At 48.4% G+C, this 103,757-nt stretch overlaps 3 protein-coding genes across 4 annotated transcripts; 2 read left to right on the plus strand and 1 right to left on the minus strand.

Moving 5' to 3' along the window:
* Window positions 1-6,423: 6,423 nt before the first annotated feature.
* Window positions 6,424-7,776, plus strand: PHLDA2 (pleckstrin homology like domain family A member 2). The gene is made up of 2 exons (XM_063398157.1): window positions 6,424-6,950; window positions 7,344-7,776. The coding sequence occupies exon 1, from the start codon at window positions 6,519-6,521 to the stop codon at window positions 6,915-6,917; it is 399 nt and encodes a 132-aa protein (XP_063254227.1). The 5' UTR covers window positions 6,424-6,518; the 3' UTR covers window positions 6,918-6,950; window positions 7,344-7,776.
* Window positions 7,777-9,209: 1,433 nt separating this feature from the next.
* Window positions 9,210-89,358, minus strand: SLC22A18 (solute carrier family 22 member 18). Of its 2 annotated transcripts, none has more exons than XM_063398155.1 (11): window positions 89,338-89,358; window positions 69,455-69,671; window positions 68,022-68,119; window positions 65,874-66,019; window positions 64,861-64,993; window positions 33,761-33,876; window positions 33,186-33,296; window positions 27,974-28,074; window positions 18,294-18,395; window positions 14,489-14,609; window positions 9,210-9,501 (listed from the first exon to the last, which is right to left on the minus strand). In XM_063398155.1, the coding sequence occupies exons 2-11, from the start codon at window positions 69,608-69,610 to the stop codon at window positions 9,314-9,316; spliced, it is 1,272 nt and encodes a 423-aa protein (XP_063254225.1). In that variant the 5' UTR covers window positions 69,611-69,671; window positions 89,338-89,358; the 3' UTR covers window positions 9,210-9,313. The 2 variants fall into 2 exon arrangements, with proteins under 2 accessions (XP_063254225.1, XP_063254224.1); XM_063398154.1 differs by lacking the exon at window positions 89,338-89,358 and adding an exon at window positions 69,803-69,957.
* On the plus strand, window positions 86,336-87,980 carry CDKN1C (cyclin dependent kinase inhibitor 1C). Its single transcript, XM_063398156.1, has 3 exons — window positions 86,336-86,955; window positions 87,048-87,174; window positions 87,314-87,980. The coding sequence occupies exons 1-2, from the start codon at window positions 86,505-86,507 to the stop codon at window positions 87,167-87,169; spliced, it is 573 nt and encodes a 190-aa protein (XP_063254226.1). The 5' UTR covers window positions 86,336-86,504; the 3' UTR covers window positions 87,170-87,174; window positions 87,314-87,980.
* Window positions 89,359-103,757: the final 14,399 nt, after the last annotated feature.

Genomic DNA, 103,757 nt, shown 5'->3' on the forward strand with positions numbered 1-103,757 from the left:
GCAAGAGCCACTTCCCGCATCTTGGCACAGTTCGGAAGGACAGGTAATGTGGAGCAGTGACCTTCAGTATGCAGTGTCAGCATATTCCTGCAAAGCCTGGCCCTTCACAATCTCCAGTAAAAGCACTGCAGGGTAATAAAAGGCTGGCTAGGAGCAGACAGGCAATGTCAGGCTGAATGGCACGAGCTGAAATCACCAGGGACTTCCTATGCAAAGAGCTCATCAGCGTCAGCCCAGGCTGAGGTTCAGACATTTGTTATTGCTGCTGAAAATAAAGATATCCCAAATATTTGTCCCAACAGATTTGGTATGAGAAGCTGAATGCTTCAGCGGGGGAATGTCTCGTCATTTTAAAACTGTGAGCTGTAGCCTAAACCATCTCCTGAGCTCACTGGACATGGGAAAATGTTGCCAGCATTCAGAGGGGTCAGTGAATAACCTCATAGTTCAGGGCAGTGCTTGGCAAGCCACTGGCTGTGCTTTCCACTCCCTTGGCAGAATTGGAAGTACTGAGTCACCGTGGTCCCACGGCAGCCCTGCATTGGGGGTCTGTCCTCCCCCCTGACATCTCAGGGTATTTGTGGATCCCCCCAGGATGCTCACCAAGCTGCTCTGTGAAGGTAATTATGAGAACAGGCTGTATCAAGGTCTACCAGCATCCAAACAGCAGTCCTGGACCAAACCCAGACTGTGGGTCAGCACCTTCCTCACCTGCATGAAGATGCATCCAGCTCCTCCAAGCCGTCAAGCTACACAGGGATCTTGCAGCAACTTTTTACCTGTTATATTTCTGCCAATCGGGCTTGAAATTGGGCAAAGAGGCTCAAAGATATATGTATTAGGAGTGGCAGCAGCAGCTCAAAAGACCAGATAACACAAGACTTCTTTTTCCATTTTTATTTTAATAACCAAACTAAACACCTACACAGTGTCCAAGAGTGAGAAACACACTACACACATAGTCATGTCCGGGCTGCTGGGAAGAGACAGAGCAAAACAGCCCCTCTTCCCCCAGTTTTTAATCCCAATATGGATCTTAAGTGCCTGGAGTCCTCCTAAGCAGGTTTGATTTGGCACATTCCCACCCTTATTTGGCTGTCTGCTGCAGAGCACAGCCAAGGACCAGCGGATGGGAAATGACATCTTTTCTTCCCAGTCCCTCACAACGGCTCCATGACTGTCTGCAGCAGTTTACAACATGTAATGGTAACACACTGACTCAGTGGGATGAGACATTTCAGACTTCTCAGGAAAAAAGAGTCAAAGAGTCTTACTCAGATAAATATTAGTAAATTGAGCAAGCTGGGCTACGTACTATTGCTGATTAATCCATAGCTTGCGTATGGTACAAAAAAAAGGATCTCACAGATTGAGCAAAGATGCTTCCTCTGATGCCCTTGTTTAAATTAACCCAAGAGCTCCAGCCTTGCTGCACATCATTTACTGAAATCACCTCACAAGCAGCCTTGGTGGCCTTCATCTCCCTGGCTGAGGCCTTTCCAAGTGAATTGCCCCTAAGAGAAGAGCTTCTTCTCCTCAGCTTGCCCATCTTGGAGCGATGGACCCAAGCTCCCTCTGCGTTCATGGAAAGACCTGAACATCCCCAGGGGAGACTGAGCCCCCTCCCAGGGCATCTCCATTAAGGGCAGCTGGCCCTGATGTGCTCCATGCCCCTCCAGGAGGTCCTGCCCACAGAGGGACTGGCACCTACCAGCTCACCAGTGGAGTTTGGAGGGACCCAATGGCACAGATTTGTCCCAGACATTTCTGAAGGAAGAGAATAATAAGGAACTATAGCTAAAAACTTCCCAGAGATACTCTGGAACAGTCTAGGGAAAAAAAACCCAACACCATAACCAACCAACCAAACAAAAAAACACCCACCCAAACATTTTAAGGAGTATAAAGATGTGAAAAAATGAAATAAAATGGTAAAACCATGAAAAAGCTCTGCTCATCACACACTTTTCCCAGTAACAACCCACACTTTTAGTTTACAGCTATTTTGGGGTTTTTGGGTTAAGTTTCCTAGGAGACCCAGTGGTCACTGTACTGAGCTCCAGCTAAAAGTGCCTGTGGATACAGCTACGCCCTAATATAAACATGGAGGGCAGCAATTTACAATGCAAGACCATGTGTTTCTCTGTTACTAATCGACTTCAGCTGCCAGGATTACAATGTCAGTCCTGTAAACCAGCTTTTTCCCCTACAGATGTCATGTTGAAATCATTATAATGAAAGCAATTTTACAGCCTTCAGTCTCCACTTCCCTCTGCTGCTGAGAAGCCTGCATTAATGCTGGCAAAATTCGGGGTCCTTCTCCAGGGACAGACTCCTGGGAGAGGAGATGCACAGCTCCAGGATTACAGAGGGACAATGGGAATAAACCAAAGACAGCTGCAGAAATGCCAGTACCCTGCAATGGCTAATAGCTACAGCAGGAGCTCGTGCATCTTTTGGGAGAGGGATGCAATGCTGGGGCCAGCTGGAAGCCTTGGTGGAATAAATGCATGGTTAAATCCCACAAAAAAGGGCAGCAGGTCCTACTGATGGGCACATGGGGAGAGCTGCCTGTGGGGTTAAATTGAGAAAACCCCCATTTTTCTGGCATTTTTGCTCAGTGTGATCCCTATCCATGCTCATCCTTGACCTTAAAGCACGGGCTGCTCCTGGCAGTGCCTGCATGGCTGCTGTGCTTTGTTACCATGACTCATGTAGCTAAGGCAACCCGATGTTGCCAGCAGCAGGGTACATGACGCCTCAGATGGGAAAGGATGATCAAATCCCTGCTCTGGAGCGGGCACTCACTTCAGAGACGTGTGTCATGGCAGAGCCATCGACGCAGCCCGCAAGAGCTGCCACCACCAGCTCATCAGTGGAGGCTGAGTGTGGCCCTCCCAGCCCACACCCATGAAAATTCCCTACACACAGCACACACACGTGTACAAGAACCTCTCCTCATGCTCTTCCCTTCTCCTGGGAGGGGATGAAGCCACTCTTCCATGCCAAATGGCCATTTTTAAAAATGCCTCTAGTAGATTGGAAATTGCTTTGGGGCAAAGCAGAGGGTGATGCCAGCACGCCTGGCAAGTGCAGGAGGAGGGAGATGGCTGTGTGGGACAAGGCTCCTGGCACTGACTGTAAGCCCCCTTCCCATCACCTTCCTCTGGTTCACACTCCCCACTGCAGTATTTCCCCCCTCTTTCTAAGAACAGAGACAAATCCCTAAATTCTGAGATTTCTGGAGATGTCCTGTGTTTGGGGGGCAAGGAAGGGTCAGTGCCTGATGACTTTATATTAAAGGCAGCCGTGGTAGCTGTGTTTGGGAGCTCACACACTGTTGAGGCACAGCCACAGTGCTGTGCTGGGTTGTGAGAAAAAAATCCCTTCTGTTTCTCTCACTGGTAACACAGCTAAACAACGAAACCCAAACTAAAGGGAGTGACAGGTTCCTCCCAGCTGCCAGCCCCAGCTTGGACAGAGACAGCAGCAGCACCTGAGCTGCAATCAGCCAAAGCTCCCATTAGCTGCAGCTTGGTCATGGCCCTTAATTATCAAAGCCATCCACTACCCACACGTACTCACACCACCCTGTGACACTGTCCCAAGCTTTGGTGCCAGGGTACGAAGCGGGGCTGCATCACATCTCTTACCCCTCTCCCCAGGGGCTGAGATGAAACCCTGCTGTCAGCCCTACACCTAAGTTATTAACCCTTACTATTTAAAAAATAGGGCAATATAAATGGTTTTTCTTTCTTCAGGCAAAACTAATGCTATATACTTGTATCAGCAGTGACCAGCTACCATGGCATGCGCTAGGATTAGGGCTGTGCTACTTACTTGTAAGTAATTGCCACGTTTCCTGCAGCAGATTGCTCTGAGCTCCTTGGAGCTCTCCATTCTTTCCTGAGAAATGTTCCTGTAGGAGATCCCTCGTGATTTGGCTCTGCTGCCCATTTTGGATTCAGCTACACTCACCTTTGCTTTCTGTCTCAGTAAATGTAATTTAATTTTAAAACCTACTTTACAGAATTTCTGCACGGTCAGAATGGCAGAGACCCTACGGTACTTTAATGTACTGGACTTTCCTTTTATTCTTTTATTCACTTATTTAATCCATCTTAGGCAAAAAAGTGGAGCCTTCCATACAATGGACACATGTTCAAAGCTAGGGTCCCTGTTCAGCAAGAATCTACCTTTTTCCACTGCGAGCAATTTTTTCACTTTTTTTCCTTTTTTCCTTTTTTTTTTCCCAAGCAGTTTTCTAATCTGGCCAACATTAAGGCAAGTTTACTGAGGTGACAGATGGGGGAGGCTTTGCATATTTCAAAATGATGGATAAATGCACAAGAAAAATCACCCAGATGAAAGCAAAAGCAGAAAGACAGAGACCAAAGTGGTATGCTGACCCTGTATCTACAGATACAATTTTCATTTAAAAGGAAATTCAGGTTCTTTTACTGGAATTTTTGAAGCAAGGTGTGCACAAACATGCCAAGTCCTGCAGTCTTTCCACACCAGGAGCTTTGCTCCAGATGTTCCTTGTATGTTCCTGACTTGCTGCCTGTTTTTTTGGTTTTTTTTCTCTTTTTGAAGTGGTGTCCCATTTCCTGTGCACACAGACCATTTTCATTTCACAGACCCTGTTTCATTTTGAGGCCAGATTGAAAATATCCTAATGATTTCTGCTTAATATCCAGCTCTGCTCCTGGTTCGCTCCAGCTCCTTTATTCTTACAGGGCCTTTTGGTCAGAAAGTGGTTTTACAGAGCAGACCAGCATCTGCCCTGAAAATGTAGATGTGCAGCCTGATTGTAAATCAGTCTGGGCTGTTCCCCTTACAGAAACAAAATAAATCACACTGGAAAGTGAGATACAGTGTTGGCTCTCAGAGAAAAGCCTGCAGCTCTTCACATGCCAGGTCACAGCCCCACACACACATGTTCTGCAGCCTCTGCCCTACCCCACAAGCAGTGATGGCCACCGTGGTCTTTCCAGAGCAATTCCCAGCCCATCCCTTCCTGAAAAGCTCAGTCAAGCCATTCCTGGCCCGTTCATCAACCCGGGAGCATCCCGCAGCCCCCCCTTTTTTCCGCCCTTCCCCGCAGATGTGCACGCGGTGGTGAATGGCGAGCGTGGCCCTGCGCTCTGGCCAGATGAGCGGTTTGCAGCGGAAATGGGTTTGGCCCCAGCTCTGATCTGTTCCTGGGCTTCTGACCCTGCCGACATCTCTGGGAACGCTGCCAGCCTCTTCAAAGGGGCCAGGCCTTGCTCTGCAGGCTCACCTCTGGGGTTTGGCTTGCAAACACCTAGAGAGGTGCCGGCATTCAAGGAAGGCCATGGAGGAGAGCAGGGCTCAAAGTCCAAAGGGCGATGCTGCCCATGGTACCTACCTGAGCAAATACTGCTGGAGAAACAGCGTGAACAAGTTCATCAAGCACAGCCCTGCCCTTGGCTGCAGCATCAAGGCAATGGCTGGGAAGCTGGATTAGCCCTGTGTCAACTATCGTGAACGAGTGACAAAATGAAAGGTGTCCAAGAGGAAGGGACTGCAGGCTCACACGTGCCTCTTAAATATCACCTCCAGGTGCCACAGCCTTTCCTGCCTTCCCCATGGCGCTGGGCACTGCCCAGGCTTTAACTGTGTGCCTTCCCTGGAGGAGGGAACGGGCTAGGGGGGAAAAAATGGGATAAACCCAGTGATTGCAGGGTATAAAAATAAGGGGAAACAGTGTTAGTGCAAAACTGGAGAGGCGGGTTGCCCTCAGGAAAGGACGAAGGAAGGGTGATGGTGATGGTGCAGAGCTGGTGGGATGCAGGGCCTCAAGTGAAGCTGGCAGGCTTGCTCAGGCCCTGGGTGAGTCTCTTGGGGTGACCAGGGGCTGCACTCAGAGCAGATGTCCATGGGAGATGGCAGAAACCCACCGCAGGCTTGGCTCAGACCCCTCTGCCCCAGAGAGAGATGATGGAGGGCAGACCCAATGCTGTGAGGATGCCCAGATCCAGGCGCCCAGGAACAGAGCATTGGGAGCATCCTGTACCCCACTGGGGATCTGAGAAGTGGCAGGGAGTGCTCAGGGGGCTGTCTCGGATCACACCGGCCCCATCCTCCCCGCTGGGGGGGCAGAGCACACAAGGGCGGGGAGGGGCAGACAGGACTGGGGTCCCCCCATACGGCAGCAGCAGGGTCGGAGCCCTCAGGGAGGCAGCCCGTGGGGGAGGCACCCTCTCCCCATACCCCAGGCCGCTCCCGTTGTCTCGGGCCCCCCGCCCCGCGCCCGCCCCCGGCCGCGCTCCGCGCCCGCTGCGCCCGGGGCCCGGGCGCAGCGGGCGCGGAGCGCGGCCGGGGGCGGGCGCGGGGCGGGGCGGAGGGCGGCGGGCCGGGCTCCCCGGGGGAGGCACCGGAAGGCGCCCGGCGCTGATTCATTGCAATAAATTGTTCCCATCGCGCCGGGGCTCGGTCATAGCCGCCCGAGCAGCAGTCGGAGCGAGAGCCGGAGCCAGCGCCGGGGAGCGAGGATGAAGATGCAAGCCGAGGTGATCCGCGAGGGCGAGCTGGAGAAGCGGAGCGACAGCCTTTTCCAGCTGTGGAAGAAGAAGCTGGTGGTGCTGACCAAGGACAGCCTCAGTCTCTTCCCCGACGGGCACAAGCGGGCCAAGGGCAAAGAGCTGGGCTTCGGCTCCATCCTCAAGGTGGACTGCGTGGAGCGCACGGGCAAGTACATCTACTTCACCATCGTCACCAAAGACCGCAAGGAGATTGACTTTCGGTGTCCGGACCAGAGCTGCTGGAACGCCTCCATCACCATGGCCCTCATCGACTTCCAGAACAAGCGGGCCATCCAGGACTTCAAGAGCCGCCAGGAGATGGAGCAGGCGGCGGGCACTCAGGAGCGGCGGCTGGCCCGGGCGCCCTGAGCGCCGCCACCCGCCCGGCCGGCCCGGCCCCAGGTGAGCCCGCCCGCCCTCGGCGCTGCTGCCGCGGCACTTCGTGGGCTTTTCGCTCGATCTTTTCACATTATTTCGATCCCCGCGCTCCGCGCAGCCCTTGTGGCCGGGGGAGCCGCGCCGGCGTGCGGGGAGCGCTGCCCTGTCCCGGCCCGGCGCGGGGAGCCGGGCTTCTGCACCGTGCTGAGAGGACGGCGTGGGGTGGCGGGCAATAAAACATGGCACTTGGCAGTGCTTTCTTCACAGAATCTGCTAAAAAAAAAAAAAAAAAGAAAAAAAAAATCTGTGAAAATAAATGCTCAGTGCTTACTTTCCCTTAAAGCCCCCCATATATTTTTTCCTGTGCCTTGCTGTGCTGCTTGTTTAACTAACCCAATTTCTTCTTGCTACCTTTAGAGCATACCACTGGATGATAAACCAGATCGAGTGTCTTGGACTGAAATGGGACAGGGTACCAATGAAGGAAAGCAAAGAAGAGAGCTGGAAGCAGCTTGGTTTTCTCCAAGCCCGTTGTGGCTGCTGAGCAAAGAGCCCTGAGCTTTGCCTGAGATGCATAAAGAAAAACCAAAGACTTTCGTACAGGACTTCTAGCGAAGCGTCCACGTGTTTGAGTGGCACAGCTTTGTGAACTATTATCTTCTATTTATGAGATGCAAGGAAGATTCAACACTGACTGGTGGTGTTAAACACAGTTTAAATTATTTGTAGTATCTATATTTGTATTTATTTTGTTGAATGTCTTTCAGCAGTTATTGGTCTTAATATTGCTTTTGCATTAATGTGTCCATTCCAAATAAATTACTTGAAATGTTCACTTTTTATTACTGTACTCCGGGCTGCAGTAACTTTTGTTGAGGCATATCTGTGGATACGGCAGTGGTGAAGTGGCTTAAAAAGAGTGGGTAAGGCTTGGCTTTTTGGTGCCCTGGACTGGGCAGAGGGAGGTGGAGAAAGCCCAGATAACCTATTTGTGTTTGACTTTGTCTCCCAGCCAGGTAGGGGAAATGTGTTGAGGTTCAGTTCTGGTCAGTGGTGGAGATAGAAAAGGCTACCATAGCTTACAGAAGTGCTCCTCTAGAAGCTCTTTCCCAAAAAATCGAGTGGTGGCAGCTGCAGAAGGTGCAGGGAAAATTTCCCTGCCCCGGGAAAATGCTGCTCTTTGCGAACGCCCTGCGTCCTCCCCCAGCCCCCGTAGCGTAGTGCTGTGCTAAGGCACAAAACTGGATTCTTGGTTTCGGAACAAGAGCGCCAACGCTCCGTGGATTCCTCAGCTCTGTAGCAAAGCAAGCTGAACTCGCTCTCCTCTCTTCCTTCACCTCTGCAGTCTCTAGACAGACTTAAATTTCTCCAGGAAACTGAAGAATGGAGGCAGGCTCTTTTCCTAGAGCACCCAGACCAAGAAGCTTGGAGAAAAAATCAGCTGATTTTTTGGATAACAGTGCTGAAGTTTCTTTTATGAGGCTCAATTCCCACTAACCTGGGCTTCCTCGAGAGCAATGCTGCAGCACATGACTCAACTCTGGCAGTCAGGACTGCGCACGCAGCACGCAGAGTACTTGCTCCAAAGTTGGTCATTTCCAGCAGGTAATTTCCCCTTCCCAGTATCAGCACGATTCTTGCAGGAGACTTTGTACCAGAGGAAATTGCAAAATATGTAATTACATAAGCCTGTAGTAAGAGCAAGACAGACTCAGCATGGGGGGTGAAAAAACCTGGAAGGAGGGTTGGCCCAGATTCTGGAAGCAGCGGGGAGGCTCTGGCACTGCAGCCTGGTACGCCGGGGCTTTGCATCCTCCTTGCTCGTTGCTGGCAGCTCGTGCACAGGCAGGGCTGCACATGACTGAGCTGGGGATGCCGCAAACCTCTGGCCACAGAGGTTTTGAAAGCCTTTGGCCTCAGTGGCCCCTCTAAGATGAGAATGCTGGAGATGCATTTAATGCAGCAAAACAACTCTCGAAAGCAGATGTGTTTTAACCCCATTTTCCTTGGTACCATTTCAGGGCGCTGAAATAAAAGGCTAAAGCGGAGCAAAGGCACTGGCTCCTAATCCCTTCAGTTTCAGTGAATCCAGGCAGGAATGCTGCCTGACAACAGCTGAGGGTTGGGGGCTGTTGCCTGCCTTGACAGCCACTGCTGCAGGGGGGAAATGGGAGGAACCCGATAGCTCCAGGGGTCCCATGGCCCCCAGTTGCTCTAGCATGGCTCCAAGACCTTTGCAAACTGATCTGTCCCTTACTCTAGATGCAAATGTTGAGAAAATGGAAGGATTGTTCAAATTGTTTTATTCTAGGTTTACGGAATCAAAAATAAAACTCAAGAATTTATTTCTATGGAAAAAACAAGGGGGTTACTTCCTTGCAACTGTTTTATTGGCTTTTCATCTCTCCCAGTGGGATTTTACTCTTCAAGAGGTAAACAAACAAACCTAAATTGACCATTAGCTGTAAATAGCCGAAGGAGGAGACTCCAAATTGTTTATATAAAACTCCACCAATGGTTGGACCCACCGTCCGGGTCAAGGGCTGCACTGAGGCACAAATCCCAAGCATGGCACCTAGGAGAGATGGCAGAGACACACAGGGTGAGAGCAAGTCCTGGCATGGGAAAGCGGAGAAGAGCGCACAAGATCCCCTTCATCCCTGATGCTGCTCCCCTGCAGTAGTAGCAAATCACTTCACACATTTTCTTGCATTAATTTTTAGTGGTCCAATTAGGATTTGTTCTGGTTAGGGACTCCTGCAGGCGCAGGCACCAGTTTCCACCAGCAGCCAGCTCAGCTCTTCCCTGAGCGGTCTGGGCAATCACAGCACTGCCCAAAAGGCAAGGTGGGTGCTCACCATTGCCGTCACCAGGGTCCAGGGATGCCTTTGGCACCAGAAGGTGCTGCTGAATATCACACCTGGCCGGGCTGCTAACTATTGCATGGGATTAGGGATGGAGAGGTAATTTCTAGGGTCATGTTTGAGCCTTCCTCGCAAATCACAGAGATTCTGCCAATCTCCCAATTACCTGAGTGGGTCCTGCTCCACCCAAGATACTACTGCCATTCATTCTCTAGGCTGAAACAGAGAAACAGCTCTCCAGCAGGAGTGAGAGGGCTAGGCCTAATGAGGTCTTTAAGAATAAATCAATAAAACCACAGATAAAGGCAGAACCCCCTTGAGATACTCCCCCACCCCCTTTGCAAAAAGCGCGCATACCCATTTGGATGGATATGCGAGCCCTTGCCCGGCTGGGCCGGTTCCCCCTCCAGCAGCCCTCACATTTGCATCCTTAACAGGAACCCAGAGCATGGGGAAGCACCTCCAGTTTGGCAAAGGCGAGGTTTTCTTCCACGTGCAGACGGGTGGCCAGGACATCCCCTGGGACACAAGGCTGTCCCACACACACCCAGCATGCTCTTTTGTCCTGCGGTCTGTGTTCAGGACAGCTGTCATGTTCAGAGGAGCAGAAAATAACAGCCAGCCAATCCCTAGCCTCCAACACTGGGAGGAACAGCACACTGGCAGTGCATTCTATGAACTGGTGCCCAGCTCTGAAACAATGTTTGCAATTATTTTTTTACTATCAGTATGATTATTTGGGCTGCTGGCAGCAGTTTTCCACTAGGACACATGCTGAGGTGTTGTCCCCACACACCCGGGAAGGATGAGGAGAATGCTGTCCTGTGTGTAAGAAGTGGGGTAAGAGTGTGATATTTAACGTGGGCACCACGGGGAAACGATGCCCAGCTCCCAGAGAGAAGAGGCAGCCGGGTGTTCCTGTAAAGCCGGGCAGAGACTGCCGGGCTTTTATCAGCGTGCTTAAAATACTTGTGCAATGAGCCCAAGCCAAGGGTGTAACCATGCGGAGAGGGAAATCTCCCGGGAAGCGCTGCCGAGTGCTCCTCCCACACATGGGAACACAAAGGCGATGGGTGGGACCTTGCCTTGACCCTTTGCCAATGGGAACCATCCCACAACCACCAAACTCTCTGGGCAGGTTTTGCAATTATTTTTTCCCCTCTAGGTATTTGAATTAAACTAATTACTACGTGCAATTGCCAAACTGGCTCTTATGATTGAAGAGGCACTTTTTTCCCTTTCCTTTTTTTTTTTTTTTTTTCCTTCTGAAGCAGAAATCCATCGTCTGAAAAGGCCGGGCTCTCCCTCTGCACTTCTCCAACATGTTGCTGAGAAAGATAATTTCTGTTTAATGGGCTTAAATTAGATCCCTCATGTCAGACGGCCTCAGGCTTTGGGACATTGTAAATCTCCGCTCCGCAGCGTGGCTGTAGCTCTGTGGCAAAGCTGCACATGTGGAAGATCTCATTCAAGGCAAGACCTTTAACTGGGACAAGTCACTGCATCAGCAGAAAACTTCCTGCATTGCTTGGCTCAGCTCTGCCAACGCACATGCTCACCTTCTTTGTCACAGCTGTCCCACCTCCTGCACCTTCCCTGCCCTTTTCTCTCCTTCTCCAGCTTTTTCCGTTCCTTTTTCCCATACCTGGCATGACCTGTGCCGGCTGGGAGCCCATCCTCCCCTCCCATCCCAGACCTCCCCTGCTCCCGCAGGTTTCAGGGCTGGGTGCTGGCAGCTCTCCAGGACTGCGCCTCCCTTCCAGCTCACATCCTGTTGCCTGGCTCAGATGATGGTGCTGGCCCCGATCAGCCACACGCCCATGGGGCAATCGGGTTTAACCATTAGGTCACTGTCGCCAGCGGCTGCCTTTGAACCCGCAAAGCCCAAGCAAGGCTGGGGGATTCAATGCCGAGCCCTGCCTGGCTGCAAACTCTCCTCCTCGGGTTCTGATGCACAAATAAAATCAGCACTCATGGGCCCATTACGCACGGAGACTCTGCTGGGCTTCCTGCCTCCCTCCCTCAGGAATGGGGGGGGATCCGTGCAGGAACAAGACCTCCATTCTTGGGGAAGGATCAGGGTTGACAAGGAGTGCTTGTGTGAATGCAAGTCCCCCTGGGCTCGGAACTGCCCTCCCCCACCAGCTCATGCGTCCAGCTGAGCAGCACGTGCGTGTGGGGCTGAATTTTCTCTTCCTGCCTTTGAAGATGAAGAGAAGCGAAAAAAAAAAAAAGTCAAAGGGAAACTAATTAAATCATTTCTGCTACCTTTGCTTCTAGGCAAAGCCTGCGCTTTGAGAGCAAGCAAAGAGCAAGAGCCAAACTCATCAGCCTTGGAAGGAAGTGACCTTGGATTGGATCTAAAGCGGGCTGATGGGTGCAAGGGATGGTGCCGTGCCGCCTCCCACTGCTCCCTTTCTGAGATGCCTGTTTAAAATGCAAGGATGGGTTACTCAGTGTGTAGCCAGGGCGGACAGGCTACGCTCCTGCAACGCCCCATCCATCCCAGCCCCATGCTGAGATGGACACCTGAGCTAGCCCAAACTCCACCTCCTTCAGAAAGCCTTTTCTTGACCCAAAGAAAAACCTCCATGGGTTCTACAGGATGGAAGCTGACCAAAAACATCAGGAAAAGAAAGCAGCAAGGCTCAAAAGTGATGCTTCCAAAGGCAAATTCTCGATGTGCGATTTCCCTGCATTAGATAAAAGTTGTTGCAAATAAGTCCTAAGGTTTTCAACACAGCAACAGCAAAGCTTGTCCATAAAACCAGATTTCCACGCTCTTAGTAAGGGATTCTGATGTGCCACCAAAAATCCTCTCTCTCCCAGCAGAGCTGGTCTCGGGTTGGCAGAGGCAGGAGCAGCCTTCAGGCCGCTGTAGGGGTGGAGCCGCCTTTGCAGGGTGCCACCCACGGCAGGGATGGATGGCACGCACTTCACCGGCTGCATTTCTCTGCGGGACACCCACGCCGGCGCTGCTGCAGCTGCCGTGGAGAGGCAGCCTGCAGCTCTGCTGTGTCAGGCATTCCCACCTCTGCCCCGGCCCCTGCCCGGCCACAGCCACAACAGGGGCAACACCATGAGCGCATCTTCCCCCAGAAATGCAGCAAGGAAAAGGCACAGTTTGAAAGGTGAGGGCCAGGAAGGAGCAGCAGAGATAAGGTTTTCCCCCACTGCCAGAACACTGTGCTGGTGTCCCTCTGTGGCATGCCCAGTTTTGAGCCAGCTGTAACTCTGCACTTGGCATGATACCAGCCCAGGATGGTCAGGCAGGGGAAAGCCCTCAGTAGCCCATGTCACCCCCTGATGACCTGCAACCTGCTCCTGAGTATCTGCACAGCTCTGCAGGCTGTCCCCCTCCTGCCCTGCAGTCCTGCCCCACCAAAGGGAGACCATCCATTCCACCAAGGCACAGGCTGGCCTAACAACATATGCAAGCAGGGAGTGGGGTGAGGCAACTAAACCCATTTTCCTCTCTGACCAAAGCTTGCCTCCAGGCTCCAAAAGCTAAGCACTGCTCTGGTTTTCCTCACAAAACCCCTTTGAGGAGAGCCTGGATGAATTCCAACTTGGTTATATGTCCCAAAGCCGCTCGGTGCCCTTCCCCCCTGGCTCTCCCTCACATGAACATTGCTCCAAGTCATGAAGCAGCAAATTTTCTTCCTGAAAATTGCTGAGCAGAGAGGCTGAGACTCTTCCCAGGGAGGTGAAGTCTGGGGATAAATGGTCCTCACAGGTGGAAATATCCCACTTGAAAATCACGGGCTCTCAGTATCTGTAGGAGATGTAGTGGGTCAGCTCTACAAATAAACTACTGAAGTGATTTTCACAAAAGCTCTTCACCCAGAAGCATCTCAAAAGTGCTTTATAAACTTCACTAATGGGCTGTGCAAACTACAGCTCCCATTCTTGGTAGGGTCTGTGCAGAGGTATCTGCTCAGACAGCTGCTGGGGAAGATGAAAGGTGCAGACTGGCATCCCACAAAGCATCAGCTAAAGCAGAGACACTCTTGGGTACCTGCTCTGGGAGCAAACCCTGAAAGGGCTTGAGCAAAAGACATCAAACCAGGTTAAGCCAGCTCCATCCCCGCACAAACTCAGCCAGGATCCCATGACAATAATGTAGGCATATTTCCTTCAGCAACAGAATTAAGGCCCCAGGTATAAAGATTTAAGTGTCTACCACTGCTGTCTTGCACAGAGAAGTACAGGAACTCTGACTGAAACAAGGCCAAAACAGAGAGAGGAGGCAATTATTGTATCAGGTAAAGCATGTTTGCAAAGAGCAATCCAGAATCCCCTCCTGAGAATACTCTAAGTTAAAAAGTGTGAACAAGCAGCCCTCTCTGACACTGTCACAGTGGAAGAGCAGCGTTTTTTGGGTTTTTTTAACATACCTTGGCTTCCCATGGAAAAGAGAGTTTGAGTGAGCCTTCTCTTCCTGTGCCCACCCCTATGGATGCCAGCAGGCAGCACAGGACTGGGTGCACTGGGTCGTGGGATGCTTGCTCAAGGTTGTTCAAGTCCATCCTGTATTAGCCCCACCAGTCCCGTTCATCTGCTCTGCCAACACCCATCGTGTGCCCAGCCAGATGTGGCTGTTCACCCAGTGCTCCACAGCTGTGCTGGGAGCTGGGCAGTGCCCAGTGGACTCACAGCTGAGAAAATTCCAGTCTGACCTTCTCTGATGAGTCTTACCAGTGTCGGAGGAGGGCACGGCCTTGGTGAGGATGCTGTCGGTGATGGTGGAGAGCATGCTGAAGGCAAACACCAGCGGCACTGCAATGATGCAGTAGTGCCACACGGTCCTCATCAGGGCCTAAGGGACAGGGCACAACGGACCACAGGTCATTAAAGAGCACAAACGGTGACTTTGTGGCAAGAAACAACCAGAAGAAAACCACGAGTTAAACCCATGACTTAGGGAAATGGTGGGAGCCACAAACGGTACGTGGTGGTGCGGCTTGGGCCGTGGTGGGGCCGCTCACAGCCTGCCATTTGTCTGCAGTGAATTATTCCAGGCATGCAGAGCAAACGATACCCTACAGTCTGGCAGCACGTTTCCCCAGCACTGCTGTGGGTATTTTTAGCATCTGGGAATTAGTGACGTCCCTGCACCCTTCCCCCTGTCTTCTGTCCAACTCCCGAGGAAATGTTGAACAGCAGATGTATGTGGTGTACTTCAGGAAGCTTCCATTACTTATACAAAACAGCCTAGAGAAGGCTTTTTGGTTCATTATCATAAATAATTAAAACTAAACCAAGCCTGTCAAAATAAATGAGCACGGTGCATTATGTAACACCGTACCTTTGGGATTTCTAATCCTGTTCTGCTGCTTCCCTGCTAATAAATTCACCGAATTCAATAATCTGGAATAGGTTTTCTGGCCATGAGTGCACATTAGCGAGCATAATTAGGGAGAGTAATGATTTTGTTATTGCACATATTCTTAGCAGAGACATCCCTCCAGCTGTTTAATGCTGAAACAAAAGCATTGAGGCTCCCTAAGCTGTAGGGCTGGAGCAGCTCCCAGCTCATTCACAAGCCCTGCTGGTCAAATTAATGGATTTCTCTGGGGCATGGAAAGGAAATTCCCCCTTTATTGCAAGTCTCCTGCCCTAACCCATGTCTCAAGGTGTGTTATTGTGGCTGGAAATTATTTCTGTCACTGGTTTAGCCAGAAGTTTCATTCTCTGGGGTTCTCTGTCCTAAGATCTGGTCCCTGCCTCTCGGCTACAGAAGATGGAGGAGCCCAGAGACACTGCTCACTAATGACTTGGAAATCTTGAGGTTTATTCCTAGTTCCCCTCTAGAATCACACACAGCCAGGCTTTTCTCCTCAAAGGGGCTCTTTGCCTACATTTTGGTTAAGATCTAGGCACTTCTGATTAAGGAACCAGAGAACAAAGACAGAGGAACAGGTATTTGGTACGTAAACAAAAGGAAGGGGAGTAATTCCTTGCTAGGGCAAATGTCATTGGAGGACAACATTGCAGAGCTCATAGAAAAAGTCAGTTTTAATCCCTCCTTCTTTGTACAGCCTCCCTCATGGGCTGGAGCAACGAGCAGAAAAGAGCAGAGGCGTATCTGTGTCTCCTATAAAACAAGAGGAAATGGATCCTCACTTCCCTGGGGCTGAGGGAGAACTGAGACAGGCAGAGCCCAGTCCTTGCTACTCCTCAGCTGCTGGGTGGTGAGTAGTTTTTTTGAGGTGAGCAGATCTGAAAGCATTTTTTAGGTGAGAGGCAGAATCAGAAGTCTCAGCAGACAACTCGAAAAACAAATGCCTGGGAAATGCAGGCAGTGAGGCAGGATGAGGCACAGCCATAGCTTCAGACAAAGGGAAAGACTTCCCCATCGCAACTGCCAAGCCCTCCTACAGCCCTGCCCACGCTCTCCCAGCTCACATCTGCAGATCAGACACTGGTTCTTCCATCCTCTCCCTATCCAGGTGTTATTGCAGAGCTGCCTTCCCTTCTCCAGCTGCCTGTTGCTGGGAACATCCTGCAGCCTCTTCCCAGCTGCAGCTTGTGCCAGCCTTCCAAAAAGGCTTCAGCCCACCTCCCCTCCTGGTGATATCAGGATGGGTTCTGGAGTGGCTTTTGTTAACAGCTAGCCTTACTCCCCACTTCCATCCCTTGGGGAGGGGAACTGCTGCCTTTGGAGGCCACATGCTGCAAGGGCACAGCAGATGGGACGCCCCTCCATCAGCAGCTGTGAAGGATTAAAAGCTTCACCCAATACCTTCTGCATTTGGACTCCTCCCCACAGAAACAGAAAGCCACCCCAGAAGCGGATGTTTTCTTGGACAGAGTGCTTTTTAACAAGGCATCCCAGCAGAGAGGGTCACAGCTGCCTTTGCCTATGAATAGTTCTCCTGGGAAGTCACTGCTGACCCTTGTCCCCAGGCCCGTGCTGTCAGGATGTCCACAGCCCTCTGGGCTTGGCATAATTACCAACTTTAAGATGATTTCCCTTCCTGGCTCCTGGTTCTCCTCCCTGTGCAGCCAATGTGAGCCTTCCTGTACCGGGACGTCTGTGCTGCCCGTGTGCCCCTCTACTGCCATCACAGCCTTCTCTGCTACCTCCACCTGACTCCAGCCTTCCCTGGAGGTCAGTGACACCTCAGTGCACAAAAGCCATATAATTCATGCTGCTGCTCTTCCTGATTCCCATGGCCTGGGGACTGGGCCTCAGCACAGGGATTCAGTCCCAGCAGCATCTGCCCTGCACTGGCTGGGGATGCTCATCTCTCCAGATGGGCCAGGTCCACCTTGGCCCCACATAATTGCTCCCACCCATGACCAAAAATCAGTGGTGAGACCTTCAAAGTCTTCCCAGGCCATGCTCAGGAGCATCAAGTTCTGTGCAGATGTCCCCTGTAAAGGGGGCATATTGATTTCAGCCAAAAGAGCACGACACCAATTGGAAGAGACCCTTCCCAAGCATCCTACACCTGACAGAATCTCCAGGAGCCTCAAAAACCCCAGGGAGAGGGACCACGCTCCACCTGCAGAGCCAACCCATGGTCTGCACCCATTCTTCCTTCACAGCCTCATCTCAGACACAATTTAGCCTCAGATTAGCTAAGGTGTGTAGGTGCCTCATCTCATCCATGAACCACAAACCTCAGCACCCTCCAGGACTTGGCCCTGACCTCCCCATGGTTGTGGGAATGGCACTCATCCTACCTGCAGCAGTGGGAGCACCAGCGTCCTGGCAGCAAGGCTCCAGGCCAAACCCTGCCGGGAATGTTGAAAGGCTGATGCAGCTCAATTGTCCTCTGGGTCCACTGTGCTGACTGCGAGCACCTTTCCTCCATCCCCATTGCCCGGAGAGCTATCAGTGCCCTGAGCATGGCTTATCTGAGCAAACAGAGCTCTCAGCAAAGCTGCCTACATCCACTCAGTTTTCCAATTACCATTTGAGATTGGCATCAACCGTCGCCCATGTGGACACAACCAGGAACAGCTAACATCACTTATCCCAAAATGGAGGAACAGAATTACTGCTTGCTACCTCCTTCCCCAAATACTCTCATGTTGGGGGATTAGACAAAAATAAAGCCCCAGAAGGACAGTGCACAACCTCTGCTGTCTCACTGCAATACACAACTGCAATGACTTTTCCCCGCCGTAATCTTCATTTACTTTCTGGGTAGTCCAGGAAATGCAGTCGCTGACAAGACCAGGCCAGGATTTCTGTGCAAATCCAGTGACTCAGGAGGGACTTAGCGAGTTTCTGTGCAAGATTAATATATGTTTTAATCCCCATAACTATTACTCACAGGGCTCTTTATCATGGTTTGGCGCAATGCTGACGTTGAGCGCGGCTCTGTTTGCGCAGAGGCCCAGGAGAGCTGGTTCCCCTGCCCTGAAGACCACCCAAGAGAGCCAGAGCTGGCATTTCCAGGGGCAGAGCTCGCAGCCAGGTCTCACAGACCTTGTGTCACTGCTTGTGAGGTTATCAAAGGCATCCTGGGTGATTTCCCACCCGCCTTACCATGCCTAGGCCCACGCCGGCAAAGACGAAGACGCCGAGTCTGAGCAGGGTCATCTCTGTGCAGCGACTAGAGAGCTTCCCGACCACCAAACCCTGGACAACCTGGCAAAGAAACACATCAGCACCATTAAGCCAAATATAACATAATAATTTAAACAAACTCAAAAGAGAATTGCTATTTGCTTCATGCAAACAGGTTCTTCCATCAGGGTTTCTCTGACAGAAAAGGACCTCACTGCCACAGTGAATGACTGGAAGGTGTGATCCATTATTTCAAGTGTTCTGCCTTCCAGGGAGAGATCCATCCCATCAAGCTGGAAGTTTTACTCAGGGTGTATGCCTGAGTTTACCATCACTGCCTACTCAGCAGCAGTGACTGAAACTTTCTAAAAACGCTCGCAGATACAGCTTGTGGTGTGTTTGTGAAATACAGTTAATGCTATGGTCTGCATTCTTGGCAAGTCCTCCCCAAAGAAAAACTGTACACTTGTAAGTAGAGGAGGAAAATGTCTGTACCATCTCTTGCCATTATTTTAAACTATAAATATACAAATTGGGTGGTTCATAAATTTTAGGCAGGAAACAAGTATGACGGAGATGCTAATATCCAGTCCCAGCAGGATACGCAGATGTAAAGGATGGAGAACTGGTTCTACAGATTTCAAACAAAAACTGTGGGGGGAGGGAAGGAAGAGCAAAATATTAAAATCCCAGAAATTATGTGACTTTTCCAGCACTTTGCAGAGCAAGGATTCCCTCTTTTATTTATCTGTTCAGCATCTCCCATACTTCAGGTGATCCTGGCCCAAGTGGACACGAGAAGAGAGAGGCTGGAAGAGATCGCGGTAAAAAAGTTTGACTGACTGCAATACAGGTAAGAGACAGATAGAAAACTACTGAGTTTTCCCTGCCTTGAAAGGGTTTGTTTGATCCAAATTAACATCCCTCTGACTTGAAAGAAGAGCTCTAGTTCAAAATGCTTTGTTTGGTGTCTTTGGTGGGCTTTGTTTCTGTGGCAGTCCATCCTGGAGAAAGCTTCAGTGGTCTGCTTGGACCAGGAATGACACTACACTACTACACTACACTCAACCTTGTTGTGTTAGTCCTGAGGGAGAAACCCAAGGTCAGCTGAAAGGAAATGTGTGCAAAATAAATGAGAAATAAATGAGAAAGTAAGTTATTAAACAGAAAGGAAATGTTAATCTATAATAACCAGTCCAAAAAAAAAAAAAAAAAAAAAAAGCAAATAGCAATAGAGTGAAAATGAAGTTGACATAAAGAGCAATAGCTACAAAATTAATATCTATCCAACAACATACAACTGAACTGAAAACCATCAAAATTCATCCCTTCACTCTGCTTCAGAGCACAAAGGATTTTTGACATGAGGGCACATGACACCAAGAAGACATTCTGGCTCCTGCCTCCTTTTTGTCATTGTCCCTTTGGCCAGGGCTTGAGAGCTTGGCTCACGTGTGCCCAGCTGCCATGTGACACCGGCACAGGCTCTGCGTGTCCTTCCCGGGTCGTGTCACCGGAGGACCTGCTGTGGCACGAGGCGTGGACAGTGCCTAGGGTGACCTGAGTCATCCTGACCAAAAGCCCTGCCATGAGAGGAGGCTGATAGCAGCCCCGGCAGCTCCTGCTCCAGAGGTGGGTGGGGAAGCCACTGAGTGACGCTCCATTAAGCTGAGTGCTCCAAAAAGGGAGAACTGTCATTAACTTTTTGCAACTTCCCAGTCCCTCCCACAGCTGGGACTGTGTTGAGTCATATGGGATGGGGGCTGAGCCTTGTCACAGGGCATGGATTGACTCAAGGGTGGCATCATCAAGAGTTCGGCTCTGCTGAGCCATTGGAGGAAAGGAAATATTTCCCAATTTGCCCGGACTTGAATGGCATATTTTATTGGGATACACCGTGCAGGCACAGCCCAGTCCCTGCCCTTCCTTGAGTCATTAGGGTATATCATCAGCAACGTCCCTGGTCTGATGGCCACGGGAGTGGCATTCCCAAAAACGTTGCCATCACTGCACACGAGCCCCTGTGTGAAGGCAACAAGCACCACTGCAGCAGAGACAGGCTCTGAGCAGGCAGGACCTGGAGATGTGCAGAATGAGCTGTCCTCAGAATCAGCAGAGCAGAGGGATGGTCCTCATGCCAACGCTGGCATTCCCCATGGGCTTTCCCACCACTTGGGCTGTTGCAATAAAAGCACAAGGTAAAACATCACTGCTGAATCAACCAGCTTGGCAAGGGGACTATTTCCGAGGGTAAGAATGAGCCCAAGTCACCTGCTTTCCCCTTGGGGCTGGGCAGCAATCCTTAGGTGGTGCAGATTGCAGTCCCCCCATGGGCTCTCTGGCTGCCTGCCTTGCTCCCCAGCACATGTGCTGCTGATCTAGGCATTAGTCCCAGGCAGGCAAGGCCTGGGATCATCAGATCATCCTGATTTTGGACACAGAGCCTTGATTTAGGTGCTAGATAATATTTCCAGTCACCAGTAACTCTGACCTCACTTTCCAGTCTGAATTTACACCTGCAAACCCATTACCTCCAGTCTGCAGTTTTCCCTGAGTGCAGAGCTGCTGGGCTGGCATGAGCAGCACCCGCCCACGCAGGCACATCTGGGAAGGTGGAGGGTGGCTCATGAGCACTCTCCCATATAAGATTTTGGACATGTGCTGCCGGTTTACTAGGAGGGGACGTCCCAGGTGACTTGGTCATCACTGCTCCCACGGACAAGCTCTGGTAGCCGATAAATGGAGTTTATCCTTATTTTTATTCTTATTGGTGTGTTCTGGGCTTTTTCCTTGCACATAAACTCTCCTTGAGATCGACTCCCATGGGCCTTACCATCCCACATTTCATTTTGCCTGGATGGGGCTTGCCTTTGTAACCCGACCTCCTTTGAAGTCGGGGAAGAGCCAGTGTACCTGGCTGGAATGCCTTCTGCCATCAATAAACAAAAGAGAGAGGAAATTGTTTGCAAGTGAAATAACAGGCACTGCCTGTGGCTGTGTACATATGTCACAGGAAAAACCAACTCATCTTTTTTTCCTCCCCCCTCTCCTTCTTTAAAGGCAAATAAGTCTCCCAATAAATGCATAAGAACAGCCAAATCTCTGTTCATCATTTTCTGGATTCACCAACCTGGGGATTTGTTACACCAGTCAGCAAATCACATGGAACAATACTCTCTTGCCTCTATCACTGCATTTGGTTTCTGGGAAAACAGCTGCCCCCATTTGCTCAGAAAGGCCAATTACCCATTTGACTGTTAACCTCTAACAAATTTCAGGGACCCCTTGCAGGATGGAAAAGCCTGCTTGTATCTGAAAGTCCAAGGTGCCAGTTTTTGGGAGACTTTTGAAGTAGCAGCCTTGCTGCACAGAGCCGCTGCTGAGCTGACTGGCTCCTGCAGGGAGCTGACCTCACCTGTGGAGGTTAGAGGAGTCGTGCAGATGCTCGGCTGGTCCTCTGTGCTCACAGCACACGGGGCTGTGCTAAAGGTTCTCCCATCAGCACAGGTTGGAAGCAACAAAAAGAAGTTCCTTTTCACCTGACAGCTCGGAAACGAAGAGCTGTGAGAAGGTCAGAAAGGCAGACACAGCAGGCAGATAAGCTGGTACAGCCTCGCAGAGAAGATGCAGGGCCCCATCCCGAGCACAGATAGCATGATTCACATCAGAAGCAGCCTCCCACGCCCCGCACCGTATCGCGCCTTTGAAATTGTGCCGGCTGGCAGTTCCCAGGCGGGCTGGGAGGGGCCCGCTGGGGAGACCACGGGGGTCAGCACACACCAGTGCCGGGCAGAGCACGGGGGTCAGCACACACACAGCAGTGCCGGGGCAGCACAGAGCACGGGGGTCAGCACACACACACCAGTGCCGGGCAGAGCACGGGGGTCAGCACACACAGCACTGCCGGGCAGAGCACGGGGGTCAGCACACACACAGCACTGCCGGGCAGAGCACGGGGGTCAGCACACACACAGCACTGCGGGGCAGAGCACGGGGGTCAGCACACACACACCAGTGCCGGGCAGAGCACGGGGGTCAGCACACACACAGCACTGCGGGGCAGAGCACGGGGGTCAGCACACACACAGCACTGAGGGGCAGAGCACGGGGGTCAGCACACACACAGCACTGCGGGGCAGAGCACGGGGGTCAGCACACACACACCAGTGCCGGGCAGAGCACGGGGGTCAGCACACACACAGCACTGCCGGGCAGAGCACGGGGGTCAGCACACACACACCAGTGCCGGGCAGAGCACGGGGGTCAGCACACACACAGCACTGCGGGGCACAGCACGGGGGTCAGCACACACACACCAGTGCCGGGCAGAGCACGGGGGTCAGCACACACACACCAGTGCCGGGGCAGCACACACACACCAGTGCCGGGCAGAGCACGGGGGTCAGCACACACCACTGCTGGGCCTTTTCTGCACGGGCTGCAGGCGGTGCAAAGCCCTGGCCGGGGGGACAGGGAGCTGTGTTACTGACACAGCGATGCCTGAGATGGCTCGAGTGGTTCAGGTCCTGCGGAGGAGCAGGGGCGGTGGGACTGCAGAGAGGGCTGATGGCGAGGACCAAACTGCTGAAGGCAGCACTTTGCCAAACGGGGGGAAGAGGACGGCGTGTTTTGCAAACTCCTGCCTAATCGCTTTCTTTCCCCCTCCAACCCACCCCCCTCCGCAGATATAAGTCCTTCAAAGCGAGGAAACTGGAGAACTTTCTGTTTGTTGTTGCAAGGTCCTTTCACAAAGTGGGTTTTCCCCCTAGGCATACCTGGCTGTAATTAAATCCCCGGCTCTTTAATCATCTCTTTTGCTGTGCAGGGGAAAAAAAAAGTGAGAGGGACAGACTGGTGATAAGATGATACACAATGTAAATCTCTCCTCCAGGAATCTCTCTCATCTTTTCAGGATCACTCCGTACCAACTTGTCCCTCCAGAAGCTGCACAGCTAGAGGTGGAGTTTGTATAACAATACAAATTTAAATGCAGTAAATAGAACAGATGTCTTATGATTTCTTGATCCTCAGGGTTATAAATATCAACCCCTTTGTCCCACCCAGAATTTTGTTTGGTGCATTTTGCTTTGGGTTTTTGGTTGGTGCATTTTGTTTTTTGTTTTTTTTGTTTTTTTTTTTTTTTTTTTTTTGAGAAAAAGTTCTTAAAGGAAAGTTTCCCCCACCCCCTCCTGTGGTTTGAAATCTAAGCATCAGATGTGACTTGAGATATCAGCCAGGGACTCCAGCTATTTCACTTGCCTAATCCTCCAGCATCATTTTCCAAGCCACATACTACACCTGGAAGGCCTCCATGCTATCAACTTGCAAACTCAAAAAAAAAAAAAAAAAGAGTTTCTGCCTATTACTCAAAATTAAATTATTTAAACCATTATGGAATTAATATTCTCCGGAGGGAGATTGAATGGCATTTCACACTGCCAGGCATTCACTCTGAGGGAAATTTTAATTGCGTGGCTTCTCAGATGAGAGGACGCTGGGAGCCCAGCCCTGGAGGACAGAGGGATTGTGTCCCTGATGGGCTCTCATAACCCTTGCCTGGAGACCTACCAGTGATCACATAAAGATGCTTCAAGCACATCATGAGCAAGGGATTCTCTGCAGTGCAGGCTGCCTGGTGCAGAAGAGGCAGCTCTCCTGCTGTCTGCCTTCCTCTCCTCATTTCAATATCTCCCACACAACTCCTCTTCACCTGGCACAGCCCCAGCTCATCAGACAGCCCCACACTTTCAGGGTGCTTCAAGAACCACTGCAGAGACCTGGAGTGTTTGAATTACCCCCATGTGCTATTTTCATTTCCCCATCAGTCCACTCCAGCCTCAGACATATTCCATTTTCTAAGCTACAACTGTTTCCTCGTCGGACAGTTCTTTGTCTCAGTGCTGTCTCACTGGCTCCCCACATTCCCTTTTCCAGCCTTTCCTGGCTGTGTCCTGGCCCAGACACAAGCCCCCTTCCCACCCTGACTGCACTCCCACCCGCCCCACACTTTCCCTGCAGTATCCCCTGCTGTGAGATGATGCTCACCACAGGCTGAAGTGAGGCTGAGGAGCTCTGGATGGGATCCCTCAGGTGATTCCTGAATTAGTGGTGTGTCTAACTAACATCCTCCATCTGCACAGAGGGCAAGCTCCTCACCTCCTGCAGGGTCTGTGTTTCTGCACTGATTCCCCATGCAAAGAGCTGTTTGAGATAGCAATGACAAAGAACTCGAGTTGTCTACTTAAAATTAGGTGGACTGACTCAAAGCCTCTAAAAATCTCCTCTCTAGGTATACTCTGCAGCTGGCTTGAATGAGAGGAATGAGGAGAAACAGATTCTTACAGTGCATTGGCCACATCTCACCACAGCAGGTCAAATGAGGTTGGGAAGCTGAAAAACTAGATTAAGCAATTGGAGCATAATATCCTTGGGGTGGGAGAGGAAGGCAGGAAGACACCATCACTATTTGAGTCATCCTGGGATTGCTGATCAGGCTGGGAAAGGGAGCTGCAACATTGCCTTCTGTAAGAGGAATATGTAAGCTTTGAGAATATTTAATTTAAAAAATAGAAACTACAATAACACAAAGAAATAATTTCCCCCTTAATTTCTTTGATGTCCCCTTCCAGCTATAAAAGTCCTTAAACTCTGTCTTTTTCAAGTCCAGGAAGAGATGCAAACATGGGGGACAGGTTTCCTCTAACAGGGGGGCTCAGGGAAAGTCCAAGAGGACGGGAAAATCCTCATACAGAAGGGTAAACTAAAGAATAAAAAAAAAAGAAATCAAAGCTGAGTATCTGGTTGATGAAATTCACTGGAAATTACATAATATTCCTTATGAATAAAGCTATCGTTTACTCAGTGAAGTGGGGAAGCCAGTCAGCAGATATTAATCATTGTTTGCCTATCCAGATTGGTGGAATTCACTTGCACCTTAATCTGCATTTGTATCTCAGCAGTATCAATTTACTGTGCAGCAGAAACAAATGCATCTGAAATGCCAGCTTAGGCAACACAAGCAGCTCTGGGGCTCAGCAGGACACCTGAGCACACTGATATTCCCTGCCTGCAAGAGCAACCCAAACAGAAAGCAGCCATAAAACATTAACCCAGGCACCATCTGCAAGAAATATCTGTGGGTGGTTCTAGACAGATACCTGAAAGTAAAGATATGAATTCTAATGTTTTAAAATTATTTAAAAGCAAGAGAATGAGAGTTTACTTTGGTCCAGTTGAAGATCTTGTCCTGCATAAACCAGAGCAGAGCTTGGAACTGCCACTGATAAAGTGGAAAGAAGAAGTGACAAAGCAAAAAGCAGTTCTTTGCCAGCTTTCAGGTGAGATGGCTTTGCTGTCACCAAAAATCAGGTGCCCTGGGATTTTTTAAAAAAGAAAGTGTTTTTTCCTCTTTCCATTTTAGTGTTCTGACCGTGAACCTCAATGCACCAATGTGAAGAAAAGCTTGTACCTTATGACCAATTCACTCCTGTATTTCTGATGTCCAGAGCCATGCACTGTAGAATAGGCTTAGCAATATGGATAGGAACTGCATGGATGCACGAAAGAAAACTGCCTGGCTGATAAAAGCCAGTTTCTGTGTCAAATGTCCCAAGGCAAAGAGTCCCCAGCACAGCAGATGCTGCATCTGAGCCTGCAGGGCCCGGCTGGGTTGGATTGTGGCAATAGGAATGATCAACCTCTGTGGGATGAAACTCTGACTCTGGGAAGGGTCAGGTCCCTGGTTAGCCCTGGCCTCTGACCATCCCTAGGAAGCAGAGTGGATGCTGTAATTCCCGTGTCTTCCAGGGCTGTGTCTGTGTGGGGTGAGAGGAATGGCAGAGGAGGTAACCTTATCTACAGCAGTTTCAACCAAACTAACCTGGGAACAATGGCAGGAAGGCAGGCAGATATTCCAGACATAACAGCAGTGGCCTCAAGACAGATATCCTGGGCCAGCAGCAGTGTCCAGGCTCCATCTAGCAACACAAAGCCACTCCTCACAAGAGCTACCACTGCCCACGTTCCCAACTCTAAACAAGCACACCACAGCCATGCTGCAACTCCAGATTTTTTTTTCTGTGTACGTAACAGGGGTTTAACTGGTACGTCTTAAGTTAAAAGCTCAGCTGTGGGGAGTCCTTCTGCATTCAAATGGGGAAGAAGATATGGGACAGTGGCTTGGCCTCTCTAAACCCTGAGTGATTCCTGCAGATTCTGGTCCAGGAGGCAGCACACAAGGCTACCATAGGGAAAGCCTCTGAGAGCTGTGCAGTTTGGGTCAGGAGCTAGCTTTGGAAAGCAGCTGCTGATCACCCCACTTTCCGTGCTGTTTCCATACTGTGGACTGGCAAACTGGTCTTCTTTCCAAAGAGGCTGAATGGGACTGCATTCAGCTGGTTGGAGATGTTCACAGGACCAAGAGACAGCTAGTCCAAAGCCAGCCTCACTGGAGGGACATGGCAAAGCCACCATCTCCTCAGCTCCAGCCAGTTCACTCTGCAGAATCCAGCTGATGTACAGCCATGCCTGTCAGCTGCTCCACCGAGATGCCCGGATTTGGTGAGACCAGGCCAGAGCCCAAGTGAATGGCAACACCATGCCAAATCCAAATCATAAAGGAAGAACTTAAGCTGCCATTTCTCAAACGAGAAGCGCCTCCAGATCCCATAGGAACTCTGTGGCAATGCCCAGGAAATGAAGAGGATTTAATAACAAGACCACTCTCCTTCAGGATATTGCTCAACTTGCATTCCTACCTTGGGGCTTGGTTATAACCATCTGCTGCTCTTTCTGCAAAATCATTAAGCCTCTTCCTCCAAAGGGAACACTCTGCTCTAACACAACACTGCACATTTTTGATCCTGTTACTGCCTAATTCAGCTGATTTTTCCCTTTTTACCTGTTTTGGTAGTCTTCTAACCTTGTTCCATCACCCACCTTTCTGTGCTTTTTGTTTGTTTGTTTGGGGCTTTTCTTTTCTTTTCCTTTCTTTTCTTTTCTTTTCTTTTCTTTTCTTTTCTTTTCTTTTCTTTTCTTTTCTTTTCTTTTCTTTTCTTTTCTTTTCTTTTCTTTTCTTTTCTTTTCTTTTCTTTTCTTTTCTTTTCTTTTCTTTTCTTTTCTTTTCTTTTCTTTTCTTTTCTTTTCTTTTCTTTTCTTTTCTTTTTTTTTTCTTTTTTCAAGCTTCCTGTGCTTGTTTCCATGCAGAAGAAACAAGTTCTTCTACACTGAAGGGATCTTCAGTGAAAACACCAGTGAAATTGTCTGCTTTCCTGAGTGTACAGGGTGCTACTATATAAATGTAAATCAACTAACCTGCACCAGGAAAAACCTCAGCACTTTAGCTTCAGTGTCAGTTTTGTTACAAAACCTAGGACATATCAGTCCAAGAAAATTTTAGCTCTACAGCTTGAAGATCCGCAAAGAGGGACAAGGGGAAGAAAGCTTTCAGCACATTCCTTGCTCCAATTCCTTCCCATTCCAAGGAACAGAATAAATTTGGAGTCACTCCTCTTTTTGAAGCTAAATGCTGTTTGGCAGAGCTAGGATTTGCCTGCCAATAATGCACCTGGATTTGGAAGAGCATGTGTCCAGCAGGTAGTAAATTAGGTAGCAGTGTGGCAAGCTAATCCATCTGAGAGGGGGACTTGCACTTCACTTACCATTTGAAGGACACCAATATATGACATCAGATATCCAGACTCCACTGCTTCCAAGCCAAAGAAATCCATAGAGATGATGGAAAACATAATCATGAACAAACCTGGAGGGAGGGTTAATGCAAAGAGTACATCAATACATGTTCACTGCATGTAATAGCCCAAACCCTGCTCCCAATCACCACCAGTCCAAGTCAGTAGCTCTCCCTGGGTTTGCCAACACTGGGTATAAACATGAGCAGAATCCTATTCAAAGTCATTGTAGTAATTTAATCTTTAAATGTTAAACTTTTTATCCCCCTTACTTTCATCTTTAAATAATGTGACTATGTAGGCTGTAGTTTCAGCTGTTAATTATAAACTGGTAAATATTTGTATCACTGAAGCCAGGCTAACCATTAAGACAGCAAGAAAACATTTGTTCAGACAAGACTGTAACCATAAAAATAATCTGATTGGATTCCTCACCCCTTTTGCCTGACTTCAGTTATTCACTGTGGGGAACAGCCCAGTGACATCAGCCAAAATGCAGTGGTTTCACTGCACACCTCAGCAACGATGTCTGGGGCACGTGAAAAATCTCTTGTGTGGACTGATAGCAGTTGTCAACAGAAGCAGTCAGAAAAGCATGGACAGAAAGAGCACAGAGCTCTCTGCTTTTCAATTGAGGCAATTTCTGGAGAGTGTATTAGAGAAATCCACTCAATCTCAAATGAAAATACAATAGTGTGTGTTTCCCCACTGCCAAACATACACAAATACAGGCGTGCTTGCACATGCTCCCATCCTACAGAGAGAGCCATCAAATTAAAAATACCATGTCAAAACACTGCACTTCAAGTGTGGTGTGGGGAAAGAGTCTGCTGCTTCCCCTAGTGTCTTGTGCACCTGAGATGGAGCAAGACAGTGGGAAACTGGGGCTCTCTGCGTGTGAAGAACCCCACGATGTGCCTGTCAGAGATCCTTCTGGGAGACAAGAGACCAGATGGCTTTTAGCAGTCCTGCCTTTCCTTGGAAGATCCTCTGAGCTATAAGGACTGGGTAAAAAGGGGGCTGTGTTCCTCTCCTTCCTGAAACAAACAATCTGGGAGGCAATGTATGAGGACTGAGAAGACAGCTGGTGGCCTGGCAAAGTGACATGGCATGGGGAGGATTTGCCAGGTTTTCCTGGAAGGATGAAGAGAGTGATTCCAGATTTCTGGTTAAAGCACTGTGCAGGACTCGTTTCTTAACAAACAACTGCACTGCATGCAGCAGCCCAACCCCAGCACAGTGCAGCACCTGCAGCAATGGGGACCTCCCTCCAGGCACCCCAAGCCTTTGCCTGGAGGGAGCACCGCCCTCCCATCCCAGGACCTGCCACAAAGCCTTCCTCAGCCCCACTGGAGACACATCCTCCCCCTTAACAGGAGTAGCTGCACCCCAGCTGGCTCCATGGCCCTGGGAGAGAGGGAAGGGGGCAGGAAGGGTGCCCTGCTCTTCTACTCTCCAGCTATGTGGAGGAGGTGCCTGGGAGCTGGGGCTCATGAAGATCCATGGCTTTGCCACACCCCTCCACCGAGAGCACCCCACTGTTATCCAGTTACTTTGAAATCACTCTCAGCTCAAGCCAGCTTAAGGTAAAATGCAAATACCAGTATTTACTCACAACACCCAAATCAGGCAACAGGGTTGCACATGTTTATAAAAGGCACACGTGACGAAATGAAAGAAAAACCACACTTGGTTTCACTTGTAGGAAGATTAGATGGAAGCAGGCGCTCGCCCTTCATCCTGCACCCCACTGCAGGTACCACCCAGGAGGGGCTCAGCCTTCCTACATGCCTGACGCCTCTTCCTGGTACTTCCCTCCAGCTTCTACAGCTCCTCTCCTCTTTGAAGTCCCTCATCAAGTGAAGACAGATTTGGATCTTTCTCCTCCCAACAAGCTGCTTTCTTTCAGAGCAGGGGAATAGGCTGTGCTCTTTAATTAGAATTATACATTGCTTGGCTCCCCTGAGGATGCAATGGTCTCGTTTTTTCACCCCCTGTGCCTGCATGGTCCCTTAAAGCTACCTGGAGGAGGGAGACCCCCTTGCCCCTCTTCTTTCAGCAACTAAGGTGGTCCCCCCACTGGTAATCCCACATTTCTTGATGAAACTCACAAGGAGAGCCTCAGATAGAACTAAAAAAGATGTTATGCTCATTGGAACAACCAAAGATCTCAGCAGGTTCCCAGCTGGGTAGGCTGCAGGTCGGCTGAGTGCAGCCACATAAATAATGATAAGCCTCAGTCCGTGCTGACAGTCTCAATGTGAAAAAAATGGAAAATGGCATAAAATACCCTCAGGAACCTCATCTTTTTTGAGGACATCTAAGAAAAGGGTGAACTTCTTAGAAAACCTGGCATTAGTGGGATGAGTAACAAGGGCTGTGCAGCAGAAAGCAGGGAAATGATTTGTGAGATGCAGTAACAATGACAAAAAGCACCAGGGAAAATCAGGAGTGCAAACCCTATTTTCAAAAAAAAGAAAAGATGTGACCTGTCTGAAAGCAGCCTGTGGTGTGAGAAGGCGAGCACAGCCTGCGGGAGCTCATCACAGCCCTCCTACGCTGGACTGCAAACACGACGGGATGCAGAGCCCTGAGGCTCACTGCAAAACGCTGTTCCACACGTAAAAGAAAATCCTTTAAAAAACAGGATGCAGGTGCTAAAGCAATCATGCTGAAACCAGATTTTCCAAAGGGATTAGGCAGCCCAAGATTCATACAAGCAGCTATTTATCAGTATTTTCGAGGCCCTGGTGATTTCTTGTCCATGAGAGTTACATTTGATATTTTTATCCTCTTGTTTTTCTTTCTGTCTCCTATCTACCACAGTGCAGTGAGGCTCTCTTTTCCCAGGTCAGCTGAGAAGGTAACTTGGCTGTGCTGGAGCTGTCTGCTGCCTGTCCAATCCCTGGCAGCTCCTCTCCTGCAAGAGGCACAGAGCCCACGTCTCTGCTTTTATGCAACACAGGGAGGAGGTTCCCAGCCCTGCAGCCCTCCCGGGGAGGTTCTTTCCGTCTCAAACAAGCTAATTTTAGACAACAATGAGATCCATAAGGAACAAAAGATTTTCCTTGCTGTATATCACGAACTTGTTTACAAAGTAAATAGAGAACGGTCTGTAATTTGGGCAATCTAATTAATTATACAGTTGCAGCCTGGAGATGAAAGGTAAATGAGCTCATGAGGAGCTCAGCCTCCAGCTGTGAGCTGCAGAGAATTAGCCATGACCAGATCCCCTTCCAGCTGCCATCAGTTTGGGCAGTGACCTGAAATGAAGGGAGACCTGCAAAAATAAACCACTAGGAATTTAATCACTCCTCCCTGTAGTGTGAGCGCTACAGCAGGAATGCCTCAAGTGATCCTCCTCCTACCCTTACAGAAATCCCCCCAGGTATTGAGTGACCAACTATTAGCCTGTCTTAAATCCCAGCTTCACTGTCTTCCTCCTCTTTGCCTAGAAATTGCCTTGCAGTTTTGGGCAGGAGACGTTTATTTTGGTTCAGTGAGGATTTTTGCTTGGCACAGGGAAAGAAGAAGGGATTCTGTAACAGGCAGGAATTTGCATTTCGGCAGGAATGTCTAAAGCAAAGTGCATTTTGCCTGGCCTTTGGAAAAAGGGAACACACAGGAAATTAATGTGCAGAATTCATCTGGATGCATTCCCAGGCATTTTTAACAGAGAAATGGATGCTACTTTAAGATAAGAAATGAGCCAGAATCAGCTCCCCTCTTAAAACATGTCTCATTCTGTGAAATGCACTCATTTTACACACTTTTTAGAGTACAGTTTTAGAAGTTTATCGCCTTAAGAACCAAAAAGATTGCACTGTTAGGTCAAGCCAGCAGTGGTTTGAGACTGTATCCTGTCTCCAGTGGCAGGGGTGGGATGAACTGGCATTACTGATCTCAGCTACACACAACAAGGAAAAAAACGTCAGAAATCCTTTACTTCCTTGCATGTTATTCTACAACTCCAGTTGGACTTGTTCCCCCAGAGATATGGCAAGGAATAACAGATGAGCCTGACAAAGCCCAGGAAAGCCATCACCTTCCAATTCTGCCACACTCCACAGCAAATTTTACTTTAATTTGTAAACTGAATTTACAGTTTACAAATTAGTATTTAATTTGTAAATCAGGCGTCATGTTCTTTAAACTTCAATGTTTAAAAGTGCTTCTCCAGACAAAAATGAATTGGAAAAAGATGCAAAGTCTAAAAGCCTGGGTGCCTTAAGTCCCCTCTTAGAATCCCTGTTTGGAAGGAAAGTGCCTTAGTTTGTTCAGGTATATACACACATGTTATGATGTGCACAAAACTCAGTTCCTGAAATTATCATCAAGAGAAGCTGCACTTTTTGGGTTGACTGGGAAAAGAGCCGTGAAGGGTTTGTGTGTGGAAGGGCAGAGAACATCACCCTGTCCTTACATCACTGATGAGGATGACATGCAGCTCATCTCTAGTCAAGTGTGTGGGGAAAAATGTTAGAGGATAGGCAAAGCTGAAGATTATTAAACTGTGGCCAGGGATACATAGTCAGGCAAATAGGGAGATATGAACCATGCCAGGACACCAACTGACTCAGAGGAAGCAGGGAAACAGGTGGGTTTGGGAAAGGTTTGAGGTATCAGTGAGTTCCTACCATGACACAAAAAATCCCTCAGCAGAATATATAAGGAAGAGAACAACCACCCCCATGAATGTGCTGAAACATGCTGTGGGCCCCTGTGTGCAGCCCAAGCCTCTCATCTGTCAATAATTTTTAATTGTTGGGAAAAGGCTAGGATACACATACAGCTTAAAATCACTAAGTAGAACCAGGAAGGACCTCCGTTTTTCTGGCAGAGGACAAACAATTTTCTTCTGCTTTGAAGAGCTTGTAGCCCAAAGAGAAATGACAGTCAAGAGGAAGAAACATTTGCAGTGATGGGATGGAGAGATTAAGTGATTTGCCAAAACTCCCAGATGCAGCCTATGACAAGCAGTGTGTTTGACAGTGAGTTGCAGGGTTTTGACCCCGGGTAGCTGAGACTACCTGAGAGCATCCAGCATCACATTAGGAGGTGAATCCTCACTGCTCTGTGATCAAGGGAAACATGCTTTCAGTACCCTGAGACAAGCCTGGCCACAGTGTACGTCATCCTATTTTAAGCACATCAGTAGTGATGGGTAATGGGTGAGATTTACCTATGGGAAGTCCAGCAAAGACCTTGACTATGAAAACTTCCATTACCCCTGGGAACTTCATCAGGCGCAGGATTTCTCTGATGCTGAACAAGCTGCCAGACTCTGATGTGCCTGCAGAGATGACATATGGGTTAATACTCTGTTTATACAGGTTAAGGGCAGAAAGCAGGAAGGTCTGGGACTCTGCTTAGGTTCACCACCCAAACCCCACATCTCTGCTGCACCAGCTTTGTGCCAATGGCAGGAGGTTGGGAGCTGGTGCCAGGTCTGCATGTGGAGAACCCTCTGAGACAGAGAGGCTTCCTCCCCTGCCAGAACAAATTAACCCCCAGCAAGGGGTCCACAATCACCTTTTCTGAAACACATGTCTGGGCTGGAAGACTGCAATTCCACATGGCACAGTGATCAAAATATTTGGAATAATACTCTTCCATAACCAGAGCTTAGACATTGAAGAGGCAGCACCTCAAGGCTGGGACCTTTTCTCCCTCAAATGCAACTCCAAGGTCCTTCAGCAGTTCTTCCAGTTCTTGCCCTTTCTCCTGTACTATTAATCAGAAACACAAACTACTCACTGTGCTCTGTGCCGTGCTGGTCTGGCTGTGGTTTAGTCTGCGAAGGGATGCAAACCATGGCTATCAGGGTGTTGATGAGACTGCCCACCAGCCCAACATATGTAGGAACATAATTGCTGCAAACAGAAAAAAGAGAGGTAACTGCATAAACACCATAAACAAGATATTTATACCTCCATCCTGCAAAGGCTTGGGCAGTTGGACGAGGAACAATTCCTCTTGAAGTCACAGTACACAAGGCATTAAAAGAACTCACATCCCTTCATGTAGGGTTTGGCTATGACCACAGTTAGAAATTTCACCAAAAGGTGGCTATTGCTATCAATATAGTTTATAATTTTATTAATAATAGGGTATAATACAATGCCTTTAAATCTCCAAGTGTCAGGGGAAAAGAGCTTTTCTTGGTTTAATGAAGCTTAGAAATCTTCCCACAGAAAGCACAGCATCTGCTTGTTAGAATCCATCTAATCCTCGTCTAATCCCCAATTTCATTCATCCAAGTATCATCTCATTCCTTGATATTTCTCAGTGAAATAAAATGAAGTTAAGGAAATTACTCAAGATGATTAAGGACGGTAGAATACGGCCTACAAGCAGAACTAAGCCCACCAGAGAGACGATACCACTTGAAAAGGAGGCATTAAAAATAAAAACATGATTACAAAACCTGCATTTTGACCGATGCACTCACTTTTTTCCAAAGCTGCCCAAAACCAAACCAATATCAACTATCAACTACCAAACCAACTTCAACTATCTCTCAGAGCCCCAAACACTGAATCTTTAACAGAAGTTGGGTTACATCCTTGGATGTAGGCACAATGGAAAGCGATTATTAACTATAGTTATACAATGATAGAAAGGAACAATTACAACTTATCTAAAAAACACAAACATGAAAAAGTCAATAGAGCCAGTAATTAGTCCACAACTATCACTGTCTTCTTAAAAGAGAAGATTAGGAAATGACTCCTCCTAGTCTCTAAGTGCATGTGGGAAGATTCCACACTCTAAAGGGCTTTAATTTTGACAAACACAGTAGAGCAAAGTCCAGGGGTGGAAGACTGAAACTGAGGGAAGTCAAGCTGAAAACAAGGAGAGAAGCTTGTTTTAACAGTGAGAGCAATTATCCACTAAACCAGCTCATTAACAGTCTCCCCCATCATGAGAACCCAGTTAGTTGTAGGGTTTCCTAAAACATGTGCTTGAAACCAACCACAGGAAGCAGGTTTGGGGTGGGAATGCCCAGCAGAAACACCAAAGGATGGTGTCATGTAGGGCACAAGACGAAGTGACCACCATGGTGCCTTGGAGGCATCAAAATTTAAGCACTTTGGACTTCGACAAATTAATGCCTGGATTTCATCAGGGAAGGCTTTGAAGTTTTGCAGATCCATGCAGATTTGGAGGTGAGTGTGCCATCCCTGCATTCCCAGCAACCTGTGCTCCCAAAATTTAGATGTAAAAGCAACCCCCCAGCTGATGCTCCCTGTGAGCCTGCTGATGAGAGACAGCTTAGTGCCTGGCTTTGTACTGCTCATTTCCTTGTCAGACTATGGTGTATGTTTTTCATGGAATAACCAGCAGCACTAATTGTAAAAGCCTCAAGTTTCCTCCATGCTAGACAAAGGCACAGTCTGAATAATTTCTAGAGTATTACTTAAGTCACAGAGCAAGACAGTCAAGGATTGAGACACAAACAAGCAAGAAAATCATCAAAGAGCAAATATAAACACATATATATACACACACATATATTCCTGCTAATAGTAACAGCAAAAACTCCAGCTGAATATTTTAATTCTCATTAATTATTATTAAAACAACAAAACCAGATAGTATCTTTCTGCAAAAGGACTTAGTACAGTAATTTAGACTTGCTGCCTTCTATCTGCCAAGCTGCTTCACTAATTAACTCAGACCACAAAATTAGTCATTTACTGGATCATTACTTCTCATTTTTAGTGCAGCAGATTGCCACTTTCTAAATTAGAATAATATGCCAAGCAGTTCCCAAACTACCAAAATCAAATTTGTGGACAAAGGTTTTTATCCAAGACAGCCAGAATTTCTAGTTTGCATTGCAACATAAAGTAAATTTACTAAGAAAATAAAAAGGCTAGAACAACCAAAAGAAGTAGCTGCAGCTGCTAAATGTTTGTGGGGTTTTGTGGTTCATTTTTTCTTTTTGGTTGGTTGGGGTTTTTTTCCCTGAGAGTTTCTATATTTCAAGCTTTCATTCTGACATGTAAAAAACACATCTCAGAATATTTTTATCAGCCAGAAAAACTTCCTTTCCAGTCCTACTTTTTCCTCAGGTTGTCCAGAATCCCACATACCAATGCAAATATGTTTTACTCTTCACATCCAAGAAGAATTGCAGTAAGAAATAACACAAGGATCCCTCTGTAAAATTATAAGCAAACAATGCCCAGTGCTTACTTCACTACAAGCTTGGGACTGTTAATTCACTGCTGTTTAAGAGAGAGGAGAACTTTGACAATTTATATATTTGGGAAAACGTGGGCTTGATGTAAGAAATTTGTGGAATTTTATATGGCTGGTTGCTGAAATCAGAGAAATCCAGTAAAATATGGAGCTCAAAATTGTTTCCCAGACAAGCCTGAAGCACTCAAAGTCATCTGCAAATGCCTTTTCCTAAGCACATCTTTAAGTGCTCCATCTTTTTCCACGCATTAAGCACTGTCATTCCTTGATGGTAAGATGAGGAAGGTACACCTTCCAGTCAGCTGCTCTGCTATCTCATCCTTCAGCAGGGACGAATGCTGAAATTCGACATAACTCACCTGTGTCCTGGAAACCATCAGGACATGTGTTTTTTTGCATGTGTTTGTTGGCTCATTTAAGAGAGATGAAGTGGAACCAAGGGGGGGGGGTGGCAGGAATGCTTTGCTGGGTTGGTAGCACCTGCTGAACAAGAGCTGGCTCGTGGTGGCTCGTCTATTTTTTTGTTTTAAAATTTAGACATGAATGCCCATCTCTGCTGATCTCAGCCAGAATCCTTTTGGATTCAGTTTTGTGTGTTTGGCTTATCAGGAGGAAGCCTCACCAGGAAGGGATGCAGTGGCACTATTAAGATAAATGAGGTACATCAAGGAGGTTGCTCCCGTGGGACCTTTTCCCGTCCTCTTCCCCTTCCTGCTCTCCCTCTCATCCCTCCTGGCTGTCCACAAACCAGCCATGTGGAACCAGAGCGAGCCCTGCCAAACCCAGCAGCAGATTTCCTGAGCGGGGCGGAGGAACAAAGGCTGCGGGCAGGACTAATACAATTAAATTAAATGGAGCAAAAGGGCACAGCAGCTCTGGCAGCTGAGCTCATTGAAGCCTCTTCCAGCTTCTTGTTGATTAATGAGAGATTAAGGGCCTTTACTGTCCTGGGCTTTACAGTCAAAATAACTTGGGTAACTTTATCTGTGTACTTCAGCATGTTATTTATAATTCCTCTGCTTTTTAATCTGTAGAGAGATCCCTTCCTGACTTTTGTCAGCAGTCTTCTTGATCTTCCCTGGGGACTTCTGCTAGCAAAGCCCCTTTCAGCTGTCAGCTAAGACCACACCTCACTATTCTTTTTGGTTTTTTCAGTCTTGTCATGAAGCAGAGGAATAAATTGCATTTTTCTATACTGCATGGGACTGATGTATCCCAAGCTCCTGATTTCAGGAGGATGCAAAGATTTTGGCTGCAGGGAGCAAACACTTGAATGTAAGACTAGGAGGAACTAGGGTCAAGGAGGACTAGTTTTTGCCAACATGATTAGCTGCAGTTTGTCCCGACTTAAAACTTTCAGAGAAACAGGAAGAGAACATGAGCAGAGGGACCTGGAGGCCAGGAACCCGTAACATCAGCCAAGCACTGCTTAACAACCTAACAAAAGCCTCTCCTTTCCACTTTACTGAAGCCAATAGGCAAAACGTGGTGGATGCATTTAAAGCATCCTTTTAAAGACTTTTAAAGGGTTTCAGAAAGTGGGATGGCCACTTGCCACAGGACTCATGGTGAGGCCCAGTGCAAAGCTCACTTCGTAGCCTGTGGCCATGGAGAGGGCACAAGTGGCTGGCAGCTATGATTATCCATCTGGAAACTTCATCCTTAATGCTGGTGGGAAAGCAGAACTGATGATTAAACCATTAACAGTAATGCACTGGTAAAGAGATTGAACCCCCCAAAAACCCCCAAAGGATCCAAAGCCAGCTGCAAGAGGGTTGCATTTCTTCCCATCTAACACTTAACCAGCCCCTGTATTTACTGGTGGGTAAATCCCAACCTTCACCACACCTCCCAAGGGCAGCAAAGTGAGGAGCTACTCCACATTCCTTCCCAACCTGCTCCCATCAGGGTCGATTAGTATGAGCTAAATGAATGCGATCAGAGTTCAGTTTCTGAGTTGAGAACGACAGTAACACAGCAAGGGCTCACAGAGGCTCTCCAACCCCTGTCACCTCCTCCTGAAGTCACAGGTGGCACACGTGAAGCGTCCAAAAAACCTGGCAAACTTTAGAGCAAATGCAGCTCTAGGGATGCAGGGCCTGGCCAAACAAGCACATGTGGGTGTATATAGGTACATGCATATGTACAAATACATGTGCACAGCATTTCCCAGGAGCTTTGAAGCAATGCTTTCAGCAAAACTTCCATGAAAACTCAATCCAGCAAAGCCACGTGCAGCGTGCGGGCATCAGGCAGTGGACCAGGAGCAGGAGCGAGGCCACTGGCCAGGCATTTGCAGGCATATGTGCAGGTGTATTTTCAGCTCACAGGCAGGGAGCCTGAGCAAAATCCCCGCTGGTACCTGCCAGCCACAGCCCCCAGGCAGTGCCAAACAGGGATTGGGCACTGGAACCTCCTGCTTCCAGCAAGGGCAGCTGCAACAAACCAACAGGGGCCACAGTTTTGGCTCCAGCCCAAATTCCAGTCTTTTCTCAGCTGCAATTCCCCTCTTTGATTTCCTGCCCGAAAAGCCTGTGACAGACCATGGAGGCAGGTACCTAGGGGCTGCTGCCAGCTGGGAGGCTGCGAGTGCCATGAGACGGTATCAGTGGCTTTCCCATCAGCATTCCAGCCACAGGGCCCTGCTCTGCAAGGCCCAGGAGAAGAACACGCGTGTAATCAATCGCACAATTAAGCGTTGCGTCAATACCGCGACCCTTTCGAGAAGGAAGCAGCTCCCGGTGATTACCCGGGGATTAAAGGATCAATGCGCATTTCAGCAGTGAATGGGACTGTCGTCGTTTTCTTTCTCTTTTTCTTAATAAAGTCAAAGTTGGACACGGAGACAGCACAGATTGTTTTTTAGTGACTCACTCCTACTTCAAAACTGCGCTGCATAAAGCCGGCATTCACAGGCGGCTCACATTCCTTAAACAGCTCCGAGAGGACTCAAAATATTTCTTTGGTTGCAGTCTGGCCACACTATCCCCTCATACCCTTAGAGGGGCAGATATGGGGGGGAAAAAGCTGGCGAGTTAAAAAGAAAAGCAAGGCAAAAAAGTGAGGTGAAAAAAAGGAAGTTCAGGTGAAATCTGACAGCAAACCATGGGCTCTGGTAACCAGCTTTAGGTCTGTAAGAAGGTGAGCAGTGACCACTGTGTTCCTGATAACTTAGTGATACATAAGTTACTGCCTAACTTATTGTAAATTGGTGATGGTTTTGTTCGAGAAACTCTGTTTTACTGCCTTGCTGAATGCATTTCTTCTCTGACCCATTGTGGTCTGGTCTATATTGCTGAGATTCTGCCTAAATTTAAAAAAAAAAGAAAAAAAGAAGAAAACTAACAAAAAAACCCTAAAACCCAAGCACAAAATTTCACCAAGCCTTCTTAAAAAAACAAACCCACAAAAGCCTCAACCAAAAAAAGACATATTGAGCCTACAGAATTTTCCCACATTTCCTAGGATGTTCATGCCAATGTACAGAGCTAATCCTGCTTCCACAGCCCAGGGCAAGAAACAGCACAAAACCACACATAAACTCAGACAACCCAGTGCTCAGCAGACTTCAAGGCAGCACTACAGGAGGAGGACCACCCATCACATTACCCATGCCTTTTGAGAGAAAAACAAAACACCCCCAAGTCTTCCTTTCTGCAGTTCCTACTCCTGTCCTCATGGGAAAAGACATTACACAGAGACATGGAGAAAGAAGTGTGTTCCCTGTCTCTTGACACAGAACACAAAATGAGTGGATAGCCACCCCCTCCCATGTATCAGCAGGAAAAGGGGAGAGTTCACTGTCCTGATGCAACTGGAAATCATTTTCAGGTTGTCCTTTTCGCCACATATGCTTTAGTTGAGGAGCAGCAGAAGTTGGCTGCTGCTACTTTGAGCATAGCAGGATGCTTTTTTTTCACTATGGTGAGCTTGACATCCTTGCAGGCTGTCCAAAGAGGGAGTGAGACTTCCCATCCACACCCTCCGGAGAGCCCCTCACAGGCTGAGAATGAGTCATGCTCAGACAAGTGCTCATTCAACTGCTTATTTCTAGTGGCAGCCACATCTGGAAAATTCGTGTGGTGCGGAAGGAAAAAAATATGAAGAGGGGAATGGGCGGCCTCCATGACCTGTTTCCATCAGAACTGGGTGAGGGAGGGATGCTGATATTGACACTGGAGCATTAGCAGGGCAAAGAGCAAGGAGTGTGTGATAAATGACATGGGATAATTCGTGTTTATGGTGTATATAAAATATAAATTAAGAAACGTTCTGTAAAATAAATGGAAAAAATCAGTCGGGCTTGGGACAAACGGGTTTTTGGGATGTACAATTGCCTGTGCAGGGAATTTGGGATGAACAATACCTCTGTTGGGAAAGCGGGAACTACAAAATTAGCAATAGGAAAGAAGGAGACAGATGGGTCTTCTTGGTCGGTGGAACTGTGAACGATCCAGCCATTATGACCAATATGGATCTCACTTCACCATCTGGGGGACGCCTCTCACGATTCCAAAAAACCCAACACATCTCAAAACCTGATGATACCTGATTCCAAGAAACCAAATTAATATTCATTCTCCCTCAGAAGAACCATTCAACAGACCGGACAGTGGAGAGGAACTCCCATGAATATGAAGGAAAAGAGGAAGGAAAAAGAAGATGTGGAGAAATACTCTGCCCCCAGCTAAATAAACTGTATATAAGCTAACCCCAAAAAGACCGAATTTGTGAACAGGGCACTTACGGTGTGCCAGAGGCCATAGCTAAGGTTCACCCAGTGCCGATCCTGGGACTCGACACTGAACTTTCGATTGTTGGCTGACCCTAAATTTTGTTTGTTGATTCTTGAATAAAATCATTTATCAATTTGGAATTGGTTAAACATTTATAAGAAGTGGAACCACAAGGGTACAACAGAGCTGCCGTGTGCTGGGGACATCAGACGTGGGACAGGGACAGGACTGGACAGCCATCACAAGCCATTGGAGCCACCTGTGGATCCCCCTTAAGGGACGTTCACTCCTGTGTGTGTCACTGACCCAGCACAAGGAGGGCTGCAGGTGGGTCTTGATACTCAGCCTCGAAGGGAAAAACCCACTAGGGCAAGGCAGGGCACTGAATAAAAAGAGTTGGGCTTCTTCTATAGGGAAATCCTCCTCTGGCAGAGCTCCCTAGATAGAGTGTTTTGTATGAATGGATAAGGCTGGCTGCCCATCAGGGGCTCTGCAGCATGAAAGTGATGTATCTCCACCTGCTGCAGAGAAAATCCCAGCAATGGAAAGCAGCAGGAAGGAGCCAGCCCCTGCCCCAGCCCCGGCTCAGGCACGGCAGATCCTGCTGCCGGGAGTGGAGGAGATCCCTGTGGCAGGATGCTCACTCCCAGGCAGCCAGAGCAGCCCGGCCATGCCAGCGCAGCACTCTCCCAAACTCGGCTGAGTGCCAAAGAGGGGCATCAGCTACGCTTCGATGAGATGGGGGCAGATCATGCTTTGCACATAACCCCCCTCTAATTCCAAGTATCATTTAGTCTCATGTGCTCTGTTCTGGTAAAACACCCTATTTCCAAATGCTGCACTTCCCTAATTCAGAGCTTCACTAGTATGTGTGATTACTGCTTTTCTCTCTTGCACGGCATAGGCAATCCCACCGGCATCTCGGTTCACTGAGCACCTGCACATCTACGTGAATTCATAACAAACAGCAGAATAAGCGGCGTTCCCCAAAAGATTTTAGTTATTTTAGGCACTGCTTGTCTCACACTTTGATACAGCATCACCCTGCATGCCTAGAAATGGAGAAGTCTGAACAAGGACCTGGTATGAGCTGTACTCCCTGAATGGGGGCTTGCAACACCTGGCTTTGATCCCAGCAGTGCTCACTAATACTGGATGAGCCGGGACAGGTCGAGATAGGCATCAGAGAGTAGGTGTTGGTGGTCAGTGCTCACATCAGAGGCACCCCACTGGTGAGGCTGGCACATGTGCTCTTCAACCTATCTGTGATCGATCTGGCACAGCAGTGAAGTACGAAAATTTCCCAAGAATACACAACTAGAAGAGTACAGGGGAAAAGAACAGCCAGTGGGGAATTGCATATCCCTCACAGGGCTGAGGGACTGGAAAAATAACACCTGAAAGTAATGCAGATTAGATTTAAAGTTAGATTAGATGCTTGCAGGCTAAATAAGTCTTGAATTCACACATGAAATTACACTTTCTGAACTGCTTATTTCTGAAACAGGCAGTTGGGAAGTGACTGACATGGTCATTTCCACCACAAAAACTGGGAAGCATCAAATTAAACTGTCAGAGGCTGGTTCAAAAGAAAGAGAAAGGTCTAAATCTTCTTGCAACATGTTGATGGTCAGTGGAGTTTGTTGCTACTGTTGTTGTGGAAGCAAAAGTTTTGGACAGGTACAAGGAGAGATTAGATAAGCATTTAGAAGGATGATGCACTGAAGGTTACTACAGCATCACAAATCATATTCACTCATTCATGTCAGGAAATCCCCTGAGCTGAAAATAGTTGGAGGCTGGAAAAGTAATCAGAGGAGTATTATGCAAGTTTGTCCAACTCTTGCTCCTCACTAGGATTCTTACTATGATTTTTGTCCAAGAGAGGAGAAGGATACCAGATCACATTGAGACACAAATGCAATTTCCTTCTCTACGCTGGGAATTGAAACTGTCTCTCCCACCACCATGTCGCAAGCCAGACAGGCACATCTTTGCTCATTCCCTGGAAAATGCTGGGTTTTTTTCCTGCAACCCTAAAACATTCCAGAGAATAAATAAGAATAAGCACAACTCTCACTTCATGTTTGGGAGGACATACCATTGGGAAAGGGTAATGCCGCATTTCAGTCCACTAAATGTTCATGTACCTTATCAAGTGACTGTTTAATATAACACAAAGATGCAGTCTCCTATCTCATAACTTTTTCTTGGATATTCCAAAGAAAGTAATAGAAAGTAGTATTACAAACAGATTTTTAGGGTTCTCCCCCACCTTCTCCTTCATGTTGGAGCTTTGGTTCCTTAACAGGTAGCAAAGCCTTTAACTATTTTTTAAAAATTACTTAATTAAGCAACAAAAACTACTCTTCCAAGCTCCAAATGTGGTAAATTATTAAAATGCTCAGTTTGGGTGTGTTGCTGGGTAAGGACTCCCACACACAGGCTGGTTGAAGGTGAGCTTGCTAGACTACTCGGTGACTCACCACCAAACACATCATTAATTATATGTTACAGCATGTCTGACTTCATAGAGTGCTGTAGGTGGTGTGAAATAATCTTTGAATGAGTTCAAGCTTTTTCCAGCTTTTATGAGGTTACAATGCCTCAGACTCCAAAAGACTCAGCTAGGCAGGAAACTGTTGAGGATTTGCTGTAGTAACCTGAGCTGCACTTGCAGCATGTCAAGTCTCGACTCACAGCAGTGGCTTTGGAAGATCTGCAAGCTTGGCATCGGTTGGAGTTGTTACCTCTCACCCATCATGATGCACTCACTCACTTACTCACAGCTGGCTCAAAGCAGTGTGTGGGCAGAGCTGAATTTTGCTGCCCAAGGATGAGGGGTGGGGTCCGGGTAGTTCCTGCGAGGGAAAGGGGTAGGATTTGGCTGGCAAAGAAAGCACTAAGAGAGTTCTGGCAGGCCACTGCCTCTTTTGCTGGCATTAAGGAGTTTGGCAGTGACTGCCACTTCCAAGAGGACCTCTCCCACCTTCCTAAAGCAGACACAGATATCAGATGCTCTGGCTTTCTGCAAAGACAGTGCCCTCTTGACACTCTGGCAAGTAGACAACAGGTCTGTGGGCAGATAGTCTGATGCTGCAGGTAACAACCTATTTTTCCAGTCTTGGAGGAGGTGTCCCAGCACCAGCCCACCAAAGGACTCTAGCTTCTCCCTCTGTCAGGCCCTTTTGCAAGCAGGGCTCTGGTAATACTATTGCAGTGATCCCTGAGAGCGACACAAAAGCAAAGACTCTCTCCACACCCCACACCCACAGGCTTTGAGGCAAATAAATAGAGAAGTCGTTGGCTGGCCAAGTCTGACACTTAAAATTCATCTTGTGAATGACATTTTTAAGCTACGTAATCCCTGGCAAAACAAGTTAATTCCTTACCTTGAGGTAAGTAAGTGTAAATGCAGCATCCTACCAGAGGTATGGCACAGACTGATCTTGCCTTGGAACCAGCAGTGGCAGCCAACACCTCCTTCCTCAAGGTGTGAAAAACCTTGCCATGCTTCATCAAGGGCTCCAGCGTCTTTTGTCTAGTAAGACTTTTTAATGAAACAGGACACATCAGGACTAATTTTGTATGGGAAGCAGTGCTGAAACGCTAATACCCAAAAGTCACAAATAAGGCATTTCAAGGGTCAGGTGGGAGACTTTCCAGCATCCCATTGCAACCTCTCTGGTTGCACAACAGGCTCCTTGAAACCAATCCTTTCTCCAGCAAAGACAGAGCCTGAGGGCTGTGGGGCAGCTGATTTGATTTCATGAAGAGTTTGACCCCAGAAGGCGGCATCTGCATGAGATGAGTGAGTCACTCCATTTCAATAATGGGTGAAACCATTAATTGAAGGCGCAGTTTGCTTGTTTGGGCAGGCTTCCTATGCCCTAACCAGGAGTGGTCTCACTACTGCTGTATTTACTGAACTCCTCCAATTAAGTACTTTGTTTCCTTCATCCATAATGACAATGGTTTCTGCATGTTAAATATATTCAGAAAGGAGGTTGCACTGTGTTTTGCATTTGCAAATTGGAGTAGCTTTCTCCTCTACACAGTTGGTAAGAGAAACACTAGCCAAGGTATGGCTAAGAAACTTCTCACTGAGTAACATATTCTCAACTACTTTGTTTAGCATAGCAGAAAATTATTTGGGTTAAAAAGCACATTCAATACTAACTAAAGTTGCTTGCACATTTTGGAGCAATGAACGAAAGCAAATTGAATGCACTGCATACCAATCAAACGTAATTGCCAGGTCTTCTATTCATCCTGGGTATTTGGTGGATTCCAGCCTTGCCAAAGCCCTGAACAAGAACATCCCTTAACTGCAGAGCTGCTGCAGCAGCTGCATCTCGAGCTCTGCCTCACACACCTTTGCTCTGGATTGGAGGAACTCCCCTTAGGGAGAGAAAGCGCTCGGTTCTTTCTTCACACCGCGTTTCGTCTTGGCCCCACTACAGAGACCACCTACAGGGATGCCAGTTAGCATCAGCTGGGTTATGCTGAACTGGTATCTGTGGGAGCACTCGGTGGGAACCACATCTTAGGCAGCCTCGTGGGCAGCTCTCCACCCAGCCACTCGCTCACGGCACGGGCCCGCTCCGCTCGCCGCCAAACGGCGGCAGCAGCAGTGAGCTACCCGGTGGACTTGTATGGAAAACTGTGAGCAGAGTGTTTACTGTGTTCTGGTTGCATTTAATTGCAAATTAGCAGTTGGAAATAAGGAGGGGTGAGCAAGGTGTGAGCTGCCAGCTGTCTGCAGAGGAGTTTGGAAACCTCTGATTACCCACTGCTGTGGCTGTGTGTGGGGAGAAGCGCCGGCCCACTGCACGCTCGGGGTTTGCTGTGGCTGCAAGATTTACATTTTGAGCCATCTGGTGCTGCAAGAGCCAGAGGCCACACACTTCTTTGGAAGGACATCCTAGGGAACACCTGTATCTCAGGTGCTGTGAAGGCAGCAAGGGGCCATGTTATTTAGTGGCCAGCAGTGCCGATGATTTTAGATTGGTATTTGTCCTGGACCCTTGCGGAAGCTGGCTGCTCTTAGTGCACCAAAGAGGTCCACTTAAACAGATGAACTTATTGATTAGGAAATTATTTACCTTGAGATTGTTGGCTTTTTTCTTTTCAGCACACAGGGAAAAAAATTACATTTCCATTTCATAAAAAAAATTTTTTTTCAGCAGGGCAAAACCATGGAAACAAGGACTTCAGAGTGCTGCCAAGCCTGTTGGACATACATCTGTAGAGCACCAGGGAAGTACTGGGGTGCCCAAAGTACACAAATCCCCAGACCTGGGTCTGCATCAGTCCTTGTAAGAGTCTTGATATAAACTTTTCCTTTCTTACCTACAGAAACAGACCTAATACAATGGCAGCTGAAAAAACTCACACTTTAAATCCAACAATTTATCTTCATAATATCCCTGTGTGTAGTTGTGGTGCAAACACCCCAGATATACTTGCAGGGAAACGAAGCACAGAAAACCTGAATGCCCCAGTAAGATCCCGTAAAGACCATGGTGGAAATAAAAAGCTTTACAAATCAGATGTCTCACATGCAAGTTTAGTGCTCAGAGCAAAGTACCACAATTTTCCTCTCCTCTTTCTTTTCCCTGGATCCCCCAAAAGCCATTTTCTGCCCCAGCCATAACAATGATGCAATGAGGACCCACAGCTTCTGTGTCTCGCAGCACCCTGACAACACAAGAGCAGCACCTACATATTACAACACCACTTATGAGAGATGCACATACATGTAGCTTTTGAAAATGCATGACATCCCTATTACTGTTTCAAGAATTCCTCCCCAGGAGCCTTGATATTGCACACTGGTGTCAGCTGGCACAGCTCCACAAGAACCAGCTGCCCTAGGAACAGGCTTCGCCTTGGGGGGACATCCTAGAGCCCTGACTCAATTTAAGCATGAAATTGAGTCAGTGGAAACTTGTCTGAGGAAGGACTGAGTAAAAACCACAGGGTGAGAGTAAAACAAGCAATGCAGATCCTGAGGAATTAGTAATAAAAGCTGCAATCCCGGCTGCAGTAGGGGCTGTCATGGAAAAGGGGCTGGAAAAGATCAACTGCAGGCATCATGGAAAAGATGAAAGGCAGTAAAAGCAGCAAACAGGTTAAGATCAGGCCCAATATCAGTGGCATAGATGCGATGGCTGCCAATCCCCATCAAAATGGCAGCACCCAATACAAAGAGCCCAGCCAGAGCACAGGGATAGGGACTAGCAGTAGGAAAGGACCCAAAATTCACTGCTCTTCAGTAAATAGTCAGATAGCAGCAGTTGAGTAAAAAAGGTGGTGAGTTTGGTACCCACATCTCTACCTTTAATCCCTGCTTCAGATCACGCCTCGTAGTGGCCTCTGACAAAACTATTTTCTAAAATTAAATTGCACAAACTAAGCACAACTTACTGTATTTACAGACATAGCCAACAAACCCTATATTTCAACTACGCTAATACTATCATACCCTAAAAGCAAAGCACCATGAAATATGAAGGCTCTGGGGATGTTTGTGCATTGCTTTAAGTCTGGTTAATATACGCCTTTGATTTCTTCCCCAGACTTATGTGTAAAATCCAAACATAACCCAAAGAGAAGAGAGTACTCAAAGATCACTAAACATGTGGAAAAAATTATCTCAGACGGAACATGAAAGCCATCTGCCTGAGCCTCCCCCTGTACTCATCCCACAGATGTGAACAGTGAGAGATGGATGCTCTGGTGGCAGAGAAGAAGTGGCAAACCCTGGTCCTGTTGGCATCAAAAGAAACCGCACATCCAGCCGGCCAGAGAGCTGGTTTTGCTAGGAGCAAATTAGCCCCGAGGCCAGCCAAGACTTTATCGGGCTGGAAAGTCCCAGTCATGAGTGCTAGCTGCAAGGGGCAAAGGAAAAAAAAGCAACAGGCAAAGATCAGGCAGGACAAGCCTGAACATGTTCAGTTTGTCTTTCCTACATTACAATTATATCCTCATTCCTCAGAGCAGAAGGCAGTTCAAAGACACAATAAATCTCTTTCTAGTCTTACGCTTCTCAGGAACGTCATGGAAACGGAACTGAAGTGGTTCCCAGAGATAAGGTGACAAAATAAAATTAACCCTTCCCTACAGTGACACTTTGGTAAAATATCAGCAGAGAAAGAGGCACCATTCAGACGTAGCTGTGGTTATCTGAGGAAACAGGATTGCCCTTCGAGGTTTCAAACTGTTCGATTTCATGTAATGCTCCTCACACTCTGCAGCTGTTCCTTTGCATTGCCTCTAAGGCCCATACTAGCTTCATTTCATGGGCTGGATTTTATTGTCAGGAAATGTGATTCCCTTTTGGAGTACATCTTAATAAATGCTTGAGTTTAGGTCCCAAGAAATTTGGACTAAAGCACTGTAGACCAAGGATGGCTTTGAAGCAGGCAAAGCCTGAGTGACCAGTTAAAGCAGCCACTGAACAGGAGATTTTTCAAAGCTTTTTCTTTCATCCCTTCAGGCCAATGGAGGGGAAAAAGAAAAGAAAGAGAGATGAAAGACAAGGTAGGAAGCACACTCAAGATGGACCTGGGAGGTCTCCTAGGGTATTCCCACACTGTGCTGTGTCCCTTCATCTGCAAAGCAGATGAAGCAGAACCAAAGGCACAAGGTATAATGATGCCACAGGGACCAATTAAGTGGCAAGGGGAAAATAATTGGATCTTTGACTAAAAACATGCACTAAACAGCCTGAGACAACAAAACATTTGATAGCTGCAAATGTAGATATGGACGGAACAGACAGAAACAAAAGACTCCATCATCTAGTACCAAACCACACAGAAACCGCCCAGCACTTGTGCTGAAAGGTTATGACTAAGTGAAATAACATTGGCTTTAAAAATTATTTTTTAATCTGCTTCACACCAAGACTTTGTTAGAATATGGAAATCACCCTGCCCATCATCCCGGCTCTGGGCTCTCATTGCTGACACACATTCAAGTCACTGTTACAAGCTTCAGCACAGGACAGACACCTTTTCTGATCATAAATGGGCTGCATGAGATTTTAATTACCCTACTGAAAAGCCATAAATATTTCAGACTGAGTCATTTTGGGGACACTGGATTTTTTCCTGCCTTTCACTGCGTCAGGGAATTTCTTCCCACCCTACAGCCCTTAGGAATGGGGCACATGCCTGAAGGAGTCAGTGGTCATGAATAATCAGGGAGGGACTTCTCCAGAACAGGGCATCAATGTGAAAAAGCCTTTCTTCTGGGGTGACATTTGCATGACCGAGAGATGACATAATAATTCCACGAACAAAAAAGACTTTATACCCACACGGTGGCTTTCGAAATCTCTCTGCACTGACTTAGTCCTTCCCTTCTGTACAGTAGCCTCACATTTTGGGGGCAGGAATTTAAGCCCCATCTCTGCAGCCATGGCTTTATCTCATTCTTTCTGGCTAACATAATCCTACAGCTCACATTGCCATTTTATGGGGTACAACATTTCACTAAAGTGCTGAAGGATTTATTTCTGCTCTAGTACAAGGGATAAGAGGTAGGCAGAGCCCAGGGTGAGAGACCTGTTTGGGTAAGAGAAACATCAGCATACAGGTGGAGGTGAGACCAGTGCCTGCAGCTTGCAGTGATGGAGCAGAAAGAAAAGGCAGAAATAGTATTGCTAGAGAGTGAAAAAGAAGCAGCATGCCAAGACCATGCCCCCAGCTCCCTCCCCCACTCCCCCAAAAAAAGAAAAGAAAACAACCCAAGGCCCATTAGACACTTGGGAGCTGCTGAAAGAGCTACCCTGAAAAGGAGGTGCTGAAGTACAGCCAGAGGAGCTGCGTGCCAGAGCACATCCTTGTGAAGGCACTGTGTGTGCCGCCAGGGCACCAAACTGGTGCTGGAAACGAAGCCAGGGTGTAAACACATGGTGCAGATGATCAGACTGAAGCAGAGCTATTGTTTCACTTCCAGCATGGGCTGTTTGCCAGACATGGACCTCTGCTGAGAGATAACCGAAACGCACTTGAAATTCTGGAGAAAACCCTTTGTTTGGGGGTAGCTTGTTTTTAAGGAGAGGGCTGAGCAGTGATCCAAGGAGTAAGAACCAGATAGTTCAGACACCCCTCCTGTCCCCAGAAAATGTCTGGGGACTGTCGGAGCGGTGGAGCAGGCGCTGCAGGAAGGATGGATGCTGGACCAAGCCCAGCCTCCCGAGCCTCAGGGGATTCGCTCACGCTGCCGGGGAAGCCGTTTCTCACCGCTATAGGAAGTCGAGCACTTGGCAACAAGGGAGGCAGCTCTCCCACAACTCCGGTTACGCAAACAGCTGCCTTCTGCTGGGTTTCAACATGCTTCACTGCTCCAAAAATAATTTCCTGCTTGATTTGATACCATTAGCAGGAGCAGGGAGCGCAGCGTGAGCGATTGTGCCGCAGCACACTGGCTGCAGGTAGCACTGGGTCCCAGCAGAAGCCCCAGTTCCAGTGTTTGGCAAAGGGGCTGGATTGTGCAGGAGGGAAGGGAAGCAGGGCGATAGCATAAGCCTTCTCTTCCTCTGTGAGGGGTTTTGACGCAAGCCTGGCCAAGAGTACCTGTCACTTTCATTCTTTCAGGCCCCTTTTCCAGAGCTGACATTTCCCAGCCCTTACAGCTTGTAACACTTATGGTGTGTAACCAACACTCAGCAGCCAAGCAGGGATCAGCGCCAACGCAAAGTTCAACGGCAAAGTCACTGCTCGCTGGGTGATAGGAGCTGTGCTGCTCCTGGGCAGAGCTGCTAGTGTTCTCCCACAGCACAAGTAGCAAAAAGCTATTATCGTGCCTTCTGGAATTCCCCAGTGCATGACTTGTGTCCACTATGGAGGTTGCTAGAGTAATACCAGTCCAGCTTTGGGAACAGCAGCACTTTCCATTCCTAGCTGGACTGGAATTTGGATATCAAATTTTGCCCTAAGGTGCATCTGATTTCCTGTTCCCCATTCCCAGCCCATTGATCTGCATGCCCCTTCCCCAGGGCCTGCCTTGGCGGGACTCCTCCAGAGGCCTTCATCAGATTTGGAAACCTTGGGTAGTGCAGAGCTGAAGATCCCAAGGCCCAGCTCATCAGCACGGCTCTCCATGGCCTGTGCCACAGCAGCAGCACGGCACTCCAACCTTCCCAGCCCATGGCCTGGCACAGCGGTGAGCTGGAACCCTCCAGGGGAGGTGCAAGTCATCCTCAGCACAGAGATGAGGCAGCAAAGCAAAACTCACTGCCGCTCATTAAAACAGCAGCTGCAAAGCAGGATTCAGGGGCGGAGAGCACGACCACAAAGATCAGCGTATTTTAAGGTAATCCTCTTATACTTTGAAAGCAAAATTGCGCAGTGGCACATGTTTATGCCTATACCTTTTAAACTCAAAGAGACCGTGAGGGACGAGTCCATCTGCTCCTCACCACCAGTCTTACCAGCCTTGTTTTCCACAGTGATTCTTTGAGCCACACAGTGTTTTATGAGAGATGTCCCTTAGCCATGACTAGAAGAGTAAAATGGGCGATGAACACACCACTGCTTTTAGGGAGCTTCAACAAAAACTAACCTTGGAAGGTAAAGCCATAAAAAGAGAGGAAGTGTCCCCTCAGCCATCCTGCACAGGACATAACTGCAGGATGACACCCCAGCTTTCACACACAAGACAAAATATTCATCTGAGCTGACCCAAATGCCAGTTGGGGCCTCTCCTGTCACTGCCACAATAAAAGAGAATAACCCTGCAAAGAAGGTGATTCCTCAGCTGCTAGAGGACCTGAGCTGGACAGCAGGACAGGGCTGGTGGGAAGAGTGTACAGGCTGGTTTCCGTGCTTAACTGACCCATGTCTGCAGCAGCTGCTGCTCCCACAGCCCCAGGGAGTGCAGATAAGCAGCACTTCAGCTTTTCCAGACATAGCACAATTCCTGTTTACAGCCTCTGGGCTTGTCTTTTCAAAAGAAGGAGCTAGGTGTCTATTCTTGCAGGAAACCAGGTGTGTAAACAGTTCAATTAATATACCCAGCAAACCGAACTCTAGCACAGCAAAGAGGGCTAGTGGAGACAAGCCAAGAGCACAGGAGCCAAGGAAGGAAAATACTTTTAAAGAATACGCTTAATTAGAGATGGGTCTGGGCCAAAAGTTCATATTTGAACACCTGGAATAGCCCAGGGGAGCAGAACGGTAACCTGAACCCAGATCCACATTTTGTAACTCTCTCCTCTCCCAAATGAAGTAAAACCCAGCCCCAAACCCAACCCACAGTTCAAGCTACAGGTTTCCAAAAGCCAGAGTCTGGAGATTTGGCTTTCTCCTTCCAGCCTGGTTTTGGCCAAGTCATTGTGCTCAGCTGCCGGTGCCCTCTGGTCCTCTCACCCCGCAGCCCCCTGTTGTGGGCCCACTCTGTTCCACTCAAGAGCTGGCTCTTGTTCCGTGACACCCCTGTTTGCTCCAGCAGCCGTGGCACCCTCAGCACTGTGACCAAGCCCAGCTTGTCTCTGCACTCCCTTCTCCCTGCCCTCACAGGCAACAGCTCCTGGTCACAGCACAAAGCCTGCCCTAACTCAAAGCCAAGTGGCTCCACTCATGCCCATGAGACAAATATTGACAGCAACCCCCAGTTTTGTGCCAAATCCCAGATTCAGGCTTGTTTTGAAGGGTACAACCTCCGTGTCAGGGAAAGCCCCCCCATACCCTTTATGGGTGCCGGCAGAAGAAGCAGACTCTCTTTTCTCTCCTGAAGCTCAGTTCTCAAGAATAGACAACTAAACTTCTCTCACACCTTATCAACCCTTTTGACTGTAGATTTTCTTTATAGCAGAATCACATTTGACAAAGAAAGGTCAGCCTGATCCCCATAAAATCACCCTATCACAGGCACGTCATGCATTTCAGACAGTTTGCAAGGCTGACTAAACATTTACTTTTGGATGGCTCACTTCCAAAGTCCAGAAATAGATCCCAGTTCCCAGTAAAAGAGTGCCTGAGTGTGCCATCAGATGGCTTCACTGCCCTGTCACAGCGTGCCATTTGCATTCCTGCGCTTTCCCCCTCACTAGGTGCCACCACCGAGCTCCCTGCACATCCCGTGCAGAGAGGTGAGGCCTTATCTCCCAGCTGGATTATTCTTGGTAGGTATTTGTCACCCCTTTTTCCATCATCTGACCTTGGGTCCTGTTAGGCTGCAGTAAGTGACTGATGCACAGGGCTCTGCATTGCTTTCCCAGTGGGCACCCAGCCTCTCACCAGCATAGCTGGAGAAGAACAAATGGGATTTGCTCACACTGGATGCTGCAATATTCAAGGAAGAGTTTGTGTTCCGAAAAACCCTGAAACAATTCAGAGCAGTTTTGCACCTTGGATGTACTCCTGTACCTATTGCAAATTCTTCCATGCCACAGCTGAACCTTCATCTCCAAGAAATAAAAAAAAAAGTTTAAAAAATACTAATCTGACTTTATACAAAAGTACAGGAAAAAATTTATATAATCCTTGAAGGGCCAAGAGCTTCTGTCTGCAAAGTGCTTGCCACGCAGCACCCCGGCAAAATCAAAATGATGCAACTTTTGGTAGGGTGTACAGATTACAATCAGGCAATTACATGCCCCAGACCGTGTAATCACATGCAATGAGAACACACGTGGGTGTAGTGCAAGGTGTGAGCCTGCTGTCACCAACCACAGGCTCCGCCGGTTACCCAAAAGGAATTGTTCAACAAATGCTTTAAAAGTGTCTTTTCTAAACAGCAGCAGGTCCATCCAGAAGAAGGCCTCTTTCTGTCATGAAAAGTAATTCCTGAAAGACTGGGAAACCACCAGGGCTGCACTGGAAAACATTAGCCAGAAGAATTAATCTATCATCTGTCTTGTATCCAACTATGTCCGGACAGTTGGAAAGGGGAGGGGGAAAAACCCCATCACACACAAGACAGAATCTGTTATACAGCTTTATATCAGAAAAGAGCCTCTCCAAGCTTCTGTAGGAAGTAACTTTAAACATCTGATGCATGAACATCCTCAGCTTTAATAACCATTACTGTCTTTCATCTCCCTTTTTTAAAAGCCTCAGAATAGCATTTAAGACTCTGGCCTCCTGTAAGCATTGCTCAGATGCTCCCCAGATGGATTTTCCAAGGGGATTTCTAATTATTCAGGGTCTCTTAAAGAAATATCCTGCAGGAATCTTTTAGGTTTCTGGGGCTTTCCTTCCTTCCTCTACAAATTTCTTTACCCGGAGCTTAATTTAAAACCAAACTCAAAGGAAACACTTACAATGACTTCAATATGTCTCAGATCATATACCCTGGGGTAAAAGAGAATTGAACCAAATCCCATAAAAATAAAAATGGTGCAGATTTCAAAGGGATTCACAGTTGAGTTTTGTAAAGATGTAATTAGACCAAATATTTTAGCTGAGAATATAATGGAATAAAGGAACATTTAGTGAGACTGAGAAAGTTAATACTGCATAAAGACCACAATGGATTGGATATGCAATCCCTTCTCCTCAAAGAAAAATAAATTAAAATTGAAGCAACAGTTGCTCTAATAGTAGCTAAATAAGGAAACCTCTGATTCTCAAAAACTCGCACAGTTTTCAGATCCTGAACTACTTAAATGGATCAGACTTCCAAAAGTCCTAAATTCCTAACGGCTGAAAATCCACTTTAAACATCCCCAAGTGGGAGAAGAAGAAAATCACAGTCATTTCTGGAAAGGCTGGCCACTGCTTCTGCATAAGAGGGCGGCTGGAGAGCAGAGTCGAACGCCTTACATGATGATAAAGCAAAGCAAACCATTTGAATGAACATTTAAGGCTTTTGTCTCTCTCAGGCCATCCAAGCCATCTCCCAAGCAATAGTTAATAACAAGACTTGCTACTCTTCCAAGTCTGCTGCTGCATATCCCCCCAAGTGGGATACAACCCCATAAGACCTGCCAGTGCTGACTGGGTGCACTGGGAGTGTTCCAGCGTGGGCTATGGCACAGACACTGCTGGCTCAACCCACAGTGCTAAGCCCTGTGCACTAATGGACTCTCACCACGGTGTCTGGCCTCTCAGATCCCACCACGAGCATTTCCCTCCTCTTGGATCAGCATCTCTGTTTGCCAGCAGTGCTTCTGGTAATTTCCTACACTGCTTGGCACGGCACAGCACTCAGCCCAAGCAGTCAGAAGCTCGTAATCTGAATGGTACAGAGAACATTTGATAGAATCACAGAAAGACTTGGGCTGGAAGAGGCCTTAAAGATCATCTATTTCCAAACCCTTGCCGTGGGCAGGGGCACATCCTACTAGATCAGGTTGCTCAGAGCTCCATCCAACCTGGCTCTGAACACCTCCATGGAGGGAGCACCCACAACACCTCTGCCAGGGTCTCACCATTCTCACAGTAAAGAAATTATTTCTAATATCTAATCTAAGCCTGCCCTCTTTGAGTTTAAGGCCATTACCTCTTGTCCTGTCACTACATGCCCTAGCAAAAAGTCCCCCTCCATCTTTCTTACAGACCCTCTTTTGTGGGGAGACAGTGCTGAAGGCAATCTTGGCCCTGATATATTTCAGATGTGTTAATTAATTATCCAAGAGTAGGAACAGCTTTGCCCTCACAGCTGTGGGTGTGATAAAGAGTGAGGTAGCTGGTAAGGAGTCGGAATCTGCTGGCCATGCTGTGAGGAGGGGGGGACAGACAGGGTTAGGTGGCCATGCTAGGGACAGGAAGGAGCGAGCTGGAACGGCAGAAGAAAGAGAGGAGACTTCAGAGAAAGAGCTGGAATTGTGTGGAGCTGCCTGTGGGACTGCAAAAGAGAAAAGGTATGGAAGACTTCTAGATAATGAGGTTCTGGGGCCTGAAGCCTTCTGGTGTTTTACTAAAGCACTCTGAGTGCCGTGGCTGTCTTGACAAGCACACCCTTTATGAACTGGAAGGTGCTTTAACGTCTCCCCAGAGTCTTCTCTTCTCTAGACTGAAAACCACCAACCCTCTCCATTGTCTTCATAGGAGAGGTGCTACAGCCCTTGTGGCCCTCCCTCTGGATTCCTCCAACAGGTCAACATCCTTCTTATGCTTGGGCCTCCAGAGCTGGATGCAGCACTCCCGGTGGTCCTGAGAGTGGAGCAGAGGGGCAGAATCCCCTCACTCAGCTTGCTCACCACGCTACTCTTGATGCAGTGCAGGACACAGTTGTCCTTTTGGGCTGCAAGTGCACATTGCCAGCTCATGTTGAGCTCCCCCTTCTAGAGCAGAAGGTTCTTCCTCCCAGTTCCTGCTTTTGGCTTCTCGGCTCTGACTTGGGCAGTGTGGCTGGGGCACTTGCCAGTGAAGACTGAGGCAAAAAACATCACTGATACCTCCAGCCTTCTCCATATCCCATACAACCAGGTCTCCTAGTTCCTTCTGGAGAGGGCCCCCATTTTCCACCATCATCCTGTTATCAGCCACATACCTATAGAAGCTTTTCTTGTTGCCCTTGATGTTATCAGTCAGATTTAATTCTGTCAAGGTTTTTGTTTTCCTAACCTGATTCCTGGTTACTTAGATGATCTGTCTGTATTCCTCCCATGTTAACTGTCCCTGCTTCCACCCTCAGAAGGCTTCCTGCAGACTCTCCTGTTTGAGTTTCTCCAGGAGCTGCTTGTTCATCCATGCATTTTGGCGTCACAACTTTGTTGGGATACATCTCTCCTAAGCTTGGAAGAGGTGATCCTTGAACACCAACCAGCTTGCTCAGACCCCTCTTCCCTCCAGGGCTTTATCCCATGATATTTTAATAAGCAGATCCCTGAAGTGGCCAAGGTCTGTTCTCCTGAAGTCCAGGGCAGGAAGCTTGCTCTGAACCCTCCTTGCTGCAGTAAGGTTCTCAAACTCCACCATTCCATGGTCACTGCACCCAAGGCTGTCCCTGAGCTCTACCTTCCCCACCAGCCTTTCCTTTTTCCTGAGTACAAGGCCCAGTACAACACCTCTCCTCACTGGCTCCTGTATGACTTGGAGCAGAAGTTCTCTCTCATCCTGCATTGCTTATACCCAGTTATGTTGTCGCTCCCAGGACCAGAGTTTGTGACCATGAGGCCACTCCTGTCTGAAGAGAGGATGTCAGTCACCCTGGTCAGATGGCCTACAGCAGACCCAGACTATAATGTCACTTGTCCTGTCCTCCCTTTGATCCTGACCCATAAATCCTTGGTCATCTCTCCATCCATCCCCAGGCAGAGCTCCATGCAGTGGCTCCATGCACTCCAGCTGCCCACTGCACTGACAAGACTCTGAGGAGCACCAAGGAGTTTCTGATGCTGGAAATACCTTCTCACTTGGCTGCACTGTGCCATGGTTTGTCAGATGGAAGAGACAAGCCCCAACAAGTGCCAGGGGTAGCCTGGAGATGGCCATTCAGAAACTCCTTTGCCCTCTGGCTGCGTCCACTGCCCAATGCTTCACATACCTTTGGCTCTGGTGGTGTGAGCAGGGTTTCATAAGGAGACTGCGAGGAAACAAAACCCCTGGGTCAGGCTGTGGAAACTGGTGTAGTTCATGAGAAGGCCACACCTGTTTCATTTCATTCTAAACACCTCATTCCAGCAGTCTGGCCTTGAGCCTGGGCCACAAGGGAACTGGCAGCTCATGACAATGGGGTGTTGCATCTCTCCAGCCACCCAGCAGCCTCCTGCTCATCCCACCAATCCAGCAGCAATGGGCAAGAAAAGCACTGGGAATGGCTTAAAAGCCAAGACCAAAGTCTTACAAAAGGGCTCTTTTCCACCCATCCTTTCCAGCAGTCACATTTCAGGCAGCAGGAAACCAGGAAAGTAGCAGCAGTGCGTGTGCTGCCCCTTCTTCCCCTGGGGCAAAAGCAGGTCTATTTTGGGAACACTCCTCCCTTGCAGCCCAAGCCCCTTGGTGCCCTAATCTTACTGCCCCAGGTGACACAATACATCTAAAATCACTGAGTCTGTCTCCTGCAGAGCATCACTCCCCGTCTCCCTAACTCCAGGAGTCTTAACTCCTCCTGGTCCACCCTTCACATGCCACATCCGCACGTTTCCGTTCACCCTGACCTTCCCTCCCTCCCTCCCTTGTCTGATAGTCCTTCCCACACAAGCACCACATCCTTCCTGCCCCGGCCTCGCCACAAAGCTGGGTTTGTTCACTGAAGCAGATCAGAATGAAACATAAGCATGACCCTTTGAATCAAAGGATTAGGAGCAGTAAAGGAGAGAGCTGCCCATTTGAATATGTACAAACACAAAGGGAGGAAGGTAGGGCCGCCTCAGGTTGCCCTGGAGGTCCCTCTGCTAGGTCTTGCTGGGCTCAGCCCTGCACTTTAGCCCACAGCCTCTGGGACTCTTCCATGACCAAAAAAACCCAACCTGGCACTGACTCTTTACAAACAACTAAGAAAAAAAGAAAGCAAATAAAAAGAAAAAGGGGAAACAGGCCCCTCAGAATGGGATGGTAATTGGGCTTACAAAGACTGCCTGCCCAGGGCACCAGGGGATGAGAAAGAGAATGCATCCAGGAAAAGCAGGATATATTCCCTCAAGGTAGTAGATATTTACATGAGCATACCTCATGATAGAGAAAGTCTGCATCCCAAAGGTTGTATGATCTAAATAGCAATATTGTAAATGTATTGGATGAGGGAAGGAAACACTATCTCATTGTCCTGTATTATGCATGAGAAACAGCAGTGCAGAGGGATGGGATAACTTACTCGTATCACGGGAAAATCACACCAGAGCCAAGTCCCAAATCCCAATTCAGGGACTTAGTACAGAATAGCCTGTGGTTTTCTATTTTCTGTTAACAAAGAAAACAGTATTTTCCTGGATTTCAATCCCCAGTGATACTGCTGGATTTGCTGCCCAGTCGTGAAATATTCCAGGAGTGGGAAGAGCAGATGAAGCCCTAGTGAGTCATGAGTAGACACTGCCTCATTGTGCAACCTGGGCTGTGAGGGTCATGTTCAGCCCTCCAACTCGACCTCTGCTAGCAAGGCCAGACCCAAAATACCTTATGCCTTTTTACAAAATTCCAGTTTTGGTTCCATTGTGGGCGTTTTGCCCCCATTGTTTACTGGTTTCTTGGGGCTGTTAAGCCAAGCTTAACAAGAAAAATCAGCCACCACCTCTGCACAGCCTTGCAGGAACACAGCGCCAAACCAGGCGCGGCCCCACACTGCACAGGAACCCAGGGCTTTCAAGGCATCAGGAGAGGGGAGCTGTGTTCAAACATCCAGATTGTTTAGCAGAGCTGACTCCATAAACACACACGCTTTTGATTGCAATCTGGCGACCACGAACACAAACCAGGGTTTCGCTCGCCCGCCGCCCCCTCACTTTCTGACTCCAGGCATGGCGTGGCGGGGCAGGGCAGCCTCCCCCAGTGCACAGGCATGATGAAAGCTGGAAAAGGCAGTGGGGAAATTTCCTTAGCTCCCCTGGAGATACCCTTCCCCCTGTGCCTTTTATTTGCAGTCTGCCTGTTTGTGTAACTGCAGTCAGCCCGTGGGGGGACACCAGGCGAATCCTGCCAGGAGGCCCTCTTCCCATGGCTCTGGTGCAAGTCAGTTCCCAGCAGCCCCCAAACCTCAGCTCTCTGAAACCAGCACAAGCCAGTCACAGGAAGAAGCTCTGGATAGGTTTTTTTTTTTTTCTAAAATGCATTTTCACCGTGGTTACTTTGGGAAAATGAAGCAGCTAACCCCTAAAGGTAGCGATGCCCAGGAGGTAGGAGGGTGCAGTGGGGAAAAGGGGCATCCCCTGTAGGCTGGCACAGCCACACTCCCAGCCCTCCCACCAAAATCGCTGCAGAAAGCTAAGTGGGAATGAGGGTTTTGAAAGAAAATGGAGAGCACACCTGATAAGGCTGAGGAAGAGGCTGCCAACAGGCCCCCCATCAGCTCAACCCAAGCCCAGCCCTCCTAAGCCATACCCCATCTCCTTAAGGGCGGCCACCAGGCACGGGCTCTCCCTCCTGCTAGCTCCTGTGCTAAAGCCCACTCTTCCTCCCTTGGGAAAGGGCCCCACCTACGGGTGAAGGACCAAGGAGGAGCTCTTGGCCCCATCATCACACCTCGCTCCACTGGAGCTCAGACCAAGGGTCGTGGGGAAGAGCCAGGCTCGCTGAAGATGGGCTAAGGGGGAACAAGGGTGCCTTTGGTGCCATCTTCCAGCAGGTACACAGCAGAAAGCCAGGGGACACAAACCTAAAACCTGGTGGCCCAGATGTGGGAGGCAGGTTAGATGTTTGCAGGAAGGAAGAGCTGGGGAAGTGCAGACCTATCTATTGTACGAATGCAGCACAGACAGAAAATTACTCAGGACCTGCATCCCGGTGACTTCTGGTAAGTTCACAACCCAGTATCAAACTCCAGGACCCTGACCACAGGTACAGTGTGCTGATGCCCAGAAATGTGTTCTGGGACTTGAGGGTCAAATACAAAAAAGCTTGGGAAGCAGACTGTTCCCTGAGCTGCTTCAGGACTGCTTCATGGGGAAGTAAAGGATGCTGTAGAATCACCTGTGCCTCTCTGTCAATCAGTCTGCACAGCAAATGTAGGTGTAGTTGTCTCCCCTGTAGACATCTAAGATTAGATGAACTCCACCCAAAGTGCATTTCTTAGGTTCAAGAATAGGTTAACCAAGTAATCAGAACTAGAAAACTCTGGTGCTGGGATAGAGGACAGAAGTGCTCTGGACCTGACTTCTGAACTAACAAGTTGTTGAAGGATAATATCCATGATCCTCTGTCACAGAATTTACAGATAAACTTTGGGGCCGTGGCTTCCAAATTAAGATAGCTGCCATGCAGAGTAAGTGATAAAAAAACCCCTTTAGATTCTGTTTTATTTTTTCAGAGAAGGCCACAGCTGAGGGTGTCTGCACCTTCCCCAAGCCATCAGCTCCTTGACAAACAGCCCATTTCCTCTTCTGTCCCCATTCCTCCCAGGGCACCACAGAGCTCAACCAGCAGTGACAGACCATGCTGCAGATCACGGATGACTTGCTTTCTGGCAAGCAGACTCCACCTCCCCTTCTCCCTAGTGCTTGACACAAAGGACAAAGCAATGCCTGTACAAGCGTCACCAGTCCTTGATGCTTGGCTGATCAGCATCATCCCAGGCGGGGAAACATCGTAGTTTTTGCTGGAAGGGAGCAGGAGCAGCTCCCAGAAGCAGAATGCCCTGCTTTGTCCTGAAATGGAGCACAACCCTTTCACCCTTTGCCATGCTCCCACCCGCCTTCCCAGCTCCCAACCTTCAGTCCTCTCAACACCCACAGTTTTTCCACTCTGCCACGAAGCCATGAGAAATTCCCTTCCAGAGGACTTTGTTCAAATGGGTTTAAAAAAAAAAAAAAAAGAAGCAATTCCCTACCCCAGGCAAACAAGCTCCTTCTTTTCCCTATGAGGAAGAAGAATAATAGCAAACCCAGGGGAAAAAAAATAAACCCCAACAAACTATCCCCAAAGCCCACTGTAATCAAAAGAATAATTGCTCCAAGAGATTTAAGCCTACAGCTGAGTCACTAAAATGAAGAAACGTCTCCATATCTATAGAAAGCAAACCATTCTTGGGTCAGGCAGCAGAAATTCTCTACAGCCTTGTTAGAAGGAAAGAATAAAACAGCCAAATGTAATTAACCATAGCCCCAGAAGAAAGGATGAAATCCCTGCAATTAACTACTTAAACTCATCTTTCCACTTATGAAAACAAATCCAGCTGCCTGCTTTCACCTTTCACCCACAGGGCTGCCACAGAAGTCTGTTACAAATACAAAATCACCTCTCTTTAGGGGTGCACTCACCTGCAGCAAGTGGTCCCACAACAGCTTTGCAGAAAATGTACAGGAGGGAGAATCTCTGCAGAGTGCAAACAGAACCCCTTTTCTTAGTCACCTTTTGTGGATGAACTGTTAGGGACTCTGCACTCTCTATGAAGTAGAGAGTGCAGAAGAATCTATGAATCTAAGAATCTATGTAGCCCTCAGCTGAACTACAGGAGTTATTTTCAAGCCAGGCATATTTCATCCACAATCCTGACCCAACTGATCAATTACCAGAAAACACCAATTAAGAAAGAAAAGAAAAGCATACAAAAATGAAAACACTTTTCAAATGGTTAAGATTATGACTGCTTGTGTTGATAAATTGGCTTATACTTCATCCTCGGGTAGTGAAATTTGCCTGCAAAGTTCTGGAAAACCAGGGAGGAAAATGTAGTACTTTGAAGAGAAGAGGAAGAGCTGGAGCTGGCGGTTACAGCTTAACAGCGGAGGTCAGGATCTGACACCCAAAAAATCCTATGCAAATCAGAACAAGACATTCAACTTCCTCGGGGCTCCCTTAATAAATAAGGGTTGACAAATATTATTCTAACAATGAAAACAATAACCAACCAGTTCTTAAGGTCAAATACATCAGTGGTAAACACAATACAGAAGAATAATCCCAAAATTACATCAGCTGAGGAACTGAGACTGATTTCTGCTCCCCGCCTTGTATACAAAGCACTGCTAACATATGAATAATGCTGTCAACAACACATGGGGAATGCTGGCCAGCTTTGTGGTGAGGGCAAGCAAAGAACACAGACTGGACAGAAATCCCCAGCTTTGCTCTTCCATGACACAGCAGAAAAGATTCTTTTCAATGGAAGGTGATTGGGTCATTCTTAAAAAAAAAAAAAAAAAAAAAAAAAAAAAAAAAAAAAAAAGGAAGCGATTAGGCAGCTCCAAGTCCAGCTGGAGCCTTCCTGTACAATGTGGGAAGCAGGGAGGGAGGCTCGGCAGGCTGGGCCTCGGCCGTGTCCCCGGGCCACGGGCGCCCTTTCCCTCAGGGCGGTGCCGCAGCCGCAGGACACGGCGATGCTCGGGGGCCGTTCCGGGCACAGAGCTGCTGCCAGCCGAATTCCTGCCCTCCACCCACATCGGCCACAACGCTAAAGCCCGGCGGACTGCTCCCCTGCTCATCGCACTGAAATCCGGCTGAGGAGCTGAGCACACCGGGGGCTGGCTGCAGCAAACGTCGCCACCAAGCACCCAGAGCGGCTTTCTCAGCCTGAAGCTGCTGTTTGTCAAACCCTATCCCAGCGCGGGAGGGCTCCTCCCTTGCTAGCAAACCGCTGTGGTCTGTCCCGAGGGATGCGCAGACCCTCACGGAGAAGGGCGGTCAGGCAGGCAGACAGACAGACAGGCGGACAGAGAGGCGGACAGGCTGCCCTGCCCTGCCCAGCAGAGCGGCGGGCCGCAGTGCCCCCCGCAGGAGGCCCGGGGAACAGCCCCGGAGCCGGCTCCTGTCCACCCGCAGCTGCTTCACCTTCCCCGAATTCCGCGCAAGGTTCACTGCTCTCAGCCTTGTGCTGCACAGGCAAAGTTTAAGGTCCGGGAGCTTTCAAAGTGAGCGAGGAGCCTGGAAGCCAAGCCCCAGCATCCGAAAGTTAGACTGCTTTCAAGTCAATGTCCCTGACTATTTAAATGAAACAGGAGATTCTATCCCACTGCTGCTTTTCTATAAACCTGTGACTGATGCACACGCTGGAAAGTGAAACCCCTGAATTTTTGCTAGATAACTGCTGCTTCTATGTAGATGTTTAAATATGGCCCTATAACCAAAGCTGAGAACTGAGGTAACTTTTACTTTCAGTTAACACATAAAGGTCTACAATCACTGTATTTGATTAAAAATAATACTTATTAAAACCAGCACTCAGCCAGCCATGTCTATAAACACTTTTAAATGCTGATCAGTTAATATTATGCAGGTCTCCAATTTTAATTTTATGTAACTATGTAATAACTACAAAATGAATCCTCCTGGTCAATGTTGTGTCACTTGGCCAACACTGCCAAGGTACAGCAGCCAACAGGTTTTAGGGCTGCTCCCTAAGGTTACAAGGTTAAAGTGTTCTGCTCAACCTATGCAAGGATTTCACACACAAAAATGCATCACTGCAGCACCTTTGTGGATGTGGATGTGTATATATAATGTGCATGTGGATGCATAACGGGGTGCAGAGAGCAACATGTGACACCTCACATCATAATCCACTGTGCCCCACACAAAACACCCAGGAGATGTATGACCAGGGCTCCACAGAGCTTATGGCACCAAGACAAGGATGAGAGTGACTTTCACCCTCTGTCCTATGCTGTAGAGTTATTTTAACCTGAGTCTGCAGAAACAAGTATCCACAGTAAGAGAAGCAGAGCAAAACAACAGCCTGAAAGTTCCCAAGGGATGTTTTTCCCCTACCAGAGCAATGCTGGGGAATCCTCCAATGAGATTACAGCCACATGCACCTCACTGCCTGCAAAATTCTCTGACACACCGTACCATTTCTTTCCTTCTGCAGAATGTAAGAGAAGGTGACAGCCTGCTATGATGTGCCAGGCTGTGGAAAGTCAACATGGAATTGTCAGGTGTGTGCTTCATCTTGCTGTGACAGGGTTAGACCTCCTCACTCTCTTTCCTCACTGTCCCAGGCTTGCCTTCCCCTTTCCCATAGTTTTGCCCTATATCAAGCATCCCCCAAAGACACTATTTTCTCCACCAGTTTCACAGTGCTCCTGATTTCCATTTCTCAGTTGTACAATATAATTTCTTAAAAGCTGTTTTTCAGCACACTCAGCTCCAAAAACAAGACAATCAGAAGAAAGACAGAATCCACTTCTCAGTCCAGCTTGGTTTTGAACATATTTAAGTAGGCAGAAGGTGAGATTTTCAACAAGATCTAGAAAACAGTGGGAGGATTCATTGTAGCAGCACGTAAAGCAAAATTTTGAGTTCTGGTATGGTCCTCTGCTGCCACCAGGAGTAAGACAGCATCAAAAGCTGTAGGGCAGCAAAATATCCCTTAGCAGCTCCCTCAATGATTGCAACAAAATCAATACCAAACAAGTGGGCCACTTACCCGAATCTGGTGGACAGAACGCCTCCTAGGATAGAGCCAGCAATGATGCCCACTCCAAAGCAAAAGCCCAGCTTCCCCAAAGCACCAGCACGTTGGGAAGGAGTAGTCATGTCTGTAATAACCTTCTGAGCACCTGCAGGGGGGAAAATATCCCTTAAAAGAACCTTGCCACAGGGTTTGAGCAGATGTGCCAGCAGTTCCCATGGTTTTATTGCTAAGTCATTAAGAGCTTTTTGGTGGGGTTTTGTTGTTTTTTGTTTGTTTGTGGGTTTTGTTTGTTTGTTCCAATTAAAGCTTTTCTGGGCTAGCTTCTGGTTAGAGGCAGTTTCCCCAGCTTTTAATTTTCATACTTCGCATAGAAGAGGGCCTCCAAATAAGCACTGTCACTCTCCCCTGGGAGCCTCATTGTCCATCAGTATTGAACACAGCAGCCCTCCAGTCATGAGAAACAGAACCACTCAAACCACTTCACAAGTGACAGGAAGCATTATCAACTTGATTCCTCTTGCATGAGTTACATGGACTTCTAGTAGCTGAAGTTTATGTCTTTTACATCAAAAATACAGGAAACATGAGCCAAAACAGAACAGCTTGGTGGGTAATGGAAGGCATTTTTGTAATAATGTTTGATTTTTACCAGGATGCTCATTTTACCAGAATAAAGGGAAAAGTTTTCGTGTAAAATATCCTGGTTGCAAGAAGGCAGCTGAAAAGTCTGGGATAACACTGCTGCCAGCAAGTGACTTGCACCCATGTCCGGATGATCAAGGCCAAACAATTTTCTCAAGATTATACAGGAAGATGGGCCTGGAGCTCAGACTAATAAGCACTGCCTTCCACAGGCAGCACACCTGCTGCTTCGTGTTCCCACCATTCCATCCCTGAGGAGCATTACATGTTCCTCCTGCCTTCCTTCATGCTGCTGAACCTGTTGACTTCCACTAAAACAAGAAAACGGGGGAATCAGGCAGCAAAAGCAATTTGGAAAGCTACTCATCCCTGACTGCCCTTACCTGGTATCCCATGCATGAACACTCCTGGCAGCCTGGAGAGGAAGAGGAGGGGGATGCTGGTGGAGAGGGACATAAGCAGGAAGAAGACGCTTGCAGATACACAGGAGAGAATTAAGGCTGCTCGGGCACCAAACTGATCTGCAAACCTGGTACAGAAATGGCACAAAGTTGTCAGTTTTCTATTTAGGGTAAAAATAATTTTTTTTAAAAAATGGCTTTTCAATAGTAAATCAGTTTTGCTCTTATTTAAGGGGAAAAAACAACACCACAACTAAACACGCTAACAAACAACCACAAACCCCCCAAGCCCCAGAACACAAACAGGCAAAACCCACAGTCAGATCGGGTTTTGACCCAGCTCCAACTCTGTGCTGTAATTCAACTCCCAAAAGCCTAAAAAGCTTAAGTTGGACGAAGTCTGAGAGTACCACAGAAAGGGTTCTGAGCAACAGGGGCTGAGACAACCATAAACCAGGCCTTCGATAGAGTTTCTCATTGAAATTCCTCCTTCCTTCACTTTATCGAAGCTGCATATTACAGTTAGCAGATGAACATTACCGTGCATAGCAATTAGTTGTGCTTACACTAAGAGGAACAACCCCTAAAAAATGCCAGGGCTAGTCTACAAACAGCGCTCAGCTTAAGTCATTAAAAGGTTTTGTGTTGAGGGAGAAGTACAGGTCAAAACTTTGCTGTTCACATGTAAGCCAGGGCAGTTTACATTTGCTGTTTGTAACCTAAAGACCACGAATCATTACATTGTTGGTGTGGGGATTCTTTTTGTTTTACTTAGAAGTAAAGATAAAGTACTTTATCTTTTCGTGTCTGTTTAGGAGCATCAAGCAAGAACACGAAAAGCTGAGCTAAGAAACACATTCTCTGTTATCCTCTTTCTCCCTATTTTCTATTTAATCTTTTCCTATGCTGACATCAAAGCAGTCTCATGTCTAGAAACATACTTTTAATCTCAAACCTACATTGCAAATTTTGGCTTCAATCTGGCAAAGGACACCTTCAGTCCCAGACAGATTCTGTTTGCCATTTTCCTTCCCTTCAGCAGATTGTGGATATTAGTTAATAACACACACAGAGGAGAACCAGATTTCAGATGGCACCAGATGTAGGACAGAAATACTCTAGGTTTGTGTATTAATAGGAAAAGCATTAAAAGTGGGCCCTTTGTACCACCTCCATTCTTAGAAATGCATTTTCTGCCAAGCAGCAATGTAGAATCAAATGCTGTTATTTATTTGAAAATGCGTCCAAGGGCTGAGCTCAGATCCTCAAAGCTCCACACTCCATGTACCAAAGGACCCTGTAGAGCTCCCAGTCTACGTCAGCCAAAAAAGTAAATTCCCTGCAGGTAAACTGAAGCACATTCCAGCTTCCCATCCATTTATTAATTTGTTGATCAGTAGCAGGACCAAGAAGAGAAGTTAGATTTTCTCAGTCTCATTTTAGTTTTCTGTCACTGAATTACACATATCTTTCAGGGTTTTATTTTTCCTGGTCTTTAGGAATGTATTCTCCCACCACTCAATTTTTTAGGGCTATTTACATTTCATTAGGAAGAGGAAAGTCTATTCCTTGGGGTAAAGAGGCAGAAAACCCAAGTCTTTTCCCCTCTTTCCTTATTTTGATAGCTGAGTTTACAGATATTCTTAAGAGAGTCTTAGAAGTTCCTAAAGGTCCGTGCAAGTCTGAATTTATATTCAACATGGATGCAGATTCAGCTGATGAAATGACAAGACCTCCAATTATTGTAATTGACAACTCTACTTACCATCAATAAATACCCTCCTTTTTTTTTGTTTCCCAGTTACAAGACATTTTTAAGGTTACACATGGTTATAAAACATTTGCAGGATTAAGCTGTTAGGACCTGGGCTCTGAGAACTCTGGTGGTTTAAGCCCATTCCCAGGATATTGTTTTAAATGTGTATCATTAAAATGTAGCTAAGTTAATATGAAGGCTGCTTCCATGCTGCAGTATTTCTAATAATAGCATTTATTTTTCCCTCGCTCATTATGAAATCCTCAAACATTTCAACAGGACCACAAACCAGAACTAAATTATTTTTATGAAAGTGTAAAAATGCCTGGCCTTTTTCAGCTGTGTAAAGGGTCATGAGAATTATTCTCACTTACCTTCCAAAAATGTAACCTCCCATGAGCTGGAGGACACCAAAGATGGTCTGGAGATAGCCAAACCCCACTGAATCCAAACCTAGGCTCTTTGCCAAGTACTAAAAATGAAAAAAAAAATCAGAAACACCAAACCCAACAAATAAGTGGAAAAGAAGCATGCTACATTTATGAATAAATATTTTAATATCTGTGCAGAGAGGATCACCACTGCAAACAACCACTACCTTCAGCTCCCCACCCCTACAGAGGAAATCTTTATTGGGCCAGACACTGGCAGCTTAATAAAGACCAAACATCTCTGTCCCACAGCCTGAAGGATAGGGAGATGTGATCAAAACCAACAATTTTGCACCAGGTGACAAGTTTGTATCACTGTTTACCTTTGCAGCTCAACACAGCTGAACATATTCAGCAACTGCTAAGGGGGCTAAGGGAAGTTTTAAATGCCTTCCTGCACCTGGAACAGCCCAGTCAGCCTCTGGGAGATGGCTATGGAAAAGTCTTGGGGCTGTTGTTTAATCAAGCAAGTCAGAATCGATGCAAGTACAACAGGAGCAAATATTGCCTTTACTGGATGGTGCACCCACAGCCTGAGCTTGCAAAAACACAGATGCACACCTTGAAGAACCAGTGGGCAGTTATTTCTGATTCATGTTTTTGTTGTGTCATGTTTTTGTTTAGCCTGGAGGTGCAGGGAGACCTTGTCTCTCTCTACAACTGCCTGAAAGGATTGGTAGGCAGGTGGGGTCAGTCTTTTCTCAGAAGTAACTAGCAATAGGACAAGAGGAAATGACCTCAACTTGTGCCAGGGATGGTTTAGCTTGGATATTGTGAAATGTTTCTGCACTGAGAGGATTGTCAAGCACTGGAACGGAGTGCCCAGGGAAGTGGTGGAATTCCCATCATTGAATATATCTTAAAAATGTGTAGATGTGGCACTCAGGGACATGGTTTGGTGGGGGACTTGGCAGTGTTAGGTTTCTGATTGGACTTAAGGGTCTTTTTCAACCAAAACTCCTCACTGATTCTATAAAATCAGACAGAAGAATCCAGTAAGTGAGAAGCAATGAATCCCACTGACTTTTTAAGCTGGGTAATTACACACTCAGAAAAATCCGCCTTTGATCTGAATCCTCTGCTTCCTGAGAGCTGCTGGATGGGTCACTCACACTCCAGGCAAGAAGACACAAACTACATCAGCTTCACCCAGAGCTCTCAGGCCAGGAAAGGGCTCTAGGTGCGACTGCAGCCCAAGTAACAAAGCAGCTTTTATGGCCTGGGTGTACCCTGGACAGAGACACAGCCTGCCTGTTTGGTAAGAATACCAAGCATTTCTTTCCGTTTCAGGAAAGTTTCAGTTTCCTCCCTCCTGGAAAACTACAGAGCCTGGCACTGAAGGAGATGTGCTGTGAAGCAAGAGAACCCGTACTCACAGGCATCACTCCCATCTGCATGAAGAGAAAGGTCAGGTCTAGGGCTGCGATCACATAGGCAACACGGATCACTTGTCTCCTTTTGGCCTCTCCCAGGGTCTCATTCCCCATTCCTGAGGCTTCCTCCTCACCTCCAGAGCTGTTTTTTTCATTCATAGTGCTCACAGAGTGACTTGTTGCAGGACAGGCTGGAAAATGACACGAAGGCACTTGCTACCTGCGAATGTGAAGCGGAGATAAGGCACAAAATTGTGAGCACAGTTCAAAGCTTACAGTGTAAAGGTGCTGAGCCAGCATGCCACGGGTTTAATGTTTCTTTCTTTCTTTTTTCCTCTTCCCATTGCTTACTTGCTAGGCAGGATCAAAGGTAACCATGCATCGAACCAGGGATCTGGTTCTTCAGCCTTGTCCCAGGTGGGCTCACTACCCCAGTGCCATCACAACAAAGATCAGCTGGAGTGCCCCAGCAAAGCGAAAGTGAACATTGCCCCAAACCAGGAGCACGTGATAAGCGCCTCAGCTCTTTTAACTGTTTCACTTCTGTCACTTTTATTGTCCCTGGTGGCTCAGGAGAGATGGCTGTTTTAATTCTTCATGAAAGGCACTTTGCTTTTGTTTTTGGAGGTTGCAAGTGAAGCTTACAGCAGAACCGCTATTTCCAGTTCCAGTAGGTTTATAAAGATCTTGGAACAAACACAGGTCTTGCATGTAGTTAGAGCCCCTCTCATCACCTTTACCTGAGCCATCTCCCCTCTTTCCAGATGCTGCAAATTTGTAGTAATTCTGAGCTAGCAAATGTTCACATGTGACTCCACTCAAACTACAGATTACCAGCCAAAGTAAAAAAAAAAAAAAAAGAAAAAAAAAGTTAAAAAAAAAGTATTAAAGCCACACAAATCACAAGGCTGACTGCCAAATGGGAAATGAAAAGAGCAAGACTCATTTGGATTTGGGGGGTTTTGTTGTTTGCTTGCTTATTTACTTAGGATTTTATTTCTTTGTCTGCTTGCTTATTTGCTTGGAGGTTTATTTGTTTGTTTTCTAACTCACTGAAGCCTGGGAGTCTGGTTGAGGATTATCCTTATTTTGAAGAGAAAAGGAAGGCAGAGATTCCAACGCTCTGACTTTGTAGAATTATAGGACTTTTGGAAGGAAGGGAACTGGAGATCTCATCCACCCTGCTGCTTGAACACATCAGTTCAGCTGTGGCTTTTTCTAGGCAAGCTTTGAAAATCTCAAAGAAAAGAGATTTTCCCTTTCTCTATGTATCTGGGAAAGAAGTTTTTCCTCCCGTCCAATGAGAATTTCTTGTGCTGCAGCTTGACCATGTCACCCAGTCCCTCAGATTTAGTAACACCTCAGCATAGAAACAGAGTCTTGACTCACCATGAGGGCTGACACAGACACATCAACACAGAGACACACACAGATGTCTGCTGGCTTGGGTCTGGAGTGCTTGTCAGAGCTCTAGGATTCCAACCAAGCCTAGGAAGAGTGACCTCTAAGATCTCTGGGCACCCCTTTTTGTTTAACATGTCACCACTGAGCCCCGGGATTTGCTGAAGGCTGCCAGGCTCTACCTCCTGGCAAAGGAGGGGGAAGTCCAAAGGTTAAATCTTTCACCAGGGCTGGGTACCGTATCAATGGAGATAGCACAGAAACAACCCTTGACAAACTCAGAGCATGAGTGCAAAAAGCGCCTTTAAAAATGACTTTCCTACAGCACTCAAGCAGATCCAGCTCACAAGACCCCAGAATTTGTATTTGTTACTGAGGAAGGACGATTGCCCAGCACGTATCCCAGCTTAGCAAAGGATCAGTGCTCGACATTTGGTTCATCTCAGAGCAAAACAATGGACTTGCACTTTGAATGTCCTTCAGCATTCTCGACATCATCGCTCCCTGGCTCGTGCTGGATAGGCACAATGTACAAATTACCATTGAATAGAAGGGTAAAATTAATGACAGAATTCTGTTTATGGAGGTTTTGAGACAACCAAAAAAGTGACTCATGCAAATGCAATGTACAACAGTGCTTACAGGAAACCTTGCTGCCTTGGACTTGAAAAGAATCAATAATTTGACTGGTGAGTTTGTCTCAGCAAGATGACCAGGGCAGCAAAGACTGGCAGATGCAACCACTCCCCACCAGATAGGAGCCTTGTGCTGCCAGGGCATGCAGCACAGACAGCTAGCCAGACACGTGCTCTCCCTCAGATTTGGCTTCTTTTTACTGGCATTGACAAGGGAAATGGAGTAGAAAAACCACAGAGTTTAATTTCCAGCCTCTCGGGCTAAAGGCACAGTTCTAAGAAGCAGGAGCTAAACTTGGTGCCCGGTATGGAGGTGTCCATGGAGAATAAGCTGTGATCATCAGTTCCTGAACACCCCTGGGTGGTTTAGCACCCAAGACTTCTCCTTAGCATCCCAGATCAGGCTGCAAGTAAGAAGGTGCCCTGGGCCCAACTTGCTGATCCTCTTCTAGCAGTGCTGTCCTTGGGCAGGATCATTTCTCTCCCCATCCTAGCCCTTTGACCCGCACAGGACAAAGGCAAGAAGGTGGCATGTTCCAGCCATCTTTACAAGCCAATGGCCAGGTCATGTCCGTGCTGCCCTGGCCCCAGGGATGCAGGGATGAGCTGTATTCTCCAAACCTGGCCAAGATGTTGGCAGCCTCAAACCATCTCAGCAGCCTCAAACCATCTCAGCATCCTCTTGCAAGGTCTTCTGCACAGGAACTTGGACTTTCCTGAGTTTCAGTGCCTGGTTTTTAGAATCTTGCCCCATGAATCAATGAGCCTAAGGACTGAATGTGGCAGAAGGAGCATTGATTGAAGCACAGGCAGTGTGATCGACACAAGACAAACTCTCCCCCTCCCCTGAGTGAGAAGTCTGACTGAAAATGTCTGCAGGAGCCTAAGCATGGTAGAGGTTAGCCTCATTCCCAGCTATGCTCCACTGCTCACCCCGTGTGCAGCCACGCAGCTCAGGGCCAGCTCATTTATACCTGCAGTGATGATAATGCACCACTAATGACAGATGGCATAGGCTGGCACTGCACTTCTATCTAAAGGCTCCTCTGGCTCAGTTACAGACTGCACCATGGGTAGCACTCACTCAGTGACAAGCCATCTTTAAAAACAAAATTAATTTTAAAACTGGGGAGGAACAGGTTATGAAGAGGAAATGAGTTTTCTTGGGTAGGATAAATAAACTTTGAGTAGACATATATTTCAGGGAGACTACCATGAAAATGAGCAAGGAGATAAATATCTTGTGGTAAAATTGCAGATTAGTCCATTAGCTATGCATTAAGCCTTGACACTTATTCTCAGCAATTTTGGAGTATTTATAGTTGCCTTCCTGCTGTATCTTTCCTGAGGCCTATTTATCTGGGGATCTCTGAAAAAAATAGAGCAGGAAACCTGAGAACATATTTAAAAAAAAAACATAAAGGCTCAGTATTTATGTTACTTGGGCAGAATTTTTTTCTTAAATTGCTGGAATGGGAAGCAAGGCTAGCACATGCATAGGGAATGGAAATCCATCCACATCAATACCAGAAGCTGAAGATGTTGTTGGAAAACAATAAAGTGGGGGGAAATAAATCCTTCTCTGAACTTGTATTTTTTCACAGAGGAAGTTTTATATGATCTGGAGGAACATGAGGTACCCTGGCTGGGAACATGCTGGGGGTCAAAACAAGTTTTCAGCCCCAAAGGAGCCTTGAAGAGAGATGAAAATGAAGATGTACTGCCCAGCAATTGAGGGTATCTCTCAAGACTCAATTCTCTATGAATTTAAACTGGCCAGTGTCTTCAGCTACACAAAAAAAATCAGAGATGGAACGAAGCAAATCCTGCTCCAAGGTAGATCAGTCACAAATCCTTGCCCTTGTGGGTGTGCTTCCATACCCATGGCAAGCATGACAGCTGGCTGGGAATGCCAGGGAGGGAATCTCTGCCTCTTGCTGTCAGCAAAACTTTCATTTCTCCTTGCAAAGAGAAACAGCATCTCTGTGTGAGAGCAGGAACTGTGTACTGGGGGTGCCAGGAGGGACATGAGGTGTGGGATGAATCGTTATGAACGTACCTCATCTCCCTGCCCCAGGAGCAGCAGAGATAACCCTTCCTCTCTTGGGAAGAGGCCACCAACCAAAAACAGGGAGGCAGGCAGACATTCAGACATGGGGGGACAGACCAACCCTTCACAGAGACAGAGTCCTCAGGGAGCCATTGTCCTGGGCATGTTTTTAAACTCTGTAATATGAGAAAGGAAATGGAAGAATTATCTCAAAGCAATTCCTCAATAGTGGGAATGCTGAACGGCCGTAATGAGGGAAACTGCTCAACACCAGCCGTGGTTGGTGGGAGCCATCAAATCTGCAGGATCTGGCCTGATCCCTCTCCTTCCCCAACCCCAAGATGGAAGGAACAGGCCTCATTTGTATTCTGCTGAAAGATTTATACAGTTAAGCAAATAAGAGCATAAATGGCCTGGTATTGCCAAAATTATATCCCAAGTTTGTTGACGGATTTATTCCTTTGTCTAATTGTGTCCATGAAAAGAGCAGCTCACTAATGAATGGAAAAAGATTCCACATGGCCAGAAAAAAAAAAAAAAAAAAAAAAAAAAAAAAAAAAAAAAAAAAAAAAAAAGGCAGCCATGTTTAGTTTACAAAATAGCACAGTCTTCAGAGATTTTTCATAAAAACTGCAGAGACAGTCCAAATTGACAATGAAATCAGATTCCTGGTAGCTGCTGAACTCTTTTGGCTTTTTCTATGTGTGTATTAAATTGCAAAAAGCAATTATTTATAATTTGTTTTTATAAAAATGCTGGTGCACTTACTATGCCTGGCAAATTATTTTGTGAAATGGAAAAGGCTATTGTTAATTCTCTTGGTAAAGTCTTTGTTACTTAGCATATTAAACTGCAAATCACATTTTATCTGAAAGGTCCCTTCCAACCCAAAGCATTCTATGAAATAAGGCTGGTTATTATTAACTTTTTTATGGTAAACCCCCAAAGCTCCAACTAATACTGAAGCCTCATTTGGTGCCCTGTAAACACAAAAAGAGGTTGAGACTCAGATGAAGAAAAAGCATTAAATCCTCCTTGTCTTGCAGATGCGACTCTAACAGACAGAGGGGTTTAATGACTTCCCTGAAAATAGAGGAAGTCTGTGGAAGAGGCTGGAGTCACATTCAATCATCCTTTGGATGCCAGTTGTCTTGTTTAACCACAGGGCAGTTTCTTCTCTCTAATATTCTGGAAAAATTAAAATAAAAGAGAACATTTCTGAATACTGGAATTTGACAACAAAACATGAAGATGAGACAGAGACTGTGTCAATTGTAAAAGAGTTTTGGAAAAATCCTGTGGCGTGAATTCAGGAGAGTTACACCAAAAATAACATGACCAAATAGGAATAAAATCTCAGTTCCTTGTCCCATCCAGTCTCCCGGGCTCCAGCAGGACCTCACCAGGGCAGGAGCCTCCTGCTCCTGCACACACGGAGTGGCCCCTTGTGTGGGGTGATTTCAGCTCAGCCTGAGGACTCACCTCTGGATCATCTCCCTGGTGGGGCCATGGTTGTGGCCCTCCCTACCCAGAATCTCTCCTGAGCAAACAGAAACCCCTCGAGTTTCAATGAGCTCTTGCACGCAGTGCAGAAGTGCTGCTGGGCCACTTCTCCTGCAAGCAGGGACAGCAAAAACCAGCAAATGCCTCCAGTCTGTTGTGCCAGAACGTTGAAGAACCAGCAAGAAAAAGATGACCCTTCATGAAAGCCCAGATCTGCTGCAAGACCTCTCTGCTGGGCAAATGGTCTCCGCTATACTTGACATTCTTCTCCCACAAGCCACACTTGTTTTCAGCAAGCCTGATCTGTCCATCTCTGCAGGAAAATGTGATTGAAGGACTGGTTATTTCATCAGCTGCTGAGCAGGGTCCAGGCAAAACTCCACACACTAATGAGCCGTGGTGACAGCCCAGAATCAATGGATGCTTCTGCTGCCTCTGTGGTTGTGTCTTCAGCTTCCTGGCATGTTGGCATGCCCGGTCCTCAGACAACTTGCTGCTGAATAATGGATGAAGCCCTGGGCTCCAAGATACACACAGTGCACTGGGAGTCCAAGGTTCGTGGCCAAAGAATATTCTGGAAGTGACAAATCCGGATACACACACAAATGGAGCCAATGTGCAATATTTCATTCAGCTGGTATTGCACAGCCACCTTCTGGAATCGCAGCAATGTCTGGAATGCAAAAGCTGTTTATCATTTAAACAACATTTAGGCTGTTATAATTTATATGAGAATTGTGACTGATTGGGGCTGTATGGAGCTTCTTGTTGTGGTTTGCTGTAGGAATGCTGCAGATTTCCTCTGCACACATAACATTCTGCACACAATGGGAGTCCCAGACATTTTCAACTAGTCTCAAGCCTTCTGCCTTCACCAAAACATTTTCCTGTGTCAGAATCAAACAATTGCCTGATTTATAAATCTCAAGCATTCAGGAGACCACCAGCAACACAATGTAACAAGAATCTCTCTGTCATTCAGCCTTCAACAAAGCTGTACACAGCACAAACAAAACACGGGTGAGTATCCAGTGTTCCTGCTAGTGCACGTTTCTGTATAGCGCAAGCAGAAAAGGGCAAGGCATGTGTCTGTAAAACCTTGCACACCCCTGGGACAGCTTCCTGCATAGAAGGGGGTCTGTGCTGCATGCTGAGACAAATCCTTACCAGTTCAGGACCAGGGGAGACATTTGCTCACCCAGTCTTGCACAGAACCAATGTGCCATGAGTGGAAAGAGGACAGCTGACCCCTGGCTTCATTCCCTATGTGAGAGGGGGATAAACCTATGTTGCAGATATTTGCTGCCTGTGGCTGGAAGAGACAAAGATATTCAGAGTCTTGTAGGCTGGATTTATCAGCAGCTCAAAAATACTGCAATGTGCAAACATGGTTTCATCTGGGCTCTAAATGACTTACAAAGACTCATCCAAGGTTCTCATTCTTCTCCCTCTAAGTAAAACACCTCATTGCAGATGAAGGCTTGAATGGTCTTGTAAAGTTTGAGCAAATCCTGGAGTTCACTGTTGCAAGTTGGAGCCAAGCATGTACCCTTGAGTATCAGTCACCTCACTCAGGAAAGCCAAAGTTTTTAAGGATCTGGAAGACACAAGCCCTTGGAGGTGTTGTCTCTGCTAGCTAGGTCTGCACCCCCTGCATCAGCAATAAAGGCTGTAGGCACAGCTACTCGGGGAGAAGGCTTACAATCTTGATTTAGTTAGAAATACAAGAATAATGACAGTCCTACAAATGCTGGGTTTTTTTGTTCAAACTACCAGAAGGCTTTGGAGACACTTCATTGTTTCCTCCTGGCCAGCCTATACAACCTCTGCTTGAATTTACCTGAGACAAAAAGAAATCGAACTGCCTTTGCTGCAAGTGGGAATTCCTCGTGGACTCCTTAGCACTGAGATTGTAGGGAGAACCCATTAAGGCTCTTGAGTGGGATGTGAGGAATCCTCACAGGGGTTTGGGGAAATTTTTAAGCAAAACCAATGCTGAACACTGAATACAACTCTAGCACGGACAGATAAAAGTAGAAACATTTAGAAGACACATCTCTACGCTCAACCTACGCTATCATACAATTAAGTCCCTTCAAATATATATGAAATTTTGCTGTAAGAAGCCAGAACCTGCAGTTCGATTCTCTTCTTTCCAGTTTCAGCCTCTATAGGCATGGCCTTCCCTCAGAGCAAATTATGAGGAAGCCTTTCTAACACGTTGCAGGTATGTCTGACACAGGAAAAATGGATGCTCAATTGTTTTCTCTTGAAAGCTCATTTCTTATAATAATTCTTCAGAATTATTTTGGAACACCACCAGCACCTGTGAATTAAATTAATCTCTCTTTCAAAGAATCAGAGCAAACTTTGCACACTTTTAGGATCCAACCCTGGCATCAGGACATGAGTGGCACACACAAATTTTCTCAAGACAAAATTCCTGAGAGCTATTTATTTCTAAAAAAAGTTTCAAAATACTTTTTAAAGCTTGTCCCAGAGATGATCACAGGCTCACAATGCAGAAATCAAGCAAGTTCTACAAACATTTTTTAGACTAGCTCTGTAAAACTGCCTCAGGGAAGGTGCTAGGGTGCAATTCCCCAACTTCCAAACTTGACTGGGTCCTGAAGGCTTCTGTTAAAACTGACACCAATCTACTCAGCAGGTCTGCCCAGCCTCTCTCCTCACTACCTTCAAAACAAAACAGTAAGGATTTATTCCTTTTATTTATTGCCCAGTACCGCCAGGGGAGTAGGGGGTTATATTCCTTCTAAGCCTCATCAATCAAATTGCTAAATTCAGCCATCTCTGCGCAGGTGAAGCAACAACCACCACAAATCCCACTGGAGGTGCCCTCAGAAGCTGCAGGACTGCCAGGGCAGGTCAGAGACAAATCTTGCTCAATGGCTGTGGTGCATGAAAAGAAAAGACTAGATTAAATTTTCATCCTGGTGGTTAAAAAAGGGGGGGGGAAAGAGCCATTCTTCCATCTGCAAAGCAAGTGCATTTGATCTAGAAAGCAATGAGATTCTGTAAACATAACACCTCCAGATATATTTCTTTCCTTCCAGAGCAAACTCACAACCATTTGGCCACTGTCAGCTTTAATTACTTCACCTGGTTTCTATTTGCTCTTTGAATACCAGTGATGACCAGCTGACCCATTTTTACTTTGAGAAGTAGAGGATCTGGATTACTTGGCTTTAGACTGAAACCATGCCCCCAATTCACTGGGAATTTTGCCTCTGATTTCCATGCTACCAGAATCTAACTTTCAAGTCTTTCATCCAGCTCTCCTCTGCTTTTACTGTTTGGGAAAACATTTGTTTCAGACCCATCTGGTCATGACTACGTTTGAGACTGTGTCTCATGGTTCACACTAGAAGAATTTGTACCATGTCATTTTGAAATGCCTTCACGTGCACTCTCACTTGAGGGCCAGTGAGGTATCTGCTATTAATCTTGCACAGCATCAAGGTGTGTCTTGAATTGCACCTTCATGGAATTAGAGTATGATTGAGAATCAGGTACAAATTCACCTCTTTGTGCCTGATTCTCCTGTGCTAAGTCCAAAAGTCATCCTACTTGAAACTGAGAGCTGGGCACCTGGAGCTCATTGCCCTACACACCTGCTTTAGCAACAACTCCTGAAAGCAGTTTCAGAGCAGTTGCTAAGGGGAATCTTGAAAGGATACAGCATAACCTGATGGTTTTTCAGCCTGATCATAGCACAGGAAAAAACTTAACTTTCTCCTGGTCCCCACCATCTACTGAGGGACATTACAATCACATGTAATCACAGTATTTAGTAACATTTCCAACCATGACCTCAGGAAACAGGTCCTTCCAGCCTCTGTCCAAAACTCAAGAACTGGCTCATGAAGAAAAAACTGTGTCAGTGGGTGTAATGCAAACCATTAGAAAGCCTTTAGGCCAGTGCTACCAGTGGTCTTCCACCTCTTCTGCTCTGTTAGGACACATGGCACTTGTTTTCTGTTTGGATCCGCAGGATGATGAAGGCTGGTGGGATTTGTGCCGACTGCTGTTGTGATGGCACAAACAAATCCCTTAATGCTGCCCCATACATAACACAGGCTGAGCTCCCAGCAATGAGTCACAGAACTAAGTGTTCTGCATTGTATAAATATGCTCGTGGTGTGCTGCTGGGTCCAGGTACAATTAACTCCTCACTCTGCAGGAATACATACCTGATTGTGGGCATGGCAGCCCCATTATGGTTAAACTGTGTAAAATGAACGTGATGGACTTCCCCAAGGGAGTTCTTTGAAACACTCCCTCTGCAGGTTCACCACTGGCTGGGTGATGTTTGATCCACATTCAATGCCTGCAGCAAAATAAAGGCTATGATTCTAGCAGAGAGATTATAAGGAGATTGTTTTCCAAGATTAAGAAAAAAAAATAATGCTGTGTCTTCAGAAAGTTACTACCCTAAAAGCAAATTTAAAGCCGTAGGCGAGAAGATAAATTAATCAAAGAATACAAACAAGAAGCCGGGGTTGAGGAGGGAGGAATGATTATCTCACCATGCTGCGTCATTGCAGGATATCTCAACACCCCACTGCAGGGAATGGAGGGAGCGAGCCCTGGAGGGGAGGCAGATAAGAGGAGGGAATCCAGCTTGGAGTGCAAGAGAAGGAACAGCCAGATCCCACAGCACTGTATGACTTTGCCAGCCACTCACAGAGAGAGAACCTGCCACAGGAAAATGTAAAAGAAACAAAACTCCTGGGGCTCCTTGAGACACACCAGGCCCCCATGAAGCCAGACAAGTGTCTCAAGGTCTGCATCCTCTACAACTGCATCTGCTTCTCTTGGACTGCCAGGGTTAGAGCTGCCATTGAGCTAAGTCACTATCTGTCATATTTGAGAAGTGGCAATGACAGAACGAGGGCTAATGGTTTTAAACCAAAAGATTTAGAATAGATACTAAGAAGAAATTCTTTGCAGTGAGGGTGGTGAGACAGTTTGCCCAGAGAAGCTGGGGATGCCTTGTCCCTGGAAAGGATAAAGGCCAGGTTGGATGGGGCTCTGAGCAACCTCTTCCTCACAAATCTTGCCAAGGAATTCAATAAACTTGGAGCAACGTGAGAAATCTCTAGGATGCTTATCACAGCTACAACACATTTCCTTACTCTGGAAGCACTGTGCACACCGTATGGAATTACACTCTGCACTTTTCCATGGCCTGCTCTCCCTTGGGCTGCCCAGGGCTGTCTGCAGGCTGGTGGCCGGGAGACCACTGTCCCCAGCGAATTATGCCCTGAGAGATCTCTGTGGGGAAGCACAGAGCCTGTTAGCAGGTTCAGCCCAGCCCGGAGCTCCCTTGGGCGGTGAACAGCACCCCCGGGGCTGGACGGCAGGAGAAGGCGCCGACAGGTCAGGGGGGCTCGGGCTGGGGCAGACAGGGGCTGCCAAGGCGGGCAGGGAGGGCCGAGGCCGCGCTCCCCGGGGCGGGCGGGCGAGGAGCGGGGAACGGGGAGCGGGGAACGGGGAGTGGGGCGGGCTTGGAGCGGAGAGCGGGGCGGGCGAGGAGAGGAGAGCGGAGCGGGCTTGGAGAGGAGAGCGGGGCGGGCGAGGAGCGGGGAGCGGGGCGGGCGGGGAGCGGAGAGCGGGGCGGGCGAGGAGCGGAGAGCGGGGCGGGAGGGGAGCGGGGAGCGGGGAGCGGGGAGCGGGGGGGGCGAGGAGAGGAGAGCGGGGCGGGCGAGGAGCGGAGAGCGGGGCGGGCGGGGAGCGGAGAGCGGGGCGGGCGAGCTCCCGGCGCTCGGGGCCGACATTAGGGGGCACCATTGCCCCGCGCATCGCCGCGTCCCCGGCTCCGCCGCCGGACAGGGGCTCCGGATGGCGACGGGGACACAGACCTGCGGAACGGCGAGGGACGAGGCACGGTCCGAGCGCAAACCCGACTCGGTTTTCCGCCTGCGCCGCAAGGACTGGGGCGAGTAAAAGCTGGGTTCGTTTACGCTCCCTTCGCACTGTTTTTAAGGTCTTCATGGTCAGGATTCTTTAGACAACCTCCACTTCCCAAGTATGCGTTGCTTTCACTGTCAGATTTCACGACTTTTCTAGTGCTTTGGGGTGTTTTTCATACTCTGTAGGTTTTGTTCCTTCTAGGCACGGGATCCATGTGAAGATGCCTCTGGTGCGCTTATCGCTGCTCTTGGGCTTGCTTTGGGACCAGGCACCTCCCCTCTGCAGCAGCCCAGGCCATGAACGACCCCCTTCAGGACTCGTGCTAGACTACCGGCAGTAAAAACACTGTTTACCTAAGAAATATGAAACCAAAAATAAAACCTGTGTGATGGCCCCTTCACCACTACCTCCCCCTACATAAAGTAGAAATAACCTATGAAAAGCTACTCCAAAAATAATATTACCGTGGATCAAGATGAAAGGGGAGGGGAATGTCAAAACAAGCAAAATGCAAACCTCTCGTTTAATGCGAAGAGTGGCAATGAACGGGACCTGTGAGCACAGAGCATGACTTTGACAGCAATTACACCATCAGAAAAGCAAGGAATACAAATAAATGGAGCATTTAACTACGGCTCAAATATGACTACACAGACAGCAAGCAAAAAAAGAGCCACCCTCCGCAGGTCCATACTGCGAGCTCAAAATGCTCCTGCCATTCCCAGCCTGCTTTCCCAGTTAACAGCACAGCATCCTGCAAACGAGCCAGGCTCCCAGTCAGGGTGGAGGGCCAGATGGCGAGTGGAGTTCATCTAGTAAAACCACATGATGGCAAGAGCAAACGAGGAGTGTGAAGAGAGAATGCAATGGCCCCTGGTGCACTGGCAGGTCCAGCAATAGATTAGGCTAAATTCACTGCTACCTTTGTGCTACCCTAATGATGCACAGCAGCTGGACAGCAAGGCTGGCTCTTCTTTTAACAACCAAGGACAGAAGGAATAATAAAAAAATAATTAAAGGAAATTAAATTAACTGAAGCAATTTTTTTCTGAGATATTGGCTTGTGCTTTTTTTTTTTTGCTTTTTCTTCTTTTTTTTTTTTCTTTTTTTTTTTTTTTTTTTCCTTTGGAACACAACAAAAAGCAATTCAAACTGAATTAAAGCTGCCAGAATTTTTCCAGGGTTCTGCTCAGATTTCCTTTTCCCCTTTTAACCCCTGCACTAGTGTGGTTTCACCCAGCTATCAAATCTAATAATTTGACATTTTATGACCTTGTCAAGAAATGGAAAGAAATTTTGCATCTATACCAGTTTGGATAATTTGAATTGTCACTTTGGTGGTAGAAAAGCCTGGATGAGGAGTTTGGGCAGTCTCTCCTAACTTGAACCTTTATTGTAATCAGTTTATTAAAGCAGGATTCCAAAGTACCAAGCAAAATTGCCACTGGTATAAATGCAAATTGCTTATGATCACATGCATAGTGAAAGAGAAGTGCAAAGGAGATAAAGTACCAATGTCTATTGGTCTGTGCCTCTGCTAAAGCAATTATGGGATATAACACATTCTGAAATGAAGCAATCACACGTGGATCACACAACATTTGAAGAATCTTGAGTTAAACATTGCTGAGAGTAGATGATAACCGTGTACTAAAGGAAATGAGAAGAGAGCAAAGCACAAACCTCCCAGCCTCAGGGGCCCAACAACAGGTCTGCTCGTCTGGCAGCATGCTGAGGACAATCCCTGCAGGAGAAGTTCACTCCAAGACTTGCCAAAAGACAGAGGAGTGCTCCTCCATGGCACCACGTCGTGGGGACTGTTTGCCTCTACATAAGCATCTCACTAAACCCTCTCTTCTGAGTAAGTTAACCTGGAGCTGCACTACAGCCAACCCCATCAGAATGACAGCACGGGGAATCTCTCTTTTGTTACCTTCATAACTTTCTTATCAAATCTCCTTGGTTACTCCTTGCTCAGTTTACAGTGCAAGGACCTCTCTTCCCCTATCTGCCAAGCCATCAGACTCAGCCCTGGCTCTGACAGTCAACCTGGACCTTTTCCAAACAGAAATAGTCAAACGCAATAAACCTCCTGCAATTTCAATCCCTTTGCAATGATGCACAGGCCATAAAGGAGTTTGCTTTTCCCTCCCCTCACCCTTTTGAAACAGAGAAGCCAGCAGGAATACACACTAGTCAAAGTCATTATTTTTCCTGACATAAGCAGATATGACTTGGATATTTTGAGCAAAAATGTTTCATTCTTATGGGGCATTGTTCTAACCATAGCAGTAATTACTCTGCTCAGTGTTCTGGAGCAGGAATTTCTGAAGAAGTTAATAGGCTTGGTGGTAGGAGCTCTTGGGTAAGAATTTGTGGCTCGTGTTAGGCAAAGTGCTGGTTTAGAGGATCATAACCTACCCCTCTGGCCTGAGAGTTCACAGATCCACTAAATTAAAAACATCTCTCTGTGCATACAGTACTTCCTCCTCAAATGGGCTGGATGCTCTCCATCTCCACACAAAAAAGAAAAACAGACAGTGCTAGAACTGGCAACTTGTGAGCAGAAAGTGGCCAGGACTGTCACCACCACCTTAAAACCTAAATGTATAGTGGGACAAAAAAATCCAGTCAAAGCATTCGGGAGCATTAACAGTGAGGAAGCTGAACGAAAAAACCAGGGGTGGTAATCTCAAACCTGGGCTGCTTTACCTCCCAGGTGAGCTGGAAGGTGAAGTGGCCTCAAGCACGAGGTAACTCCTGAACGTTGAAAACCGTCGTGCCTCGCGTCCCTCAAGCGCTGCGTAAATATTGACTGACCTCTGGGAAGGGTTTGGAAGGACAACGGTGTGGATTTTGCAGAGGGCACGCCCACATCTTGCAAATAGCGGGGGATCTCGCTCGTTCAGCTCTCATGGCAGGAATGTCTAAAATCGAGGAGGAGAACACAGGAAAGGCGGTCGTCAGCACAGGGGGAGAACAGCAGCAGGTTGGCGAGGGCTCCTCACAAAGAGCCCCTGTCTGCAGGGACCTGGCCATTGCCTTTTGGCTCGAGCCTTGAATAGCAGGCACTTTTCCAGCAGGTTTCTTGGGGAACTCAAAGTATTTTCTCTGCATAGCACATTTATTCCTAAAACCACCCCAACCTACATCCTGAGAGATGCGTTTGATGGCTGCTGAGAGAAGTCCCCAGGTGAGCACTGTACCATGCTCACCATGTTATCCAACCATGCCTGCTTGCGAGGCTCACACCTTCTTTCCTGGCTGAACCTGTGCCTAACTGATGTGCACCTCCTGCTTTTTATGATGATGTGCTCTTAGTGATGAGGAACTTCTCATGACCTGCTCCCTAAAATATATCCTTGGGGACAAGAGACCTCCATATGGCCATCTTCAAGGGCCCTTTTGGGACGGCAAGGACAGTGGGGTAATATCCACCTAAAGCAGTCAAACGGGTAGGTTGTCCAGCTCACCTGGGAAACTGAGAATGGCTGTTAAGAACACAACATCTGAGCGGGCATCTTTGAAAGAAAAAAGTCTTCACATTTCTTGAAACACCAGTGCTGTCACCATTAGTGAAATGAAAGCGGTCTGTCTGTACCACTGGTCAGCAAAATTTTCTGCCAGGCGTGACTTGGTGCCTGCCCAGGAAACAAGGGGGGATCTGCACCCTGAAGGCACTGGCTGCACCTTCTTTCAATCACCAAGATACAGACACTTCCCAGTGAGCACCCCACCTGTCCCCACAGACACCAGGAAATTACTTCAGGAGATCAAACCTGTCACGGCATCTCACTGCTCAGCAGCCTGAGCAGGGACAGATCCTTCCTGTACAGTGAGCCAGGCTCCAGCATTCCCCCTGCCAGCAGCAGCCAACCGTGGGTCCAAACCCACGGGCACTGCTGGTAGCTCCTGGTGTGGGCAGACTTTGGAAGCACCGCTGCAGGTGGAATACCTGGGAGGTGGTGGGGCCTGTCCCAGCTACCACAAGCTCCTCACTGGCATGGCGAGTGCAGGAGTGAGGGTCCCCAGCAGTGCTGGAGGGCTGCTCTGTCACAGAGGTGGGACGAATGTGGAAACACCACGTGGTACACCTGGCAAGGCTTTTCCATGGATAAAAAGAAAAATGCTCCTCTTCTTGAAGCAGTGGGCACCTGTGGGCACCACTGCCCTAAGGGCCCTAAAGCTGCAACCCCTCCAGCCCTGCAGCAAGCCAGCATTTGGGGCAGTCTCTGCAGAGCCAGCACATCCTAGGAATTAATATTAGTTTTATTCCCTCTAGGGAATAAAACCATCCAAGTTGTCTTTGCTCAAGGGTATGAACTTCCCAAAGGCAAGAGCCATAGGACATGAGGAGTGAGGGGGTACCCAAACACGCTGTATGAAAGAGTTTCATCTTTCCCCTTGTTGTCTGCAGATGAAAAAATCATTGCCATGATGATGGCCTCTGAGACACGCATCGACACTGTGGTGATGTTCTGGGACCAATCTTAGCGTGGTGTCAATTATGCTCCCCCTTCTTTTCCTTTCATACTCCTCCATCCCAAAACAACAAAAGGCAATGATTGCAGTGACCTGCAGAAAATGTAAAGCACAAGCCAGCTGATCCCTGGCAACACAATAGCGAGATTAGTTCATCTGCAGTGAACAAACACGTATTATGTGGGTTTTAAAGTCAGGAGAGGAAAATGCTGTGGTTTTATTCACTAAGGCTGCAAGTTATTACTTCCATGCAGCTGAGAAGCCCTATTTTTAAAAACAGCCTTCAGCTTGTTTTGAAATCTGCAAGCATCTCGCTTTGTTTTGCAGCACTGTAATAAAAATCCCCGAGCCAGAAAACGATCCCGCTTTCCTCCATACTCATCACCTCCCCGCCCCAAGCCCCCGCGCTCCACGGATGCTGAAAAACTAGCGACACTCCTCGAGGAGAAAAAAAAATCCCAAACAAAATAACAGTGAAAATAATAGTAAAAATAAAATAGAAACACTCCCACACAGACCCTTCACGCGGAAAAGGCAACGCGGAGCGGGGGGAAAAAACAACCCCGAAAGCCGCCGGCTTGGAGGCGGCGGCGGAGCTGCGGGCGGCGGCAGACAAAGGGAGCGGGGCCGGCGGCGGGCGGGGACGCGGCGGCCGCCCTCCGGGGCCGGGCCAGCGCCGGGGCCGCCCCCCCGGGCCGCGGCGGGGCCGGGCCGGGCCGGGCCAATGCGGCCGGCGGCGGCGCGGCGCTGCCCGGCGCAGCCAATGGAGGGCGCGGGCCGGAGCGCTGCCGCCGGGGGCCGGGGGGCGGCGGGGGGGTCCCGCCAATCGCGGCGGGCCGGCGGCAGGGAAATACTATTATGCTAATGGTGTTTTGCTCGCACTCGCGGGGAGCGGGGTTTAAAAGGCAGCGGCCGAGGGCAGGGGTTCAAAGGCGGGAGGCAGGGCCGGTGTGAGCGCGAGCAGCGAGCGGACGGGACGGGAGGAGAGGAGCGGAGCGGCGGGGGGGCACCCGCGCCTTCCCGGCCCGCCGCGACCCGCCCGGCTACGATGTCCAACGTGCACCTCTCCGGCGCCGCCGCCCTGGAGCGCCTCTCGGCCCGGCGAGCCCTGGCCGGGCACGGCCGCAGCCCCGTCTGCAGGAGCCTCTTCGGGCCGGTGGACCACGAGGAGCTGGGCCGGGAACTGCGGGAGCGCCTGCGGGAGATGGGGGAGGACGACCAGCGCCGCTGGGACTACAACTTCCAAACCGACACGCCGCTGCCGGGGCCCGGCCGCCTGCGCTGGGAGGAGGTGGAGGCCGGCGCCGTGCCCGCTTTCTACCGGGAGACTGTGCAGGTGGGACGGTGCCGCGTCCCCCTCCTCCGGGCGCCCCCCTCGCCGCCGCCGCCGCCCGCCGCCGGCAAGGGGCCCGGGGGGCGCCTGAGCCGGGAGAACCGCGCCGCGCCCCGCCGCCGCGGCATGCGGCTCCGCCGGAGGGGCCCGACCGCCCGCATCACAGGTGCGTGGGGAGCCGGGGGGCGCGGGGGCGGGGGGCGTCCCGCCGCAGCGAGCGGCTGACGGACCCCTCCTTCCTCTCCGTCCCCCATCCAGATTTCTTCGCGAGAAGAAAAAGGCCGGCGGAGCCCAAGGCGGCGGCGGAGCGCCCGGCCGGCTGCCCGCCGCCCCCCGCCGCCGTGCCGGCTGAGCAGACCCCCCGCAAGCGGCTCCGGTGAGCCAGGTGAGACGCGCCCCGAGAGCGGGCGAGGGTGTCCGGGCGCCTTCTGCGGCGCTCTCTTACTTATTTTCTGTACCACGACCATTTTTTTTTTTTCCTTGCTGATTTTTTTTTTTCTCTCCTCCTTTTTGTTCTCCTCCAGACTTTTGCACTACTGCACCCACGGGAGAGGCGCGCCGCCCCGGGAGGCGCGGCGGCCCGGAGGCGCGGGGGGCCGGGGCGGGGGCGCGGCGAGCCGGGACCCCCCGCGCCCGCCCGGCCCGGGAGCGGGAGCGGAGCCGCAGCGCCGGCCGCGCACGGAGCAGTGTTATCGTACAACAGTGCAATGTATGACGTTCTGTATAGAAATGTATTATGCCTAATGTGAGTACACTGGCCAGAAGTGTAAAGCTTTAAAAGTCATTTATAAGAAATGTTTAATCTCTGCTGAGCTCTCAGTGCAAAAAAAGGAAAAATGAAAAAAACAAGTGTATATTTGTACAAAACTTTTTTTAAGAGTTATACTAACTTATATTTTCTATTTATGTCAGAAACGTGGATAACTTTGACATCCAATAGTCTTTTTTTCTTTTGGTTAAGCCAAAGGGCACTATATTTGCTTTTGTTATTCACAAAATGTAAATTTATTTTTATAGTGGATTTTTTTTTTTTTTTTTCATTCACAAGATGTAGCTATGAATCAAAATATTTTTTAGACTTTACTTGAAGACAAATCTGTTTCAATGGATCCTGAGCCGGTCTGTACCACTGCCATTGCAAATAATGCCACAACTTCAATAAAAAAAATTAAATAAAAGTCAGGAAACGGCCGCAAGCCTGCTTGGTGTGTGCTGGAGGGGAAGTCCGGGGGGAGGGCGGTGGCAGGGCCAGCCCCGGCGCCTTGGGCGGGGGAGCCCAGCCCAGCTCTGAGTCCCTCGGTGGAGGGGTCCTCCCTCGCCGCGGGGCCCCGGGTACCCCCGGAGCACGACCCCGCCGCGGGGAGGGCGCTGCCCCGCCGCCAAAAGCGGGCGTGCGCTTCGGAGGGGAAGGGAGCGCTTCTTCCCTCCAAAACAAGCTCCAACTCCTGAGTACTGCCGGAGGCAACCGAGCGTGAGGGGAGCACACGCCCTTCGTCACACCCTGCCTTGGGCCCTGCGGCACGCTGGACGGGTTACTTTTAACAGTTCCCCTTTTCTTCCCGAGCCGTGGCTGCGCCCCTCGGGGAGCCCGGCCGGGGCCGCCCCTCTCCCCGCCCCGCGGCTGGGGCAGCCTCGGGGGGCGGCTGGGGCGTGCGGGCCGCGGCCCCAGCGGGCTCCGCACGGGGGGACTCTCCTGCTGGGACCCTGCAAACCTTCCCCCGCCCCCTCTTCGGCCCGCGGGCCCTCGCTGCCCAGCCCGGAGCCCTGGCTACTGCAGGGAAGCACTTCCTGGTACCTCCTGCCCAGCAATGATTTACAGGACAAACACACAACAGTTCTGGGAAAGGCGGCGGTTCCAGCTCGCCCTAAAAGACGTAAAAAGCAAAACGACGCTCACACAAAACAAACCCTCCCCCGAGACGAAGCAGCCAGCGTTGAGGCAGCGCTTTGGTGACAGCGCTGTCACAGGCGTGCCCCAGCAGCGCTCGGTGGCATCACGCCGTCCCGTGGCCCCGGGGCAGGTCCAAGCCGTCCCCGGGGCCCCGGGGCAGGTCCAAGCCGTGCGCTGTGCGCGCAGCCCCGCGGGGTCGGGCCCACGCCCCGGGCTCAATCCCAACCCTGCGCCCCCCGGGAAAGGGCACAGAGCAGGGCTGGTGCTGGCTGCAGGTGGTGCGGGACTGGGATGCTGGAGAGTGCGGATGGGGAGGAGGACCAGGACGTGGAGGCTGACTAGACTGATTTATCCCTTTCCGATTCCACTCCCCAGCTTCGCACCTCTGAAATGCTGCACCCCCACAGCGGAGCCAGCAGCTGGGGCGGACCAGGAGCGCGTCACTCGCTGGCTTTCTGATCTCTGCATGATCCACTTCCACGGAGGGGGCAGGGAGCTGAGAGAATGAGGTTCGGGGTGAATAAGGCTCAAGGTTTACCCGCATCGTCTTCCCCCGTCACAGCGCTCCTCTGTCCCCCCCTCCCCCTTTCCCCCCAATCTCTCCCCCCGCTGTCACGGCCGCCAAACGCTCCTGGCTGTAAAAGTAACATTGATTACCTCCAGCTCCATGATCGCTTAATCAGAACGGGATTATTTTACACGCCCGCATCAGTGGCCGCTGACTCAATACGATTTTCCCCCCCTTTGAAAAGAAAAATAGCTTTTCCCTTTCCTTATGAAAGCCAACAATACCCGGAGTGAGGCAGCTGGATCCTCCAGGATTTATGGGCTTTTCTCTCGCTTTCATGAAAGCAGGTGCCTTTGGGACCTCCATTGTCCCAGCCCGCAACTAATAATAGGACTTTTTGCAATGAAAGATCCCTGCTCCGAGCTCCCAGATACCTCGGCCGGAGGAGCCCCGAGGTGTGCCCGGGCCGGCCCAGGGGGAAGCTCTCCCCGCGGGGCCGGTGAGGCGCGGGGCCCTGCGGCACACACGGCCGCGGCTGCCGGGCCCGCCCGGGCGGAGCCGCGGGGTCGCAGCCGCAGCGCTCCGAGGGTGCGGAAGGTGTGCGGCCCCCCCGCCCTGCCCCACCCAGCCCGGCCGGCCCTGCGCGCCCGGCACAAAGCACACTGCCCCTATTCTTTCGGCCTTTGTAGCCATATGGCAAATCCATGTAGACACAGCCAACATCCATTTATTCAGGCACATAATGTCCCGCAACAGGGAACAATTGGAACTTTGTTTGCTTCTATTATTGATGCGAATGGGCGACAGAGAGAGAGAGAGAGAGAGAAAAAATCATTTAACTATAAGAGATATCCAGCTAATTATGAACCATATGTGCCTATAGTTTCAAAGCAATCCAATGAAGTTCATTTTAAATCTAGACTACTTTATTAGTACGGAAGACAGATGTCTCAACAGTACATGCATCAGAGGAAACCATGTAAAGAAGTTCTTGAAATATTTAACTAGGACTCATTCATTGTCAGAGGGGCTTTAAAGTGCCCTTTATCATGAGAATGCATAGGCAGAAGCGGAGGGAGGCTGCCGGTTGTTACCGCCAACCCACTTACCCCTTAGTGCTAAATCCCGAATTCCACTTTGGATTTGACGACAGGAATATTTTTGGAAAGGATTCAAAATATCAGGGGTCTTGAAGGACCGAGCTTGCTGCTCATTACAGCTACAAAAAGTCAGGTCATTATTTGAGCTGCCTTAATCCCGGACTGAAACCAGCTACGCAATTAGAGGAATAATCTACTCCAAGATCACTCCCGCTCCCTCTCCCAAGGAGCAGAGCCGTGCATTTGGAGCCGGCTACTGCGGTTCCTCCCCTGCCCCAGGACAGACCAAGACAGGAGCGTTAACAGTACTGCACCTCCAGAAATTTTTCATACAAGCATCTCTCGATGTGAACCTGTGGTGGGCACCTAAAGGGAAAGGGTGCTGAAGGAAGACTGGAAGGGAAACTTGGTGAGAGGAAGTATTTTAGATATTTTTTTTAATTTTATTTTATTTTTAGCATGCAATTATCAGCAAACAATCTTGGCAAAAAGGTATCTTTATGAGCTCAGCAACATCTACCAGTAATTAAGCCACTTCAGTTGGATGAATGCAACATATGGTTGACACTGGGAATCATTCTCCTTCCTAGCCACAACTTTCCTTTCTGGGCCAAAACTTGTTCTATTATCACTTAAAATAAACAAAGAGCTGCTTTCCACTTCTTCAGCAAATATTTGTTGCTAATGAGCAGGAGGTGTACGTAACAGGATGGGGAAAAAACACATTTTAAAGAATAATTTTTTATGTTTTGATACAGAAATAAAAACTGCGTTTGCAATGAGTTGTGATTGCTTGGTAGGATGGCTGCACAGGCTGATTCATGTGAAGGATCCACAAAGAGAGATGCCAATTGGATTGACCATTTTGAAACAAAGAAATAGATATGAAGAGCATATATACAAATATATATACAGAAGTAGCATATATACAAATATATATATATATATAACTCACCAGGGAGTATAAAATAATTTTTAAGCCACATTGTCACCTATTGCTACAGAATAAAATTAAAATGGTTTTCCAATGTCTTCCGCTCCTGTAGCTGCTCAGAAATGTTACTTTTGACAATTATTTTTGGAACAGAGTGAGCCAAAACACAAACCAAAGCTCTTTACCTAAAATGAAAGGATGGGATTTTATCTGACTCTCAGAGGATGGAGAAGAATCAAGTATCTTTTCCTCCCACACACAGTGTCTAATACTGAAGACCACACAATCTCTTTTGGTGTAGAGTGGTGAAATTCCCAGTGGAAGGGTCTTCATGTTTTGGTTTATTCCATTGTTTTTTAAACATGGGGGATTTTTAGCCATGTGTTTCCAAGTAACCTGTGTTGGAACAAGGTTTTTTAGGGAAAAGATAGAATGAAGGATGCCAAAACAGTTGGATGAGCTGTATAGAATGTAAAGCTCTAAAACAGAACCTGCTGAGACAAAAAATAACTCAAACTCTTTTAACACAGAACAAACTAAATTTCAGACCCATTTTCCACAAGCCACATGGCCAAGCCTCTGCTCCAGGGAAACCAGTGGCCTCACATCTATCTCTGTGGTGTCATGTGGGCCCCGGTCTACAGGATGGGGATTCAGGGAAAGGGACGATGAGGAGGCAGTGCCAGAAAACACCTAGGATGGGGATAACAAGGCATGGGTGGAGCAGAAGCATGGCTGGGGTACACTGGAACAGTAGAGGACACAAAATTCTACTGGTGTGCACCAAGGGAGGGAGAGAAGGGAACAGGCCTCAACATTTATATCCTGCGCATTCCTTCAGAGGCTGCCTGCCCCCAAAACATCTCTGCAGTCAGCAAACACCCACAAAACTCATCCAGTAACATCCTATCCCTCCCCTCAGTTCATTTACAGATGCTAATAATAATCTCCTGTGCCCCAGGTCAATGTGGGATCTAAAATTGCCCCAGACCTGCTGAAGAGTCAGTAGGTTTCATTCACATCATCACAGGACTACTCACTCTCCCCTACCAGATTTGCTTTAGCCTACTTGACACTCCCTGTCACACACATTACACCTGTATTACACAGAGAAGGGGGATTGGGAAAATCCCCTCAAGCTGTCTGTACTATTTCAGCCCAGATCTTTTGCTCCCAGTGCATTTTCACAGCCATGCGCACCATTTCTTCCCCCAGGACACACAGCACCCCGTTCACCCAGTGCTTTGCCTTACAGAATGAATCGGGCTGTGCAGCAAAGGTAAAACTTCTGGATAAACTCCTGCCAGAGAAAGCAAAGCAAGGCGCTAAAGGATGCTTTCATGTTTAAACCAATGCCAAGGCTTGAATGCAGGCTTTTATTCTTCAGAGAGCAGTTGGCTACTCCTGACCTGTTCCTGCAACAGAGGCTTTGTGCAGTCTGGGGCCAGGTGCTTCCAGTTTTCATAAGCAGCCACTAATTGTGCCCAGGTTTGTTGGGCAGCTGATACGAGCTGCTGGGGTCTGACTTGTGAAAGTGCTGAGCATCTGCAGCTGCAGCCAGGGTCACAGTGCCTGGCTCTGCATGTGGTTTTGGCCAGACGAAGCTCATGGTTTGAAAAGGAACAGCCATGGGGTACCTTGGACCAACACTCCAAATTAATTATTAGCTCCCATCTCTTTTTATTTGTCTCCCCATCATTAAACAGGGATAATAACACTCGTCACTTATATTTTGATCCGTTAATGTTTGGAAAGTGCTGGGTTACTACCGTGAGCAGCACTGTATAAATCTGGTGGGGACATTAATAATGTCTTTGAGCGGGGTTTGAATAGTGCCCAGTTAATAAGACGTAGCACCGTCCATTGAACGTCGAGAAAAACAAAATTGAGCAACTGCTCATTAAAGCGAGCACCGTTCTCTCTGTGCACTCAATGCGATCATTTAATTAAAAGATTTTATCATCATGCACAGACACAAGGGGGCAGAGCCAAGGCCCCGTCTTCCCTCATCCTCGCCTGCTCCGCATCAATCACACCTGAGAATTTCTTGGATGTAACCTACAATAAGAACCTAAAAAGCATTCAATTTTTTTTCCCAAGCCCTTGCACTAACTTTGACAAGCCTTTTCAGGTTTTTCTTTCCTCGCCAGATCCTTTTTCCCCTGCTTGCCACCCCTCGGTCCCACCCTCGCCCTGCTGACCGCTTGCCGGACCCCTGCAGATGCAGCCACTCAGCCCCAGCCTGTGGTCTCCACCGTCCTTGACACCACAGCAAGCCCGGGAAATCACCTCTGTGCCTGGCTATGAGGCGGGGGGAAGGAGAAGAGTTTTTCAGAGCTGAAAGTTGCTTTGTTTGGGGCTCTTTTTGAATGATTTTGGATTAGAGCAACATGAGCATGCAGTTCCTCTTGCACTCCGTTCTCTGCGGGGGCTGGTGGCAACAAACGTGCAAACCAGCCACCTCAAAAACCAACAAATGAAACCAAACCCACCTTTCTCTAAGAATACATCCCCACCACTGCGTGTGTTTTTACATGAAAGTTCTGAGGAAAAGTCCCTGTTTGGGTCACATCAAGCAGCCTTAAACGTACTGGGAACTGAGGTTTAGAGCAATTTATTCTGGAAAACAATGAGCACGAATTAAGTTGTTTTCATACATTTGGTAATTGGTTTAGCAAAGCCAGCTTTTCTTAGGACCTTCACTCAAGATGTTTTCAAACACGGATCTAGTTAACATCACTTCAGTTTTGCCGGTGCAGTACAGCATTCCATCTGCTGACTGGAGGTCCCAAAAGCTTTGGATTTTTTGTTTGTTTGTTTTTGGTTTTGTTTTTCTCTCACCCAGATGAGTGAGCAGCACTGAGAATACCGGCCCCTGGTTCTCTATTTTATTCTGCACATCAGGAAGCAAAACCTGTTTCTTTTTCCTGAACTGAGGGACTCCAGGCACATATCCCTTCAAAGGAGGAAGCCCAACTTTTATGCCAAGAGCAAATTTGTAGGATCTGCTATGACCACGCTTTTCTGGTTGCAGAGCTGTAGGAGAGGGCGGTACCCACACCTCTGCCGTCCTAGACTCTCACCCCTCCTCTCCAGAACGTGCAGGATTTCCACACCACCCTCTGCAGCACGGGTGAGGAGCCCCGGGATGTTGCAGGGGAACACACATTTAATTTGGATTGAGATGGTAAAAGGCATCTGCCAAATTGCAATTCCCCCTCCAGCGCCCAGTCCGTGAGCGGTGGGGCAGGGCAGGGGGAGAGGGGGACACCCCGCAGCACCAGCACCACTGCCGGGCTGGGCGCTCCCGGAGAAAGCGGCAGGCACAGCCTTTCTGCTGCGGAAATAAAACAAAAGCAGCCGCCCGTGTTTGCTCTCGGGTGCGCAGCACAGCCCCGAGCAGCAGCAGTCACCTCTGCGGGGGGATACAACAGCAGATTTGGGGATCATTTCCATAACAATTGCTGTTAGCAAACACCCATAAAACACAGCGGGCGAGGACACCTTCTCAGAAGGAGTTAGCTGCAAATTAAAAGACGTGCTTGTTGGTTTGGCTTTTGTGCCTGTCTGCAGGATTTCGAGGACTTGGCGCAAAAATTCTCTTCGACCGCACTAGATTAAAAGTAATAACCCCAATTTCATTTGAAAGCTGTGAAGAAGCAGAGAGAAAATACAGAATTTATATATGAAGCTTGATCAAAGCTCACTGAACTGTTCTATCAGAGGAAGGACAGCGGGGTGGGGGGGTTGGAGGGGGAGGAAAACAAAAAGGGAAAAGAATAAAACTTTCCCAATTATCATATTTCCCTGAAATTCAGCTATGCAGAACCGGAATAATTGCAGACTTAGCAGAAATATTGTAAGATATCGGCACGGAAGGGGCTTTTTTCTTGACCCTGCGGACTATAATGGGAGATAAAGAGATTGACCATTTTGGGAGGAGGATGCCTTCATTTCTCGACGTGACTGTAGATTATTTCGGCTTCAGGAGACAAGAATGTCCCTTTAACATCTGACCTGGCCTTTATTTAAGAGCAGCACTTCACGGTTCAGGAAAGACAGACAATTTTCTAATTCCCAGCTCTGCTGGAGGCTGAGGCAGCAACTTCCAGACAGGACACCTGCTAACACTAGAGAAATGGCATTATTATGTCTACAAGTTTACAAATCTGAGGATCAAAAAGCCTTTGCTTCTGCTGCTACTCCACAGGCCAAGGACGACGACTTCTTCAAAACAGAGTTTCACAGAGTTTTTTTCTTCCCCCCTCCAAGAAATGGTTTCTTTTCACTTTGAGCAGATCGGTTTCCACGTGAAAAAGTCAATAGTCAAAGAGTTTCCTAAGTTTCATTGGTGTGTAGCAGAAAGGGGATTAGACCTGGGGCCTTTTTACTGGCAAGCCTTTAAGCAAATAAATGTTCTTGAATTCTTAGAGAAACAAACCTAACTTAAACAAAAATCCAGAATATATGGGATTTGCCCCTCCCCAACACAGATGTAAGAGAGAGAGAGAAATAGTTACTAAAGATTTAAGGGATAATAGAGTTCAATCTTTTTCTCCTGTAATTTTGCTTTTATTTTTGCTAGTTAACCCAAAGAGAATGGCTGCCTCCATACATTCACAACGAGCTATTAACAGTAACTAGTATAGTGCAAGATCAGAAATAATAGAATCATTGGGGTAATGCAATGTAATAAATAAATATTAGAATAATGCAATAATTAATTCTTAACAGATCAGTTGTGACTTCCCAGCAATAAGAGAGGCAAAAAGCAGATGGCATGCACATTCCCCACCTTTCTTCAGAACCCTACCTGGTAGGCAAAGGCACTGCTTAATTACTTCCCACCTACAAGTCCTAAAGCTGAAGCTGTGGTTTTTCTCTTGGGGCACAGTCAGTCACAGATGACAATGATTTTTTTAAAGGGTGTTTCTCTTAAACTGCAAAAATCAGAATAGATGGGTCATTCAAAACCCAAATATTCAAAATGTGTGTATGTGTGTACATGTATCTATCTATCTGTACTGACAGCCAACTGCTGCTGCAGAGCTGCTCCCCCAGCTTGCAGACACAGATCCAGGTGTCTGTGCCAGCCGTTTTCCAGCCATGGGTAACACCTGGGTCAGTGTTCGCAGCGTTTCTGGCTTTAATTAAGCCAGAAAACTAAGGAGAGCTCAAGCAATGCAGTTGATTAACGTGATCCAACATCAGTGAGCAAACGCCAGCAGCTTGCTGTAACAAAAAAAATCATTTGGGAAAAACCAAGTGTAGGTTTGTGACTGCACAGAAAATGATAAGCTGTGTGTTAAATCTGCTTCTCTGCCCCATTAAATAGCTTTAAAACTTTTCAGAAGTTAATTTCCTTTTCCTGCCGTGTACCTTTGTGAGCCCAGATTGCGATGCTCGCCTGCCAGGCTGCTCCAGCTGTGTGAAGGTGCCACCTCTGTGAGCCATCCTACAGCTCTGCCTCTGCACACCCCCAGCCCTGGTCCATCTGGAAGTCTTGGTGGTGCCTTAAACCACATCCAATCCTGCCGGCATCCAGGGCATATCCTTGGGCCTTTCCTGCTGCTGAGAGATTTGCCACAGAGCACAATTCCCAACCCAGTGCCACCCAAAATGCAGAAGTGCCTTAAAATTCTTGTCTGGCTGACCTGCCTTGAACAAGGCTCCTTCTCACTGAAAATTCAGGAGCCAACCCCACCCCTACCCGAGGGGCAGAATCACCCAGCTGTTGGTGAAGAAGAGCAGCATTCCCCCCAGGTTACCTGTGCCCACAAAATACCCACAGAAGGGGCAGCCCAGGGCTCACCCCGTGCAGCAGCAGCCGGCTGTGTGAGAAGGGCTCTGGGTTTCACCCTGGGCAGGTGCTGCTGTGTAGCTGCCTTTAAGGTGAGGAGAAAAAACCCACTTTTGCTCCTTTTCCTCTCTTTTCCTTGTTGAGAGCAGGCGTTTCAGCGCGACTGTTCTGAAGGCATTGCAAAGGTCACAGACCCCATTTGAGGACAAGTTCATCCTACTAAAGCTGAGTGACGCTCCCGAAGAAGAGGGCACACCTCTCCCAGCGTCTCTTGCCGCCCTGTTTCGGTGGCTCTGCGGTCCCCCCGGCACGTTTGGGAGTAGCTGGGTTCCCCCGGGGTTTTGCAGGCTGTGGTGCCCCCGGCTGCCCTCCGGGACCCCGCATTCCCATTCCCATCCCCACCCCATCCCCATCCTCATCCTCACGGACTCGGACCTGCGGGGCACCCGCTCCCACCTCCCGTCAGGACCAACGCTCGCCCTGTCGAAAGGAAGTTTGGAAAAGCGAGAAAACATTTATTTTCACGGCAAATCCAGCCTTGTGACCCCACCGACGGCAAGATGCTCAGGAAAGAGAAGAATTTGCCTTTTTCCTGGGAGGAAAGCGGCAGGGAAAGAGGAGAGCTTTAAAGGGAGGGAGGGACGAGGCCGAGCTCATGCACGGATTTTAATCTGATCACTTCCCTGTCAAGCTAATCCCTGCCTGACTCAGATCGGACTTTTAGAAACGTGCCTGGAAACCAAAAAGCAAACCTCATTTGAATGAAGCACACACTCCGCAGCCCCCATCTGCAAAGGGCTGCAATTAAATGCAAAAAGAAAAAAAAAAGGGGGGGGGGGGGGGGAAGAAAAAAGAAAAAGGGGGCGGGGGGGGAGAAGAGAGAAAATTAGCATTTTCCGCGGCCATCTGGCATGAGGAGCAGGCGATGGGGAACAAAAGGAGATTTAGGCAAAGGGGAGAGGCGAGTGTGCCATGGCATTGACCTGCAAATGAGCCTTTGTGAGCGAATTAAAGCTTCCCGGACCCCCCGGGACACCCCAAAACAGGCACCATTACAAACCATCCGGACAAAAACCCACTCATCAAAATTGTCTGCGTTTGAAGGGAGGGGGGAGAGGCCATTTAAATCTGCACCTTCCCTGCCCCCACCCGCAGTAATAGGCTGTTAATAGGGGCCTGCCGGGGGGAGCCGCCCCCCTGCACCCCGACCCTACGCCCCGCTCTGACGGTGTAACGGGGGGGACACCTCAGAAACGTGGCTTGTCCATAAAACACACCCTACACGTTATTTACAGCCCTAATCCTAAACAATAGGGAAGAAATAATAAAAAAGAGGGGGGACATTTGGTGATATATCAGCTTCCAGATGCTGTTTATTTAATTCGAGGGGAAGGGGGGTGTAGGGTTGTTCCAAAGTAGATTTCTAAAGCAATTATTATTTTTTTTTATGAAGATGATAAAGAGGAAAGGGATAATCAGTGATGCCGTGACCCCAAAAGAGATGGAAACCTGTGCGGGTTAGAGTTTTTGTCTCCTACTCCCCCTTCCCCCATGACTCTTGCCTTTAAACTGGGAAAGCTTGAGGATTTGGAAGTGAAAGCAAAGATTTTGGCCTGGGGTAGATAGCTGAAAAGGGAGGGCGGGGGGGGGGGGGGGGGGGTGGGAAGCCATCTCCCCCCATCCCCTCTCGAGAAAGGGAAAAAAGGACTAAAGTCGGGGGCCAGCTGGGGGAAACTTGTAAATGAAACGTGTTTCTTTTATGGTGCTCCCCCCCGGGGGACAGCCCCATTATAACCCACCAGCCAGATAGACTCAGCTGCCGCCCCCGGCCCGCCGCAGGTACGGGGGGCGGAACGGCCCGGGGGGCCGCGGCCGGCGAGACCATGCGGGACCCTGCGAGACCCTGCGGGACCCTGCGAGACCCTGCGGGACCCTGCGGGACCCTGCGCCGGCGGGACCCTGCGGGACCCTGCGAGACCTGCGGGACCCTGCGCCGGGGCTGCGGGGCACGGCCGGGTGGGCGTGCGGGGCTGGGCATGCATGTGTGTGACAGCATGCACGGCTGTGCATGCACGGCTGTGGATGCATGGCCGGGTGGGCATGCATGTGTGTGCGAGCATGCAGGGCTGTGCATGCAGGGCTGTGCGCGTGCCCGCGGCCCGCTGCAGGTGAGCGCGCTCCCCGCGGGCAGAGCGGGAGCGGCGCTCGCAGCCCCCCAGGTGCCGCTCCCCCGGGGTTTGTTTGCAGTCAATATTCATGTGTTTCTGTCACCGGGGCGGCTCTTTTCACAGTGATCAGCCGGGCAGAAGGCTGAATGACAGGAGACTCGTGGCTCGGCTGCCTGGGGAGGGGGAGGGATGGATTCCAGCCGCCCGGCCCGCTGCCCTTGCGGGGTTTTGGGGGGACCCAGCCCCCGGGGAGGAGTTGCCCGGCTGGGGCCGTGGTCCTGTCCTGGGTCGGCACAAGGCAGCGGCGCTGGGCACCGGGCGCCTCCCGCTGCCAGCAAACAGCTGTGGCCTCGGGGGACCCCCACCCCAAACACACAGACGTACACACACACGGCCTGCGGGCCGGCGGGGCCGTGGGCCCGGTTGGCCACCCCCCACCCGTGACCAGGGGGTGACGCGTGGGTCCCCAGGCACGGGGCCCTCCGGGGTGGCAGGAGCCTCCCGGGGTCCCGCGGAGCCGAGGGAAACCCCAGGATGGCCGTGAGCAGGCCGGCCTGAGCTGGTGGGGTGGCACCAGGGCCGCAGGGTGGGCTACCAAAACATCTTCGATTTTTCTGCACGGCGAGAACACGAGACAAGCAGCAGCCTGCGCCTCAGCCCCGCGATGCTCAGGGCTCCGCAGGGCTGTGCGCGGCACGGCTGCCTCGGGGTTCCCAGCTCTCCTGGCCCCCAGGGGAAATTCCAGGCTGTGCTGGCAGCGAGGGGCGAGGGCAGAGCCGTGCGCCCGGCTGGGCACGGCGGGGGCTGCTCACCGGAGCGGGGTGCGGGAGCCCCGCCTTGCAGGAGCTGCGTTTTGTTCCCTCCCGCTTGCCCAGACGCCTTCCCCTCGCCTCACAGCGCTGCTCTCTGTGTGCGTGTTTTGTTTTGTTATTTTTAAAAGTCCACAAACTCGTGATTTTCTGTGCGACTTGTGGGGAGCGAATAATTTTGAGGGAGCGCCCTTCTCATTGAAACCGGAGGTGAATGAATTATGAACAGGCGAAAATTGGAACAATGTCCCTGAGCGAGTGTTTTCTAGAGAGTTACTATTCCAGGCTTTGAAATCAATTGATACATAATTAGATTCCTCAAGAGAGGACAAACAAGGGCTGCCATTCACTCCCTCCTTCTCCCACATGCATCCCAAAGAGAGACCGGAGGCTTTAGCAGAAACCAGACAGCCAGCATTCTCCAGCACTAAAAACATATTCTGGCTTTGGGTGTTCATTTAACAAACAGATCCTTGAACCTTGCTTCTGTTTTCAGTTTATTTCGACCATGTTTCTTTGTGTTCAGTTCATTAAAACATGTCTCTTTTGAGATCTATTTTTACATTTCAAGAATCCAGTATTGTACTTCTGTGGTGGCAGATGGCCCTAGACATCCAAGCATAAGCTCTTTCTTGCTTTTTTCCCCCTTTTTCTTAGGTCCTTTCTGCGCTGCACTTGAAGCTGTGAGCAGCAACCATCCCTTTTTGCAAGGTCTGGGGCCGGCTCTCGATTCAGCACAGGGTTCTAACATGTTACAGTCCCTGCTGTGCCCTCGAGGTGTATTTTAAGCACAGCGGATGCTACAGTCTGTAAAATAAGAGCCCTCCTCAGCTGGATAGATCCTCGTCACACGGGTGGCATGCAGGCCAATTTTGCATCTTTGCCTTGTATTTGCCTCATGTTAATATTTTTTGGTCTCCCAGATGAATTTATTAGTGGTTAAGGTTGAGTTTCATTCTTGAGGGAGGCAGAAAATACGGATTTGGGTTTATAAAAGACAGGAAAAAGCATGTGATGATTAGAAAAAAAACCCGTAAAGGTTATTGAACAAAGCAGCAGCACCTCTGGCCAAGTGGGCCACCTGACTGAAGGCAATGGCTTGGCTCCTCTGGCTACCCTTGGGATTGATGTACTAGCCACAACCACTTCCAAACCTGGTACCAACACGGATCAGAGTTCTGCAGCCATGAGCATAATTTTTGTCACATATCAATAGAACTAAAAAGACCTGTACAAGCAACAAGAAAAGCCTGCCTGAACTGCTCCAGACCCATTTCTGAGGTAAGGCAGCAATACTATAGCCTATAGTAAGCGGAGTGTCTTGAAAACATTACAAACAGAATGACAAATTCCTACATCTTATTAAGTCATGGGATCTTTAGGAGAGGGTAAGGTAAATCTGACTTATGTATTATTTGGAAGCATAGGCACAGGTAAATCTATGTCCTCATTAGTAAAAGGATAAAAAGGCTGAGAGGTTTTCATCCAAAGATATTTGTTGGGATAATAACCAAGCAGAAGTGCTCAAACATATATCTAAGAGGAGGCCATTTTTTCTGTTTGTGTAAAAGGTATCTATTTATGTCTCCATGTGTGTGTGGCTATTTCAGTACCTGATTTTCTGTGGTTCACTGTCTTACCTGAGTTAACCAACAGGATAGGGGCAGAGCCAGCTGGAAGATCTTGGTCACTGCAGGCAAGAAAACCTTTTGCTGCTCCACGGTCACTGCACAAACACGCTTACAGTCTGCTCCCTGATGGGAAAAGGGACAATTCCAGAAGCACACAGTGCTCCCCACCTCTGCATGGCCATGCTCTTCCCTGGTGCCCGCTCCTGTATCCCAGCCCTGGCCACAGCAGCCGCGCTGCCCTGGAAGAGGTGAACAGACTGCAGGCTGCTGTGCTGCCTCAAGCAGGCCCTTGCTCGGAGTGATTGCCCGCCTTGTGTCCTGAGACAGCCCTGCCTACTGCAAACTCTGAACAATAATATGGATTTGACCGAGCCTTAAAGTTTTTTCTCCACCCTCCAGCTGTAGCACAGAAATCCCAGCATACATATTTATGCCTTCCTGGTGGATTTGGACGGGAGATTAATACACATACAGCTCAGTGGAACAAGGCTCCACCACCGCTGCAATTCCTCTTGTGTTGCTAACCCCAGCCACAGCATGGAGTGAGTGCAGCTGGGACCACCAGGGACTCCTGGCTGAGGATATGAAATGCTTTGGCCCCACCAGGGAAATATAAGAGAGGATGGCACAATCTGTGACTGCACAGATTGTACTGGCAATCACAGACTCCTCCAGGATGAGCCTGTTTCAGGTTTGCCTTGTGTCAGCCTCCAAAGGAGCCCCAGGTTTCTGAGAGTGCACAGGAGAGGAATAACACAAGCTTCTGCCTTTCCCCTTCACATGGATCCTCTCTGCTTTCTTCTGATGGGACTCTACTCAGAAATGAGAAGTGGTAGGGAAAGTCACTGTGTTGGAAGGTATTGCCACCTCCCCAAACACCAGGACTTGTGCAGGCCAGAGACTGTTCTTTTTACCTCCTTTTGAGGGTCTCCTCCCTCCAGATTCAGAAGGTGCAGTCGAAGACAGTTTGGGAGTGGAACGACTCACAGCCTGGATGGAGGGGAAACCTTGGCAGCTGCAAGCCAAGTCTTAGAGGGGTCAGAGAAAGACAGTAAGAACAAAAAAGTAGAGAGCAGGAAACATTTACAGGGCAAGGAGTGTTTGGGACTTGTCAGGAAAAGGAAGAAGAAGAAAAAAGCTCTGCAGATCAAAGCTTGATTAGTCTTAATCCTCCACAAAAATGCCCAGTCCTTCCAACATTTGCTTTTTCCCCCCTTCCCCATCATGCCTGCTATTGCTTGCCTTGGTGATTTGCTTGAAAATGTATTAGACAACTCCAGATCTTTCACTGTTAGAAGCATGAAAATAGAGGATAGGTACTATTATCCACTAAGCAACACTCTCACAGTTAGCACAGTCCTCTAGAGAGACCTGCCAGATAATGGCTTTTGAGAGGAGCTTAGAGACATCTGGAGTAGCCATTTTCCCTCTTTGTACATGGAAAATAAAGATTAGCTAAGGCATGGGGAGGGGGGGCTAAGAATATAATGAAGGGCAATGGATAAACCAATGTCACATCGCCCATCTGTGTGACTGGCTTCAGGTCTACTCCTGCAAAAAGGTTTGTGCACGCTCCCCTGAAATCCATGGATTTCTGTGCAGGTGGAAGAGCTCCCCGTTGGTTTGTGAGTCTGGGGTCTCACATCACAGGCTCTTTGGGGTGGATTTTGTCTATAAAGCAGCTGGTGCTTTCTGAGTGGCAGATGCAGAAATAAATTTCTTTTTCTTTTTATGACTAAGTCTTTTCAAGAGTTTTCTTTTCTTTGTACGACTTGGTTTTCTTTTTAAAATTTGATCATTTTCATGCAAAAGACTTATTCCAACCGATTCTACATCAAGGGCCACTAGAGTTTGGGACCGAGCTCGGTTGTCACTCTCTGGCTGCATATCCCTTCAGAGATGCTGATCAGTGAAAGCTCCAGCGCTTGTAATCAGAGATGCTCACGAGGGCTGCAGAGGTGATAGTCACATTTAAAGCATCAATGGCATCCTGGGGGTGACATTCCGAGATATGGTGTCTGCTTAAAAAGGTATTTGTGGATTTCGTAGTGTGGTTAGAGAAGAGATGCTCTGGAGGACAAAGCCAAACCCCACAACCCTTAGGGCGCGGGTTCAGCCCCGCAGCAG

This window comes from Prinia subflava, chromosome 5 (genome assembly GCF_021018805.1).
Source record: "Prinia subflava isolate CZ2003 ecotype Zambia chromosome 5, Cam_Psub_1.2, whole genome shotgun sequence".
NCBI lineage: Eukaryota > Metazoa > Chordata > Aves > Passeriformes > Cisticolidae > Prinia > Prinia subflava.

Coding starts and splice junctions, on each gene's coding strand:
- CDKN1C (XM_063398156.1), top strand. CDS start 86,505: ATGTCCAACGTGCACCTCTCCGGCGCCGCCGCCCTGGAGCGCCTCTCG. Junction 86,956..87,047: donor CCCGACCGCCCGCATCACAG/GTGCGTGGGGAG, acceptor TCCCCCATCCAG/ATTTCTTCGCGAGAAGAAAA.
- PHLDA2 (XM_063398157.1), top strand. CDS start 6,519: ATGAAGATGCAAGCCGAGGTGATCCGCGAGGGCGAGCTGGAGAAGCGG.
- SLC22A18 (XM_063398155.1), bottom strand. CDS start 69,610: ATGAATGAAAAAAACAGCTCTGGAGGTGAGGAGGAAGCCTCAGGAATG. Junction 66,020..68,021: donor GGAGGTTACATTTTTGGAAG/GTAAGTGAGAAT, acceptor TTTCTGTACCAG/GTTTGCAGATCAGTTTGGTG. Junction 28,075..33,185: donor CTTTGCTGGACTTCCCATAG/GTAAATCTCACC, acceptor CCCTCCCTCCAG/GTTTGTTCATGATTATGTTT.